This window comes from Heteronotia binoei, chromosome 17 (assembly GCF_032191835.1).
Source record: "Heteronotia binoei isolate CCM8104 ecotype False Entrance Well chromosome 17, APGP_CSIRO_Hbin_v1, whole genome shotgun sequence".
In the NCBI taxonomy this organism is placed as follows: Eukaryota; Metazoa; Chordata; class Lepidosauria; order Squamata; family Gekkonidae; genus Heteronotia; species Heteronotia binoei.
In genome coordinates this window covers 52,719,399-52,861,181 of record NC_083239.1, presented here as the reverse complement: position 1 = coordinate 52,861,181, position 141,783 = coordinate 52,719,399, and the positions used below count along the sequence as shown (strand labels likewise).

At 48.5% G+C, this 141,783-nt stretch overlaps 6 protein-coding genes across 8 annotated transcripts in view; 5 read left to right on the top strand and 1 right to left on the bottom strand.

Annotated features, from left to right (window-relative positions):
• The first annotated feature begins 14,554 nt into the window (after positions 1–14,554).
• On the top strand, positions 14,555–20,394 carry LOC132585902 (NTPase KAP family P-loop domain-containing protein 1-like). Its single transcript, XM_060257778.1, has 3 exons — positions 14,555–14,612; positions 16,113–16,259; positions 18,725–20,394. The coding sequence occupies exons 1-3, from the start codon at positions 14,555–14,557 to the stop codon at positions 20,392–20,394; spliced, it is 1,875 nt and encodes a 624-aa protein (XP_060113761.1).
• A 24,083-nt stretch (positions 20,395–44,477) lies between these two features.
• LOC132585900 (NTPase KAP family P-loop domain-containing protein 1-like) lies at positions 44,478–93,193 on the top strand. The gene is made up of 4 exons (XM_060257777.1): positions 44,478–44,535; positions 45,914–46,054; positions 57,019–58,616; positions 93,083–93,193. The coding sequence occupies exons 1-4, from the start codon at positions 44,478–44,480 to the stop codon at positions 93,191–93,193; spliced, it is 1,908 nt and encodes a 635-aa protein (XP_060113760.1).
• A 152-nt stretch (positions 93,194–93,345) lies between these two features.
• Positions 93,346–105,085, top strand: LOC132585899 (NTPase KAP family P-loop domain-containing protein 1-like). The gene is made up of 4 exons (XM_060257776.1): positions 93,346–93,403; positions 95,854–95,994; positions 102,910–104,507; positions 105,041–105,085. Exons 1-4 carry the CDS (start codon positions 93,346–93,348, stop codon positions 105,083–105,085), a joined length of 1,842 nt encoding a protein of 613 aa, XP_060113759.1.
• A 7,456-nt stretch (positions 105,086–112,541) lies between these two features.
• SDHAF1 (succinate dehydrogenase complex assembly factor 1) lies at positions 112,542–114,543 on the top strand. 3 transcript variants are annotated; one of them, XR_009556348.1, is made up of 2 exons: positions 112,542–112,619; positions 113,462–114,543. XR_009556348.1 is itself a non-coding variant. In XM_060258055.1 (2 exons), the coding sequence occupies exon 2, from the start codon at positions 113,631–113,633 to the stop codon at positions 113,880–113,882; it is 252 nt and encodes an 83-aa protein (XP_060114038.1). In that variant the 5' UTR covers positions 112,548–112,619; positions 113,570–113,630; the 3' UTR covers positions 113,883–114,543. The 3 variants fall into 3 exon arrangements, 1 of the variants encoding a protein (XP_060114038.1); XM_060258055.1 differs by having other exon boundaries at positions 112,548–112,619; positions 113,570–114,543; XR_009556349.1 differs by having other exon boundaries at positions 112,593–112,780.
• Positions 114,544–117,012: 2,469 nt separating this feature from the next.
• Positions 117,013–130,536, top strand: TMEM160 (transmembrane protein 160). The gene is made up of 3 exons (XM_060258522.1): positions 117,013–117,262; positions 121,795–121,887; positions 129,676–130,536. The coding sequence occupies exons 1-3, from the start codon at positions 117,070–117,072 to the stop codon at positions 129,933–129,935; spliced, it is 546 nt and encodes a 181-aa protein (XP_060114505.1). The 5' UTR covers positions 117,013–117,069; the 3' UTR covers positions 129,936–130,536.
• A 5,852-nt stretch (positions 130,537–136,388) lies between these two features.
• LOC132585898 (neuronal PAS domain-containing protein 3-like) overlaps positions 136,389–141,783 on the bottom strand; it is a 67,021-nt gene continuing 61,626 nt past the window's right edge. Inside the window, exons 12-13 of the mRNA XM_060257775.1 lie at positions 140,006–140,103; positions 136,389–138,011 (exon numbers count right to left, since the gene is read on the bottom strand). Of these exons, the coding sequence (XP_060113758.1) occupies positions 136,798–138,011; positions 140,006–140,103 (1,312 nt within the window). The 3' untranslated portion in view covers positions 136,389–136,797. The remainder of the gene's footprint in view (positions 138,012–140,005; positions 140,104–141,783) is intronic.

Below are 141,783 nucleotides of genomic sequence, written 5' to 3'. Positions count from 1 at the left end.
TCTTTGAAGAAGAAGATGAAGAAGATATTGGATTTCTATCCCGCCCTCCACTCCGAAGAGTCTCAGAGCGGCTCACAATCTCCTTTCCCTTCCTCCCCCACAACAGACACCCTGTGAGGTGGGTGGGGCTGGAGAGGGCTCTCACAGCAGCTGCCCTTTCAAGGACAACCTCTGCCAGAGCTATGGCTGACCCAAGGCCATGCTAGCAGGTGCAAGTGCAGGAGTGGGGAATCAAACCCGGTTCTCCCAGATAAGAGTCCGCACACTTAACCACTACACCAAACTGGCTCAGAGCGGCTCACAATCTCCTTTCCCTTCCTTCCCCACAACAGACACCCTGTGAGGTGGGTGGGGCTGAGAGGGCTCTCACAGCAGCTGCCATGAAGCCGTGGATCCACGATTTCTGTGGTGGAAACTCTGCCCATGGACAGGATATGTGACTGAATGGTGAACTTGGGGGGATTCAAAGCAAAAATCACGTGGATCCATGAGGATCCGTGGTCCAAAGCAAAGTTTTTGATCCCTGGGGCTGCCTTGAAACCGTGGATTCATGATTTCTGTGCTTTAAACTCTGCCCATGGACATGATATGTGTCTGGATGGAGGGCTTGGGGGGGATCCAAAGCAAAAATCACGTGGATCCATGAGGATCTGTGTTCCAGAAATCATGTGGATCCATGAGGATCCGTGGTTCAAAATCAAGTTTTTGGTCCCTGGCACTGCCACGAAGCCGTGGATCAATGATTTCTGTTGTGCAAACTCTTCCCATGGACAGGATATGTGATTGGCTGGTTATCCTGGAGTGGCCCAAAGCAAAAAACATGAGGATCCATGAGGATCCGTGGTTTGGAAACATGTTTTTTCAGTGCTGTGGCGCCACAAATTCGTGGAGGCATGATTTTTCTGGTGCTGGCCTATAGTCTAAGAGAGGATCTACAACATGATGGTGGTTTGATTTCATTTCACCATAAAAATCATATGAATTCATGAGGATCCATGCTTTGCAACCCAGTTTTTGCACTGCTGAGGCGCCACGAATTCGTGGAGGCATGATTTTTGGGGTCCTGCCTATAGTCTAAGACAGGATCTATAGAATTACAGTGGTTTGATTTCATTTCAATGTAAAAATCATATGAATTCATGAAGATCCGTGTAGATCCGTCTTTTACCCAGACCCTTCAGGGACACTGCATGATGAACAAAGTTTCCTCTGTCAGTCACCTTAAATAAAACATATATATAGCCTACCGAGATCGACTGTGGGCTTTTGTGAGCAACAGGGGGGATGATTAGCATTTCTTCCTGATGGAGGAGTAGCAAGAGTGCTGAGCATTTGCAATACTTTAGCCAGCTCTATTTGGGCTAGTCTTCAGGCACTCCGTACAAGCTCAGAGGCTATACCACTGTAAAATTCATAGAGCTGAGGCAATGAATACTTTCTGGTTTTATAAGTGGCAGAGAAAGATGGCTTGGGAGTTTCAAAGATTTACATTCAGCCAATTTGAAAGTTGAAATGATCATTTCCTTACCTTTTGCCCTGAATGCTTTGAATTAACAAAACCCTTTTTCAACCTCTTTTTCTCAGGTTCTTGATTCTGCCATTTTAAAGGGTTAAAATAAAGATTTTACATCAAACTCCCTTCACCCTGCAGAGAAAACTAAAGGCTGGAAACCTTGCTGGGATTCCAGGGGGTCTCCAGCTCTCAGCTGGAGAACTGCCCTTGTCTAATGTTACTTCTCTTTTTCTTTATGGGAAAAGATGCCTCTGTTACCTGTTAACCTTACAAAACAAGAAGGTTTATCTATTCTAGGAGAATAGTTTTAAAGTTAGATTTCCCTTGCGGGGAGGGGAGGCTCACAGACAAAGGAACCCCGCCTGCCTATGTGGGAATGCCGTTCTCTGAAGTTCTCTGAAGTTCCCCAGAATTATGGCTTTCAAGTTCCCCAAACGGGATGAGCTAAGAACAGAACATTTCTGGGGAAAAGGACTGGAGCTTCCTCATGCGAGAATGCTGAGCTAGTACTTGCTAAAAGGAATGCCTTGTGCCATGAGTGTGGAACTCTGCATAGGCTCAGAGACCATTCTTCCTTCACCCCCAAAGTCTCCTGCCTCCACCCCCAAAGTCCCCAGATATTTCTTAAATTGGACTTGGCAACCCTACAAGTAGCTTTGTGTAGACGTGTCGCCTAGGTGTCAATTTGGCCATCCATTGACATGTTTAACAGCTCTCAATCACCATCACCCCAGGAGTTTTCCTCTCCATTCTCTCTATTAATGGGTTTCCTGGAGCCTCCCCATTGGCCCATTGTTACCTGGTAGTCCGTTCAGATAACATAGGACGTCACATAGGACCGACCAATGAGGATTGCTGCGGAAATCGCCACCTGCTGGTGGTAATGAAGAAAAGCAACCAAAAGAATCAACTCCACTTAAACTCCGCTGGATTTCTGGTCTTGGAAAATGAGGAGCAACACCGAGCCGGATACGGCTTCACTGCTGTTCCAGGATTTCAAGTGTAGATTGTCACATCTGAAAGGGTAGTATACTGGGTCTTTTGCCCAGTGTAGAATCCAGTTCCAGCCCAAGAAAAGTCTAGCTAGAGTTTGTGAAGCACATGCCAAAGACTGCCAGCCTCAGAAGAAGACGACGACGATGACATTGGATTTATATTCCACCCTCCACTCAGAGTCCATTCCTCTGAATGTGTAATCCCGCCATTTATTTGCTTATATATCATGCCCCCTCATCTACTGAAGTTTTTTAGAATTAAAATCATACATTAACCACGCTTTAAAATTACAAATACGAAACATCCCCCCCCCCCACAGCATGTAAACAGAAATCACAACAGAATCCACAAGCAACCAGACATAAAAATTAAAGAATTTCCTTTAAAACTCACCCATAAATTCCCCAACTTAAAATATCCATCAAGTTAATAACATCCCAGGTAAAATATCGTCGGCAACAGGAGGTAGGGTTGCCAGCCTCCAGGTGGGTAACACAACAACAAAAAAGTGCAAGCTAATGACCAATTTACTAAGAAGTATATAGAAACCGGTCCAGTTGTCCAATCATGTACATTCAAGTCCCAAAGCAGTGTGGTGACAAGCCAATCAATTAAGTACTTGTTTCTTTCCAGTCTTCATCTGACCTGGGACCACTAAGAAAAGAAAATATTATACCAAAATATCAGAAGGACATTCAGACACCACCAACCCTCTTCCAGTGAAAAAATATATCATACTTACATATTGATTCAATGATATAGATTCTTCACACAATTTTCAAAAAAGAGGGACGTGGAGCGTCTCCAGCAGCAATTTCACATCGGCTACAGCTCAGTATGTGGCTTCTTGCGCACCCCAATGGTGCAACTAACCTGTGGGGCCTGGAGATCTCCTGCTTTTTCATCTGATCCCCAGCTGGCGGAGATCAGCTCCCCTGGAGAAAATGGCTGCTCGGAAGGGTGGACCCTCTCCTGGATCCACCCCCAAAGTCTCCAGGTATTTTTCCACACAGACCTGGCAACTTTAATCCCCAGCCTTTTTCAGCCTGCGAGCCCCTCTGGAATTCTCACACTGGATGATGGGTGCAACCTCAAAATGGCTGCCACCGGAGGCGGAGCCAGTCTCAAAATCTCCCAGAAAGAAGGCGCGCATAACTCTAATAACAACGCTTGAACATTTTGGGCAGAAGCTGAACAGGATGTCTTAAAATGAACATATTGTTTAACGAAATATTTCCACGGACACACACACAGCTTGCCTTCAGTCGTCCGTTGAAGATCACCGTGCCCTGGGGGCAGCTGCTGCCAAAGCAACTTAAAAAAAAAAAATCTGCACAGCCCATCAGAACTGCAGGTCCCAATCAGAAACCCTCGAGGGCAAAAGCCCCACCTGGCCCTGCCCACTTTCTTAAAACGCTTGGGGGCTGCCTGTTATGTTTTGCCCAGAATCTGTCGCAAGACTAATTGAGTAAACGTGCAAGAAGCTTTAATGAAGAAACATATAGCAAACACTCATAGCATGTATATGCAAGGCTGCTTACTGCCTTTGCCAGCCTGATATAAAATGGAATTTACAATCCAAATAAAGGTTACAGGTTAACAACTAGGGTTGCCAATCCCCAGGTGGGGACAGGGGATCCCCTGGTTTGGAGGCCCTCCCCCGGCTTCAGGGTCGTCAGAAAGCGGGGGGAGGGGAGGGAAATGTCTGCTGGGAACTCTATTATTCCCTATGGAGATTTATTCCCATAGGAAATCATGGAGAATTGATCCGCGGATATCTGGGGCTCTGGGGGGGGGCTGTTTTTTGGGGTAGAGGCACCAGATTTTCAGTATAGCATCTAGTGCCTCTCCCCAAAATACCCCCCAAGTTTCAAAAAGATTGGACCAGGGGGTCCAATTCTATGAACCCCAAAAGAAGGTGCCCCTGTCCTTCATTATTTCCTATGGAAGGAAGGAATTGAAAAGGTGTGCCGTCCCTTTAAATGTGATGGCCAGAACTCCCTTTGGAGTTCAATTATGCTTGTCGCAGCCTTGATCTTGGCTCCACCCCTAATGTCTCCTGGCTCCACCCCCAAAGTCTCCTGGCTCCACCCCCAAAGTCCCCAGATATTTCTTGAATTGGACTTGGCAACCCTATTAACAACCCATCACCCCTCACACCTAATTCTCCCGCTCAAAAGCCCTTGAATTATTTATTAGGCTGCAGCATTACTTGTCAAGGTTGCATTCCAACTCAGAGACATCTTTTGTTGGTCCCTATCTTCCGTTACCAAGGAGACAAGATTAGGTCCCAGCTTCCCACCATGTTTTACTCTCCATGGTGGCGTCCCTTGTTGCCAGGGGTGGCTAAGGTTGCCAGATTTAACTCAAGAAATACCTGGGGACTTTGGGGGTGGAGCCAGGAACAAGGGTATGTCAAGCATGATCGAAGCGTGAAGGGACTTCTGATAATCAAATTTAAATGGAACTGCATGCTTTGGAATAATGAAGTATAGGGGCACTTTCTTTGGGGGCTCATAGAATTGGACCCCCTGGTCCAATCTTTTTGAAACTTGGAGGGTGTTTTGTGGAGAGGCACTGGATGCTATGCTGAAAATTTGGTGCCTCTACCTCAAAACACAGCTGCTCCAGAGCCCCAGATACCAGTAGATCAATTCACCACTTTACCCTATAGGGACACTATAAATAAGAAGCGCAAACAATTAGCCCCCTGGACTCATTCAGAGCACAGCCAGGCTTCAGGGGGAGCAGCTGGGGGGAGCCGGGTGGTGGGGCCCTCCCCGTCTGGAGTCAGCCTTCTCCCGCCTCCCCTGGATCAGCTCTGTTGCAGCCCACCCCCACACCCCCCCGTGGGATGGCCTGCCCCAACAGATCGGGAAAGCTGCCCCTCTCCCAGCCTTCCTTCCGCAACTTCTGCAGAAAAGAAGAAGACTGCAGATTTATACCCCGCTCTTCTCTCTAAATCAGAGACTCAGAGCGGCTCACAATCTCCTTTACCTTCCTCCCCCACAACAGACACCCTGTGAGGTGGGTGAGATTGAGAGGGCTCTCACAGCAGCTGCCCTTTCAGGGACAACCTCTGCCAGAGCTATGGCTAACCCAAAGCCATTCCAGCAGTCGCAGTTGGAGGAGTGGGAAATCAAACCCAGTTCTCCCAGATAAGAGTCCGCACACTTCACCACTACACCAAACTGAGTGGGGCTGAGAGAGCTCTCACAGCAGCTGCCCTTTCGAGGACAACTCCTGTGAAAGCTATGGCTAACCCAAGGCCATTCCAGCAGGTGCAAGTGGAGGAGTGGGGAATCCAACCCGGTTCTCCCAGATAAGAGTCCGCGCACTTATCCACTACACCAAACATATTTAGGAGGGCTCTTCTTCTACACAGGTAAAAGTGTGTGTGTGAGGGGTCCCCCCAGATCGAAATGAATCTCATGTGATATATGGCTATGCCTTTTCGTTTGTACTCTGCAGAATGTTTGAGCTTTGTGCCTCTTGTAAAATTGTGAATGTATTTTGAAGCTTGTAAAAGCCTTCAGTGAAACAGGGCAATATGCACCTCCCTGTTGTGTTCTCGTGCTGGGCTGCCAGTTGTCCCTACACCGGCATGTGTTGAAAGAAATCTCTGGAGCATCGGACTCTCCATTCACAGCACTGCCAACTTCTTTCCCGGATCTCCACCGTAAAGACTATGAACTATTATGAATTGAAAGGACGTTGGGTTTCCAGGTGATTTTTTGTACCTTTGCTTGAATTGTTTGATAAACTTTATATTTTCCTAATTGAGGCTGGTTTTTCGTGGATGCCTTGGGGCTTGTTTTCTCTCTTCCCCAACTGGAGATTGGCAACCCCAGCCCCACCTGGCCTCACCCGCTTTCTTAAAACATTTGGTGGGCACCAGGAATGGTGTCTGTGGGTACCACATTGGGGAATACCGATCTGCAACGTCAGTAAACCAAAATCAGCTTACAGATTCTAAAAATGAACAAAACCCAAAAAGTTGGAGGAATAAGTTAAAAACTCAGCACCGTTCTCCAGAACTCCACAACAGGCCCAAGACTACAGGAACAAAACAATGTTTGTGTTGGGCCAGGGATGGTGAGCGATGACACTACGGTATTTTGGGCAAACCTCTAGAGTTTTGCCCAAAATATCAGAGCGCGGCTGTGTGATGTCCCTGGCGTGATGACATCACTTCTGTACGACATCATCACACTTGGGACACCAAGCTAGGGGGTGGCTGTTGGGGGTGGGGTTCCCCCCACTGGACACCTGGCTGGCGGTGGGCAGTAGCTCATTATATCTGGGATGCCACTCGTAGTGCACGCACACACACAAATGCAGAAATACCGCCCCCCCCCAAAGGGTTGAGGGCCCCTGGAACAAACCTTCAAGGGCTCTCTGGAAATGGGCTTCAAGGGATCTGTGGAAATGGAGCACAGAGTAGAAATCATTACCTCTGTGGGAGAATGGGAGTGTCAAGCATGCTATTTCTGAGTACTGGTTTATCAATACCTTTCTTCTCTCAGCTCCTTCTCTGTGTTTCTCCCCCCTCCCTTCTCTCCCTTCCCCCCTGATGGGAGCATAATAAATCCCTCTGCTTGCAGGATGTTTAGTGTAACCTTGTATTAGCAATGTAAAATGTCTCTCCCACAGATTCACACAGCCATGTCTTATCAGCTAACAGAGAATGTGTGAGAAATGGAGATGTTAGCATCCCATAGTCATAAAAGAGATACTAGCTAGCAGCTTGTGAACCTTTGAGTTAATTCGCGTCCTTATGTTCTTCTTTTGAAGTTATCTGTAACCCTGCCTTTCGAAGTAGCCTATAAGATACTATTCAATACTGTATCAATCATTACTTCCAAGGAACCCATCCTTGGAGCAAATCATGGAGTTTCAATAAAGTAAGTCTTTGATCAAAACAAAAGCTTGATTACTGCAAAATATCTATGCTTGACAGGGAGGAGAAGCATTCAGGAGTGGAAATCAGCCTGTCCTGGATCATTTTGCGTAACAGCCTTGCTGAAATACCTGCCATGACTTCACCGCATTTGACTGCGTTTACGCCTTCCCAATGCAAAAGTCATTTTCCTTGGAACTGGAGAGACGTCATTTTCGGAACTGGAGAGACATTTCTCAGGTGGGTGTTGTCTTCGTTTTTGGAATCCAGCCCAAGAAAAGTCTAGCCAGAGCTTGAAAGGAAAGGAAAGGAAAGGTCCCCTGTGCAAGCACCAGTCGTTCCCGACTCTGGGGTGACGTTGCTTTCACAACGTTTTCACAGCAGACTTTTGATGGGATGGTTTGCCATTGCCTTCCCCAATCTTTTATACTTTCCCCCCAGCAAGCTGGGTACTCCTTTTACCCACCTCGGAAGGCTGAGTCAACCTGGAGCCGGCTACCTGAACCCAGCTTCCACCGGGGATCGAACTCAGGTTGTGAGCAGAGCTTAGGACTGCAGTGCTGGAGCTTTAACACTCTGCGCCGCGGGGCTCTTAACCGAATGGAATGTGTGCCTAAATTGCTTAGCCTGCTGGGAAACGAAAGTTGCCATTGCCTTCCCCAGTCGTCTCCACTTTCCCCCCAGCAAGCTGGGGACTCATTTGACCGACCTCGGAAGGATGGAAGGCTGAGTCAACCTCGGGCCGGCTACCTGAACCAGCTTCCGCCGGAATCGAACTCAGGTCGCGAGCAAAGAGTTCAGATCACAGCACTGCAGTACTGCTGCTTTACCACTCTGCGCCACGGGGCCGCTTGAAAAGAGCATGCCAAAGACCGCCCGCCTCCTGCCTATTCCTCAGGATGTATAAACCCACCATTTATTTGCTTATGCATCATACCCCTTATTCCACTGGAGTGTTTTAGAATTAAAATCTATATTTGACCTAAGGTCAAGAGCTTGGGTGTGCTCCTGGAGTCCTCTCTTACAATGGAGGCCCAGGAAGCAGCCACTACTAGATCCGCCTTTTTTCATCTTTGGCGGGTGCGGCAGTTGGCCCCTTTCCTGGAGCGCAACGACTTAGCAGTGGTGATCCATGCTACGGTCACCTCAAGAATAGATCACTGTAATGCTCTCTACATGGGGCTACCCTTGGCGCTGACCCAGAAACTACAGCTAGTGCAGAACACTGCAGCGCGGCTGCTAATGGGGCTCCCCCAGTGGCAGCACATTCGGCCAGTGCTGAGAGAGCTGATTGGATCTTCTTGCAGTCCAAGGGACTCTCAAGAGTCTTCTCCAGGGAGGGCTCCCTTCTATTGGGTGGTCACAGTATTTGAGCTTCAGCTTCAGCATCTGACCTTCCAGGGAACAGTCTGGGTTGATTTCCCTTAGGACTGACTGATTTGATCTTCTTGCAGTCCAAGGGACTCTCAAGATTCTTCTCCAGGGAGTGCTCGCTTCTCATTGGGTGGTCACAGTATTTGAGCTTCAGCTTCAGCATCTGACCTTCCAGGGAACAGTCTGGGTTGATTTCCCTTAGGACTGACTGATTGGATCTTCTTGCAGTCCAAGGGACTCTCAAGAGTCTTCTCCAGCGCCACAGCTCAAAAGCATCTTACAGATTCTAAAAACCAACGAAATCCAAAAAGTAGGAGGAATAAGTTAAAAACTCAGCACTGTTCTCCAAAACTCAACAACTGGCCCAAGCCGAGGTGAACAAAAAGGGTTTTGTGTTGTGTCAAATGGTTAACTAATCCTCGGATGCCGGGTGAAGAGCAGCAAGGTGCAAACCTATGAAGAGCCAAACCATCCTAAGGCCACAGAAAGACAATGGGTTCAGGCTGCAGAAACTCTGCATAGGATCGCACTGTGAAAGCGGGTGCCAGAACTAAACAGCACCATCCTTAGGGTACCTGCTGTGCTCTGAGTTTGAGGCGCAACACAGTGGACAGAGAGGATCCAAAGAACTGCGTCCCGATTGCCTGCATAATTCAAATTGGCCAATCGGGAGGCAGTATCAGAGAATCCTAGAATCTGCCAATGGGTATGCATATTCTAATGAAGGATCCAAAAAGGGTGCAATCACAGGGTGTTTTCTCCTGCATGGGGGCTGGGTTTTCCCTGCCCCGACTGCATATATTGCTGCATGTTCTGAGTGCGAATAAATAGGATGTAGTCACAATAAAGATGCTGAATCACTATTCATTACTTAAAAGTACCCACTCCACTTCTTCCAACATGGCTTTCAGAGCAGGACAATAGCTTTAAACTTAGGCAGCATTACACTGGTGTTGGCAGCTTTTCCATTCTGGATGGAGGAGATCATGTCTTATCAACAAAAAACCCCACCCTTGAACATGGGCTAATAAGCCACAGCCCTCATTTTGCAAGACCTGAGCAAGGCCAAGGGTGATTAACATGTGGAACTCACTGCCACAGGAGGTGGTGGCGGCCACAAGCATAGCCACCTTCAAGAGGGGTTTAGATAAAAATATGGAGCAGAGGTCCATCATTGGCTATTAGCCACAGTGTGTGTGTATATATAAAAAAATTTTGCCACTGTGTGACACAGAGTGTTGGACTGGATGGGCCATTGGCCTGATCTAACATGGCTTCTCTTATGTTCTTCTGTGACACAGAGTGTTGGACTGGATGGGCCATTGGCCTGATCCAACAGGGCTGCTCTTATGTTCTTATATGACACAGAGTGTTGGACTGGATGGGCCATTGGCCTGATCCAACATGGCTTCTCTTATGTTCTTATATGACACAGAGTGTTGGACTGGAGGGGCCATTGGCCTGACCCAACATGGCTTCTCTTATGTTCTTCTGTGACACAGAGTGTTGGACTGGATGGGCCATTGGCCTGATCCAACATGGCTTCTCTTATATTCTTCTGTGACACAGAGTGTTGGACTGGATGGGCCATTGGCCTGATCCAACATGGCTTCTCTCATGTTCTTCTGTGACACAGAGTGTTGGACTGGAGGGGCCATTGGCCTGATCCAACAGGGCTTCTCTTATGTTCTTCTGTGACACAGAGTGTTGGACTGGATGGGCCACTGGCCTGATCTAACATGGCTTCTCTTATGTTCTTATTAAGGCTGTTCACAATTAGACATTTTGGAGGGCACCAATTCATAGGGTCAAGAGTCCCATGGCGCAGAGCGTTAAAGCTGCAGTACTGCAGTCCTAAGCTCTGCTCACGACCTGAGTTCGATCCCTGGCAGAATCTGGGTTTTCAGGTAGCCAGCTCCAGGTTGACTTAGCCTTCCATCCTTCCGAGGTCGGTCAAATGAGTCCCCAGCTTGCTGGGGGGGTGGGAAGTGTAGATGACTGGGGAAGACAAGGGCAAACCACCCCGTAAAAAGTCTGCCGTGAAAACATTGTGAAAGCAATGTCACCCCAGAGTCGGAAACGACTGGTGCTTGCACAGGGCACCTTTCCTTTCAATTCATAGGGTCACCAGAAGTCGGAAGCAACCAGACGGCACTTCACACACACACAACGGGGATAATAACTGGAAAATGGAAGCTGACTTCCTTTGGAGGCAGCAAAATTGCATCATCAAACCAAGAAACCCACAAGGTAGATTGGCATCAAGATAAATGATAATTTACAATGTGCTCTTGGAGGATGATTTTTTTTAAAAAATGATGCTGTGGGAAATATACAAAATTTCGCAGCTGAGCTGCTTCCTTCTGCAAATGATAGTTGATCCTGCAGTAACCTTTGCACACAGCCATGGAATACCGGCTTCCTTATATGCTGGCAAGCTAAAAAAGATATTTTGCAGGATCTTGGGTTAGATGGGAACATAAGAAAAGCCATGTTGGATCAGGCCAATGGCCCATCCAGTCCAACACTCTGTGTCACAGAAGAACATAAGAGAAGCCATGTTGGATCAGGCCAGTGGCCCCTCCAGTCCAACACTCTGTGTCACAGAAGAACATAAGAGAAGCCATGTTGGATCAGGCCAATGGCCCATCCAGTCCAACACTCTGTGTCACACAGTGGCCAAATATATATATATATATATATATATATATATATATATAAATATATATATATATATATATACACACACACACACACACACACACACTGTGCCTAATAGCCACTGATGGACCTCTGCTCCATATTTTTATCTAACCCCCTCTTGAAGCTGGCTATGCTTGTAGCCGCCACCACCTCCTCTGGCAGTGAATTCCATGTGTTAATCACCCTTTGGGTGAAGAAGTACTTCCTTCTATCCATTTTAACCCGACTGCTCTGCAATTTCATTGAATGCCCATGAGTTCCTGTATTGTGAGAAAGGGAGAAAAGGACTTCTCTCTCTATTTTCTCCATCCCATGCATAATCTTGTAAACCTCTATCGTGTCACCCCGCAGTCGACGTTTCTCCAAGCTAAAGAGCCCCAAGCGTTTCGACCTTTCTTCATAGGGAAAGTGTTCCAAACCTTTAATCATTCTAGCCGCCCTTTACTGAACTGCTGAGAGGGCTGGGCTATACCTGGCCGCGCCCCAGACACCTGTATATGTGTGTCACCGTTCAGAGGCAGTACCCAAGGTTACTCCTCTCCAACTCCATCTACCACAAGGCATTCCCATGAGTGATGCGTAGGAACTCTGTCAAATTCTGGTTTCCCTTCCATCACGTAAGTAAAATATATCTATATCTATATTTTTTAATTTATCCCCCGACAGGCTGAGGGTGGCTAACAACAGTTTAAAAACATTAGCAAACATTAAAATTAGATCTATAAAAACATTTCCATATATATTATAGATCATATATTATGATAGACCATAAAGAGAGAGACAGTGAGACAGAAGAAGAGATAGAACTTCTCTTTTCTGTTTGGAGAGAACTTAACTTATGAATCCTGGATGGTCTAGATTGGGGAATGAAGTGTGAGTCTAACCATGATTTACTTCCTAAGAATTACAAGCTAGGAGTGTAACTAGGCCCCAACACAACACAAGAATCTGCTTCATATTGAATCAGACCCTTGATCTACCCACATCAATATACTCATTGGCAGCTGCTCTCCAGAGTCTCAGGCATAGGTCTTTCCCATCACCCACTGTCTGGTCTTTTTGAACTGGAGATGCTGGGGATTGAACCTGGGACCTTCTGCATGCAAACCAGAGGCTCTGCCACTGAGCCGCAGCCACTTCCCTAATCTTTTTTTTTAACAATGCCACAAGGAATAGCATAGAAAGTTTCCCATATCAATGCAAATCCTGCACTTGAAACGGAAGTGTGAAATAGAAAAAACTGACATAAATCTATTTTGCATGCACTGTGTGGGCTGGCTTTGTTTGTGCGCAGGGCCCATCCGTCTGGGCAGATCTTCTGTACCGTTACCAGCTGCGTGCCTGTTTGCACTGCATCGGGGCAAACTTTCACCCATCGCTGCACATCCTTGCCAGAAGGAATAATGCTGTTGAAATTCTGAATGTCATGTACCTGTTCAAATGATAGAAAGATAAGGGGAGTAGAATCACACCTGAATTAGAGAAGAGGGGAAAGCAGTGTTTGCAACACAGATGTGTAGATACACCCACAACCTTGACCACTAAGAAAAAGGAAAGGAAAGGTCCCCTGCGCAAGCACCAGTCGTTTCCGACTCTGGGGTGACGTTGCTTTCGCAACGTTTTCACGGCAGACTTTTGACGGGGTGGTTTGCCATTGCCTTCCCCAGTCATCTACACTTTCCCCCCAGCAAGCTGAGTACTCATTTGACCTCAGTACTCATTTTACCGACCTAGGATGGAAGGTGGAGTCAACCTCGTGCCGGCTACCTGAAAACCCAGCTTCCACCGGGGATCAAACTCAGATCGTGAGCGGAGCTTAGGACTGCAGTACTGCAGCTTTAGCACTCTGCGCCACAAAAGATAGATTTAGGTGGGTATGTGTTGGTCTGAAGCAACAGAACAAAGGTTGAGTCTAGTGGCATCTTTAAGACTAACGAAGTTATATTCTGGCTGTAAGCTTTAGCGCTGATGCACACTTCTGTAGATACACTGAAACAGACGTCACCGACCATGACATCTAGGCAGAAGGTGGGGAGGGCAACCCACGCATAATGGTTGTGTCCTTCTGTTCCAGTGTGTCTGAAGAAGTGCGCATGAACACTAGAGCTTATATCCAGAATATAAGCTACTTGTGGGAAGGGCGGGATATAAATCCTAAATAAATAAATAAAAATAAAAGAATAAAAATTGCTGATCTCAAAGGTGCCACGGGACTCAAACTTCGATTGTAACAAAAGTCAGGTTTGCCCCCAGAAGATGAGAAGACTTCCCCCATCAGAATCTGTGGATCTTCTCTTTGGCATCTGTCTTTGCAGTCTAGAGATTCATACAGGATAGGGTTGCCAATCCCCAGGTGGGGGCAGGGGATCCCCCGGTTTGGAGGCCCTCCCCCCGCTTCAGGGTCGTCAGAAAGCGAGGGGAGGGGAGGGAAATGTCTTCTGGGAACTCTGTTATTCCTATAGAAAATCATGGAGAATTAATCCGTGGGTATCTGGGGCTCGGGGGGGGGGCTGTTTTGGGGGGGTAGAGGCACCAAATTTTCAGCATAGCATCTAGTGCCTCTCCTCAAAATATCCCCCAAGTTTCAAAACGATTGGACCAGGGGGTCCAATTCTATGAGCCCCAAAAGAAGGTGCCCCTATCCTTCATTATTTCCTATGGAAGGAAGGCATTGAAAAGGTGTGCCGTCCCTTTAAACGTGATGGCCAGAACTCCCTTCGGAGTTCAATTATGCTTGTCACAGCCTTGATCTTGGCCCCACCCCTAATGTCTCCTGGCTCCACCCCCAAAGTCCCCAGATATTTCTTGAATTGGACTTGGCAACCCTAATACAGGATGCCCCCTGAGCCACTCCAGCCTCCGTGAGACAGGATCTGTCCCCCACCCCAATGCCATTCCAGGGCAAGAGGAGAAAGTGACAGATTAGCTGCAGTCCTGGTAATAGATGTGCTTTGTCCACCTGCCCTCACCTCTTCCTTCCTAGCAGCCCTCTACAGAACCTAGTTGCTCATTCATGTATATTTTTGGCAGAGTCCGGCAGCCGGAGAGCTTATTTTTATGCCACCAGAATGAGTCAGGAAAACAACCCTCTCCTCCAGGTGAAAACTTCAGGTGAAGATGATGCAGGTCTGTACAACAATTACCAGATCAACTATTCTGTACATCAGGGGTGGGGGAACCTTTTTTCTGCCAAGGGCCATATGGATATTTATAATATCATTTGCGGGCCATACGAAATTATCAGCTTAAAAAACAGTGCTCCGCCGAGGGGGAATGATTCAGGCCAGCAAAATTAATGCAAATAATTGTTTTTCTATTTTAAGTCATGTGGGGAGAGCCTAATCTGGCACACACACACACACACGGCCCGCTGCCCTAGGCAAATGCATAGATCCAGAGCTTTTTTGTAGAAAAAGTCCAGCAGGAACTCAGTAGCATATTAGACCACATCCCCCAATATTAGCATATTAGGTCATACACTCATTAGCGTATTAGGCCACACCATCTGGGATAATCAAATGCAAACTGAACTGTAACAGTAACTTTTCCAGGCCCTGCAGCAATTCTGGCCAGTCAGCCAGGCCCCAGGGAGGCTGCCGCACAGTACATCTGGGCCCTGTGATCCCTGCCTGGCCCTGGGGAGGCTGCTGCACAGCGTGGCTGGGCCGCACGATCCTCGCTGGCCAGCCAGGCCCCAGGGAGGCTGCCACATGGCTCGGTTCGGCCCAGCAATCCCCAAGGGCCACACCAAGTGACCTCGAGGGCCACATATAGCCCTCGGGACAGAGCTTCCCCACCCCTGCTGTACATTATAGCATGGCTGCCCCAATACTGGTATAACTGCCACATGCAACCTATATATTTTCTTGAAACAGGCTATGTAGCAGCTTCATAGAGCCTTAGCCTCTGTGCCGTGTTGTTGGCCATCCAGAGGAACTGGTTGGCCACTATATGAGAAAGGATGCTGGACTAGATGGACCATCACTGGTCTGATCCAGCAGGGCTCTTCTGATGTTCTTACAAAGGCCTCGGTCTCTCTGCCCTGTTGTTGGCCCTCCAGAGGAACTGGTTGGCCATTGTGTGAGACAGGAGGCTGGACTAGATGGACCCTCCCTGGTCTGATCCAGCAGGGCTCTTCTGATGTTCTTCTCAGGGGAAAGCCTCGACCTCTCTGCCCTGTTGTTGGCCCTCCAGAGGAACTGGCTGGCCACTGTGTGAGACAGGAGGCTGGACTAGATGGACTCTCACTGGTCTGACCCAGCAGGGCTCTTCTGATGTTCTTCACAGGGGAAGGCCTTGGCCTCTCTGCCCTGTTGTTGGCCCTCCAGAGGAACTGGCTGGCCACTGTGTGGGACAGGAGGCTGGACTAGATGGACCTTCACTGGTCTGATCCAGCAGGGCTCTTCTGATGTCCTCTAGTAGTGGGATTTTGAGTTGAGAAAACAGTGCCAGAAGGATTTCCAGTCAGATCCCCTGTCCTATCAGGTAGCTATTTAGTAGTAAAACCTTTCTTGGGTGAACCAGTCATGGATCTTCCACTATCTTCTTCAGTTTTTACCCTCCTATTTTTTGAGTGTCTTGTGCTCAATGGTACTTTTCAAAATTCTGTTTTCTTTTGTGTTTTGTTTTGTGCTACACAAGACCGCAAGACCAACGAATATGTTTACTGCGAAGCCTTAGCGGAAGTTCTACATTACATTGTCCCACCCGTGATGGTGGGATTTTATGCCCCCTGGGGGCGGAACAAGAGGGGCCTCTTAGGCACAGTCGAAGGTAAGCACAGTCCCTTGTCGTGATAACCATCCACCTACACAGGGGGAACATCTCGATTCTGTTTCCCACTTAGGTTTTGACTGATGTAGGTATGATCTTGCTATTGATGGTTTCTTGCAATGCAATCTGGTTGATTCTTGCAAGAAATTAATCTCAGAAGTTAATATATCTTCCAAAAACTTCAGGATGCAGAAGCAATCTTCCAAAATGCCAAAACTCTATAAATCCAAGTTCAAAGGTAAGCAAACTATTGCTCATCCATCCTGGCAATGGACAGTCGACCTGAGATGTTTGTTTCACCCGTTGGCTTCTTCCACCTACACTGGGGGAATGTCTTGATTCTGTTTTCCATTTTGGTTTCGATCAATGTAGGTGTGATCCTGCTACTGTGCGTCTCGCAATACAATCTGCTTGATTCTTTTAAGAAACTCATCTCAGAAGTGAATACTGCAGCAAGCAAGTTGTAGCCAGAGGGAAAAAGAAACAACCTTCCCCCATCAGCTGCAGCAGAGACTCCCATTCCAAAGTTTAAGTTCTCAATTCAGAAAAGCCCTTGACCCTTTGACTTGCAAAGAGATATGAGTTATATGCAATAATTCAGAGCAAGAGGGGTCCGTTACCAGACACTATTAAATAGACAAAATGCTGCAAGAGTGCTAATCATTTAGGCATATTTTATTTTAACTTAAAAAAAATTATGTTTGTCTGTGTCCTTGATAAAGTTTATATCTCTGTTAGTGTAGTGGTTAAGTGCACATTGCATTTTATGACATACACGGCCTAGCCCGACAAGGTCTCGTTTATGTCTCATTTATGTCAGATCCGGCCCTCATAACAAATGTGTTAGACACCCCTGATTTAGCGTGCATTCGTTCTGATAATCTTTCCATGGGCCCAGGCCTCCTTTTCACTACCATCCACTATTTGTCAAGCATGGAACTTTCAGATAACCAAGTAATTGTTTAATACAAAGTCTTAGTTTATTTGATAATCCATTGTTGCTTCGAGGTGAGACACCTTGAAAGTGATACAACGTATTGCAAAGCATAACGTTTTAAGGGTTACATCAAAGCATTCCAGCGTGATATCTCAAAGACATAACAAGAACGTGTGAATGACTGCAAACTATGCAATAGCCTATCTTTGTGGTTAATACTTCCCTGGGTCTCAGGCATTCTTCTTACAGTTGATGGTTACAGTGTGGAAACCTCTCAGGGAGGCGCCTGCTATCAAAGCCTAGCATTCCTACATTTGCTACTCAAAGGTGGGAAAGAAAAAAGGGAGGTGAGAAGAAAGGAGAGCTACTTAGTTTTGATATGCAATTACACGGGAAAGCATTCTACAGGGAAAAGCCAACCTTATCATTTAATACTGAATGTAAAACACATGCTTGACACTATTGGTCCAAATTGTCCACTTATTACAATTTTTAGGGATTGTAAATTGTATAAAATGATTTTATTGCATATTTTGTTTTTAGCCCCTTTGTTGCTTTTAATCGTTGTCAGTCGCCCTGAGCCTGTTAGCGGCGGGCGGGATATAAAGATACTTAAAATAAAATCAAATCATCATGATTCTAATAGATGCAAAGTCTTGGATCCTACGCTGTGCTTCTGCTTGCACTGGATTCCCAATTGAGAAGGCAGCGGGTTCTTCTTGTAGCCAGCTGCTTCCAGCCAGGCCAGGCCAGTCCCTTTCCGTGAGCCAAATTGGGAAGGGACGGTGGCTCAGTGGTAGAGCATCTGCTTGGTAAGCAGAAGGTCCCAGGTTCAATCCACGGCCTCTCCAACTAAAAGGAGTCCAGGCAAGTACTTGTGAAAAACCTCAGCTTGAGACCCTGTAGAGCCGCTGCCAGTCGGAGTAGACAATACTGACTTGGATGGACCTTTGAAGGTCTGATTCAGTAGACGGCAGCTTCATAAGTTCATATATGTTCAAAGAGTGCCCAGCTCCGCAGAATCATGCTTTGCAGGAAAAAACACTGATCCCTGTGACAGGTGAATTGCAGAAGAAACAGAAACACTGACTGGGATCCAAGTCGGCTCACCAAAGGTGGGTGATACCAGTTGGTGGCAATGAAAAATCCTGCCGGACCGGTTGTAGGTGGGGAATCCTAATAACAGAGGGCGTAGAATCCATTTTGCTATGCAGGAAAAAGATTGGCAGAATATCGGTTTGGATTATATGATGTCCCATCCAAGGTTTCCTGTAAACTGAGTTAGCGTGAGCTGGCTCACAGATTTTTTGCCTCTAGTTCACACATTTTTGTCTTAGCTCATGAAAAAGGGCCCCAGCACACACTAATTGATGCAGTCGCTCACAACTTTAATTCCAGTAGCTCACAAAGTAGAATTTTTGCTCTCAGGACTCTGCAGCTTAGAGGGAACATTGGTCCCATCCCATTTTATGGCCGACATCTGTCACGTCATATTCCTTGAGTTTGTGTGCCTCGCTTTCTGTTGCAGATGCCATGAGAAGCAGAGGTGCAGAAAAAAAGAATGGGAAAGGTTGCGGAAGAGACGTGATTTCTCTGCTTTCCCTCATCTGGCGCATCGTTTTTTATCTTCCTGTCTACAAATCGATCCCATCCAATGGAGACCAGCCCAAAGAAGTCCAATACATCTTCATCAGCTTCGATGCCTGGGAATACGTCGGATGCGACCGTACCTGGGCCGGTCTTGTTATGACGCTGCTTGATGTCATTGAAAAGAAGGATAAAATTCTCTTCAGTGTCGTTAGGGCCTTTGGTGGGGAATCCTTTAAAGAGGATAAACCATCAGGAAATAAATGGGCTTTCAAAAGCTGGACTAAGATCTTCTTTAAGAGTTTCTTAGGTGGCGTTATCGGTTTAGCTCTGCGTACTGTGCTGCTGAGGGGACTCGCAGAGAACGAATTATGGAAGAGGGTGGGATACACGACTGTACTAGTGTCAGCTGTTGTATCTGCTGTTCCTTTCCTGGCAGTAGCCAAGAATTTCCTTTTCACAATGAAACGAAAGATTCAGAAGGACATGAAGAGCAAGGACCTCAGTGCGCAGTTGGGCTTCATGCACAAAGTGAAAGAAGAGGTCAAAACCACCGTCAGCTTCCTCAACTTCTTGGAACTCAAAGAGGACAGAAAGATCCGGGTGGTCTTAAAGATCACCAGCTTGGATTTCTGCACCCCAGACAAGGTGGTGGCAGTCCTCGACGCCGTCAACGTTCTTCTTTGTGAACCAGATGCTCCGTTTATCTCCATCCTGGTGGCCGACCCAAGTATCCTTGTGGAATGCATCGAACAGTCAAGAAATACCTGTAAAAACGGCTACTTGTACTTGGACCGCATCGTTTCCTTGCCCTTCTCTCTGCCGCCGATGAGTCGAGAAGCCAGATCACAGCTACTTGATGAGATTCTGAAACACCAGTTGAAGGAGCGTTCCACTACAAATCCAGGGAAAGAATATCACGCAGGAAGTGGCAAGGTCAACTTACAGATGGTAATTGATCTTGTCAGTTGCTGCCTACACAAACGGAATTCTGATCCTTACTTCCCGGGGAATTCTGTCCAGATGAGGAGGGTCGTGAACACTCTGCTGACCATGTGGACTATGGTCAAGATGGGATTTCAACCCAAAGGAGGACACAAAATGAGTGAAATAGGTAAGCCAAAGGCAATTGAAGAGATGATCGATTGGGTTGTCCTTGCCAACTGTTGGCCTTGCCGTCTGAGCTGGATTTTGCAATGTGTGGAGGACGATGAGCAAAGAAGAAGACTTGAGGGAAGCCAGAAAAGCACCACTCAGGACAGCGTGGAAAATCCAGGAGGACCCCAACAGGGGGAAAGGTCAGGGAGTAATGATAAATTACTGGACATTTTTGAGGCCAATGCTCCAGAACTGGACAGGATGAAGTATAGCATCAGGAAGCTTTTTGAACTCGATGGAGACCCTGAACTTTTCCAAATCTTCTTGCAGAAGAGCCATTTTACAGTCAGGAGGGCCAGATATTTTTCTGACCTTCTCATCAATTTGGACTTCTCCCTAAAACAGCGTTTTGAATTGCTCCGTGGTCTCAACAGCATCACCAGGAAGAAGAAAATGGCAGATCTCCACTCACTGGGAAACACTGAGACGGACAACCAACTGCAGGACAATTAAAAAACCCCTCTCTATTATTTTCTAGTGTTGTGTAGCGGTTAAGATGTTTCCGCCAGGCCTATAGTTGAGGAAAGCAAAGGTTTGGTGTAGTGGTTAAGCCAGTTTGGTGTAGTGATTAAGTGTACGGGCTCTTATCTGGGAGAACTGGGTTTGATTCCCCACTCCTCCACTTGCAGCTGCTGGAATGGCCTTGGGTCAGCCGTAGCTCTGTCAGAGGTTGTCCTTGAAAGGGCAGCTGCTGTGAGAGTCCTCTCAGCCCCACCCTCAGGGTGTCTGTTGTGGGTGGGAGAAGATATAGGAGATTGTAAGCCTCTCTGAGATTCAGAGAGAAGGGCGGGCTATAAATCTGCGGTTTTCTTGTCATCAAGCCTTATATACTCCAATCCTTCTCCCTTCACCCCATGGGGAAATGACATAAATTGGTACTTAAATGCCATCTGAATTAGACTGCGACTCATTGTTTTTAACTGTTTTAATTTGATTATAATAGATTAATGCAGGGGTATCAAACATGCATCCCGGGGGCCGAATTAGGCCTCTGGAAGGCCCCTATCAGCCCCCTGAGCAACTGGCTGTCATCTGCTTCCTTCTCCTTCTCTTGCTTCCTTCTGCATCTCAGCTTGCTTTGCCAGGGTCTCTCAATCGCACAGCAGAGCTACAGAGCAAAACCTCTCTTCCTTCTATCTGAGGCTCCTCCCCCTCCTGGTCCCCTGGGGAGGGAAGGAAAGAGAAGAAGAAATTGGATTTATATCCCGCCCTCCACTCCAAAGAGTCTCAGAGCAGCTCACAATCTCCTTTCCCTTCCTCCCCCACAACAGACACCCTGTGAGGTGGGTGGGGCTGGAGAGGGCTCTCACAGCAGCTGCCCTTTCAAGGACAACCTCTGCCAGAGCTATGGCTGACCCAAGGCCATTCCAGCAGCTGCAAGTGGAGGAGTGGCGAATCAAACCCTTTTCTCCCAGATAAGAGTCCGCACACTTAACCACTACACCAAACTGGCTCTCCAAAGAGCCAGAGCTTCCTTTGCCCAGTTCCCTGGATCGCGTGGGAGAGATGCAATGAAAGCACCTTTAAGACCAACAAGTGCTAATGTTTTAAGCATGGTTTAAGTGTTTGTTTGTTTTTAATCTTTAATTGTGTTTGTCTGCGTCCTTTATAAAGCTATCTGCTATCTGGCATTACGTTTTATGACACCCATGACCCCAGCCCGACAAGGTCTCCTTTATGTCAGATCCGGCCCTTGTAACAAATGAGTTTGACACCCCTGGTCTAGAAGTCATCTAAATAAATAGATAAACACTAAGAGCGGCAGACTCTAATCTGGAGAGCCGGGGTTAATTTCCCACTCCTCCACCTGCTGGGTCACCTTGGACTAGTTGCAGTTCTCTAAGAACTTTCTGAGCCCCACAAGGTGCCCGTTGTGGGGATAGGAAAGGAAAGGCGATTGTAAGCTGCTTTGGTTCTCCTTAACCCCAACAAAGACGAACTCACCGTGTTAAAACACAACTTTGTGTCATGAGTAATAGTATCAAAATACAAAAAGGGTATCATCAGTACAGTGGACTTGTTTAATGAGATGTGGATTGAGTAGCTTCCCTGGGCCAAAGGAGGCCCGTCTGAAAGCGACCAGGGACAGGGCCTTCTCGATTGCAGCTCCCTGTTGGTGGAATCAGCTCCCGGAGGAGGTGAGGGCCCTGCGGAACCTTGAACAGTTCCGCAGGGCCTGTAAAACAACCCTCTTCCGGTTGGCATATAATTAACTGTGAGCAGAATGCCTGAATATTAAATCTTAAACATCAGATTACTGAATATTGGAAATTTGAAGGACTGATTTAAGTAATAGTAGCATAGTGTATATCGATGTGAGTTTTATGTATTTTTAGGCTTTTATGTATTTTATTGTATAATTTTAATTGTATTTAAATCGACCTTTGTTAGCTTTTATTGTTGTAAGCCGCCCTGAGCCCACCTCGGTGGGGTAGGGCGGGATATAAATCGAATAAAGTAAAGTAAAGTAAAGTACTTTGCTACTGCTAGAGACACAAGATTTGAACGTTTTGTATTAATAGAGTAACTGCATATGACTTCATATTGACTGTTGTACAAAACATATAAAGTTCACTGTGATATAAGATACTGAATTGTATGAGGAGTGCATTTTCCTGTGTTTTATATAGCTGTGCACTACATTCAGGAGAATGCCGCATTTTTTTGGCCTTCAATAATTATACCACACTCAGGATAGTGGAATGGGCAAACTGGTGATCTGTTATGGAGAGCAGAAGGAAAGAAATAATTGTACAGAGAGTAAACAACCTGTTCTTAATGGACAGAAAAAGATAACCAAATGAATAATAAAATGCATAACAGAACCCGGAACAATAATAATAATGTTTTATTTATTTATTTTATTTAATAACAATACTGGCCCATTTTCCCCCTAATTAAATCCAAATATTACAGATCATACCCAGCATTCAAACTCAGACAATGATAACTCGAAATTCACAGAGAAATGGTTTCCTTTTATTGAATTTGTTACAACAAATGACATTCAACCACAGACCAGAATATCTTGATCTTCTCTACTTATAAGTTTTTAATATTTTCCTTCAGTTGTGTTTGTTTCTTTTCTATTTACTAACACTTTTTTATTTCTCTTTTTCTACCTCCCTTTTCTTTTACTGTGCTAGCTTGTCGTGGATCGCACCTAATTACAATTACCAGATAGTAAATTTTGGAATAACCTGTAATAGAGAATATTTAGGCAGTTAAGAATTCATAGCAATGCATAATTAATAGTTTAATGATAGTATGGGTTCAATTAGATTAACTGTGTTTTGATACAGGAATTATTGTCTTAATCTTAATTTTGTTTTCATCTTGACCTCTCTCCTGGGACAGAAAATGGTCTACATATCTAGATACATCTTTATAACTTAAAATCCATACTCGATGTTTTATTGTATGCATGTAAGTATTTATGCTTGTTTACAACCTAATTCCATAAGTTTAATTAATTCTATATGAATATGAATATTGATATTTTGTATATATATATTTTAAAAAATCAATAAAAATATAAAGAGAAATCCAAATATTGTGACCTAAGGGCTTTTTTCCCGTAGGGGAACACAGCAGAACAGATTTCCAGAACCTCTTAGTGGAAACAAAATTCTCAAAAAATGTTCAAAGGTGTGTTTTCCTTCATTTCTCTCTTCCAGCACCTCTTTTTCCAGGAAAAAAGCCCTGCCTACCAGAGGGTCCAATTCTATGAGCCCCCAAAGATGGTGCCCCTATCCTTAATTATTTCCTATGGAAGAAAGGCATTTAAAAAGGCGTGCTGTCCCTTTAAATGTGATGGCCAGAACTCCCTTGGAGTTCAATTATGCTTGTCACATCCTTGTTCCTGGCTCCACCCCCAAAGTCCCCAGATTTTTCTTTAATTGGACTTGGCAACCCTATCATGGGATGGCTGCAATTTCATTGGCTAGCATGGTGCCCTTTCAGCCAGCAGAGAGGGATGAAGACTGTTTGGCAGGCTGTGTTGATTGGCTGGCTTTTTAACATGTCACGCCTCCTTATAGGGGAGGGACGGTGGCTCAGTGGTAGAGCATCTGCTTGGTAAGCAGGAGGTCCCAGGTTCAATCCCTGGCATCTCCAAAAAAGGGTCCAGGCAAAATAGGTGTGAAAAACCTCAGCTTGAGACCCTGGAGAGCCGCTGCCAGTCTGAGAAGACAATATTGACTTTGATGGACCAAGGGTCTGATTCAGTATAAGGCAGCTTCATATGTTCATATGTACAGCCCTATGCGGAGTTGAATCTCTAGCAAGCCCTCAGTAGTCTGTTGCTTGCCGGGCAGAAGGTTGTTGCTTTTTTGCAAAAGCAGGCGGGGAGGGGGTGGATTTCTTTTTGTTCTGCTCTTTTTATGAGTGATGCTTGCATGCAATCTTGAAGTGTATAAGAACTGTATAAAAACCGGTTAATCTACATGGAGGTAGGGGTTGCCAAGTCAAATTCAAGAAATATCTGGGGACTTTGGGGGTGGAGCCAGAAGCAAGGTTGGAACAAGTACAATTGAACTCCAAAGGGAGTTCTGGCCATCACATTGAAAGGGACTGCACACCTTTTCAATGCCTTCCCTCCATTAGAAATAATGAAGGATAGGGGCACCTTCTTTGGGGGCTCATAGAATTGGCCCCCCTGGTCCAATCCTTTTGAAACTTGGAGGGTGTTTTGAGGAAAGGCATCAGATGCTATGCTGAAAATTTGGTGCCTCTACCTCAAAGAACATCCCCCCCCCACAGAGCTCCAGATACCTGCAGATCAATTCCCCATTATTCCCTATGGGAATCATTCTCCATAGGGAATAATAGAGTGCCCAGTAGACATTTCCTCCACACACACACACTTTCTAAAGCGGGGGGGGAGTGTCTCCAAACCGGGGGATCCACTGCCCCCTCCCTTTCTCTCTCTCTCTCACACACACACACACTGAGTCTGGTTCCTTCACAACTTTACTTGCTCAGAAAATGAAAGCAAAACAAACGAAGGGTCTGTGCTCTGACGAAACCGCCGCTGACCCTTCCCTATGAACCGCTTCCTGCTTCCTGCTAGTTATCACGGAACCTTAGGGTTTTCTCACTGGAGATTGGCAACAGTGGTTCCCCAGGAGGAAAGGCCTCTCCCTCAGGGTCTATTCTATCATATGAGCCCACTGTAGACTAATTTGAATAGAAAGAGTGAAGAGGATTTGCAGGTGGAAAGGGAGTAGCCTGTCTATCTGCTGCGAATGAACATTCTTTTTGAGTCAGTTGAAGAGAAGGAACTGCTACTGAGAATACGCCTACCTCGCTAGACTTCAGAAGCTAATATTCCTCAGCTCTAGCCTTCTTTCTCTTTAACTGCTACCGTTTGCTTTGCAGAAGCATTGTTGGGGGGGGGGCGTAGCTATAGAGGGGCCCGGGGGCAGGCCCCACAAATCTCCCCTGTTTTACCTTTCTGGCCCCTCCTCCACAGTCACTTGCTACCATTACTCTCCTACCACCTTCCCCACTCTCCTGTTGTGACGGCGTCTTCCCTGCTCTCGTACTGCCTTCCCTGCTTTTGTGCCAGCTTCTCTGCTCTGCTGCCATCTTCCCCGCTTTTGTGCCGCTTTCTCACTTTCCTGCCACCTTCCCTGCTTTCCTGCTGCCTTCTCCACTTTCCTGACGCTTTCTTGTGCTCCTGCCGCCTTCCCTGCTCTCCTGCTGCTTTTTTGCTTATAAACATACCGGTGCACACACTGTCAGAGTACCACTGTGATGGCTCAACAGGGGAGCAGGCTGCAGCCCCTCTCCCAAATTTTATCCCCTTACCCCCGTCTGCAATTTTCTGGCTATGGGGCGGGGCAGGGACAGACTGGGGGGAGGGGGGACAGACTGTTCTGGACTTCCTACAACAGGCCCTGTGGAGAGGCAGTACTGATCAGTAAGCCCCCCAGGAGAATCTGCCAGCAGAGAACTGTCTTGCTAAAACATCAGTGGCCTTTTTGGTGGGGTTCTTGCCTGACTGGGCCAGGGGTGGGCGGGGGAGAGCAGAATCAGCCAATGACATGCCAGATATAGTGTAAGCCAATCCTGCATAGGCCACATCCAATAGAAGAAGAAGAAGAAGAATTGCAGATTTATACCCCGCCCTTCTCTCTGAATCAGAGACTCAGAGCAGCTTACAATCTCCTTTATCTTCTCCCCCCACAACAGACATCCTGTGAGGTAGGTGGGGCTGAGAGGACTCTCACAGCAGCTGCCCTTTCAAGGACAACCTCCGCCAGAGCTGTGGCTGACCCAAGGCCATTCCAGCAGGTGCAAGTGGAGGAGTGGGGAATAAAACCCGGTTCTCCCAGATAAGAGAGCTCTGGCTGACCCCAGGCCATTCCAGCAGCTGCAAGTGGAGGAGTGGGGAATCAAACCTGGCTCTCCCAGATAAGAGTCCACACACTTAACCACTACACCAAACTGGTGATTTGCCACCACAGTTGGGCTTTTATTTATTACTGATGATGATGGAAACCACAACATCTGTAAACATTGATTGGTCAGTTAGCGTTGTACCACTACACTAAGGTACCAATCAGTAACTTTTACACTTAATGGGTTACCTTATCACACCTGATTCCAGCCCCTAAGCTCCCTGTACAACAGTCGGCTTTAAGTTCCTGTCACACAAGTCCAAAACACCTCTATGTATTATTGTCAAGTGTGCCTCTTGCCATTTTGTTTTGCATTTGCTTTTCAGTTTCTGCTGTGCTAGCCTGCTATCTCTTTTGTGACAAGTTAAGGATACTTCTGCCTGGTCTCAGAGACAGCCAAGGTCGCGGGCTGTCTCCTGATGATTGTGTGAGCACCTGTGAAGGGCCTGGGAACGGAATTTTGGCGGGAGGGAAGGCTTGCTTGGCGCCATTGCATTCAAATGTGTAACGGTTGGGGGAAAAGGTATAAGTGTAGGGCATCTGCCTGCCATAAGCAGTTTTCACAAGAGCCATCTTGCCCTATGGCAGTTCTTCAATAAATGACTGGGGACTTGACAATTATGCCATTTTGTGGTTTTCTATTTACTACTTTTTGAAGAGCCCTCTGGCGCAGAGTGTAAAGCTGCAGTATTGCAGTCTTAAGCTCTGCTCACAACCTGAGTTCGATCCCGGCAGAAACTGGGTATTCAGGTAGCTGGTTCGAGGTTGACTCAGCCTTCCATCCTTCCAAAGTCGGTAAAATGAGTCCCCAGCTTGCTGGGGGGAAAGTGCAGATGACTTGGGAAGGCAATGGCAAACCACCCCGTAAAAAGTCTGCCGTGAAAACGTGATGCGACGTCACCCCAGAGTCGGAAACGACTGGTGCTTTGCACAGGGGACTACCTTTATCCTTTTATTTACTGCTTTAAGTTCCTCTATCAACCAGGAGACCTTGAGTTGTAAAAGTGCACTTTATCGGGTGGGCCTCAGCCAGTCGTTGGCTTAACAGAAGCACGCTTAGCTTGTCTTTTAGTTTCTGGCCTGTAATTTTATTAGTCTGTAATATTTATTAAATTTAGGGTGTGGCCATCATCTCCCCTCTTTGTTCCTGGGGCCCATTTCCTGCATGGCCCCATGGAACACTTAATTGATGTTTCTTATAAATATTATGGGTCAATTATCCCACATAACCAAAACTGCACAACCACACTGCTGGAGACAGTGGGACCGAATTGGCTCCTACATTCATTGCTGGCTTGAATGCCTAATAATCCAACCCTTCTGGAAAGCAGTATTAAGAACATAAGAGAAGCCATGTTGGATCAGGCCAATGGCCCATCCAGTCCAAAACTCTGTGTCACAGAAGAACATAAGAGAAGCCATGTTGGATCAGGCCAATGGCCCATCCAGTCCAACACTCTGTGTCACAGAAGAACATAAGAGAAGCCATGTTGGATCAGGCCAATGGCCCCTCCAGTCCAACTCTCTGTGTCACATAAGAACATAAGAGAAGCCATGTTGGATCAGGCCAATGGCCCATCCAGTCCAACACTCTGTGTCACAGAAGAACATAGGAGAAGCCCTGTTGGATCAGGCCAATGGCCCATCCAGTCCAACACTCTGTGTCACAGAAGAACATAAGAGAAGCCATGTTGGATCAGGCCAATGGCCCATCCAGTCCAACACTCTGTGTCACAGAAGAACATAAGAGAAGCCATGTTGGATCAGGCCAATGGCCCCTCCAGTCCAACTCTCTGTGTCTCTCTCGGCTTGGCTTCGCGAACGAAGATTTAAGAAGGGTGCAATAGTCCACGTTTGCTGCAGGCTTGCTGGTGGCTGACAAGACCAATGTGGGACAGGCAGGTCCGGCCACAGCGGCTGCAGGGAAAAGTCTGATTTAGGGTTGGTCCTGTAGCAGTGCGATTCTTCCTCAATCTCCTTTTGTCCTCAAGACCAGCTATGCGTGTGTTCTCAAAGGAAGAGACAGCCTGGTGGATGGTGTGCCTCCATGCTTTGCGATCTGAGGCTAGGTCAGACCACTGGTGATGGTTGATGTGACAGGTGCTAAGGGATTTCTTCAAGGAGTCCTTGTACCTTTTCTTTGGTGCCCCTCTATTTCGATGGCCGGTGGAGAGTTCACCATACAGGGCAATCTTGGGAAGGCGGTGGTTTTCCATCCTAGAAATATGCCCTGCCCAGCGCAGCTGCGTCTTCAACAGCAGTGCCTCGATGCTGGTAACCTCTGCCCGCTTGAGGACTTCAGTGTTGGTCACAAAGTCACTCCAGTGGATGTTGAGGATGGTGCGAAGGCAGCGCTGATGAAAGCGCTCAAGGAGTCGCAGGTGATGACGGTATAAAACCCACGATTCGGAGCCATAGATGAGGGTTGTCATCACAACCGCTTTGTAAACATTGATCTTTGTGCCTTTTTTCAGATGCTTGTTGCTCCACACTCTTTTGTGCAGTCGGCCAAATGCACGGTTTGCCTTTGCCAGCCTGTTGTCAATCTCCTTGTCGATCTTGGCATCTGAGGAGATGATGCACCCCAGGTAGCTGAACTGCTGGACTGTCTTCAGAACTGATTCACCCACAGTGATGCAGGGAGGGTGATAATCTTCCTGGGGTGCAGGCTGGTGGAGAACTTCTGTCTTCTTCAGACTAACTTCTAGGCCGAATAGCTTGGCAGCCTCTGCAAAGCAGGACGCCATATGCTGCAGAGCTGATACCGAGTGGGAGACTCTCTGTGTCACATAAGAACATAAGAGAAGCCATGTTGGATCAGGCCAATGGCCCATCCAGTCCAACACTCTGTGTCACAGAAGAACATAGGAGAAGCCCTGTTGGATCAGGCCAATGGCCCATCCAGTCCAACACTCTGTGTCACAGAAGAACATAGGAGAAGCCCTGTTGGATCAGGCCAATGGCCCATCCAGTCCAACACTCTGTGTCACAGAAGAACATAAGAGAAGCCATGTTGGATCAGGCCAATGGCCCCTCCAGTCCAACACTCTGTGTCACAGAAGAACATAGGAGAAGCCCTGTTGGATCAGGCCAATGGCCCATCCAGTCCAACACTCTGTGTCACATAAGAACATAAGAGAAGCCCTGTTGGATCAGACCAATGGCCCATCCATTCCAACACTCTGTGTCACAGAAGAACATAAGAGAAGCCATGTTGGATCAGGCCAATGGCCCATCCAGTCCAACACTCTGTGTCACAGAAGAACATAAGAGAAGCCATGTTGGATCAGGCCAATGGCCCATCAAGTCCAACACTCTGTGTCACACAGTGGCAAAAAATTTTATACACACACACACACACTGTGGCTAATAGCCACTGATGGACCTCTGCTCCATATTTTTATCTAAACCCCTCTTGAAGGTGGCCATGCGACATTCATTAAACGACATTCATACTCTTAACTCAACAAAATATTTCTGTGACACCAGAAGCTTTGCTACTGGATTTTAGACCAGAGAACAAAGCTCCCAAAGTTGTACAGGAAAGAATTACCGTATTACTATATGGAGCTAGATGAACAATAGCCAGTACATGGAAAACTGACAAACTCCATCCTTAAAAACCTGGTACAATAAGCTCTGGCATCTATATATCCTAGCAAAATTTAACGGCAGATCAAAACCATTAAGGGGCCCTAACTACTATTCTGATAGATCCCCTCGTCTGATGAAGTGTGCTTAGGGAGCACACGAAAGCTTACGTTCTGAATAAAACTTGGTTGGTCTTAAAGGTACATTTGACTCCTGCTTTGTTCTACTATTCTGATAGAGTGACTGTCTGGTTTCCAATTTTAGAATTCCTACAAGAAAGATCTGAGACACTCGGTGTTATAGAAGCTCTTCATTTATGGTAAATGTACGCAGTTATTAGGGGAGGGACGGTGGCTCAGTGGTAGAGCATCTGCTTGGGAAGCAGAAGGTCCCAGGTTCAATCCCTGGCATCTCCAAAAAAGGGTCCAGGCAAATAGGTGAGAAAAACCTCAGCTTGAGACCCTGGAGAGCCGCTGCCAGTCTGAGAAGACAATACTGACTTTGATGGACCGTGGGTCTGGTTCAGTATAAGGCAGCTTCATATGTTTCATATGTTTATTTACTTATAAAAATACTCTGCTCTTTGTTCAAAAGACGGTCATGTCTTCTTTTAAAGGCAGCTGAAGATTTTTAAGAAAAATCTTACCATGTTCCACGGCTGTTGCTGGAATAGGCCCAGCCAAGTGGCCAGTCACTTGTGGGGGTTTGCCACGCATAGGATCCATTTGCTGGGGTGGGCGGTAGTTCTGCCCCCTGCAGTTGGCTATCGCTGCGGGGCTCCGACATGTGTGTCTGCTGCTTGTTGGGAAGCGCTCATTTCCCCTGTAAAAAGAGAAAGGAAATTAATCCTGACGTTTGGCATTCCTTTGAACGGTGTAACTCATCAAAAAGCTCCGAAGTCTGCTGGAAAAAACCAGGAGGAGAGGAGTGAGGTAACTCAACAAAATATTTCTATGATACCAGAGGCTTTGCTACTGAATTTTAGACCAGAGAACAAAACTCCCAAAATTGTACAAGAAAGTATTACCTTATTACTATATGGAGCTAGATGAACAATAGCCAGTACATGGAAAATTGACAAAATTCCATCCTTAAAAACCTGGTACAATAAACTCTGGAATCTATATATCCTAGCAAAACTTAATGACCAATCAAAACCATAAAGGGGGACTCTAACTACTATTCTGATATAGTGACTGCCTGGTTTCCAATTTTAGAATTCCTCCAAGAAAGATCTGAGACACCTCCTGTTATAGAAGCTCTTCATTTATGGTAAATGTACGCAGTTATTTACTTGTAAAAATAAGTCTCACACCAGTGACTTGGGAAAGTATTCATTTGTTAATATTGTTAAATAATACATACGTTTGTACTGCTATATAACAAAATGACCAATAAAAATTATTGGGAAAATGAGTAGTATAAACTCTCCGCATCATAACGTACCTTTTTTCCCTTGGTGTACCTTGCTTATCATTAGTCCCTTCATAGCTGATGTTCATATAGGAAGACGTTGTAAGTAACAATGGCATATTAATCCAATTATCACTATAAATAGAAGCCCCAGTATTCCCATTCTTAACCAACTTACATCTGGAATTCCTAGAAATTCTTACTTCCTATCTCTCTAGGATGTTACTATCTTCAATTCTCGTATGTCTTGTGTTATGTTACCAGTTTGGTTTGCATACAAAATGACATTTTTCATGCCACAGAGCACACGCTCCTCCTTGTCGAGCTGCGAGAATGTCAAGGGCTCGTCTATTTTGTAGAGCCACTGCAGCTACAGACTCTATTTCTGATTGCAAGGCAGAAATGGGATTCATTGTTGATTTAAACCCTATTTCCTTTTTCTGCAGAAATCTTTGGTACAGCAGGCGTGAGATCTGTGGTAACCCATAGCGTAAATATAGATCTCATAAAAGAGTAAAATCCTCCTGACTGTGTCAATAAAGGATTGTTATCTCTTGGGTATCTGTATGTAAAACTACCCAGATTCATAACTTCATGTGGCTCAATCTCAGTGTCAAGAACTAAATGAGCTAAAGTAGACCTCCCTTTCTGAGCATCAGGTAGTACCTACTAGCTCCAAGTTCCACACTGCCAGAACAAACCCGGGGTTATTATAGGCTTCCCAACCCCCCTGCCCTGGCAGGGGACCCCTGGATTTGCAGCCTCCTCCCCCGCTCTCCAAAAATCCGGAAGCGGGGTGGTGGTGGGAAACGGCGCCAATTTTAGTGCCACTCTTCCCCATTGAGTTTCCCAGTTAGGTTCTTCCGCTTGCCCAGGCTGCTTCTCCTTTCTACCTCCGGAGGCTTCAGTCTCCGATTGAACGGCTTCAACTCTGGTGCGTCTGTGTTGCTGTGAAGAAGCTAGCAGCAACTCGTGAGTAGAGAGGCCAGATTCGCCAGAAACCGGGCAGGTGGGGGGGGGGGAAGGAGAGGGTAACGTCTTCATAATTCCCTATGTGGAGATCGCTTCTCATAGGGTATAATGGGGAATTGATCTGGAGGTTTCGGGGGCTCTGGGGAGCTGTTTTTTGAGGTAGAGGCACCAGATCTTCAGTATAGTATCTAGTGCCTCTCCCCAAAGTACCCCCCAAGTTTCAAAACGATTGGACCAGGGGGTCCAATTCTATGAGCCACAAAAGAAGGTGCCCCTATCCTTCATTATTTCCTATGGAAGGAAGACATTTAAAAAGGTGTGCTGTCCCTTTAAACGTGATGGCCAGAACTCTCTTGGAGTTCAATTATGCTCAATTATTGTCATACCCTTGTTCCTGGCTCTGCCCCCAATGTCTCCTGGCTCCACCCCCAAAGTCTCCAGATATTTCTTGAATTGGACTTGGCAACTCTAGGTTATTATAACAAATCTTTTTCTTCTCATGGAGACGGCTCGGGCTTGAGTACAACAGGTTACATTCAATTCTGGTCACCGCACCTCAAAAAAGATACTATAGCATTGGAAAAAGTCCAGAAAAGGGCAACTAGAATGATTAAAGGGTTGGAAAACTTTCCCTATGAAGAAAGGTTAAAATGCTTGGTGCTCTTTAGCTTGGAGAAATCTCAACTGAGGGGTGACATGATAGAGGTTTACAAGATTATGCATGGGATAGAGAAAGTAGAGAAAGAAGTACTTTTCTTCCTTTCTCACAATATGAGAACTTGTGGACATTCAATGAAATTGCTGAGCAGTCAGGTTAGAACTGATAAAAGGAAGTACTTCTTCACCCAAAGGGTGATTAACACATGGAATTCACTGCCAAAGGAACATAGGAACATATAAACTGACTTATACTGAATCAGACCCTTTGTCCATCAAAGACAGTATTGTCTACTCAGACTGGCAGCGGCTCTCCAGGTCTCAGGCTGATGTTTTTCATGCCTACTTGCCTGGACCCTTTTTAGTTGGAGATGCCGGGGATTGAACCTGGGACCTTCTGCTTACCAAGCAGATGCTCTGCCACTGAGCCGCCATCCCTCAGATGGCTGATAGCTACAAGGAGGTGGAGGCGGCTACAAGCATAGCCACCTTCAAGAGGGGATTGGATAAGCATATGGACCAGAGGTCCCTATATTTGCAGAAGAAGTGTGGAATTATACAGAATTAGGTAATATTGGGTGGCCTAGTATCCCTGATTTGTGGGCGCTAGACAGTATCTTTGTGTATGAAGACAATGATACTAAAGTCCCATTGCCTACTGTAAAAGGAGGGCAGTTACAGGCGGCAGCTTTGTGTGCAGAAAATATGAGGAGAGAAATAGATTTAGGATATATTTCTCTATCCGATTGCAAGGCTACAATTCAATTAAATGAGACCAAACCTGGATGGGAAAGTCAGAATATGCAATTATATAACTTTACTCCTATATGTCAAGTGGAAGCGGGGTGCCAAGGAGAGACTTTAGGTAATCTAACCATTAATCTTGATACTCATGGGATAGTATTTAAAAAAAATGGAACGCATTGGGGCCCTCATTCTCAGTTATTGGCTATTTCTTTCTTTTTGGCAGGCCATGCTTGCTTGCCAGATACATCTTCACCCTTTGATAAATTAGATTGAATAAGAACATAAGAGAAGCCATGTTGGAATAGGCCAATGGCTCATCCAGTCCAACACTCTGTGTCACACAGTGGCAAAAACCCCCAAGTGCCATCAGGAGGTCCACCAGTGGGGCCAGGACACTAGAAGCCCTCCCACTGTGCCCCCCCACAAGCACTAAGAATACAGAGCATCACTGTCCCAGACAGAGAGTTCCAACAATAACCTGTGGCTAATAGCCACTGATGGACCTCTGCTCCATATGCTTATCCAATCCCCTCTTGAAGGCGGCTATGCTTGTAGCCGAAGCCATCAGCCACCTGAGGGACAGTGGCTCAGTGGTAGAGCATCTGCTTGGTAAGCAGAAGGTCCCAGGTTCAATCCCTGGCATCTCCAACTAAAAAGGGTCCAGGGAAGTAGGCGTGAAAAACATCAGCCTGAGATCCTGGAGAGCCGCTGCCAGTCTGAGTAAACAATACTCACTTCGATGGACAAAGGGTCTGATTCAGTATAAGTCAGCTTCATATGTTCATATATTCCTGTGGCAGTGAATTCCATGTGTTAATCACCCTTTGGGTGAAGAAGTACTTCCTTTTATCAGTTCTAACCCAACTGCTCAGCAATTTAATTGAATGTCCACAAGTTCTCATACTGTGAGAAAGGGAGAAAGGGACTTCTTTCTCTACTTTCTCCATCCCATGCATAATCTTGTAATCTATCATGTCACCCTCAGTTGATGTTTCTTCGAGCTAAAGAGCCCCAAGCGTTTTAACCTTTCTTCCTAGGGAAAGTGTTCCAACCCTTGAATCATTCTAGTTGCCCTTTTCTGGACTTTTTCCAATGCTATAATATCTTTTTTGAGATGCAGTGACCAGAATTTATTTATTTTTATCTAAGATTTATATCCCGCCCTTCCCACTAGGTAACCTGTTGTACTCAAACCCGAGCCTTCTCCATGAGAAGAAAAGGATTTGTTATAATAACCCCGGGATTGTTCTGACAGTGTGGAACTTGGAGCTAGAAAGTACTACCTGATGCTCAGAAAGGGAGATGTACTTTAGCTCGTTTAACTCCTGACACTGAGATAAAAGATTGAGCCACATGAAGTTATGAATCTGGGTAGTTTTGCACACAGATACCCAAGAGATAACAATCCTTTATTGACACAGTCAGGGGGATTTTACTCTTTTACGAGACCTATATTTCCGCTATGGATTTTTACAGATCTCATGCCTGCTGTGATAGACATTCCTGCAGAAAAGGGAAATAGGGTTTAAATCAACAATGAATCCCATTTCTGCCTTGCAATCAGAAATAGAGTCTGTAGCTCCAGTGGCTCTACAAAACAGACGAGCCCTTGACATTCTCGCAGTTCGACAAGAAGGGACGTGTGCTCTTTGGCATGAAAAATGTCATTTCTATGCAGACCAAACTGGTAACATAACACAAAACATACGAGAATTGAAGAAAGTCATCCAGATAGCAACATCCAAGAGAGATAGGAAGTAAGAATTTCTGGGTCTCTCAGATGTAATTGGTTAAAAATTAAATTTAAGGGCTTTTGTTTATAGTGATAATTGGATTAATATGCCTTTGTTGTTCCTATATGCACATCAGCTATTAAGAGGTTAATGATAAGCCCCACGAAGGGGGAAAAATACATTATGATGCAGAGAGTTTATACTACTCATTTTTCCAATAATTTTTTATTGGTTGCTTTGTTAGGTAGCAATACAAACACGTATTATTTAACAGTATTAACAAATAAATACTTTCCCAAGTCACTGGTGTCAGACATATTTTTAAAAGTAAATAACTGCATACATTTACCATAAATGAAGAGCTTCTATAACAGGAGGTCTCAGATCTTTCTTGCAGGAATTCTAAAATTGGAAACCAGACCGTCACTATATCAGAATAGTAGTTAGAGTCCCCCTTAATTGTTTTGATTGGTCATTGCTACGATGCCAGAGTTTATTGTACCATGTTTTTAAGGATGGAGTTTTGTCAATTTTCCATGTACTGGCTATTGTTTATCTAGCTCCATATAGTAATAAGGTAATTCTTTCTTGTACAGCTTTGGGAGTTTTGTTCTCTGGTCTAAAATTCAGTAGCAAAGCTTCCGGTGTCACAGAAATATTTTCTTGAGTTAAGAGTATGAATGTCGTTTAATACTGCTTTCCAGAAGGGTTGGATTACTGGGCATTCAAGCCAGCAAAGGAATGTAGGAGCCAATTTGGTCACACTGTCTCCAGCAGTATGGTTGTGCAGTTTTGGTTATGTAGGATAACTGACGGATCCCCAGTCTTCTAAAGATCCCTGGACCAAAGGAGGCCAAACTGAAAGCAACGAGGGAGCAGGCCTTCTCTATAATGGCCCCCCACTGGTGGAATCAGCTACCGGAGCAAGTGCGAGCCCTGCAGGACTTTAATCAGCTCCGCAGGGCTTGCAAAACCACCCTCTTTCAGCAAGCTTATAAGGAACCCTGAAAGCGACATCTAGCCATCGGAATATACCTTATTGAATGTAGCACCTTTAATTTATTGTAGTTTTAAAAATTTTATGCAACTGTTTTTAAATGTATTTATTAACTGCATTTTACAATTGACTTGTATAATAATCATGGTATATACCATGTCCTGTTAGCCGCCCTGAGCCTGCTTCGGCGGGGAGGGCGGGATATAAATAAAATTTATTATTATTATTTATTATCAACACCAACTTCCTCGGGACACTCTAAAAATCACGAAAATCCAAAGGGCAGGAGAAATAAGTTAAATACTCACCACTGTTTCTAAAATCTAAACTAGCAAATTATTTGTTATAATCTAAAGATTATAAACCTTTAAAGACTAAGAGTGCAATCAAGAGGGGGGGCGGGCAGAAAGTCTTTTGGGAGCAGACGAGCCGGTACGTGGGTGCAGGAAGAGTTTGCGCCGACGTACAACCGGCACCGCCCCAGTGGAGGGGAGTTCCGTGGGTGGGGGGAAGCCCGAGCGCGGTGTTCAGGCAGAGGAGGGGGTGGAGTTGGGGGCACGGCCAGGCTTAGGCGGCTTCCTGAGCAGTTCAGCCCATTACACGCCTCCCCCGAGGTGCAACTTTACGCCTGCAAAAACGGCGGCGTGCCCCATAGGCACTCGTTGAAACCAAAAACAAAGGTCGCCTCCGCCGCCGTGGAAGCTCACAAACCCCTTAGGGAGCGGTGTGATTGCCTCGCCAATCCCCTCGCGCCTCGGGCTGACGAGCCTCCTCCCCAGCACCCAATCGTGGTCTCCCCCCTCCTAGAAATACTTCCGCTCTGGCCTCACACAACTCAGTTGTTAGGGAGAGAACCGCATGGCGGGAAGCTCTGCTGGCGAGCTCCTGGCCATACAAACTTAAGAGTGAGGGACAGGCAGGAACGTTGCTGACGGGTTTTGCACCTCACGGTTGCTTTGAAAGTATCTTTGACTTGCGAGGGGAAGAGAGAGGTCTCTCCCCTGGGGATAACTGCTCTTGTTTCCAGGTCTCCACAGGTTCCGGGCTCCCGGAGGCTCTGTCGCCCATGGCTAGGTAAGTTCCACTGCCCACCCCTGGGCCTCCCCCTCCCCTCGCTCTTGACTGCTCGGTGTGTGAGTGTCTCTGGCACTTGAACCAGGCAGTGGGCTCTGGTAGGGGGCATTTGCTGACCCCGCTCCCCTGTGCTGCCACCTGCTCCCTTCCCTTGGTCTGCCCTCTGCCGCGTTCCCAACCCCTGGCAGGGCACAGGGTGTGTGTGTGTGTGGCAGCTGCCCCGTTGCGGGGAGATGGGTCAGAGACTGTCCCTTTAAGAGAGCGCCCATCTGAAACGCAACCCGCTCTTCCAGCCGCTGCCCCTGCAGGTGCTCTTGATCTCTATCTCTGTTTTGCAGGTGGGACTCCAACACAGAGGCTTCCGTGTGTGCCGCTCCACCCCCTCCTCCCTCAGCTGTTTCTGCCCGCTGCTCGGAATGGAGCCCCACCCACGGCGAGACTGCCCAGCGCGCGCCAGGGAGACTGTGGCACTCTGTTCCGGAAAAATAAAGTCTGAGCTGTGTCCTCTGTTGTCTCTCCTGCTTGGCATCTGCTGCACGTTCCCTGGGCAACCCCACTCCCCCCACTCTGTCAGTGGCCTCTCTGAGGGAATGCCTGGGAGGGTGGGCAGACTTGATTTTTTTGGGGGGAAGGGTCTATGAGCAGCCACGCTGCCCCCACGTAGCTGGACAGGGGAGGGGAGTGCCGCCCCTCAGCCTGCCCAGGTTGACAGCCTACCTGACCCCACAGGGCTGTTGTGTGCAGGACACTAAGGGGGGGGGGGTGTGATGAAATGGACTCATAGTTCTGCGGCTGATGCACTCGCACTCTGAGTTCCGTGGCTCCCGGGGGAGGTGTTCTGTGCACATGGCAGGGGGCGTCAGGGCAGCACAGGGGGTCTCTGGGTGGGGTGGGGGGCTGCTGCTGGGCTGCTCACTCCCAGACACACATTCCAGCTGCTGTCTATGACAGCGAACTCCTGCACTTGGTACTTCCTGCTTGCCTGCCTGCCATTGGCAGAGTCTCTGACAGCGGGAGGGTGTGAGGGGATCGATGGCTTCTCCGTGGGCCCATGCTGGCCTGTCTCGCCCCCACCCCCACCTCGCCACCAAGCCAGGCTTCTCGTGCCTGCATGCCCAGCCTCACTCCTGTGCCCTCCCCCTGTTGGTGGGACGTCTCTCCCTTGCCTGCGATGGTCTGCCCATCATGGGCTCCGGTCTCTGAGGGCAGGTTGAGGATGGCTATCAGCCTCTCTGGGGCCGCCTCTCCCCATCCCTTACTGTCATGAGCCGCGGCGCATGCGCCAGGACTGGCCAATGGGGGGCAGGGGGGTGGGCTGGCCCGCCCTCTGGCTGCCTTCACCTCCCTTATGCCTACGCCAGCGGCGTTATCATGGCGACCGTCTTCCTCACGGCAAGTGACGCCTCTCCCCTCCCCATGCTCCAGCGTTCCAAAGTCCTCAGGAAGTCTACTAGCAGCACGGCAGCTACTCCGCGGCCGCCCGCCCCTTATCTCTGGATTGGGCTGCCCGAGTACTGTTTTGTAATCTAATGATGCAAAGCATATGTTGTCGAATTGATTTTACCTTATTCCCTTTTCCCTTCTCTATTTCTGTATTCCCTTACCCCGTTCCTTTAACATTTCAGTAAAATATATAAAACAAAAAACTCACCACCGTTCACCAAACCCAACAACTGGCCCAAACGTAGGTGAACAAAAAAGCGTTTTGTATTGTGCCAAAGGGTTAGCTAATCCTGTGCAAAGAGCAGCACAGGGCAGAGTTGTGCCAGTCTAAGGCCACAGAAAGACACGGGGTTCAGGCTGGAGAAATTCTGCATAGGATTGCCCTGTGAAAGAGTTAGGGCGCCAGAACTCAACAGCACCATACTGTTCAGTGTTCCCTCTAAGCTGTGGAGTCTTGTGAGCAACAATTCCACTTTGTGAGCGTCTGGCAATAAAGTTGTGAGCTACTGGCAATAAAACGGTGCGCTACTGCATCAATTCCTTTGCTCTGGGGCCATTTTTCCTGAGCTAAGGCAAAAATGTGTGAGCCACAGGCTAAAAAAACGGTGAGCTAGCTCACACTAGCTCAGCTTAGAGGGAACATTGGTACCCACTCCACGTGGCATTCGGAGTCGGAGAACACCTTTCAAGTGAGGCAGCATTACACTGGAGTAGGCAGCTCTTCCACCTGGATCGAGGATATCATGTCTTATTGACAGCAACAAAAACAACCCCAAACATTTGCTGGCAAGCTGCGGCCCTCCGTTTGCAAGACCCGAGCAGGGGTATTCACGACACGACATTTGGTAGGGCATTAATTCATAGGGTCACCAGAAGTCAGAAGGAAACAAAGGCTATGCTCATGCCCTCAAAGTGAGGTTGAATCTGTAGAGTTTATGCCCTTCAGGGGCAGCAACATTGCATGAGTCAAACCAAGAAATCCACAAGGTAGATTGCCATAACCGTAACAAGAGTTTTCTGGTGTGCACTTGGACGACGATTTTGTTTCATTGTTATTTTAATGATGCTGTGGGGAATCTCGAATATGATAGAGAGATAGAGCTTCTCTTTCCTAACGGGAGGTAACTTATGAATCTTGGATGGTCTAGAGCCAGTTTGGTGTAGTGGTTAAGTATGCGGACTCTTATCTGGGACAACCGGGTTTGATTCTCCACTCCTCCACTTGCAGCTGCTAGCATGGCCTTGGGTCAGCCATAGCTCTGGCAGAGGTTGTCCTTGAAAGGACAGCTGCTGTGAGAGCCCTCTCCAGCCCCACCCACCTCACAGGGTGTCTGTTGTGGGGGGAGGAAGGTAAAGGAGATTGTAGGCCACTCTGAGACTCTGTCCTTGAAAGGGCAGCTACTGTGAGAGCCCTCTCCAGCCCCACCCACCTCACAGGGTGCCTGTTGTGGGGGAGGAAGGGAAAGGAGATTGTGAGCCGCTCTGAGACTCTTTGGAGTGGAGGGCAGGATATAAATCCAATATCTTCATCTACCTCACAGGGTGTCTGTTGAGGGGGGGAAGGTAAAGGAGATTGTGAGCCGCTCTGAGACTCTTTGGAGTGGAGGACAGGATATAAATCCAATATCATCTTCTTCTTCTAGATGGAGGAACAAAGTGTGAGTCTAAGCATGGGTCAGTCCCAGTGGGATAAATGTACTTCCTAATGACTAGAGCTAGGAGCGTAACCAGAGTCCACCCTTCCCAGATCAAACACAAGAATCTGCTTCATACTGAATCAGACCCTTGATCCATCAATGTCAGCATCGTCTACTCAGACTGGCAGCCGCTCTCCAGGGTCTCAGGCGGTGGTCTATTTTATCACTTACCACCTTATCCTTTTAACTGCAGATGCTGGGGATTGAATCAGTTGGCTCAAGGCAGTCTACAGCCATATTCATAGAATTGGCTTTTCACCTCAGTTACTCTTATCTTACGGACTTGGAACAAGCTAAAGAGCTGATTAAGCATAGAATTGAGGACATAGAGCGACAATCTGCTATCTCTAGTGCATCCAGACTTGGGGTGCTGTTAAATATCAAAAGCACTATTGAGCTGGCATCATATCTGACTTCATTGGAAGGAAAGAATTTTAGAAGGGCATTTGCTCTAGCTAGATATTCTGCCCTTCTGTCTGCAGTTATGCAAGGCGGGTACAATAAAATCCCCTGTTTTGAAAGGCTGTACTCATGCCCTCTAAGTGAGGTTGAAACTGTAGAGCAGGGGTCCTCAAACTTTTTAAATAGGGGGCCAGTTCACTGTCCCTCAGACTGTTGGAGGGCCGGACTGCCGTTACTGTACAAGGCCGCGGGCCGTCAGTTCTCCGTCTTCTGCATCTCTCTCCCTTCCCCACACCACACAGCCCGACCTGGGAAATCACCTCACCTCGGTATCACCTCACACTCTGTCTCCGCCGCCTCAGCCCAGTGCCGGAAGTGTGCGTTGCTAACGCGAGTTTAGGTCGAACGTCACTTCCGGTCTGATTTTGCCATAACCCGGCGGGCCGCATAAACGTCCTCAGCAAGCCGCATCTGGCCCACGGGCCGTAGTTTGAGGACCCCTGCTGTAGAGCATATGTTTTTCAGTTGCCCATACTAGAGGGAGGCTCGTTCTAGAATTATTACCCCATTAGTTGATAGGACACCTGTTTATATTAGTGCAAACAAAGCAAGACTTAATTGGTTCCTATCAGATAAGAATTCAGAGATTACGCATTCCGTTGCTGCGTTTTGTGCATTCATTCTTAGACTGCGGGAACTGCATTTGAAAAGTTCTTAAATTTCGATCTCTATTTTAGTATACTATGCGTGTTTTTATTTTTTCCTCTTATGTTTATGCTGTACTCTATGATGACGACGATAATGATGAACCTAGGATCTTTTGCAAACAAAGCAGATGCTCTACCATTGAGCCACAGTCCCTGCACCCTAATATTTTAAACAATGCCACGAAGGAATATCATAGAAAGTTTCACCGATCAATGCAAATCCTGCGTTTAAAATGTATGTGTGAAAGACAGAGAACTGTCATCTATCTATTTTGCATGCACTTCGTTTGTGCGCAGGGTCCATCTACCTGGGCAGATCTTCTGTGCCTTTACCAGCTGCGTGCCCGTTTGCGATGGATCGGGGCAAACTTCCACCCATCGCTGCGCTTCCTTGCCAGAAAGGAGTAATGCTGTTGAATTTCTATCTGTCATGTACCTGTTCAAATGACAGAAAGATAAAGGGGGCAGAATCAGAGCAGAGGGGAAAGCAATGTCTGCAATACAGTTGTGTAGACGTACATTCACAACCAATGCTCCCTCTCAGCTGCAGAGTCTTGTCGGCAAAAATTCTACTTTGTGAGCTACTGGCATTAAAGTTGTGAGCTGCTGCATAAATCAGTGCAATCCGGGGTCATCCTTCCTGCGCGAAGACAAAAATGTGTGAGCTGGAGGCTAAAAATCTGTGAGCTAGCTCACACCAACTCAGCTCAGAGGGAACATTGCCCACAACCTTGACCAATGAAAATAAAGACTGCAACACCCCCTCTGTTGGAAAGGTTGTAAACAAACAGGCTCTTTCAAGCGCTGTTGGTGGGAGTGTCCTATAATTCAAGATTTCTGGGGAATTGTTCTATCTAACATTGAAGACATCCTTAAGGTGACTATTCCGAGAACATTGGAATTTGCCTTACTAAATGACTGCTCTAAGCTTTCACAATATCAAAAAAGAGCTAGCACGTCTGCTTATTCTAGCGGCCGAAATTGTTATAGCTTCCAATTGGAAAAAAACTCAGCAAAACTTTGAATATATCGCTTTGGTTTTTAAAAGTCTGGGATAAGCTTGTTATAGAGCTGTCCAGAAGTCCCTCTTCTTCCTTCTTCCTTATCTTCCTTTTCTTCAAACCCCTTCCAACCCTCCCAGCAATTAACACAGAACAATGGTCACATTCAACAGCCAGTTTCCTTATCACTACCCTTCCAGGAAGCCCCACCAAGCCATGGGCACATCCACAAACCAATTGCCCTTTCATCACACCCCCTCCAGCCTAGAAATAGCAGCTCTCCAGCAGCCCTGGCCCCACTCAATGCACAGCAGCCAAGAAGGTCAGAGCGCCTGCTCCGGCTGCAACGCCACTGAGGATGTTCTCCGCAGCTGAGAACGGAACGTCTGGAAGGAAAACTTTCTCCAGTAGAACACGGCACTTGAGCCCGAAAGATTCTACAAACCCTAACGATGTTACCAGCCGTGAAAACCTGAAATCTTTGAGAAGTTCCTCTATTCAAAACTGAATTTGTTATAAGATGGTACCGTTTCTTTGAGTATATCGAGTTATGTATTGTGTTATGTATTGTGTTATATAGTTGTGCAAGCCAGTCCTTGTTTCTCACACACACACACACATATATATGTGTGTGTGTGTATTTTTTTTAATATTGAAAAATTTATTGTTCCAAACATAACATACATACATTACAACGTGATTCAAGCATAATATACAACATACATCTTCTAACTACCACCCTTCCACCCATCCATACAAGGAGCTTGAAGGATGTTACTATTATACAATTTCTATGTTCTCATATCAATTCCCAAGTTTCTGGCCCAAACATATATTGGGTCCAATGTCTTTCTACATTCTTGTATATCTCCATCTCTTAACCTTGTGGTCAGTGTATCCATTTCAGCGGCTATATGTATTATCGTGATTGTCTCAATTTCTATAGACGCTTTTATTTGATGATCTGTTGAAAGTTTTGTATGTTTTTTTATATGAAATAAAAGGAAAATTTTTTGGGGGGAAAGAGAGACTGCAACAAAAGATTAGATTTAGGCGGTCAGACTGGTTTTGTCTGAAGCAGCAGATAAAAGTTTGAGTCCAGTGGCATCTTGAAAACTAAAAAAATTATATTCTGGGTAGAAGCTTTTGCTCACCTGCCCACTTCTTCAGATACAATGAAGCAGAAGCCACCAGCCATTATATCTAGATAGAGGGTGCGTGGGACAACCCATACGTAATGGTTGTTGACTTCTGTTCCAATGCATCTGAATAAGTGGCGTGCACATTGAAAGCTTATGCTCAAAATAACATTTGTTGGTCATAAAGGGACTCAAATGTTGTCTGACTGTAACAAAAGTGAGCTTAGCCCCCACAGGATGAGAAGGCTTCCCCCGTCAGAATCTGTGAATCTTCTCTTTGGCATCTGTCTTTGCAGTCTAGGGATTCACACGGGATGCCCCCTGAGCCACTCCAGCCCCCCTGGGACAGCATCTGTCCCCCACCTCCAGTTCCATCCCAGGGGCAAGAGGAAAAAGTGGCTGGTTAGCTGCGGGTTAGTCCTGGACACGGATGGGCTTTGTCCAACTGCCCTCACCTCTTTCTTCACAGCCTCCCTCTAGGGAGCCTCGTTGCTCATTCATGTCTATTTTTGGCAGAGTCCGGCAGTCGGAGAACTTGGCTTACCTTTATGCCACCAGAATGAGTAAGGAAAAGTTCCGTCTAGTCAAGGTGAAAACTGAAGGTGAAGAAGATGCAGGTTTGTAAAATAATTACAGAATTGACTATTCTGTACACTGTGGCGTGGCTGCCCACGTGCAACCTGTATATTTCCTTGAAACAGCCTACATAGCAGCTCTAGACAGCCTCAGCCTCTGTGCCCTGTTGTTGGCTGTCCTGAGGAACTGGCTGGCCATTGTGTGAGACAGGAGTCTGGACTAGATGGACCCTCACTAGTCTAACCCAGCAGGGCTCTTCAGATGTTCTTCTCAGGGGAAGGCCTAGGCCTCTCTGCCCTGTTGCTGGCCCTCCAGAGGAACTGGGTGGCTCCTGTGTGAGAAAGGAGGCTGGACTAGATGGACCCTTGCTGGTCTGACCCAGCAGGGCTCTTCTGATGCTCTTCTCAGGGAAAGGCCTCAGCCTCTCTGCCCTGTTGTTGGCCCTCCAGAGGAACTGGTTGGCCGCTGTGTGAGATGGGATGCTGGACTAGATGGACTCTCACTGGTCTGATCCAGCAGGGCTCTTCTGATGTTCTTCTCAGGGGAAGGCCTTGGCCTCTCTGCCCTGTTGCTGGCCCTCCAGAGGAACTGGTTGGCCACTGTGTGAGACAGCAGGCTGGACTAGATGGACCCTCACTGGTCTGATCCAGCAGGGCTCTTCAGGTGTTCTTATGAAGGCCTCAACCTCTCTGCCCAGTTGTTGGCCCTCCAGAGGAACTGGCTGGCCACTGTGTGAGACAGGAGTCTGGACTAGATGGACCCTCACTGGTCTGATCCAGCAGGGCTCTTCTGATGTTCTTCTCAGGGGAAGGCCTTGGCCTCTCTGCCTTGTTGCTGGCCCTCCAGAGGAACTGGTTGGCCACTGTGTGAGACAGGAGGCTGGACTAGATGGACCCTCACTGGTCTGATCCAGCAGGGCTCTTCAGGTGTTCTTATGAAGGCCTCAACCTCTCTGCCCAGTTGTTGGCCCTCCAGAGGAACTGGTTGGCCACTGTATGAAACAGGAGGCTGGACTAGATGGACCCTCCCTGGTCTGACCCAGCAGGGCTCTTCTGAGGTTCTTCTCAGGGGAAGGCCTCGGCCTCTCTGCCCAGTTGTTGGCTCTCCAGAGAAACTGGTTGGCCACTGTGTGAGACAGGAGGCTGGACTAGATGGACCCTCACTGGTCTGATCCAGCAGGGCTTCTCTTATATTCTCTAGCAAGGGGCATTTGCAGTTGAGAAAATGGTGCCAGAAGGAATCCCAGTCAGATCCCTATCCTATCAAGAAGTTATGCAGCAATAAAAAGTTTCACAGGAGAACCAGTCATGGATCTTCCATTGTCTTCTCCAGTTTTACCCCCTCCTACTTTCTCTTATCCTCAATGCTGCTTTTCTTCTCATCTTTAACATTCTGTTTTCTTCTGTGTTTTCTTTTTAGCTTCAAAAGACGAAGAAACCAATGAAGTCATTTATTGTGAAGCCTTAGCAGAAACGCTACATCACGTTACCCTACCTGTGACAGTGGGATTTTTTGCCCCATGGGGGCGGAAGAAGAGAGACCTCTTAGACGAAATCCAAGGTAAGCAAAACCACTCATTATGATAATTATCCAACAATGCTTCACATTTAGGTTTTGAACAATGTAGGTAGGTATGCTCCCGCTATTGTAGACCTTGCAACACAATCTGGTTTATTCTTGCAAGAAACTAATCCCAGAAGTGAATGTAGTTTAATTTAAGTTATTTTATTTTATTTAGTAAATTTCTATTTCGCCCATTCCCTGTAGGGCTCAGGGCGGAATACAGCATATAATAAAACAATAAAATACAATAAAAACATTTTATAAACAGACATCTCAACAGCACTCAAATTACCATGACATCACATATTGCCCAGTCTAGCCGTCTCACATCATGATATCTCATAGGGATGGCAGTTTTTATTCCAGTTCCTAGCACAGGTGACAGTGCTGGCTGGGGAGGCCAACCAGATCAAGAAGAGACGCCCGCAGCCTCGGCTAAAAGCCTGGCGGAACAGTTACAGGCCCTACGGAAGGCTAATAAGCCAGGTAGGGCCCGGATCTCTGTAGGGAGCTGATTCCACCAGGTTGGGGCCAGGACTGAAAAAGCCCCGGCCCTAGTTGAGGCAAGGCAGGTGGCTCTTGGGCCGGGGATGGCCAACAGATGTTGGGAGGCCGAACGTAACGACCTCCTGGGCATATATGAAAAGAGACGATCCCGCAGGTATGCTGGTCCCAGGCCGCGTTAAGGCTTTAAATGTTAGCACTAGAACCTTGAAGTGGATCCGGTATTCGATGGGCAGCCAGTGCAGACTGCGGAGCGCCGGCCGAACGCCCACCCACAAACAGATTTAAGGACAGTTTCTATCCAAGTGCTGTGGTTAGGCTAAATGCAGGGTTATGAAGGATTATCTGTTTTAGATATATTTAAATGGTTTCAATGGTTTTTAATGGTTTTATGAATGTTTATCTGTTTTAGATGTATTTAAATGGTTTTAATGGTTTAAATGGTTTTAGATGTATTTAAATGGTATGAATATGAATATGTGTGTTTGATGTGTTGGTATGTTTTGTGGAAGAGCACCTCATTTCGTTGCTCTCTTTTTGTTGAGAACAATGACAATAAATTTATCTATCTATCTATAAAGGTGGTGCAGTCAGCAGGTGAGCCGCCGCATTCTGCACCCGCTGCAGTTTCTAGATCAGTCTCAAGGGTAAGCCAACGTACAGCGAGTTACAGTAGTCTAGTCTGGAAGTGACCCTTGCATAGATCACCGTAGCCAGGTCCTGGGGGGATAGATATGGTGCTAGCTGCCTGATCTGCCGAAGATAATAGAAGGCAGACCTGGCAACCATCGTGATCTGGGTCCATGGAAAGGGAGGCATCCAAGGTCACTCCCAAGCTCCTTTCCAAAGCTGGGAGCTCGATGTCCATATCCACCCCACCCTGACTCTGGTACAGGACCTCCGTCTTAGCTGGATTCAGCTTCAGCCGGCTCTGTTGTAACCTCTCAGTCATGGCTACCAATGTCTCGGACAACTGGTCAGGGACTGCGACTGACCGGCCACTCATCAACACATAGAGCTGAGTGTCATCAGCGTACTGGTGGCAACCCAGCCCAAAACCTCGGGCAAGGGGGCGCATATAGATGTTAAATAATATTGGTGAGAGAATGGCTCCCTGTGGCACTCCACATATATGTGGATGCCGCAAGAAAGTCTGCTCGCCAAGCACCACCCTTTGTCCCCATCCCCGGAGAAAGGAGGAAGACCATTGTAAGGCCATCCCCGAACTTTGGCGACGGCGAGGCGGTAGGTCATAAGGTTGTAATTGATCGTGTCAAATGCTGCTGACAGATCGAGAAGTATCAGCGGCACTGACCCACCTTGATCCAGGTGCTGTCTTAAGTCATCTGTGAGAGCGACCAGGACAGTCTCCGTCCCATGGCCCGGGTGAAAGCCGGACTGGAATGGGTTCAAGGCGCATGTCTCATCCAAGAAAACCTGTAACTACTTCGCCACCGCTTTCTCAACTACCTTACCCAGAAACGGTAAATTTGAAACTGGTCGGTAGTTGGCCAAGAACCCAAGGTCTTATGATGGTTTTTTTCCAGAAGCGGACTGTGACGGAACCGGCCCGATTCTGCCTGGAGGGAGCTATTTCTCCTCCTGCCCCTTGGGCTCGCTGCCACCAACTGCTCAGTCTAGGGGTTCAGATTGAGAGGAACAGGACTCCCAATCCCCCTCTCCAGCTACGAGGCCAGGCCTCAAGGTCCCCTGCCACAGAGACCTCAGCACTTCTTTGGGGCACCCCTGGAGGATTGGCACCTTATCCAACTGCATGCCTTCCCCCTTCCCCGGGGCCCCCTTTATAACGCAGCGTGGTCTAAAGCGGTTTGGGGATCTATGTGGTACAGAGATGGACTGCCAGCATTTAAAACAGTAAAAATATTTAATTAAAAGAGAAAAAGAAAAGAACAGAAGAACAAAACAAAAACAGTTGCTTGTAAAAGGTTACACAGCACAGCACCCGCACAGCAAACAGCATGACAAAGGAAAGGTGGTTATAAACGCATCGTATTGTCCCTGGTCTAAACTTGCCCTGCCTTGAGAATGACTTACTTGGTCTGACTGCCTGGGGGCCTCATTTTCCTGACTAGGCCCCCCCACAGGCAGGAGCCCACAGGCAAGCAACCTCTCTTCCAGAGCGCCAGCTGCAAACTGCCTTCTCTTCCTGCTAACTCCAATACAAAGAACAAAAGAACTTCCTGCCTCTCTAGTTGACTTTCCCCCCTAGAGTTGTTGGTTTGGCTCTGGAAGGGAGGGGAGAGTGAGGGGAGGGCTAGGCCAAAGCCTGCTTAGGAGTTTCATGTTTTCCCTCCCAAAGAAGCACCAACATGGACTAAAATGGCGTTTCTCCACACGTCCCCCTCCTTAAATTCTGAGCCGGAGGGGTTGCCTCCTACAGAGGTGACCCCGTAGCAGAATCCAACCAAACAAGGAGAAACCCATTAACCCAAACAGAACATTCGCCAAGATTAGGAATTTTCCCAACAATACACAAAGTCCCACACCCTGGGTGTCCATGTCCTTTCTGGACAAACAGTCGCATTGCTGCATTCAGAAGGAATGTCCACTTTAAGATGTACTCCTCCATCTCCCAGGACCACCTCTGGAGTTTGGTGCTCTCCCTCAGTTGCTGCTGTTGCTGGGATGAGTGGTCCATCAAAGGAGGAAATCCCTGGCCCCACATATGAGGTTGGAAACTGCCCAGTTCCCACACAGTTGCTTCTTCTTTATCCCTCATTGGTGGAATGTTCCCCCTGTCCACTCTGACCTCCCAGAAAACCACCTCTGGGGATCCAAACAATTGCTGTCCCAGCTTCTTTTTGTCTCCTTCCTTCCTACCTATATGCAACACCATGGCCCTCGCAGAGAATGGCTGTGGTATATTCACCTGCACCACTTTAACTGCCTTTCCTGTCTTCTCCCTAGCCACCACATAAGTAGCATCGTCCAGGTCATCCACAATCAAATGGGGTCCCTCCCATTCCACTTTCCATTCACCAGTATAAAGTGGCAGGAAAACCAACACCCTATCCCCTGTCTCAGCTTCTGAGAACTCCACTTTCTGGTCCCTGGCCACCTCACACAGTGGTTCCAGCCTAGGGTCACTTTGAACCTCAGACAGGAACATTCCTGGCTCCCCCAGACTTTCCATCGTCTGTTCCTTCAAGCCACCCCTAGTCCTACTGTTTCCAGAATCCTCAGCAAAGGTTTGGCTTGGGTTCTCAGTCCCCTCAGTTGGTTTTTCAGCACTACCCAACTGACCCCCTTCCTGCCTGGAAGGTCCCACAGCTTCCCAGGACTCCTGTCTGCCCTGCTTCAAGACCACCTGTTCTGAGAGCGTCTCGGACGATCCCACTTCCTGATCCACAGCTACTTGGTGAACCGGTTCCAACCTAAGGTCACTCCGGACCCCCTTCTGGAACCGCTCCCGTTCCCCCAAGCCTTCAGCTATGTGCTCCTCTGAGCCCACATTAGCCTTGCTGCTCTCAGAACCTCCTGTGAAATCTCCACTCTCCTCCTCTGTCTCTTCAGGATGCACATCCTTTACGCTAGACAGGTTCCCTTCCTCGCTAGGAACATCTACAGCCTCTTGCTGCACTTGGGGAAAGCTACACCCCTCTTCCCCTTGGGAACACTCTACTCCAGGGCTTGAGACAGGCTGGTCCTCCCCCTCCTGGGTGACTGCCCTCTCTTCGTCCTCAGTAACCTGGGCTATTTCCCCCTCCCTGGCTGGTGGTGAGGTGGCGTCCCTAAAGTTGCCTTCCTCCTCCCACTTTCCTCTGAGGGTTTGGCTGCGGGTTACAGCATTGATAGAGTACTGGCCAACCAACAAATCCCGGCCCAATAACACTGGAACCGTCTGTTCCTTCATTACCCCAACCTCCATAAGACCTGCTGATCCTCGCCATTCCACTGGCATCCGGGCCACAGGAATCGTGGCAGGTGGTCCCAGAACCCCCTTGATTCTGAATGCCATATCAGGGACAATGTCAGCTTCTGACACCAGATCTGCCCTCACAAGGGTGACTGAAGAGCCAGTGTCAGCATATCCCAAAACCAACCGGTCCTTAAGCCTTACTGGTTCAACAAAATCACTCCAGGCCTCTGCAGGCTCCATTCTGGTGAAAAGACATTCATGGCTTACCACGGCCACATACTCCTCCTTCACCCTTGGAGTGACTGGTGCTTTTGTTGTAGGTTTGGGGGTTTCAGCTTGCAGCTCTGGGCAGGCCGACCGTAGGTGCCCAGCCCGGCCACAGCTGTAGCACGTTCGAATCGGGGGCCGATCCTGATTAGTCAAATCAGGGGATTTCCTACCCTCTTCCTGGGCAGGTTTCCCTTCCCTTTTTGGTGCCGGGTGTTCCTTCCCACACATTGGGGACCCCTTTTGTCCCCTTCCCAACTGGGAAGGGATCCAATCCAACCCCTCTCGGTTCTGCACCAGCTCGTCTGCCAGTTCTGAGGCCTCTGTAATGGTTTTAGGTTTCCTGTCTTTTACCAGGCATTTCAACTCTTTGGGAAGTCTTAGGTAGAACTGGTCTAAAATCAACAACTGAAACAAAGCCTTAAAATCCTGGGCCTTTTCTTCCTCTACCCATCTCTTCCCCAGATCACCTAGTTTTACACCAAATTCAGAATAAGATTTACATTCTTGTGGGGCTAAACCCCTGAACTGCTTTCGGAAGTGGTCTGCCCCCAGTTTAAACCTTTTAAATACAGTGGCTTTATAGGCTGCAAAAGTTATCCCCCCATCTTCCATAGGCATGCTGTGATAGATGGCTAAGAGTTCTCCAGTCAGGATGCTACAGAGGTAAGACATATACTCTTCCTCTGCAATCCCCCACTGTTTGGCTGCCTTCTCAAAGTTGGAGAGGTATATGGAGGGGTCTTCTCCCTCTTTGTACACTGCAAAGTCTTTGGAGGTGACTTTGATCTTTTTGCTTTGTTCAGCTTTCAGACGTAGCACCTCAAGCTCATGGCGACGTTGCTCTTTCTGCTCCCGTCTGCGGATCTCAGCTCTCTCTCTTTCCTCCCGTCTGCGGATCTCAGCTTGTCTTTCATCCCTCTCTCTTTCCTCCTGTCTGCGGATCTCAGCTTCCTCCCGTCTGCGGTCTCGGTCCGCCTCGATACGCATTCTCTCCAGTTCCAACTGTAGCCGCAAGGTTGCTTCTGACTGGGTGGGGTGTCCTTCTCCAGGTGCCCCTGCATGCTGATGATGCTCCAACAGGAGGTCTTGCATATCTACTACAGTCATGTTGTCACACTCCAGCTTTTGCTTTGCGCACTCTTCCTGGAGCTGTGGCTTTGTCATCTTCAGGATGTCCCGTCTCTGGGCACGCTCCATCCTAACTAAACTGAACTTTCCCTACTCCAGTTGACCCGAAAATAAAACAAAACCTCTGTTGCTTCCTCTGGGTGCTTGCACATATCAAATTCAAAATGCCAAATTAAAAAAAAAATGCCTGGCCAATCAAGTTCTCTGTTTGTTCTTATCCCACCGCTGCCGCCAAATGTGACGGAACCGGCCCGATTCTGCCTTCAGACCCGGTCCCGTCAGCTCCCTCTTGAGTCGCCAACTCCTGGAGGGAGCTATTTCTCCTCCTGCCCCTTGGGCTCGCTGCCACCAACTGCTCAGTCTAGGGGTTCAGATTGAGAGGAACAGGACTCCCAATCCCCCTCTCCAGCTACGAGGCCAGGCCTCAAGGTCCCCTGCCACAGAGACCTCAGCACTTCTTTGGGGCACCCCTGGAGGATTGGCACCTTATCCAACTGCATGCCTTCCCCCATCCCCGGGGTCCCCTTTATAACGCAGCGTGGTCTAAAGCGGTTTGGGGATCTATGTGGTACAGAGATGGACAGCCAGCATTTAAAACAGTAAAAATATTTAATTAAAAGAGAAAAAGAAAAGAACAGAAGAACAAAACAAAAACAGTTGCTTGTAAAAGGTTACACAGCACAGCACCCGCACAGCAAACAGCATGACAAAGGAAAGGTGGTTATAAACGCATCGTATTGTCCCTGGTCTAAACTTGCCCTGCCTTGAGAATGACTTACTTGGTCTGACTGCCTGGGGGCCTCATTTTCCTGACTAGGCCCCCCCACAGGCAGGAGCCCACAGGCAAGCAATCTCTCTTCCAGAGCGCTAGCTGCAAACTGCCTTCTCTTCCTGCTAACTCCAATACAAAGAACAAAAGAACTTCCTGCCTCTCTAGGAGACTTTCCCCCTAGAGTTGTTGGTTTGGCTCTGGAAGGGAGGGGGGGAGTGAGGGGAGGGCTAGGCCAAAGCCTGCTTAGGAGTTTCATGTTTTCCCTCCCAATGAAGCACCAACATGGACTAAAATGGCGTTTCTCCACACGGACAAACCACTGCCTCCTTCAATTTCTCTGGGAAGGTCCCTGTTGAAAGGGACAAGTTGACAATATCACCCAGAGAATCCCTGATACCATCCCGACTGGCTTTCACCAGCCAGGATGGACAGGGATCTAGGGGGCAAGTGGTAGGCTTCACTGCAGAAAGGATCCTGTTCACATCCTCTGGTAAGAGCCCGCTGAAGCATTCCAATATAGGACCAGAAGACGGCCAAGGAGAGCTGGTTTGGTGTAGTGGTTAATTGTGCGGACTTTCACAGAGATTGTGAGCCGCTCTGAGACTCTTTGGAGTGGAGGGCGGGATATAAATCCAATATCTTCATCTTCTATCTTCTTCTTCCAGCTCACGTACTGTATCAATCGTGGTGGGTAGGTCCTGGTGGAGAGTCAGGATTTCATCTGCGAAATATGTCGCAAAAACCTCAAAGCCAATATCCAATTCTCTACCATTTTGATTGCCTCACGTCAAGACTGTTATTGACCGAATTATTCTAAAAAGTTGGGCTGGGCATGACTTCGCAGGCTCTATGGAGGCCACATAGAACTCTTTCTCAGTGGACTTCATAGCCCCTTCATAGACCTTCATAAACGTTCTAAAAGAGGTTCTTGACTCTTTGTCACGAGCACGTCACTGCACTCACTCTAGCCGTCTAAGTTGCCATTTCAGCCTCAGCAGCTCCATGGTATACCAAGGGGCAGCTTTGGTGCGACAACGAAGAGGGCACCAAGTAGCAATGTCATTGATGGCAGTGGAGAACTGGGAGTACCAGTCCTCCACTAACTCATTCAATGACCCGCCAAGGGGCAACAGATCCCGCAGGGCCTCCTGAAACCACTCACCGCCTAAACAGGAGGGAAGTTTCAGGTCTAACCAGGCTTTCAGGGCATAATGATCTTACCATGGAACTGGCTCCGCCGTCACCAGATCTGGTAATATACCTGCCCCAAAGATCAAATCCAGCGTGTGACCGGCCTGATGCGTAGGAGCCGATATAAATTGGCTGAGTCCTAGTGTCTCCATGGACGACACCAGGTCCTGCGCCTGCTGAGATGCTGCGTCATCAACATGGATGTTGAAATCTCCCAGAACTAATAGCCTGGGGAAGTCCAATGCCCAGGAGGACACAGCATCCAGCAGGGCAGGCAGACTTTCTGGTGGCACAGTAGGCAGTCGGTACATCACCCAGATTGCCAATCTCTCCTCAGCTTCCCATACTAGGCCGACACACTCAATGCCGGCAATGTTTGGGGCAGCAAGCGCCCTGAAAGAAAAAGAATCCCAGACAAACACAGCAACTCGCCCCTGCCCCGCCCATTTGCCTGAGACCGTTGGAGGACAGAGAACCCGGGCGGGATAAGCCGGTTCAAGGCAACAGTGTCACCTTCCCACACCCAGGTCTCCGTCATACCAGTTTGGTGTAGTGGTTAAGTGTGCGGACTCTTATCTGGGAGAACCGGGTTTGATTCCCCACTCCTCCACTTGCACCTGCTGGAATGGCCTTGGGTCAGCCATAGCTCTGGCAGAGGTTGTCCGTGAAAGGGCAGCTGCTGTGAGAGCCCTCTCCAGCCCCACCCACCTCACAGGGTGTCTGTTGTGGGGGAGGAAGGGAAAGGAGATTGTGAGCCGCTCTGAGACTCTTCGGAATAGAGGGCGGGGTATAAATCCAATATCTTCATCTACCTCACAGGGTGTCTGTTGGGGAGGAAGGTAAAGGAGATTGTGAGCCGCTCTGAGACTCTTCGGAGTGGAGGGCGGGATATAAATCCAATATCTTCATCTACCTCACAGGGTGTCTGTTGTGGGGCGGAAGGTAAAGGAGATTGTGAGCTGCTCTGAGACTCTTCGGAGTGGAGGGCGGTATATAAATCCAATATCTTCATCTTCTTCTTCATACATGCCAGATCTACCTGCTCCACGAGAAAACCTTGCAGAGTAGCGATCTTATTATTGATGGACCTGGCATTAATCAACACCAGTGTCAGAGATGGGATCTTCCTAGCCCCACAACCAGTATGCCTTGGGATGGGACATAGGTGGGAAAGGGACCAAGCATTTCCATATCTCTGGCCCCTTAATGTAAGTTAATTGTTTGTGAGCTGCCCTGAGCCTGCTTTGGCGGGGAGGGCGGGATATAAATCTAATCAGGGCTTTTTTTGTAGAAAAAGCCCATCAGGAACTCATTTGCATATTAGGCCACACACCCCTGGTGCCAAACCACCTGGAACTGTTTTCCTCTGCGTTCCTGCTCAAAAAAAGCCCTGAATCGAATAAATCAAATCAAAAACTTTAGGATGCAAAGCAATTTTCCAAAATGCCGAAACTCTATCAATCCAAGTCCAAAGGTAAGAAAACTATTCCTCATCCATCCCAGCGATGAACAGTCGACCTGAGGTTTTTCATAGAATCATAGAATTGGAAGGGACCTCTAGGGTCATCTAGTCGAACCCCCTGCAAAATGCAGGAAACTCACAAACACCTCCCCCTAAATTCTTAGGATATTCATTGCTGTCAGATGGCCATCTAGCCTCTGTTGAAAAACCTCCAGGGAAGGAGAACCCACCAACTCCCAAGGAAGTTCTGGTCCTACCTTCCGGGGCCACAGAAAACAATTCCACACCATCCTCTAGATCAGGGGTGGCCAACAGTAGCTCTCCAGATGTTTTTTGTCTTCAACTCCCATCAGCTCCAGCCATTGGCCATGCAAAAAATATCTGGAGAGCTATCGTTGGCCACCCCTGCTCTAGATGACAGCCCTTCAAGTACTTGAAGATGGTGATCTCATCACCTCTCAGCCGCCTCCTCTCCAGGCAAAACATACCTAGGTCTTTCGACATTTCCTCATAGGACTTGGTCTCCAGACCCCTCACCATCTTTGTCGCCCTCCTCTGGACCCATTCCAGCTTGTCTATATCCTTCTTAAAATGTGGTGCCCAAAACTGAACACAATACTCCAGGTGAGGTCTTAGCAGAGCAGAGTAAAGCAATACCATCACATCACGTGATCTGGACACTATACTTCTGTTGATACAGCCCAAAACTGCATTTGCCTTTTTAGCCACCACATCACACTGTTGACTCATTGTTTCACCCATTGGCTTCTTCCCGGTCAGGATAGGAGAACATTAATATACAGAAGTCACTAATTCATACCATCCCACATCACTACCGGCAACAATCTTTACTTAGGTGGATTCTCTGGCATTATACCCCACTGAAGTCCCTGATCTTCCCAAGCTCCACCCCCAGGTATTTCTCGACTTAGAGCTGGCAGGCCTAATGGGAGACCACCAAGAAAGCCCAGGGTAGCTATGCAAAAACAGGCAGGGCAAACCACCTCTGTTCATCTCCTGCCTTGAAATGCCTAAAAAACTTTCCATAAATTGGATGCGGCTCAACAGAACTTTCTACCAGCATTAAGATTGCTTTAGAGCAGGAGTGTCAAACATGCTGTTTGGGGGCCGAATCAGGCCCCTGGAGGGCTCCTATCAGGCCCCTGAGCAACTGGCTGTCATCTGCTTCCTTCTCCCTATATCTTGCGTCAAAGCTCCACAGAATCGTGCTTTGCAGGGGAAGACTGACCCCTGCAACAGATGAATAGTGAAACAAACAGAAACACAGCTTGGGGGGGCCCAAGTCATCTCACCAAAAGTGGGTGATACCAGTCTGTGGCAATGAAAAATCTTGCCAGACTGGTTGTAAGTGGGAAATCCTGTGAACCCTTCTGACAGTATTTTAAAAAGGTTGGATAATCCATTGTGTTATGCAGGAAAAGATCGGCAGGTTATGTGTTGGGGGTCATAACCCATGTTCCCTCTAAGCTGAAGAGTCTTGTGAGCAAAAATTCTGCCTTGTGGGCTACTGGCATTAAAGTTGTGAGCTGCTGAATAAATTTTCGTGCTCTGGGGCCATTTTTCTTGAGCTGAGATGAACATGTGTGTGCCGGAAGCTAAAAATCTGTGAGCTAGCTCATGCCAACCCAGTCTAGTGGGAACACTGGTCATAACGTCCCAGCCCATTTTATGGCCTACAGCCGCCGCATCATATTCCTTGGGTTTGACTCTGTATGCCTTCCTTTCTGTTGCAGGCGCCATGACCAGAAGAAGTAAAGAAAAAAAGGACGGGAAAGGTGGTGGAGGAAATGTGATTTCTCTGATTTCCTTCATCTGGCGCATCATTTTTTATCACCCCGTCTTCAGTTCAGCACCATCCAAAAGAGTCCGATACATCTTCATCAGCTTTGATGCCTGGGAGTACGTCGGCTGTGACCGTACCTGGGCCGGTCTGGTTACGACGCTGCTTGATGAAACTGAAAAGAAAAATAAAATTCTCTTCAGTTTTATTAGGGCCTTTGGTGGGGAACCCTCTAAAGAGAAAGCAAAAGTGGGAAAGAGAAAGAAATGGGTTTTAAAAAACTTGAATAAGATCTTCCTTTGGATGTGGGGTCTCTTATGTGTTATTGTTTTAAAATGGTATATTGCGCTGCTGAAGTATCACATTGAGATATGGGAGCAGATGGGATACGTAACTACAGGAGTGATAGCTGCCGTCTTTGGTCTTCCTTTCCTGGTGGTAGCCAAGAATTTAGTTTTCACAATGAAAAAGAAGTTCCAGGCCGACATGAAGAGAAAGGACCTCAGTGCGCAGTTGGGCTTCATGCACTCAGTGAAAGAAGAGGTCAAAACCACCATCAACTTCCTCCACTTCATGGAACTCAAGGAGGATAGCAAGATCCGGGTGGTCTTAGAGATCACCAACCTAGATTTATGCACCCCAGACAAGGTGGTGGAAGTCCTGGACGCCATCAACATTCTTCTTTGTGACCCAGATGCTCCGTTTATCCTCATCCTGGCTGCCGACCCAAGTATCCTTGTGGAATGCATTCAGCAGTCCACTAATACCTGTAACAACGGCTACTTGTACTTGGACCGCATCGTTTCCTTGCACTTTTCTGTGCCACAGATGAGTCGGAGGGCCAAGTCACAGTTACTCGACAGGATTCTGGAAAACCTGTTGACGCGTCCCACTACAAATCCTGGGAAAAAAGATTCTGCAGGAAGCAGTAAGAAGAACACAGCTAAGAACACAATAATAGACGAAACTGAGGATATCCATCAGTATCTATGCAAAGAGGATTTTGACGCCTACTTCCCGGGGAATTCTGTCCAGATGAGGCGGGTCGTGAACACTGTGCTGACCATGCGGGCCATGACCGAAATGGGATTTCGACCCAGAGGAGGACACAAAACGAATGAAAAAAGTGAGAGAGAAACAATCGAACAGATGATCGATTGGGTTGTGCTTGCCAACTTTTGGCCTTGCCGTTTGAGCTGGATTTTTCAATGCGTGGAAGACGATGAGCAGTATAGACTTGAGGAAATCCAGAGAATGGAGGTCAGTGGGAAGAATGCAGGAGGGCATCCACTGGGGAAAATATCTGAAGAGAGTGACAACAGAAGATTACTGGACCTTTATGAGGCCAATGCTCAGGAACTGGACAGGATGAAGTATAGCGTCAGTAAGCTTTTGGAACTTGATGGAGACCCTGACCTTTTCCGAATCTTACTGCAGAGGAGCCATTTTACAGTCGGGCGGGCCAGATATTTCTCTGACTTTCTCATCAATTTGGACTTCTCCTTAAAACGGCATTTCGAATTGCTACGTGGTCTCAGCATGATCGACATGGCAAACAGAAACCTCGGGGAGGGACGGTGGCTCAGTGGTAGAGCATCTGCTCGGGAAGCGGAAGGTCCCAGGTCAAGTCCCTGGCATCTCCAAAAAAAGGTTTCAGGCAAATAGGTGTGAAAAACCTCCGCTGGAGACCCTGTAGAGCCGCTGCCAGTCTGAGAAGACAATACTGACTTCGAGGGACCAAAGGTCTGATTCAGTATAAGGCAGCTTCATATGTTCAACCATGATGGGTCTTCACTCACTGACAAATGCTGATGTGTGTGTGGATAAGAGGAAGGAAAACTCTTTGCTTACTCGTGATGTTGGTCCAGGTCTTGGAACGACAACATTCAGGAGTACAATAACAAAAATGGACTCCTGTGTTAAAACAGTGCACAGCTATATAAAACACAGGAAAACACGCTTCTCGTCCAAATTCAGTATCTTATATCACAGTGAGCTTTGTACAAGGGTAAATATGAAGTTCTAGGCAATTACTCTATTAATACAAAACGTTAAAATCCTATGTCTCCAGCAGTAGCAAAGTACTGGTAAGTAGAATGTCTTGGGTTTGTCAGATTCTTAAATTGTAGGTCAGAGTGACCACTTATACAACTGTGGAAGGCTTTATCATTTCATATAAATTATTAATCCCAGCCCTTGAAAAAGACCTTACTTCCGGAGGAAACAATTGAACGTTGGGCAAGGGACCCTAGGAGCAAGAGGCTTTAGCGTCTTTCTAAGAGTTTTATTGCCTTCCAGAGTTTTTTGTCTTATTAAATAATTCCTTGAGCAATTCGTTTGAAGGCCTTTTGTACAGTGGACTTGTTTAATGAGATGTGGATTGAGTAGCTTCCCAGTACTTTGCTACTGCTAGAGACACAAGATTTGAACGTTGTGTATTAATGGAGTAATTGCATATGACTTCATATTGACTGTTGTACAAAACATATAAAGTTCACTGTGATATAAGATACTGAATTGTATGAGGAGTGCATTTTCCTGTGTTTTATATAGCTGTGCACTACATTCAGGAGAATGCCGCATTTTTTTGGCCTTCAACAATTATACCACACTCAGGATAGTGGAATGGGGAAAATGGTGATCTGTTATGGAGAGCAGAAGGAAATAAATAATTGTACAGAGAGTAAACAACCTGTTCTTAATGGACAGAAAAAGATAACCAAATGAATAATAAAATGCATAACAGAACCCGGAACAATACTGGCCCATTTTCCCCCTAATTAAATCCAAATCGACAAGGAGATTGACAACAGGCTGGCAAAGGCAAACCGTGCATTTGGCCGACTGCACAAAAGAGTGTGGAGCAACAAGCATCTGAAAAAAGGCACAAAGATCAATGTTTACAAAGCGGTTGTGATGACAACCCTCATCTACGTCTCCGAATCGTGGGTTTTATACCATCATCACCTGCGACTCCTTGAGCGCTTTCATCAGCGCTGCCTTTGCACCATCCTCAACATCCACTGGAATGACTTTGTGACCAACACTGAAGTCCTCAAGAGGACGGAGGTTACAAGCATCGAGGCACTGCTGTTGAAGACGCAGCTGCACTGGGCAGGGCATATTTCTAGGATGGAAAACCACCGCCTTCCCAAGATTGCTCTGTATGGCGAACTTTCCACCGGCCATCGAAATAGAGGGGCACCAAAGAAGAGGTACAAGGACTCCTTGAAGAAATCCCTTGGCACCTGTCACATCAACCATCACCAGTGGTCTGATCTAGCCTCAGATCGCAAAGCATGGAGGCACACCATCCACCAGGCTGTCTCTTCCTTTGAGAACACACGCATAGCTGGACTTGAGGACAAAAGGAGATTGAGGAAGAATCGCACTGCTACAGCACCAACCCCAAATCAGACTTTTCCCTGCAGCCACTGTGGCCGGATCTGCCTGTCCCGCATTGGTCTTGTCAGCCACCAGCGAGCCTGCAGCAGACGTGGACTACTGCACCCTTCTTAAATCTTCATTCGCAAAGTCAAGCCGAGAGAGAGAGAGAGAGAAATCCAAATATTACAGATCATACCCAGCATTCAAACTCAGACAATGATAACTCGAAATTCACAGAGAAATGGTTTCCTTTTATTGAGTTCATTACAGCAAATGACATTCATCCACACAAACCAGAATATCTTGATCTTCTCTACTTATAAGTTTTTAATCTTTTCCTTCAGTTGTGTTTTTTTGTTTCTTTTCTATTTACTAACACTTTTTTATTTCTCTTTTTCTACCTTCCTTTTCTTTTACTGTGCTAGCTAGTCATGGATCGCACCTAATTACAATTACCAGATAGTAAATTTTGGAATAACCTGTAATCGTTTGCATAGAGAATATTTAGGTAGTTAAGAATTCATAGCAATGCATAATTAATAGTTTAATGATAATATGGGTTCAATTAGATTAACTGTGTTTTGATACAGGAATTATTGTCTTAATCTTAATTTTGTTTTCATCTTGACCTCTCTCCTGGGATAGAAAATGGTCTACATATCTAGATACATCTTTATAACTTAAAATCCATACTCGATATTTTATTGTATGCATGTAAGTATTTACACTTGTTTACAACCTGATTCCATAAATTTAATCCATTGTATATGAATATTGATATTTTGTATATTTTTTTAAAAATTCAATAAAAAATATAAAGAGAAATCCAAATATTGTGACCTAAGGGCTTTTTCCCCCTAGGGGAACACAGCAGAACAGATTTCCAGAACCTCTTAGTGGAAACAAAATTCTCAAAAAACGTTCAAAGGTGTGTTTCTCTTTCATTTCTCTCTTCCAGCACCTCTTTTTCCAGGAGAAAAAGCCCTGCCTACCTTAGCTTGCTATTTAGTCTTTGTGTAATGTACTGAGTGACGAGACGTGTTGAAGGCAACATATTTCATTAGCTGGTACATCACAAGAGAGCGAAACGCGGGCCGAGTCCCGCTAAATATACAAAAGCCCGGAACAACCCTCAGCGTGGCCAGGTCCAATCCTGGCCAGTTAAACTTCCCGCCACAGATCTTAATTGGCGGAGTAGTTTCGTGCGCTACATCCAGTGACCAGTGGACTTCCTCTGGTCACCTCTGTAGCATTTGCTGCGCAGTAACTTCCGGACTGGATTGCAAGACACAACACTTTGCATATGTCAAAAAATCTTCATTAAGTTGTATGCTAATTTGCTGTTCACCTAGTAGAGGCATCTGTCTCTATATATGAAATGTCAGCTTCCACTTCTATGTATCTGAAGAAGTGTGAGTGCATACAAAAGCTCATACCTTGAATAAACCTTTGTTGGTCTTAAAGGTGCCACTGGGCTGAACATTTGTTTTAACTGCTTCAGACCAACAAGGCTGCCCACCTGGATCAATATTGGCACACGTGCATTCTCCCTGGTTTGCCTAATTGGTTCTGTTCTTCAAATCTGAAAATATATCCAGAGCATCTTCATCAAAAAAGCCAGTTTGGTGTAGTGGTTAAGTGTTCGGACTCTATCTGGGAGAGCCGGGTTTGATTCGCCACTCCTCCACTTGCAGCTGCTGGAATGGCCTTGGGTCAGCCAGAGCTCTGGCAGAGGTTGTCCTTGAAAGGGCAGCTGCTGTGAGAGCCCTCTCCAGCCCCACCCACCTCACAGGGTGTCTGTTGTGGGGAGGGGAGAAGGGGAAGGAGATTTCTAAGCAGCCCGGACACTCCTTAGGCTAGCAAAGGGCGGAATATAAATCCAATCTCTTCTTCTTTTTCAGAGCACAGGAGTATTAAAATGTTACCTTTCCTGGGCTGATTAGAAATGCCAACTGCAGGCTGGGAAATTCCTGCAGATTTGAGGGTGGATCCTGGGAGGGGCAGGGCCATTTAATACACCTTCCACCGCAGCCATTTTCTCCAGGGGAACTCATCTCCGTTGTATGAAGATCAGTTGAAATATAAAAACTGGTTAATCTACATGGAGGTAGAGGTTGCCAAGTCAAATTCAAGAAATAACTGGGGACTTTGGGGGGTGGAGCCAGGAGACTTTGGGGGTGGAGCCAGGAGCAAGGTTGGAACAAGTACAATTGAACTCCAAAGGGAGTTCTGGCCATCACATTGAAAGGGACTGCGCACCTTTTCAATTTATTGATAGGCCAATTGGAGGTGGGACGGCTGAGAAGAGACAAATCTGAACATCTGTCAGTGGAGGGTTGGTGGCACCAGTGAGAGATGATTGGCCTGGGGATTCCGGTACTCCTGGGGAGGGGAAGGTATGACGGTGGGAACAGGCAGAAATGGAGGGGAAGGAGATCGAGACAAGATAGTGCTCGACCACCTTCCAGCCTGTGTCCCATCCCGATGGTGACAGGTAGCGGGGCAAGGCGAAATTACTCGCCTCCGTCACTGGTGTTATGTAATGCCAGGTCCATTAATAATAAGACCTCCATCCTCCGGGAATTCCTGCTTGAGCAGGATATGGACCTGGCATGCGTGACCGAGACCTGGGTTCGCGATGGAGAGACCGTAGCTCTCTCCCAGATGGCGCCCCCGGGATACTCGGTCTTTCACCAGTCGCGGACTAGCGGGCGGGGGGGAGGGGTGGCCCTGTTCATTCGAGAGGCTTACTCCTTCCGGGCCCTCCCGGCTCCGGAGATCAAGGGCATTGAGTGTGCCGGCCTGGCGTGGGATGTTGGGGAGGGGTTGGCGATCTGGCTGGTGTACCGACCGCCTAACGCACCGGCCAGCGCCTTACTATCACTGATGGAGGCCGCAGCAGGATGGGCATTGGAGCACCCGAGGCTTCTGATCCTGGGTGACTTCAATGTTCATGCCGATGACGTGACCTCCAATCAGGCGATGGACCTAGTGTCTTCCATGGCGACACTAGGACTCTCCCAAATAGTTACGACACCCACTCACCAGGCCGGTCACATGTTAGACTTGATCTTCGCGTCAGGAGTTTTAGTGAACGATCTTGCTTCTATAGCAGTGCCATGGTCGGATCACTATGCCCTCAAGGCTCGTGTGGACGTCCCACCCCAACCCCGTTTGGGCGGCGAGCTTATTTTAGCTCGCCCGCGGAGCCTGATGGACCCGGAACGGTTCCTGACGGCCCTGTGGGATCCCTGGCCCCCTGGCGATTCCCTCGATGACCTGGTGGAGTCTTGGAATAATAGGCTCACCGGGGCCATCGATGAGATCGCGCCTAGGCGTCCTCTGCGCCCTCGTTCAAGGCCGACACCCTGGTATAACCAGGGGTTGCGGCAGTTGAAACGAGGACTCAGACGACTAGAGAGGCAATGGCGGCGTACCCGAGATGAAGCGACTCGAACATCTTATAGAGAGGTTATGAAGTCCTATGAGGTGGCAGTCAAGGCCGCAAAGAAAACTTACTTTGCGGCAGAGATTGCGTCCGCAATTTCGCGCCCGGCACAACTGTTCAATACAATTCGGACTCTTACAACGCTGCCACAGGGCAGACCAAATTTTAATGAATTGGAAATTGGCTGTGAGGCTTTTGCGAATTTTTTTGCGGATAAAATCGCATCGCTCCGTTCCGACTTCCCTGCCACATTAGATACAGTTAGCGAACCTGAGGCTCCGTGCCTGTCTTCGGAGTGTGTCCTGGACGGTTTCGGCGCGCTCAGCCTGGAAGAAGTTGACAGGATCCTCCTATCTGCACGCCCAACAACTTGTAAATTGGACCCATGCCCCTCCTGGCTTATTAAGACCTGCCAGAGGGAGCTAAGATATCCTATACGGGATATCATAAATAGATCCCTATTGGAGGGACATTTTCCATCGGCGCTCAAAGAGGCGGTGGTCCGTCCCCTCCTGAAGAAAACAACGTTAGATCCGACCGAATTGGCACACTACCGGCCGGTATCGAATTTGCCCTTTTTGGGCAAACTTATAGAGAGGGCAGCGGCGTTGCAGCTACAGAGCTTCCTGGATGATGCTTCTGTCCTCGACCCCTACCAGTCTGGTTTTCGCCCGGGCCACGGGACGGAGGCGGTGCTGGTCGCCCTGGTGGATGACCTTCGGCGACATCTGGATCAAGGCGGCTCGGCGGTGCTGATGTTGTTGGACCTATCGGCAGCGTTCGATGTGGTCGACCATCGGCTCCTGGCGTGCCGCCTTGCCGACGCAGGGATTCAGGGGTTGGCCTTGCAATGGCTTTCCTCTTTCTTTGACGGTCGGGGACAAAGGGTGGCGATTGGGGAGGAACTGTCCCGGAGACACACGCTTGAGTGCGGGGTGCCTCAAGGGGCGGTGCTTTCCCCGATGTTATTTAACATCTATATGCGCCCCCTTGCCCAGATGGCCCGAGGGTATGGGCTGGGTTGCCATCAGTATGCTGATGACACCCAGCTCTATCTGCTTATGGACGGCCGGCCCGCCTGCGCCCCAGAAAATCTGGACCGGGCGTTACAGGCAGTGGCTAGGTGGCTTAGGCTGAGTGGGCTGAAACTGAACCCGGCGAAGACAGAGGTCCTTTGCTTAGGTCGCTGCGGCCCGGGAAGGGAACTCCCCCTGCCAGTTTTTGACGGCGCTCCATTAACAGCGTCGGGCAGGGTTAAGAGCCTGGGGGTGCTGTTGGAGCCTTCATTGACGATGGAGGCTCAGATAGCAGCCACTGCCAAGTCCGCTTTTTTTCATCTTAGGCGGGCGAGGCAGTTGGCCCCCTTCCTGGAACGTGACGACCTGGCAACAGTGATTCATGCTACGGTCACCTCGAGGCTGGACTACTGTAATGCCCTCTACATGGGGCTACCCCTGTGCCGAACCCGGAAACTGCAGTTGGTGCAGAACGCTGCTGCCCGGCTGTTATTAGGGCTCCCAAGATGGGAGCACATTCGACCGGGGCTCCAGGGTCTGCACTGGCTGCCAGTAATATTCCGAGTCCGGTACAAGGTGTTGGTTATGACCTTTAAAGCCCTATATGGCCTAGGACCTGCCTACCTTAGGGACCGTCTCTTCCCACACGTTCCCCAGAGAGTACTACGTTCAGGTTCACAAAACCTGTTGGTAGTCCCCGGGCCAAAGGAGGCCCGCCTAAAATCCACCAGGGATCGGGCCTACTCAATAACGGCACCTTATTGGTGGAACCAACTGCCGGAAGAGGTGCGGGCCCTGCGGGATCTAGGGCAATTCCGCAGGGCCTGTAAGACAGTCCTCTTCCGGCAGGCCTATGATATTAACTGACAATGCAAAATATCCTGGATGAAAAAATGTATCTATAGGCCGCCGGTTTTTACTCTATCTTGTTTTTACTAAATTATGGTTTAATGGTATTTTAATTGTTTAAACTGAAATTGTTTTAATTATTGTGTTGTAAGCCGCCCTGAGACACCTAGGTGAGAAGGGCGGGGTATAAATCTTAATATAAATAAATAAATAAATAAATGCCTTCCCTCCATTAGAAATAATGAAGGATAGGGGCACCTTATTTGGGGGCTCATAGAATTGGTCCCCCTGGTTCAATCCTTTTGAAACTTGGAGGGTGTTTTGAGGAAAGGCATCAGATGCTATGCTGCAAATTTGGTGCCTCTACCTCAAAGAACATCCCCCCCAGAGCCCCAGATACCTGCAGATCAGTTCCCCATTATTCCCTATGGGAATCGTTCTCCATAGGGAATAATAGAGTGCCCAGTAGACATTTCCCCCCCCCCCACACACACTTTCTAAAGTGGGGGGGGAGGGTCTCCAAACCGGGGGATCCACTGCCCCCCCCCTTTCTCTCTCACACACACACACACACACACACACTTACTGAGTCTGGTTCCTCCACAACTTTACTTGCTCAGAAAATGAAAGCAAAACAAACAAAGGGTCTGTGCTCTGACGAAACTGCTGCTGACCCTTCCCTATGAACTGCTTCCTGCTAGTTATCACAGAACCTTAGGGTTTTCTCACTGGAGATTGGCAACAATGGTTCCCCAGGAGGAAAGGCCTCTCCCTCAGGGTCTATTCTATCATATGAGCCCACTGTAGACTAATTTGAATAGAAAGAGTGAAGAGGATTTGCAGGTGGAAAGGGAGTAGCCTGTCTATCTGCTGCTGTGGAACGGACCCCTCCCTGCTGCGAATGAACATTCTTTTTGAGTCAGTTGAAGAGAAGGAACTGCTACTGAGAATACGCCTACCTCTCTAGACTTCAGAAGCTAATATTCCTCAGCTCTAGCCTTCTTTCTCTTTAACTGCTACTGTTTGCTTTGCGGAAGCGTTGTTTGGGGGGGGGGGCGTAGCTATACAGGGGCCCGGGGGGAGGCCCCACAAATCTCCCCTGTTTTACCTTTCTGGCCCCTCCACAGTCACTTGCTACCATTACTCTCCTACCACCTTCCCCACTCTCCTGTTGTGACGGCGCCTTCCCTGCTCTCGTGCTGCCTTCCCTGCTTTTGTGCCAGCTTCTCTGCTCTGCTGCCATCTTCCCCGCTTTTGTGCCGCTTTCTCGCTCTCCTGCCACCTTCCCTGCTTTCCTGCTGCCTTCTCCACTTTCCTGACGCTTTCTTGTGCTCCTGCCGCCTTCCCTGCTCTCCTGCTGCTTTTTTGCTTATAAACATACCGGTGCACACACTGTCAGAGTACCACTGTGATGGCTCAACAGGGGAGCAGGCTGCAGCCCCTCCCCCAAATTTTATCCCCTTACCCCCGTCTGCAATTTTCTGGCTATGGGGCGGGGCAGGGACAGTCTGGGGGGAGGGGGGACAGTCTGTTCTGGACTTGCTGCAACAGGCCCTGTGGAGAGGCAGTACTGATCAGTAAGCCCCCAGGAGAATCTGCCAGCAGAGAACTGTCTTGCTAAAACATCAGTGGCCTTTTGGTGGGGTTCTTGCCTGACCGGGCCAGGGGTGGGCGGGGGAGAGCAGAATCAGCCAATGACATGCCAGATATAGTGTAAGCCAATCCTGCATAGGCCACATCCAATAGAAGAAGAATTGCAGATTATGCCATTTTGTGGTTTTCTATTTACTACTTTTTGAAGAGCCCTCTGGCGCAGAGTGTAAAGCTGCAGTATTGCAGTCTTAAGCTCTGCTCACAACCTGCGTTCGATCCCGGCAGAAACTGGGTATTCAGGTAGCTGGTTCGAGGTTGACTCAGCCTTCCATCCTTCCAAAGTCGGTAAAATGAGTCCCCAGCTTGCTGGGGGAAAAGTGCAGATGACTGGGGAAGGCAATGGCAAAACACCCCGTAAAAAGTCTGCCGTGAAAACGTGATGCGACGTCACCCCAGAGTTGGAAACGACTGGTGCTTTGCACAGGGGACTACCTTTATCCTTTTATTTACTGCTTTAAGTTCCTCTATCAACCAGGAGACCTTGAGTTGTAAAAGTGCACTTTATCGGGTGGGCCTCAGCCAGTCGTTGGCTTAACAGAAGCACGCTTAGCTTGTCTTTTAGTTTCTGGCCTGTAATTTTATTAGTCTGTAATATTTATTAAATTTAGGGTGTGGCCATCATCTCCCCTCTTTGTTCCTGGGGCCCATTTCCTGCATGGCCCCATGGAACACCTAATTGATGTTTCTTATAAATATTATGGGTCAATTATCCCACATAACCAAAACTGCACAACCACACTGCTGGAGACAGTGGGACCGAATTGGCTCCTACATTCATTGCTGGCTTGAATGCCTAATAATCCAACCCTTCTGGAAAGCAGTATTAAGAACATAAGAGAAGCCATGTTGGATCAGGCCAATGGCCCCTCCAGTCCAACACTGTGTGTCACATAAGAACATAAAAGAAGCCATGTTGGATCAGGCCAATGGCCCCTCCAATGCATCTGCTGGAAAAAAACAGGAGGAGAGGAGTGAGGTAACTCAACAAAATATTTCTATGATACCAGAGGCTTTGCTACTGAATTTTAGACCAGAGAACAAAACTCCCAAAATTATACAAGAAAGTATTACCTTATTACTATATGGAGCTAGATGAACAATAGCCAGTACAATAGCCAGTGCTCCAGAGAGCACTGAGGTCAGTAGGTAAAAACAGATTGACCACCCCTGGGCCAAAAGAAGTTAAACTTCGGACTACCTATGCACGGGCCTTCTCTACCGCGGCCCCATGCTTGTGGAATCAACTCCCAGAGGAGGTGTGGGCCCTGCGGAACCTTGATCAGTTCCGCAGGGCCTGCAAGACCACCCTTTTCAAACAGGCATTCATGAACGGCTGACCAAGTCCACAAAGAAACATCAAAATGGTCCAGTCTGGAGATCCGCCATCATTACACAAATTGACAGGCATAGCGTCGATCAATAACGGTACTGCCAGATTTAACTTAATGTTTTTAGACTTAATAACTGTTTTAACTAATGTATTAATCGGTTTGGGGTTAATTTAATGTTTTGTTAAATGTATTGTTATTTTGCTGTTGTTAGCCGCCCTGAGCCTGCTTGGCGGGGGAGGGCGGGATATAAATAAAATTTTACTTACTTACTCACTTTACTTACTTACATGGAAAATTGACAAAATTCCATCCTTAAAAACCTGGTACAATAAACTCTGGAATCTATATATCCTAGCAAAACTTAATGACCAATCAAAACCATAAAGGGGGACTCTAACTACTATTCTGATATAGTGACTGCCTGGTTTCCAATTTTAGAATTCCTCCAAGAAAGATCTGAGACACTCGGTGTTATAGAAGCTCTTCATTTATGGTAAATGTACGCAGTTATTTACTTATAAAAATAAGTCTCACACCAGTGACTTGGGAAAGTATTCATTTGTTAATATTGTTAAATAATACATACGTTTGTACAACATATATAACAAAAATGACCAATAAAAATTATTGGAAAAATGAGTAGTATAAACTCTCTGCATCATAACGTACCTTTTTTCCCTTGGTGTACCTTGCTTATCATTAGTCCCTTAATAGCTGATGTGCATATAGGAAGACGTTGTAAGCAACAATGGCATATTAATCCAATTATCACTATAAATAGAAGCCCCAGTATTCCCATTCTTAACCAACTTACATCTGGAATTCCTAGAAATTCTTACTTCCTATCTCTCTAGGATGTTACTATCTTCAATTCTCGTATGTCTTGTGTTATGTTACCAGTTTGGTTTGCATACAAAATGACATTTTTCATGCCACAGAGCACACGCCCCTCCTTGTCGAGCTGCGAGAATGTCAAGGGCTCGTCTATTTTGTAGAGCCACTGCAGCTACAGACTCTATTTCTGATTGCAAGGCAGAAATGGGATTCATTGTTGATTTAAACCCTATTTCCTTTTTCTGCAGAAATCTTTGGTACAGCAGGCGTGAGATCTGTGGTAACCCATAGCGTAAATATAGATCTCATAAAAGAGTAAAATCCTCCTGACTGTGTCAATAAAGGATTGTTATCTCTTGGGTATCTGAATGTAAAACTACCCAAATTCATAACTTCATGTGGCTCAATCTCAGTGTCAAGAACTAAATGAGCTAAAGTAGACCTCCCTTTCTGAGCATCAGGTAGTACCTACTAGCTCCAAGTTCCACACTGCCAGAACAATCCCGGGGTTATTATAGGCTTCCCAACCCCCCTGCCCTGGCGGGGGACCCCTGAATTTGCAGCCTCCTCCCCCGCTCTCCAAAAATGCGGAAGCGGGGTGGTGGTGGTGGTGGGAAACGGCGCCAATTTTAGTGCCACTCTTCCCCATTGAGTTTCCCAGTTAGGTTCTTCCGCTTTGCCAGGCTGCTTCTCCTTTCTACCTTCGGAGGCTTCAGTCTCCGATTGAACGGCTTCAACTCTGGTGCGTCTGTGTTGCTGTGAAGAAGCTGGCAGCAACTCGTGAGTAGAGAGGCCAGATTCGCCAGAAACCGGGTGGGTGGGGGGGGGAAGGAGAGGGAAACGTCTTCATTATTCCCTATGTGGAGATCGCTTCTCATAGGGTATAATGGGGAATTGATCTGGAGGTTTCGGGGGCTCTGGGGAGCTGTTTTTTGAGGTAGAGGCACCAGATTTTCAGTATCATATCTAGTGCCTCTCCCCAAAGTACCCCCCAAGTTTCAAAACGATTGGACCAGGGGGTCCAATTCTATGAGCCACAAAAGAAGGTGCCCCTATCCTTCATTATTTCCTATGGAAGGAAGACATTTAAAAAGGTGTGCTGTCCCTTTAAACGTGATGGCCAGAACTCTCTTGGAGTTCAGTTATGCTCAATTATTGTCATACCCTTGTTCCTGGCTCTGCCCCCAATGTCTCCTGGCTCCACCCCCAAAGTCCCCAGATATTTCTTGAATTGCACTTGGCAACCCTAGGTTATTATAACAAATCTTTTTCTTCTCATGGAGACAGCTCGGGCTTGAGTACAACAGGTTACATTCAATTCTGGTCACCACACCTCAAAAAAGTTACTATAGAATTGGAAAAAGTCCAGAAAAGGGCAACTAGAATGATTAAAGGGTTGGAAAACTTTCCCTATGAAGAGAGGTTAAAATGCTTGGTGCTCTTTAGCTTGGAGAAATCTCAACTGAGGGGTGACATGATATGAACATATGAAGCTGCCTTATACTGAATCAGACCTTTGGTCCATCAAAGTCAGTATTGTCTTCTCAGACTGGCAGCGGCTCTCCAGGGTCTCAAGCTGAGGTTTTTTCACACCTATTTGCCTGGACCCTTTTTGGAGATGCCAGGGATTGAACCTGGGACCTTCTGCTTCCCAAGCAGATGCTCTACCACTGAGCCACCGTCCCTCCCCCGATAGAGGTTTACAAGATTATGCATGGGATAGAGAAAGTAGAGAAAGAAGTACTTTTCTTCCTTTCTCACAATATGAGAACTTGTGGACATTCAATGAAATTGCGGAGCAGTCAAGTCAGAACTGATAAAAGGAAGTACTTCTTCACCCAAAGGGTGATTAACACATGGAATTCACTGCCAAAGGAACATAGGAACATATGAAGCTGACTTATACTGAATCAGACCCTTTGTCCATCAAAGACAGTATTGTCTACTCAGACTGGCAGCGGCTCTCCAGGGTCTCAGGCTGATGTTTTTCATGCCTACTTGCCTGGACCCTTTTTAGTTGGAGATGCCGGGGATTGAACCTGGGACCTTCTGCTTACCAAGCAGATGCTCTGCCACTGAGCCGCCGTCCCTCAGATGGCTGATAGCTACAAGGAGGTGGTGGCGGCTACAAGCATAGCCACCTTCAAGAGGGGACTGGATAAGCATATGGACCAGAGGTCCATCAGAGGTCCCTATATTTGCAGAAGAAGTGTGGAATGATACAGAATTAGGTAATATTGGGTGGCCTAGTATCCCTGATTTGTGGGCGCCAGACAGTATCTTTGTGTATGAAGACAATGATACTAAAGTCCCATTGCCTACTGTAAAAGGAGGGCAGTTACAGGCGGCAGCTTTGTGTGCAGAAAATATGAGGAGAGAAATAGATTTAGGATATATTTCTCTATCCGATTGCAAGGCTACAATTCAATTAAATGAGACCAAACCTGGATGGGAAAGTCAGAATATGCAATTATATAACTTTACTCCTATATGTCAAGTGGAAGCGGGGTGCCAAGGAGAGACTTTAGGTAATCTAACCATTAATCTTGATACTCATGGGATAGTATTTTAAAAAAAATGGAACACATTGGGGCCCTCATTCTCAGTTATTGGTTATTTCTTTCTTTTTGGCAGGCCATGCTTGCTTGCCAGATACATCTTCACCCTTCGATAAATTAGATTGAGTAAGGACATAAGAGAAGCCATGTTGGATCAGGCCAATGGCCCCTCCAATCTAACACTCTGTGTCACAGAAGAACATAAGAGAAGCCATGTTGGAATAGGCCAATGGCTCATCCAGTCCAAGACTCTGTGTCACACAGTGGCAAAAAACCCCAAGTGCCATCAGGAGGTCCACCAGTGGGGCCCTCCCACTGTGCCCCCCCCCCCCAAGCACTAAGAATACAGAGCATCACTGTCCCAGACAGAGAGTTCCAACAATAACCTGTGGCTAATAGCCACTGATGGACCTCTGCTCCATATGCTTATCCAATCCCCTCTTGAAGGTGGCTATGCTTGTAGCTGCAGCCATCAGCCACCTGAGGGACGGTGGCTCAGTGGTAGAGCATGGTGAGCAGAAGGTCCCAGGTTCAATCCCTGGCATCTCCAACTAAAAAGGGTCCAGGCAAGTAGGCATGAAAAACATCAGCTTGTGACCCTGGAGAGCCGCTGCCAGTCTGAGTAGACAATACTTCGATGGACAAAGGGTCTGATTCAGTATAAGTCAGCTTCATATGTTCATATATTCCTGTGGCAGTGAATTCCATGTGTTAATCATCCTTTGGGTGAAAAAGTACTTTCTTTTATCAGTTCTAACCCAACTGCTCAGCAATTTAATTGAATGTCCACAAGTTCTCATACTGTGAGAAAGGGAGAAAGGGACTTCTTTCTCTACTTTCTCCATCCCATGCATAATCTTGTAATCTATCATGTCACCCTCAGTTGATGTTTCTTCGAGCTAAAGAGCCCCAAGCGTTTTAACCTTTCTTCCTAGGGAAAGTGTTCCAACACTTGAATCATTCTAGTTGCCCTTTTCTGGACTTTTTCCAATGCTATAATATCTTTTTTGAGATGCAGTGACCAGAATTGAATGTAACTTGTTGTACTCAAACCCGAGCCTTCTCCATGAGAAGAAAAGGATTTGTTATAATAACCCCGGGATTGTTCTGACAGTGTGGAACTTGGAGCTAGAAAGTACTACCTGATGCTCAGAAAGGGAGGTCTACTTTAGCTCGTTTAGTTCCTGACACTGAGATTGAGCCACATGAAGTTATGAATCTGGGTAGTTTTACATACAGATACCCAAGAGATAACAATCCTTTATTGACACAGTCAGGAGGATTTTACTCTTTTATGAGATCTATATTTATGCTATGGGTTATCACAGATCTCACGCCTGCTGTACCAAAGATTTCTGCAGAAAAAGGAAATAGGGTTTAAATCAACAATGAATCCCATTTCTGCCTTGCAATCAGAAATAGAGTCTGTAGCTGCAGCGGCTCTACAAAATAGACGAGCCCTTGACATTCTCGCAGCTCGACAAGGAGGGACGTGTGCTCTTTGGCATGAAAAATGTCATTTCTATGCAGACCAAACTGGTAACATAACACAAAACATACGAGAATTGAAGAAAGTCATCCAGATAGCAACATCCAAGAGAGATAGGAAGTAAGAATTTCTGGGTCTCTCAGATGTAATTGGTTAAAAATTAAATTTAAGGGCTTTTGTTTATAGTGATAATTGGATTAATATGCCTTTGTTGTTTACAACGACTTCCTATATGCACATCAGCTATTAAGAGGTTAATGATAAGCTCCACGAAGGGGGAAAAATACATTATGATGCAGAGAGTTTATACTACTCATTTTTCCAATAATTTTTTATTGGTTGCTTTGTTAGGTAGCAATACAAACACGTATTATTTAACAGTATTAACAAATAAATACTTTCCCAAGTCACTGGTGTCAGACATATTTTTAAAAGTAAATAACTGCATACATTTACCATAAATGAAGAGCTTCTATAACAGGAGGTGTCTCAGATCTTTCTTGCAGGAATTCGAAAATTGGAAACCAGACCGTCACTATATCAGAATAGTAGTTAGAGTCCCCCTTAATTGTTTTGATTGGTCATTGCTAGGATGCCAGAGTTTATTGTACCATGTTTTTAAGGATGGAGTTTGGTCAATTTTCCATGTACTGGCTATTGTTTATCTAGCTCCATATAGTAATAAGGTAATTCTTTCTTGTACAGCTTTGGGAGTTTTGTTCTCTGGTCTAAAATTCAGTAGCAAAGCTTCTGGTGTCACAGAAATATTTTCTTGAGTTAAGAGTATGAATGTCGTTTAATACTGCTTTCCAGAAGGGTTGGATTATTGGGCATTCAAGCCAGCAAAGGAATGTAGGAGCCAATTTGGTCACACTGTCTCCAGCAGTATGGTTGTGCAGTTTTGGTTATGTAGGATAACTGACCCATAATATTTATCATCGATTAGGTGTTCCATGGGACCATGCAGGAACAAAGGGGGGACCTGATGGTCACACCCTGAATTTAATAAATATTACTGCCTAATAAAATGACAGGCCAGAATATAAAAGGCAAGTTAAGTGTGCTTGTCATGATCCTGGGCTTAGCGGAAGCCTGCTTAGGAGTAACTGGGAAAACCCTACATCTCCCAGGATCCTCTCTGTCCCTCTGATTGAGTAGCGAGGGGTTTGGAGGGAAACAGGCCAGAGAGGGGTGGGGCCTGGGAAGAGAATATAAAGGCCAAGCGCAGGAAGTGGGGGTTCTTTTGTCAAGTCTGCAGATTCAATAACGAGTCAATGTAGATACAAAGAAACTATTTTATTGATACTGAATACTTGTGGCCTGAGCCAGGGCTTGAAAAGACTAAAGACATACAGTAGATACACTGCATATAAGGAGTACTTCAAAGGGATTCCTACGGGTAGGGGAATTGTGCAGGGGACATTCACACATAGATGTTACAAATACATTCTCATGTTGATTAGAGGCTTGCTGGCCTTGATGCTTTTCAGGCTCCTTCCTCTCCCCCGAGCCTGAGCTGAGAAGGTTCAGATAAGTCTTTACACACATCACCATTTCAAAGCAGGGAGATTCTCTAAGAAAGGGATGGGGGAACAGGAAAGGGTTTGCTAGCAGCATTTGGTTATACTTTGGTTCTACCCAGCATGCTCTCTGTTTGAGCCAGAGTTAAAGCCAGACTTGACATCTTTCCCTGGAAGGCTGAGCTGGAGGTAGGCTGTGCCTGAAGAGCTTGAGCAGGGGAAAGCTCCCTCACCCAAGGGAAGGGGTGAGTGCTGGTTAGTAGTTTAGGAAGTGTAAGTTCAGATGCGTTAGGACTTTTGTTTATTTCCCCATCACCCTTTTACTAGTTAATGCACCTTGTTAATTTATATTGCACTGCAATAAACCTTTTTGTTGTTGTTCACTCTGCCTGGTCCTCATGCCTATTGTTTGGCCTAAGTGACAAGAGACCTGAAGGGCTTGGGAAGGAACTCTGGCCTTCTCAAGGAGAACCCTTAACCCAGAGTGGTGGCGGCAACTGATTAATGCCTCCCTGAGTTGTGACATGGTGGTAGGCTTTCCAACCCTCCCGCCCTGGCGGGGGACCCCAGGATTTCCAGCCTCTTCCCCCGCTCCCCAAAAAAACGGAAGTGGGGGGAGGGGGGAAACAGCGCCAAGGAGCGTAGCGAGCCGCCCCATCTTGGAGCGGGCGACGCTGCTGTGCGGCTGCTGCCTCTTCTCCGCTTCACCGTAGCTGCTCCTCCGAGATGGGCTCAGGCTGAGCCCATCTCGGAGGAGCAGCTAAGATGAAGCGGAGAAGAGGCGGCAGCAGCGCAGCAGCATCGCCCGCTCCACTCCGCCTCTGAGGTAAAATCAGAGAAGGGGAGGGTGGAGGCAGGCCAGGAGCGTGGCGAGCCGCGAATCTGGGTCCTCTAGGACCCAGACTCGCAGCTCGCCACACTCCTGGCCTGCCTCCACCCTCCCCTTCTCTGATTTCACCTCAGAGGTGGAGCGGAGTGGGCGACAGCAGCTTTTCTCCGCTTCATCTTAGCTGCTCCTCTGAGATGGGCTCAGCCTGAGCCCATCTCGGAGGAGCAGCTACAGTGAAGCAGAGAAGAGGCGGCAGCAGCGCAGTGCGTCGCCTGCTCCGAGATGGGGCGGCCCGCCATGCTCCTTGGAGCTGTTTCTCCCCCTCCCCCTGCTCCTAGCTCCACCCCAGTGTCTCCTGGCTCCACCCCCAAAGTCTCATGGCTCCACCCCCAAAGTCCCCAGATATTTCTGGAATTGGACTTGGCAACCCTACATGGTGGCTTCAGCGGTGGGGTGGACTAGTTTTGGACCCCGGTGAGGCAGAGTGCCATATGGCCTTGGAAAAAAGTTTGTTGTTCGTTTAAGGAAGCCATGTTTTCTGAAGGTGCTAGGAAGACCAAGTAAAGTCTGGTAAAGGTGATGAAAGGGTGTTTTGTTTATTTTCTAGCTTTTGGGTCAACTGGATAGTGAGGCTACATAGTTCATGTATGGTCCTCCGTTCTGGGACAGAGAAACCAGAGGACACGCCTGTCCCTAAAACAAAGACCCAACCAGGGGCCGTTGGTCTGATGTCTGAGGAGAAAACACCAGATAGAGAGATGGAATCCCTGAGTGAAGAGGCCTTATGTCTTCAACTGCAAATTAAGCAGGCAGATCTTGAGAAGGCCAGGCTTGAGGTAGAATTAAAGGAGAAAGAGTTGCAAAAGCAAGAGAACACAGCCAGGATAGAACTAGAGAAGAAAGGTTGCTAAAAGAGGAAAAAGAGAATGCAGCTCAGTTAGAGGGGGATTCTGCACTGGGCAAAAGACTCAGTAATACTACCCTTTCAGAAGTGACAATCTACACTGAAAACTGGCCTCACTACTGTCTTGCTCCGGCATTTTTGCTACCATCTACACTTGAAATCCTGGAAGAGCAGTGAAGCCGTATCCGGCTCAGTGTTGCTCCTCATTTTCCAAGACCAGAAATCCAGCGGAGTTTAAGTGGAGTTGATTCTTTTGCTTTTCTTCATTACCACCAGCAGGTGGCGTTTTCTGCAGCAATCCTCATAGGTCTGTCCTATGTGACATCCTATGTTATCTGATGGGACTACCAGGTAACAATGGGCCAATGGGGAGGCTCCAGGAAACCCATTAATAGAGAGAATGGAGAGGAAAACTCCTGGGGTGATGGTGATTGAGAGCTGTTAAACATGTCAATGGATGGCCAAATTGACACCTAGGCGACACGTCTACACAAAGCTACTTGTAGGGTTGCCAAGTCCAATTTAAGAAATATCTGGGGACTTTGGGGGTGGAGCCAGGAGACATTAGGGGTGGAGCCAAGATCAAGGCTGTGACAAGCATAATTGAACTCCAAAGGGAGTTTTAGCCATCACATTTAAAGGGACAGCACACCTTTTCAATGCCTTCCTTCCATAGGAAATAATGAAGGATAGGGGCACCTTCATTTGGGGCTCATAGAATTGGACCCCCTAGTCCAATGGTTTTAAAACTTGGGGGATATTTTGGGGAGAGGCACTAGATGCTGTGCTGAAAATTTGGTGCCTCTACCTTAAAAAACAGCCCCCCCCCCAGAGCCCCAGATACCAGCAGATCAATTCTCCATTATTTTCTATGCCAATAAGTCTCCATAGGGAATAATGGAGTTCCCAGCAGACATTTCTCTCCCCTCCCTCCGCTTTCTAATGACCCTGAAGCGGGGGGAGGGCCTCGAAACAGGGGGAACCCCTGCCCCAACCTGGGGATTGGCAACCCTAGCTACTTGGCTTTCAGGTGAAGATGCCTTTTTTCTGCTGGCACAATCCTTTATTTGGGTTCCGTGGGACAAAGGTTTAGGCAGTCTGTGCGCTTGAAATGAAATTGAGAAGGCAATTGAAGAAAGGTTGAAACGCTTGGGACTCTTTAGCTTGGAGAAACGTCGACTGCGGGGTGACATGATAGAGGTTGACAAGATAATGCATGGGATGGAGAAAGGAGAGAAAGAAGTACTTTTCTCCCTTTCTCACAATACAAGAACTCGTGGGCATTCGATGAAATTGCTGAGCAGTCAGGTTAAAACGGATAAAAGGAAGTCCTTCTTCACCCGAAGGGTGATTAACATGTGGAATTCACTGCCACAGGAGGTGGTGGTGGCCACAAGCATAGCCACCTTCAAGAGGGGTTTAGATAAAAATATGGAGCAGAGGTCCATCAGTGGCTATTAGCCACAGTGTGTGTGTGTGTGTGTGTGTGTGTGTGTATATATATATATATATATAAAAATTTGCCACTGTGTGACACAGAGTGTTGGACTGGATGGGCCATTGGCCTGATCTAACATGGCTTCTCTTATGTTCTTATGTCCGTTTCTCATTTCTGCTACCCAAGAATCATGAAGGAAGAATGGTCTCTTAGCCTATGCAGAGTTCCACACTCACGTCACAAGGCATTCCTTTTAGCAAGTATTAGCTCAGCACTCTCACATGAGGAAGCCCCAGTCCTTTTCCCCAGAAATGTTCTGTTCTGTTCTTAGCTCATCCCGTTTGGGGAACTTGAAAGCCATAATTCCGGGGAACTTCAGAGAACTTCAGAGAATGGCATTCCCACATAGGCAGGTGGGGTTCCTTTGTCTGTGAGCCTCCCCTCCCCCCAAGGGAAATCTAACTTTAAAACTTGAATGTCTCCTAGAATAGAGAAACCTTCTTGTTTTGTAAGGTTAACAGGTAACAGAGGCATCTTTTCCCATAAAGAAAAAGAGAAGTAACATTAGACAAGGGCAGTTCTCCAGCCGAGAGCTGGAGACCCCCTGGAATCCCAGCAAGGTTTCCAGCCTTTAGTTTTCTCTGCAGGGTGAAGGGAGTTTGATGTAATATCTTTATTTTAACCCTTTAAAATGGCAGAATCAAGAACCCGAGAAAAAGAGGTTGAAAAAGGGTTTTGTTGATTCAAAACATTCAGGGCAAAAGGTAAGGAATTGATCATTTCAACTTTCAAATTGGCTGAATGTAACTCTTTGAAACTCCCAAGCCCATCTTTCTCTGCCACTTATAAAACCAGAAAGTATTCATTGCCTCAGCTCTATGAATTTTACAGTGGTATAGCCTCTGAGCTTGTACGGAGTGCCTGAAGACTAGCCCAAATAGAGCTGGCTAAAGTATTGCAAATGCTCAGCACTCTTGCTACTCCTCCATCAGGAAGAAATGCTAATTAGCCCCCCTGTTGCTCACAAAAGCCCACAGTCGATCTCGGTAGGCTATATATATGTTTTATTTAAGGTGACTGACATTGGAAACTTTGTTCATCATGCAGTGTCCCTGAAGGGCCTTGGTTAAAGTCGGATCTACACGAAGCCATGGATCAACGGCTTCGTGGCAGCGCCTTGGACCAAAAACTTGATGTTGGACCACGGATCCTCATGGATCCATGGACCACAGATCCTCATGGATCCATGTGATTTCTGCTTCGGATCCCCCCAAGCCCTCCATCCAGTCACTTATCATGTCCATGAGCAGAGTTTCCACCACAGAAATCGTGGATCCACAGCTTTGTGGCAGCGCCAGGGACCAAAAACTTGCTTTTGGACCACGGAGCCACATGACTCTACGTGATTTCTGCTTTGGAGCCCCCCAAGCCCTCCATCCAATCACATATCATGTCCATGGGCAGAGTTTCCACCACAAAAATTGTGGATCCACGGCTTCATGGAAACTTCGTTTTGGACCACAGATCCTCATGGATCCACGTGATTTTTGCTTTGGATCCCCCCAAGCCCTCCATCCAGACAAATATCATGTCCATGGGCAGAGTTTAAAGCACAGAAATCATGGATCCACGGCTTCATGGCAGCCCCAGGGATCAAAAACTTTGTTTTGGACCATGGATCCTCATGGATCCACATGATTTTTGCTTTGAATCCCCCCAAGCTCACCACTCAGTCACATATCCTGTCCATGGGCAGAGTTTCCACCACAGAAATCGTGGATCCACGGCTTCATGGCAGCTGCTGTGAGAGCCCTCTCAGCCCCACCCACCTCACAGGGTGTCTGTTGTGGGGAAGGAAGGGAAAGGAGATTGTAGGCCGGTCTGAGCCAGTTTGGTGTAGTGGTTAAGTGTGCGGACTCTTATCTGGGAGAACCGGGTTTGATTCCCCACTCCTCCACTTGTACCTGCTAGCATGGCCTTGGGTCAGCCATAGCTCTGGCAGAGGTTGTCCTTGAAAGGGCAGCTGCTGTGAGAGCCCTCTCCAGCCCCACCCACCTCACAGGGTGTCTGTTGTGGGGGAGGAAGGTAAAGGAGATTGTGAGCCGCTCTGAGACTCTGTCCTTGAAAGGGCAGCTGCTGTGAGAGCCCTCTCCAGCCCCACCCACCTCACAGGGTGTCTGTTGTGGGGGAGGAAGGGAAAGGAGATTGTGAGCCGCTCTGAGACTCTGTCCTTGAAAGGGCAGCTGCTGTGAGAGCCCTCTCCAGCCCCACCCACCTCACAGGGTGTCTGTTGTGGGGGAGGAAGGGAAAGGAGATTGTAGGCCGCTCTGAGCCTCTGTCCTTGAAAGGGCAGCTGCTGTGAGAGCCCTCTCCAGCCCCACCCACCTCACAGGGTGTTGTGGGGGAGGAAGGGAAAGGAGATTGTGAGCCGCTCTGAGACTCTTCGGAGTGGAGGGCAGGATATAAATCCAATATCTTCTTCTTCAAAGACCAAAAACTTGCTTTTGGAGCACGGATCTGCATGGATCCACATGATTTTTGCCTTAGATCCCCCCAAGCTCGCCATCCAGTCACATATCCTGTCCATGGGCAGAGTTTGCACCCCAGAAATCGTGGCTCCACGGCTTCATGGCAGCACCATGGAACAAAAACTTGGTTTTGGACCACAGGCCGTGCATTTGGATCCCGGTGCGCATTGTGCCCAGTTTCAAAAGCCCAGTTTCTATTGCCCCATTTAGCCTGGCAGTAACACCCAATTATTGAGCAGAGTGGCAAATGCAGTGAGCAATACGTGTACATGCAAAAGGGAGGCGAGAAATGTGAGGATGACAAAAGGGCAAGCTTAGCGATTCAAGGACGGTATTCAAAAGCTGAAAGGAGACAGCTTTATACGTGTAACTTTTAGAAGCGATATTTTTGTTTTCTGCATGGAAAACCGGAAGATGCAAATCTCGCAGCTCTCCGACACTAGAGGAAAAAAAATGGTTTCCAACGCTTACTTTTCAATGGGAGCCAGAAAGCGATTGGCGACACCCTGGCAAGTCATTCGATTTAAATTTCCAAGTGAATGCAAGGGCAGCTGCCTTCAGGCCAACCAGCGAAATGCGGCTCAGTTTGGTAATAGAAATACGCCCTTTCCTGCTTAAACAAAAAAACCAGCCGCAGCTTAACAGATGAAACAGCAAACCTTTATGGCAAGTCATTCATTATAGGTCTCCCCTTCATCAAACTCTCTCCCTTTACTAGGGTTGCCAAGTCCAATCTCTAAGACAGGCAGCAAGCTATGGCAAAAAACTTAAGGCTTATACAGAATCTGGCTATGAGAACGGGATGGTGGCTCAGTGGTAGAGTATTTCCTTGGTAATCAGAAGGTCCCAAGTTCAATCTCCGGCATCTTCAACTAAAAATGGTCCAGGTAAGTAGGCGTGAAAAACCTCAGCTTGATGATGATGATGATGATGATATTGGATTTATATCACACCCTCCACTCCGAAGAATCTCAGAGCGGCTCACAATCTCCTTTCCCTTCCTCCCCCACAACACCCTGTGAGGTGGGTGGGGCTGGAGAGGGCTCTCACAGCAGCTGCCCTTTCAAGGACAGAGGCTCAGAGCGGCCTACAATCTCCTTTCCCTTCCTCCCCCACAACAGACACCCTGTGAGGTGGGCGGGGCTGAGAGGGCTCTCACAGCAGCTGCCTTTTCAAGGACAGAGGCTCAGAGCGGCCGACAATCTCCTTTCCCTTCCTCCCCCACAACAGGCACCCTGTGAGGTGGTTGGGGCTGAGAGGGCTCTCACAGCAGCTGTCCTTTCAAGGACAGAGGCTCAGAGCGGCCTACAATCTCCTTTCCCTTCCTCCCCCACCACAGACACCCTGTGAGGTGGGTGGGGTGAGAGGGCTCTCACAGCAACTGCCCTTTCAAGGACAACCTCTGCCACAGCTATGGCTGACCCAAAGCCATGCTAGCAGGTGCAAGTGGAGGAGTGGGGAATCAAACCTGGTTCTCCCAGATAAGATTCCACACACTTAACCCCTGCACCAAACTGGTGCTCTCTTAGCAGAAGTGAAAGGCGATTGTAAGCCGCTCTGAGCGCAATGGTGCCACCTTGTGGATAAAGTGCATCAATACAGCCCTCGTGTTCAGATCAGGCCCAGCAGTGTAGATGGTTCGAGAATACTCCGGATTTATATAAACCAGCTTCAGTTCACAGAAAATCTGGCTTCAACATGAATATTTAACAACACCTACCTGAGAACTCTCCAGTGCCTTCTCAAGGGGAACCCTTAACCCAGAGCGGTGGCAGCAAGTGGTTAACACCCCCCTAAGTCGTGACAGTGCTTCTGCAGGGCCTTCAGCTGAGGCCCACCCGATAAAGTAGACCTTCACAACGCTAGGACATCTGGTAGACAGAGGAACTTAAAGCAGTAAATAGAAAACCACAAAATGGCATAATTGTCAAGTCCCCGGTTGTGGTATGAATTGCAGCAACTGTTCCTTCCGCTTTCAAAGGAATCCTCGGTCCAACAGCTCCTGAGGAAACCGCAAAGTGTTCCAGTTCCAAATTCGATCTTGCACACAGCATCACACAGCGAGGAGGTCGTACTTTAAATCCCCTCGTTCTGCTTGAAGCTTTAACCGGCTGTGTAAAGAGAAACACTGCTAAAAGAAAAAAGTCCAACAACATTTAGAAAGCAATCATATACGCACCACCTGTAAACATACATACCTTTCAAACAAACTATCGGAGCACGGCAAGAGCCTCCCTTTTTGCACACAATCAAGTGCCAGCCTCAGAGGTCTTGCCCATCAATACTCAAACACCGGTGTGAGCAATTAACAGTGTTCCTTACAAGTACAGTACACCATACATAGCCTCCATGTAGATTAACCAGGTTTTATGCAGTTCTTATACACTTCAAGATTACATGCAAGCTTCCCTCATAAAAAAAGAGCAGAACAAAAAGAAATCCACCCCCTCCCCGCCTGCTTTTGCAAAAAGCAACAACCTTCCGCCCGGCAAGCAACAGACTACTGAGGGCTTGCTAGAGATTCAACTCCACGTGGGGCTGTAAGGAGGCGTGACGTGTTAAATAGCCAGCCAATCAACACAGCCTGCCAGACAGTCTTCATTTCCTCACTGATGGCTGAAAGAGCACCATGCTAGCCAATGAAATCGCAGTCATAGAATCATAGAGCAGGAAGGGACCTCCAGGGTCATCTAGTCCTACCCCCTGCACAATGCAGGACACTCACAGATACCTCCCCCTAAATTCACAGGATCTTCATTGCTGTCAGATGGCCATCCAGCCTCTGTTGAAAAACCTCCAAGGAAGGAGAGCCCACCACCTCCCGAGGAGGAAGCCTGTTCCACTGAGGAACTGCTCTAACGGTCAGGAAGTTCTTCCTAATGGGTCATCCCATGACCCATTTTCTCCAACGAGAAGGGCGTTGTAGATAGATCCATTGCTTCTCTCTGCTGGTGTTCTCCAACGCAGCGGTCACTGCGGGCTTTTTAAAAAGCACGGTGCAGTCTCCTTCTCACTCCTCCGAATGAAAATTTAAAAATTGTTCAGAAATTAAAGGAGCAGTCCTCTCCCTTTCAGTCTATAGCAGGGGTGGGGGAGCTCTGTCACTTGGTGTGGCCCTCGGGGATTGCTGGGTCGAACCGAGCCATGTGGCAGCCTCCCTGGGGCCTGGCTGGCCAGCGAGGATCGTGGGGCTCAGCCGCGCTGTGCAGCAGCCTCCCCAGGGCCAGGCAGGGATCGGAGGGCCCAGATGTACTGTGCGGCAGCCTCCCTGGAGCCTGGCTGGCCGGCCAGAATTGCTGCAGGACCTGGAAAAGTTACTGCCACAGTTCAGTTTGCCCTTGATTATCCCAGATGATGTGGCCTAATATGCTAATATTAGGGGATGTGGTCTAATATGCTACTGAGTTCCTGCTGGCCTTTTTCTACAAAAAAGCCCTGGACCTATGCATTTGCCTAGGGCAGCGGGCCGGGTGTGTGTGCCAGATTAAGCTCTCCCCACATGACTTCAAATAGCAAAACACTTATTTGCATTAATTTTGCCGGCCTGAATCATTCTCCCTCGGAGGAGCTCTGTTTTTTAAGTTGATAATTTTTTATGGCCCGCGAATGATGTTGTAAATATCCATATGGCCCTTGGCAGAAAAAAGGTTCCCCACTCCTGGTCTGTAGCATAAACCTATGAAGCCCTCGTCCAGACCCCCATGTGTTTGCATAAAATGTGGAGCCTTTAAGTAGCTGTAAGCAAAATTCAAAGTGCCTGATTTTATGAAACAACGAAAAGCCAGCACGTTTGCAGGAAAAACTTTTTAAAAAGCGATCCTACCGTTTCACAGTATGTTTGGGACTTCCCTAATTATAAGGGCTTAAAAACAGGAAAGGGTGAGCTGTTTCTGGACTGCGTAGATAAGAAGAAAGGGGAGGGGAATACAAAAGGTACCTGTCAGTGGGGTTTTCAGACGGTGGCATTTTTAAAAAGTCAGCTTTTCAAGTTTCTGTGCAGCCGCATTCCAGCACGGATCCCCAGTCTTCTAAAGATCCCTGGACCAAAGGAGGCCAGACTGAAAGTAACAAGGGAGCAGGCCTTCTCTATAATGGCCCCCCACTGGTGGAATCAGCTACCGGAGCAAGTGCGAGCCCTGCAGGACTTTAATCAGTTCCGCAGGGCTTGCAAAACCACCCTCTTTCAGCAAGCTTATAAGGAACCCTGAAAGCGACATCTAGCCATCGGAATATACCTTATTGAATGTAGCACCTTTAATTTATTGTAGTTTTAAAATTTTTATGCAACTGTTTTTAAATGTATTTATTAACTGCATTTTACAATTGACTTGTATAATAATCATGGTATATACCATGTCCTGTTAGCCGCCCTGAGCTGCTTCGGCGGGGAGGGCGGGATATAAATAAAATTTATTATTATTATTTATTATCAACACCAACTTCCTCGGGACACTCTAAAAATCACGAAAATCCAAAGGGCAGGAGAAATAAGTTAAATACTCACCACTGTTTCTAAAATCTAAACTAGCAAATTATCTGTTATAATCTATAGATTATAAACCTTTAAAGACTAAGAGCGTAATCCAGAGGGGGGGGGCGGGCAGAAAGTCTTTTGGGAGCAGACGAGCTGGTACGTGGGTGCAGGAAGAGTTCGCGCCGACGTACAACCGGCACCGCCCCAGTGGAGGGGAGTTCCGTGGGTGGGGGGAAGCCTGAGCGCGGCGTTCAGGCAGAGGAGGGGGTGGAGTTGGGGGCACGGCCAGGCTTAGGCAGCTTCCTGAGCAGTTCGGCCCATGACACGTCTCCCCCGAGGTGCAACTTTACGCCTGCAAAAACGGCGGCGTGCCCCATAGGCACTCGTTGAAACCAAAAACAAAGGTCGCCTCCGGCGCCGTGGAAGCTCACAAACCCCTTAGGGAGCGGTGTGATTGCCTCGCCAATCCCCTCGCGCCTCGGCCTGCGAGCCCCCTCCCCAGCACCCAATCGTGGTCTCCCCCCTCCTAGAAATACTTCCGCTCTGGCCTCACACAACTCAGTTGTTAGGGAGAGAACCGCATGGCGGGAAGCTCTGCCGGCGAGCTCCTGGCCATACAGACTTAAGAGTGAGGGACAGTCAGGAACGTTGCTGACGGGTTTTGCACCTCGCGGTTGCTTTGACAGTATCTTTGACTTGCGAGGGGAAGAGAGAGGTCTCTCCCCTGGGGATAACTGCTCTTGTTGCCAGGTCTCCACAGGTTCCGGGCTCCCGGAGGCTCTGTCGCCCATGGCTAGGTAAGTTCCACTGCCCACCCCCCGGCCTCCCCCTTCCCTCGCTCTCGACTGCTTGGTGTGCGAGTGTCTCTGGCACTTGAACCAGGCAGTGGGCTCTGGTAGGGGGCATTTGCTGACCCCGCTCCCCTGTGCTGCCACCTGCTCCCTTCCCTTGGTCTGCCCTCTGCTGCGTTCCCAACCCCTGGCAGGGCACAGTGTGTGTGTGTATGTGGCAGCTGCCCCGTTGCGGGGAGGTGGGTCAGAGACTGTCCCTTTAAGAGAGCGCCCATCTGAAACGCAACCCGCTCTTCCAGCCACTGCCCCTGCAGGTGCTCTTGATCTCTATCTCTGTTTTGCAGGTGGGACTCCAACACAGAGGCTTCCGCGTGCGCCGCTCCACCCCCCCCCCACTCCCTCAGCTGTTTCTGCCCGCTGCTCGGAATGGAGCCCCACCCACGGCGAGACTGCCCTGCGCGCGGCAGGGAGACTGTTGCAATCTGTTACAAAAAAATAAAGTCTGAGCTGTGTCCTCTGTTGTCTCTCCTGCTTGGCATCTGCTGCACGTTCCCTGGGCAACCCCCCCCCCCCGTCAGTGGCCTGAGGGAATGCCTGGGAGGGTGGGCAGACTTGATTGGGGGGGGAAGGGTCTATGAGCCGCCACGCTGCCCCCACATAGCTGGACAGGGGAGGGGAGTGCTGCCCCTCAGCGTGCTCGGGTTGACAGCCTACCTGACCCCACAGGGCTGTTGTGTGCAGGACACTAAGGGGGGGGGGCTGATGAAATGGACTCATAGTTCTGCGGCTGATGAACTCGCACTCTGAGTTCCGTGGCCCCCGGGGGAGGTGTTCTGTGCACATGGCAGGGGGCGTCAAGGCAGCACAGGGGGGTCTCTCGGTGGGGGGGGCCTGCTGCTGGGCTGCTCACTCCCAGACACACATTCCAGCTGCTGTCTATGACAGCGAACTCCTGCACTTGGTACTTCCTGCTTGCCTGCCTGCCATTGGCAGAGTTTCTGACAGCGGGAGGGTGTGAGGGGATTGATGGCTTCTCCGTGGGCCCGTGTGGGCCTGTCTCGCCCCCATCCCCGCCTCGCCACTGAGCCAGGCTTCTCGTGCACGCATGCCCAGCCTCACTCCTGTTTCCTCCCCCTGTTGGTGGGACGTCTCTCCTTTGCCTGTGATGGTCTGCCCATCATTGGCTCCGGTCTCTGAGGGCGGGTTGAGGATGGCTATCAGCCTTTCTGGGGCCGCCTCTCCCCATCCCTGACTGTCATGAGCCGCAGCACATGCGCTAGGACTGGCCAATGGGGGGCAGGGGGGTGGGCTGGCCCGCCCTCCGGCTGCCTTCACCTCCCTTGTGCCTACGCCAGCGGCGTTATCATGGCGACCGTCTTCCTCACGGCAAGTGACGCCACTCCCCTCCCCATGCTCCAGCGTTCCAAAGTCCTCAGGAGGTCTGCTAGCAGTGCGGCAGCTACTTCGCGGCCGGCCGCCCCTTACCTCTGGATTAGGCTGCCCAAGTACTGTTTTGTAATCTAATGATGCAGAGCATATGTTGTCGAATTGATTTTACCTTATTCCCTTTTCCCTTCTCTATTTCTGTATTCCCTTACCCCGTTCCTTTAACATTTCAGTAAAATATATAAAACAAAAAACTCACCACCGTTCACCAAACCCAACAACTGGCCCAAACATAGGTGAACAAAAAAGCGTTTTGTATTGTGCCAAAGGGTTAGCTAATCCTGTGCAAAGAGCAGCACAGGGCAGAGTTGTGCCAGTCTAAGGCCGCAGAAAGACACGGGGTTCAGGCTGGAGAAATTCTGCATAGGATTGCCCTGTGAAAGAGTTAGGGCGCCAGAACTCAACAGCACCATACTGTTCAGTGTTCCCTCTAAGCTGTGGAGTCTTGTGAGCAACAATTCCACTTTGTGAGCATCTGGCAATAAAGTTGTAAGCTACTGGCAATAAAACGGTGAGCTACTGCATCAATTCCTTTGCTCTGGGGCCATTTTTTCCTGAGCTTAGGCAAAAATGTGTGAGCCACAGTCTAAAAAACCTGGGAGCTAGCTCACACTAGCTCAGCTTAGAGGGAACACTGGTACCCACCCCACGTGGCATTCGGAGTCGGAGAACACCTTTCAAGTGAGGCAGCATTACACTGGAGTAGGCAGCCTCTTCCTTCTGGATCGAGGATATCATGTCTTATCAACAGCAACAACATTTGCTGGCAAGCCACAGCCCTCTGTTTGCAAGACCCTCCGTTTGCAAGACCCGAACATTTGCTGGCAAGCCACGGCCCTCCGTTTGCAAGACCCGAGAAGGGGTATTCACGACACGACATTTGGTAGGGCATTAATTCATAGGGTCACCAGAAGTCAGAAGGAAACAAAGGCTATGCTCATGCCCTCAAAGTGAGGTTGAATCTGTAGAGTTTATGCCCTTCAGGGGCAGCAACATTGCATGAGTCAAACCAAGAAATCCACAAGGTAGATTGCCATAACCGTAACAAGAGTTTTCTGGTGCGCACTTGGACGACGATTTTGTTTCATTGTTATTTTAATGATGCTGCGGGGAATCTCGAATATCATATAAAATTTCGTAACCTTTGACACAGCCATGGGGTACAGGATTCCTTAGAAATTGTTAAGCAAAAAGATGATAAGTTGTGGGATCCTGGGTTGGATGGCAACTGCTGAGTGGGCAGGGCTGCACCTGGCCATGCCCCAGACGCCTATGTATATATCACGCCGTTCCAGTCAATATCCAAAGTTACTCCTCTTCGACTCCATCTACTGTAAGTCGTCCCCATAAGTGACACAGAGGAACTCTGGTCAATTCTAGTCCATCATGTAAGTAAAACTGTACGTAAATATAGATAGATAGATAGATAGATAGATAGATAGATAGATAGATAGATAGATAGATAGATAGATAGATAGATAGATGATAGATAGATAGATAGATAGATAGATAGATAGATAGATAGATAGATGATAGATAGATAGATAGATAGATAGATAGATAGATAGATAGATAGATAGATAGATAGATAGATAGATGTTAGAAGATAGAGAGATAGATAGATAGATAGATGTTAGAAGATAGAGAGATAGAGCTTCTCTTTCCTATCTGGAGGTAACTTATGAATCTTGGATGGTCTAGAGCCAATTTGGTGTAGTGGTTAAGTGTGCGGACTCTTATCTGGGAGAACCGGGTTTGATTCTCCACTCCTCCACTTGCAGCTGCTAGCATGGCCTTGGGTCAGCCATAGCTCTGGCAGAGGTTGTCCTTGAAAGGGCAGCTGCTGTGAGAGCCCTCTCCAGCCCCACCCACCTCACAGGGTATCTGTTGTGGGGGGAGGAAGGTAAAGGAGATTGTAGGCCACTCTGAGACTCCGTCTGTGAAAGGGCAGCTGCTGTGGGAGCCCTCTCAGCCCCACCCACCTCACAAGGTGTCTGTTGTGGGGGGAGGAAGGTAAAGGAGATTGTAGGCCACTCTGAGACTCCGCCCGTGAAAGGGCAGCTGCTGTGAGAGCCCTCTCCAGCCCCACCCACCTCACAGGGTGTCTGTTGTGGGGGAGGGAGATAAAGGAGATTGTAGGCCACTCTGAGACTCCGCCCATGAAAGGCAGCTGCTGTGGGAGCCCTCTAAGCCCCACCCACCTCACAAGGTGTCTGTTGTGGGGGGAGGAAGGTAAAGGAGATTGTAGGCCACTCTGAGACTCCGTCCTTGAAAGGGCAGCTGCTGTGGGAGCCCTCTCCAGTCCCACCTGCCTCACAGGGTGTCTGTTGTGGGGGAGGAAGGGAAAGGAGATTGTAAGCCGCTCTGAGACTCTTCGGAGTGGAGGGCAGGATATAAATCCAATATAATCTTCTTCTTCTAGATGGAGGAACAAAGTGTGAGTCTAAGCATGGCTCAGTCCCAGTGGGATAAATGTACTTCCTAATGACTAGAGCTAGGAGTGTAACCAGAGTCTACCATGAGTGCCCCCCTTCCCAGATCAAAAACAAGAATCTGCTTCATACTGAATCAGACCCTTGATCCATCAACGTCAGCATCGTCTACTCAGACTGGCAGCCGCTCTCCAGGGTCTCAGGCGGTGGTCTATTTTATCACTTACCACGTTATCCTTTTAATTGCAGATGCTGGGGATTGAATCAGTTGGCTCAAGGCAGTCTACAGCCATATTCATAGAATTGGCTTTTCACCTCAGTTGCTCTTATCTTACGGACTTGGAACAAGCTAAAGAGCTGCTTAAGCATAGAATTGAGGACATAGAGCGACAGTCTGCTATCTCCAGTGCATCCAAACTTGGGGTGCTGTTAAATATCAAAAGCACTATTGAGCTGGCATCATATCTGACTTCGTTGGAAGGAAGGAATTTTAGAAGGGCATTTGCTCTAGCTAGATGTTCTGCCCTTCCGTCTGCAGTTATGCAAGGCGGGTACAATAAAATCCCCTGTTTTGAAAGGCTGTGCTCATGCCCTCTAAGTGAGGTTGGATCTGTAGAGCATATGTTTTTCAGTTGCCCATACTAGAGGGAGGCTCGTTCTAGAATTATTACTCCATTAGTTGATAGGACACCTGTTTATATTAGCACAAACAAAGCAAGACTTAATTGGTTCCTATCAGATAAGAATTCAGAGATTACACATTCAATTGCTGAGTTTTGTGCATTCATTCTTAGACTGCGGGAACTGCATTTGAAAAGTTCTTAAATTTCAATCTCTATTTTAGTATACTATGCGTGTTTTTATTTTTTCATATTATGTTTATGCTGTACTCTATGATAATGATGATGACAATGATGATGAACCTAGGACCTTTTGCAAACAAAGCAGATGCTCTACCATTGACCCACAGTCCCTGCACCCTAATATTTTAAACAATGCCACGAAGGAATATCACAGAAAGTTTCACCGATCAATGCAAATCCTGCATTTAAAATGTATGTGTGAAAGACAGAGAACTGTCATCTATCTATTTTGCATGCACTTCGTTTGTGCGCAGGGTCCATCTCCCTGGGCAGATCTTCTGTGCCTTTACCAGCTGCGTGCCCGTTTGCGATGGATCGGGGCAAACTTTCACCCATCACTGCGCTTCCTTGCCAGAAAGGAATCACGCTGTTGAATTTCTACCTGTCATGTACCTGTTCAAGTGACAGAAAGATAAAGGGGGCAGAATCAGAGAAGAGGGGAAAGCAATGTCTGCAATACAGTTGTGTAGACGTACATTCACAACCAATGCTCCCTCTCAGCTGCAGAGTCTTGTCGGCAAAAATTCTACTTTGTGAGCTACTGGCATTAAAGTTGTGAGCTGCTGCATAAATCAGTGCAATCCGGGGTCATCCTTCCTGCGCGAAGACAAAAATGTGTGAGCTGGAGGCTAAAAATCTGTGAGCTAGCTCACACCAACTCAGCTCAGAGGGAACATTGCCCACAACCTTGACCAATGAAAATAAAGACTGCAACACCCCCTCTGTTGGAAAGGTTGTAAACAAACAGGCTCTTTCAAGCGCTGTTGGTGGGAGTGTCCTATAATTCAAGATTTCTGGGGAATTGTTCTATCTAACATTGAAGACATCCTTAAGGTTACTATTCCGAGAACATTGGAATTTGTCTTACTAAAGGACTGCTCTAAGCTTTCACAATATAAAAAAAGAGCTAGCACGTCTGCTTATTCTAGCAGCCAAAATTGTTATAGCTTCCAATTGGAAAAACTTAATATATCGCTTTGGTTTTTAAAAGTCTGGGATGTGCTTGTTATAGACAAGCTGGCCTCGCAAATAAAGCAGCAAGAAGTTCCCTCTATTCAAAACTGAATTTGTTATAAGATGGTACTGTTTCTTTGAGTATATCGAGCATTCCAACACAGCGATGTGTAAAGTTCCTCTACAGTATAAAAATCTAGTTTTATATTAATCTATGTTTCGGAATGGAAAGTTATGTTACGTATTGTGTTATATAGTTGTGCAAGCCAGTCCTTGGTTCACACACACACACACAGACACACACATATATATATATGTGTGTGTGTGTATATGTATATGTATATATATATATATATATATATATATATATATATATGTATATATATGTATGTATGTATATATATGTATGTATGTATATATATGTATGTATATGTATGTATGTGTATATATATATGTATGTATTTTTTTAATATTGAAAAATTTATTGTTCCAAACATAACATACATACATTACAACGTGATTCAAGCATAATATACAACATACATCTTCTAACTCTTGCACCCACACCTACCACCCTTCCACCCATCCATACAAGGAGCTTGAAAGGTGTTACTATTACACAATTTCTATTTTCTCATATCAATTCCCAAGTTTCTGGCCCAAACATATATTGGGTCCAATGTCTTTCTACATTCTTGTATATCTCCATCGCTTAACCTTGTGGTCAGTGTATCCATTTCGGCGGCTATATGTATTATTGTAATTGTCTCAATTTCTATAGACACTTTTATTTGATGATCTGTTGAAAGTTTTGTATGGTTTTTTATATGAAATAAAAGGAAAATTTGAGGGGGGGGGGAAGAGAGACTGCAACAAAAGATTAGATTTAGGCGGTCAGACCGGTTTTGTCTGAAGCAGCAGATAAAAGTTTGAGTCCAGTGGCATCTTGAAAACTAAAAAAATTATATTCTGGGTAGAAGCTTTTGCTCACCTGCCCACTTCTTCAGATACACTGAAGCAGAAGCCACCAGCCAATATATCTAGGTAGAGGGTGCGCAGGACAACCCATACGTAATGGTTGTTGACTTCTGTTCCAATGCATCTGAATAAGTGGGCGTGCACATTGAAAGCTTATGCTCAAAATAACATTTGTTGGTCATAAAGGGACTCAAAGGTTGTCTGACTGTAACAAAAGTGAGCTTAGCCCCCACAGGATGAGAAGGCTTCCCCCGTCAGAATCTGTGAATCTTCTCTTTGGCATCTGTCTTTGCAGTCTAGGGATTCACACGGGATGCCCCCTGAGCCACTCCAGCCCCCCTGGGACAGCATCTGTCCCCCACCTCCAGTTCCATCCCAGGGGCAAGAGGAAAAAGTGGCTGGTTAGCTGCGGGTTAGTCCTGGACACGGATGGGCTTTGTCCAACTGCCCTCACCTCTTTCTTCACAGCCTCCCTCTAGGGAGCCTCGTTGCTCATTCATGTCTATTTTTGGCAGAGTCCGGCAGTCGGAGAACTTGGCTTACCTTTATGCCACCAGAATGAGTAAGGAAAAGTTCCGTCTAGTCAAGGTGAAAACTGAAGGTGAAGAAGATGCAGGTATGTAAAATAATTACAGAATTGACTATTCTGTACATTGTGGCGTGGCTGCCCACGTGCAACCTGGATATTTCCTTGAAACAGCCTACATAGCAGCTCTAGACAGCCTCAGCCTCTGTGCCCTGTTGTTGGCTGTCCTGAGGAACTGGCTGGCCATTGTGTGAGGCAGGATGATGGACTAGATGGAGCCCCCCTGGTCTGACCCAGCAGGGCTCTTCAGATGTTCTTCTCAGGGGAAGGGCTCAACCTCCCTGCCCTGTTGTTGGCCCTCCAGAGGAACTGGGTGGCCACTGTGTGAAACAGGAGGCTGGACTAGATGGACCCTCCCTGGTCTGATCCAGCAGGGCTCTTCTGATGTTCTTCTCAGGGGAAGGCCTCGACCTCCCTGCCCTGTTGTTGGCCCTCCAGAGGAACTGGCTGGCCACTGTGTGAGACAGGAGGCTGCACTACATGGACCTTCACTGGTCTGATCCAGCAGGGCTCTTCTGATGTTCTTCTCAGGGGAAGGCCTCAGCCTCTCTGCCCTGTTGTTGGCCCTCCAGAGGAACTGGTTGGCCACTGTGTGAGACAGGAGGCTGGACTAGATGGACCCTCCCTGGTCTAATCCAGCAGGGCTCTTCTGATGTTCTTCTCAGGGGAAGGTCTCGACCTCCCTGCCCTGTTGTTGGCCCTCCAGAGGAACTGGCTGGCCACTGTGTGAGACAGGAGGCTGGACTAGATGGACCCTCACTGGTCTGATCCAGCAGGGCTCTTCTGATGTTCTTCTCAGGGGACGGCCTCGGCCTCTCTGCCCTGTTGCTGGCCCTCCAGAGGAACTGGGTGGCTCCTGTGTGAGAAAGGAGGCTGGACTAGATGGACCCTCGCTGGTCTGACCCAGCAGGGCTCTTCTGATGCTCTTCTCAGGGGACGGCCTCGGCCTCTCTGCCCTGTTGTTGGCCCTCTAGAGGAACTGGTTGGCTGCTGTGTGAGACGGGATACTGGACTAGATGGACTCTCACTGGTCTGATCCAGCAGGGCTCTTTTGATGTTCTTCTCAGGGGAAGGACTCAGCCTCTGTGTCCTGCTGTTGGCCCTCCAGAGGAACTGGCTGGCCACTGTGTGAGACAGGAGTCTGGACTAGATGGACCCTCACTGGTCTGATCCAGCAGGGCTCTTCTGATGTTCTTCTCAGGGGAAGGCCTCGGCCTCTCTGCCCTGTTGTTGGCCCTCCAGAGGAACTGGTTGGCCACTGTGTGAGACAGGAGGCTGGACTAGATGGACCCTCCCTGGTCTAATCCAGCAGGGTTCTTCTGATGTTCTTCTCAGGGGAAGGCCTCAACCTCCCTGCCCTGTTGTTGGCCCTCCAGAGGAACTGGCTGGCCACTGTGTGAGACAGGAGGCTGGACTAGATGGACCCTCACTGGTCTGATCCAGCAGGGCTCTTCTGATGCTCTTCTCAGGGGACGGCCTCGGCCTCTCTGCCCTGTTGTTGGCCCTCTAGAGGAACTAGCTGGCCACTGTGTGAGACGGGATGCTGGACTAGATGGACTCTCACTGGTCTGATCCAGCAGGGCTCTTCTGATGTTCTTCTCAGGGGACGGCCTTGGCCTCTCTGCCCTGTTGCTGGCCCTCCAGAGGAACTGGGTGGCTCCTGTGTGAGAAAGGAGGCTGGACTAGATGGACCCTCGCTGGTCTGACCCAGCAGGGCTCTTCTGATGCTCTTCTCAGGGGACGGCCTCGGCCTCTCTGCCCTGTTGTTGGCCCTCTAGAGGAACTAGCTGGCCACTGTGTGAGACGGGATGCTGGACTAGATGGACTCTCACTGGTCTGATCCAGCAGGGCTCTTCTGGTGTTCTTATGAAAGCCTCGGCCTCTCTGCCCAGTTGTTGGCCCTCCAGAGGAACTGGCTGGCCACTGTGTGAGACAGGAGTCTGGACTAGATGGACCCTCACTGGTCTGATCCAGCAGGGCTCTTCTGATGTTCTTCTCAGGGGAAGGCCTCAGCCTCTCTGCCCTGTTGCTGGCCCTCCAGAGGAACTGGCTAGCCACTGTATGAAACAGGAGGCTGGACTAGATGGACCCTCACTGGTCTGATGCAGCAGGGCTCTTCTGGTGTTCTTATGAAGGCCTCGGCCTCTCTGCCCAGTTGTTGGCTCTCCAGAGAAACTGGTTGGCCACTGTGTGAGACAGGAGGCTGGACTAGATGGACCCTCACTGGTCTGATCCAGCAGGGCTTCTCTTATATTCTCTAGCAAGGGGCATTTGGAGTTGAGAAAATGGTGCCAGAAGGAATCCCAGTCAGATCCCTATCCTATCAAGAAGTTATGCAGCAGTAAAAAGTTTCACAGGAGAACCAGTCATGGATCTTCCATTGTCTTCTCCAGTTTTACCCCCTCCTACTTTCTCTTATCCTCAGTGCTGCTTTTCTTCTCATCTTTAACATTCTGTTTTCTTCTGTTTTTTCTTTTTAGCTACAAAAGACGAAGAAACCAATGAAGTCATTTATTGTGAAGCCTTAGCAGAAATGCTACATCACGTTACCCTACCTGTGACAGTGGGATTTTTTGCCCCATGGGGGCGGAAGAAGAGAAACCTCTTAGACATAATCCAAGGTAAGCAAAACCGCTCATTATGATAATTATCCAACGATGCTGGGGGAACATCTTGATTCTGTTTCACATTTAGGTTTTGAACAATGTAGGTAGGTATGCTCCCGCTATTGTAGACCTTGCAACACAATCTGGTTTATTCTTGCAAGAAACTAATCCCAGAAGTTAATGTAGTTTAATTTGTTTATTTTATTTTATTTAGTAAATTTCTATTTCGCCCGTTCCCCGTAGGGCTCAGGGCGGAATACAGCATATAATAAAACAATAAAATACAATAAAAACATTTTATAAACAGACATCTCAACAGCACTCAAATCACTATGACATCACATATTGCCCAGCCTAGCCATCTCACATCATGGTATCTCATAGGGATGGCAGTTTTTATTCCAGTTCCTAGCACAGGTGACAGTGCTGGCTGGGGAGGCCAACCAGATCAAGAAGAGACGCCCACAGCCTCAGCTAAAAGCCTGGCGGAACAGTTACAGGCCCTACGGAAGGCTAATAAGCCAGGTAGGGCCCGGATCTCTGTAGGGAGCTGATTCCACCAGGTTGGGGCCAGGACTGAAAAAGCCCTGGCCCTAGTTGAGGCAAGGCAGGTGGCTCTTGGGCCGGGGATGGTCAACAGATGTTGGGAGGCCGAACGTAACGACCTCCTGGGCATATATGAAAAGAGACGGTCCCACAGGTATGCTGGTCCCAGGCCGCGTTAAGGCTTTAAATGTTAGCACTAGAACCTTGAAGTGGATCCGGTATTCGATGGGCAGCCAGTGCAGACTGCGGAGCGCCGGCCGAATGCCCACCCATAAAGGTGGTGCAGTCAGCAGGTGAGCTGCCGCATTCTGCACCCGCTGCAGTTTCTAGATCAGTCTCAAGGGTAAGCCAACGTAGAGCGAGTTACAGTAGTCTAGTCTGGAAGTGACCGTTGCATAGATCACTGTAGCCAGGTCCTGGGGGGATAGATATGGTGCTAGTTGCCTGATCTGCCGAAGATAATAGAAGGCAGACCTGGCAACCATTGTGATCTGGGTCCATGGAAAGGGAGGCATCCAAGGTCACTCCCAAGCTCCTTTCCAAAGCTGGGAGCTCGATGTCCATATCCACCCCACCCTGACTCTGGTACAGGACCTCCGTCTTAGCTGGATTCAGCTTCAGCCGGCTCTGTTGTAACCTCTCAGTCATGGCTACCAATGTCTTGGACAACTGGTCAGGGACTGCGACTGACTGGCCACTCATCAACAGATAGAGCTGGGTGTCATCAGCGTACTGGTGGCAACCCAGCCCAAAACCTCGGGCAATCTGGGCAAGGGGGCGCATATAGATGTTAAATAATATTGGTGAGAGAATGGCTCCCTGTGGCACTCCACATATATGTGGATGCCGCAAGAAAGTCTGCTCACCAAGCACCATCCTTTGTCCCCATCCCCGGAGAAAGGAGGAAAACCATTGTAAGGCCATCCCCGAACTTTGGCGACGGCGAGGCGGTAGGTCATAAGGTTATAATTCATAGTGTCAAATGCTGCTGACAGATCGAGAAGTATCAGCGGCACTGACCCACCTTGATCCAGGTGCTGTCTTAAGTCATCTGTGAGAGCGACCAGGACAGTCTCCGTCCCATGGCCCGGGTGAAAGCCGAACTGGAATGGGTTCAAGGCAGATGTCTCATCCAAGAAAACCTGTAACTACTTCGCCACCGCTTTCTCAACTACCTTACCCAGAAACGGTAAATTTGAAACTGGTCGGTAGTTGGCCAAGAACCCAAGGTCTTATGATGGTTTTTTTCCAAAAGCGGACGAACCACTGCCTACTTCAGTTTCTCTGGGAAGGTCCCTGTTGAAAGGGACAAGTTGACAATATCACCCAGAGAATCCCTGATACCATCCCGACTGGCTTTCACCATCCAGGATGGACAGGAATCTAGGGGGCAAGTGGTAGGCTGCACTGCAGAAAGGATCCTGTTCACATCCTCCGGTAAGAGCCCGCTGAAGCATTCCAATATACGACCAGAAGACGGCCAAGGAGAGCCGGTTTGGTGTAGTGGTTAAGTGTGTGGACTCTTATCTGGGAGAACCGGGTTTGATTCCCCACTCCTCCACTTGCACCTGCTAGCATGGCCTTGGGTCAGCCATAACTCTGGCAGAGGTTGTCCTTGAAAGGGCAGCTGCTGTGAGAGCCCTCTCCAGCCCCACCCACCTCACAGGGTGTCTGTTGTGGGGGAGGAAGGTAAAGGAGATTGTGAGCCGCTCTGAGACTCTTCGGAGTGGAGGGCGGGATATGAATCCAATATCTTCATCTTCTATCTTCTTCTTCCAGCTCACATACTGTATCAATCGTGGTGGGTAGGTCCTAGTGGAGAGTCAGGATTTTATCTGCGGAATATGTCGCATAAGCCTCAAAGCCAATATCCAATTCTCTACCTTTTTGATTGCCTCACGTCAAGACTGTTATTGACCGAATTATTCTAAAAAGTTGGGCTGGGCATGACTTCGCAGGCTCTATGGAGGCCACATAGAACTCTTTCTCAGTGGACTTCATAGCCCCTTCATAGACCTTCATAAACGTTCTATAAGAGGTTCTTGACTCTTTGTCACGACCACGTCACCGCACTCACTCTAGCCGTCTAAGTTGCCATTTCAGCCTCAGCAGCTCCATGGTATACCAAGGGGCAGCTTTGGTGCGACAACGAAGAGGGCACCAGGTAGCAATGTCATTGATGGCAGTGGAGAACTGGGAGTACCAGTCCTCCACTAACTCATTCAATGACCCGCCAAGGGGCAACAGATCCCGCAGGGCCTCCTGAAACCGCTCACCGCCTAAACAGGAGGGAAGTTTCAGGTCTAACCAGGCTTTCAGGGCATAATGATCTGACCATGGAACTGGCTCCGCCATCACCAGATCTGGTAATATACCTGCCCCAAAGATCAAACCCGCGTGCGACCGGCCTGACGCGTAGGAGCCGATATAAATTGGCTGAGTCCTAGTGTCTCCATGGACGACACCAGGTCCTGTGCCTGCTGAGATGCTGCGTCATCAACATGGATGTTGAAATCTCCCAGAACTAATAGCCTGGGGAAGTCCAATGCCCAGGAGGACACAGCATCCAGAGGGGCAGGCAGACTTTCTGGGGTGCAGTAGGCAGTCGGTACACCACCCAGATTGCCAATCTCTCCTCAGCTTCCCATACTAGGCCGACACACTCAATGCTGGCAATGTTTGGGGCAGCAAGCACCCTGAAAGAAAAAGAATCCCAGACAAACACAGCAACTCGCCCCCGCCCCGCCCATTTGCCTGAGACTGGTGGAGGATGGAGAACCCGGGCGGGGCAAGCTGGTTCAAGGCAACAGTGTCACCTTCCCACACCCAGGTCTCCGTCATACCAGTTTGGTGTAGTGGTTAAATGTGTGGACTCTTATCTGGTTTGATTCCCCACTCCACCACTTGCACCTGCTAGCATGGCCCTGGGTCAGCCATAGCTCTGGCAGCGGTTGTCCTTGAAAGGGCAGCTACTGTGAGAGCCCTCTCCAGCCCCACCCACCTCACAGGGCGTTTGTTGTGGGGGAGGAAGGTAGAGGAGATTGTGAGCCGCTCTGAGACTCTTCAGAGTGGAGGGCGGGATATAAATCCAATATCTTCATCTACCTCACAGGGTGTCTGTTGTGGGGGGAGAAGATAAAGGAGATTATAAGCCGCTCTGAGACTCTTCGGAGTGGAGGGCGGGATATAAATCCAATATCTTCATCTACCTCACAGGGGGTCTGTTGTGGGGGAGGAAGGGAAAGGAGATTGTGAGCTGCTCTGAGACTCTTCGGAGTGGAGGGCAGGATATAAATCCAATATCTTCATCTACCTCACAGGGTGTCTGTTGTGGGGGAGGAAGGGAAAGGAGATTGTGAGCCACTCTGAGACTCTTCGGAGTGGATGGCAGGATATAAATCCAATATCTTCATCTACCTCACAGGGTGTCTGTTGTGGGGGAGGAAGGAAAGGAGATTATGAGCTGCTCTGAGACTCTTCGGAGTGGAGGGCGGGATATAAATCCAATATCTTCATCTACCTCACAGGGTGTCTGTTGTGGGGGAGGAAGGGAAAGGAGATTGTGAGCCGCTCTGAGACTCTTCGGAGTGGAGGGCAGGATATAAATCCAATATCTTCATCTACCTCACAGGGTGTCTGTTGTGGGGGAGGAAGGGAAAGGAGATTGTGAGCCGCTCTGAGACTCTTCGGAGTGGAGGGCAGGATATAAATCCAATATCTTCATCTACCTCACAGGGTGTCTGTTGTGGGGGAGGAAGGAAAGGAGATTATGAGCTGCTCTGAGACTCTTCGGAGTGGAGGGCGGGATATAAATCCAATATCTTCATCTACCTCACAGGGGGTCTGTTGTGGGGGAGGAAGGGAAAGGAGATTGTGAGCCCCTCTGAGACTCTTCGGAGTGGAGGGCGGGATATAAATCCAATATCTTCATCTTCTTCTTCATAAATGCCAGATCCACCTGCTGCTCCACGAGAAAACCTTGCAGAGTAGCGATCTTATTATTGATGGACCTGGCATTAATCAACACCAGTGTCGGAGATGGGATCTTCCTAGCCCCACAACCAATATGCCTCGGGATGGGACATAGGTGGGAAAGGGTCCGAGCATTTCCATATCTCTGGCCCCTTAATGTAAGTTAATTGTTTGTGAGCCGCCCTGAGCCTGCTTTGGCAGGGAGGGCGGGATATAAATCTAATCAGGGCTTTTTTTGTAGAAAAAGCCCATCAGGAACTCATTTGCATATTAGGCCACACACCTCTGGTGCCAAGCCAGCTGGAACTGTTTTCCTGTGCGTTCCTGCTCAAAAAAAGCCCTGAATCGAATAAATCAAATCAAATACTTTAGGATGCAAAGCAATTTTCCAAAATGCCAAAACTCTATCAATCCAAGTCCAAAGGTAAGAAAACTATTCCTCATCCATCCCAGCGATGAACAGTCGACCTGAGGTTTTTCATAGAATCATAGAGTTGGAAGGGACTTCTAGGGTCATCTAGTCGAACCCCCTGCACAATGCAGGAAACTCACAAACACCTCCCCCTAAATTCTTAGGATATTCATTGCTGTCAGATGGCCATCTAGCCTCTGTTGAAAAACCTCCAGGGAAGGAGAACCCACCAACTCCCAAGGAAGTTCTGGTCCTACCTTCCGGGGCCACAGAAAACAATTCGACACCATCCTCTAGATCAGGGGTGGCCAACAGTAGCTCTCCAGATGTTTTTTGTCTTCAACTCCCATCAGCTCCAGCCATTGGCCATGCAAAAAATATCTGGAGAGCTATCGTTGGCCACCCCTGCTCTAGATGACAGCCCTTCAAGTACTTGAAGATGGTGATCTCATCACCTCTCAGCCGCCTCCTCTCCAGGCAAAACATACCTAGGTCTTTCAACATTTTTTCATAGGACTTGGTCTCCAGACCCCTCACCATCTTTGTCGCCCTCCTCTGGACCCATTCCAGCTTGTCTATATCCTTCTTAAAATGTGGTGCCCAAAACTTAACACAATACTCCAGGTGAGGTCTTAGCAGAGCAGAGTAAAGCAATACCATCACATCACTTCTGTTGATACAGCCCAAAACTGCGTTCGCCTTTTTAGCCACCGCATCACACTGTTGACTCATTGCTTCACCCATTGGCTTCTTCCCGGTCAGGATAGGAGAATATTAATACACAGAAGTCACTAATTCATACCATCCCATATCACTACCGGCAACAATCTTTACTTAGGTGGATTCTCTGGCATTATACCCCATTGAAGTCCCTGATCTTCCCAGGCTCCACCCCCAGGTATTTCTCGACTTAGAGCTGGCAGGCCTAATGGGAGACCACCAAGGAAGCCCAGGGTAGCTATGCAAAAACAGGCAGGGCAAACCACCTCTCTTCATCTCCTGCCTTGAAATGCCTAAAAAACTTGCCATAAATGGGATGCGGCTCCACAGAACTTCCCACCAGCATCAAGATTGCTTTAGAGCAGGGGTGTCAAACATGCTGTTTGGGGGCCGAATCAGGCCCCTGGAGGGCTCCTATCAGGCCCCTGAGCAACTGGCTGTCATCTGCTTCCTTCTCCCTATATCTTGCGTCCAGCTCCACAGAATCGTGCTTTGCAGGGGAAGACTGACCCCTGCAACAGATGAATAGTGAAACAAACAGAAACACGGCTTGGGGGGCCCAAGTCATCTCACCAAAGGTGGGTGATACCAATCTGCGGCAATGAAAAATCTTGCCAGACCGGTTGTAAGTGGGAAATCCTGTGAAGGAGAGGAAGAAATTCAAAGGATATATGGAGAAAGAGTGGAACGTAAAAAGACATCGGACAATTTTTTAGTATTAATTAAAAGTATTATGTTTTGATAGATTAGTGGTACCTTTAGAATTAAATGCAAATTTATAACTTCGGGGAAGTCAATATTGGAGGGAGGGGGGTGAAATATCATATGGTTTAGTTTAAGAAAAAGATAATTAAACATTGTAACCATGTGTTATTAATAAATTGTTAAAACGTAAGTGGGAAATCCTGTGAACCCTTCTGACTGTATTGTTAAAAGGTTGGATAATCCACTGTGTTATGCAGGAAAAGATTGGCAGGTCATGTGTTGGGGGTCATAACCCATGTTCCCTCTAAGCTGAAGAGTCTTGTGAGCAAAAATTCTGCCTTGTGGGCTACTGGCATTAAAGTTGTGAGCTGCTGAATAAATTTTCGTGCTCTGGGGCCATTTTTCTTGAGCTGAGATGAACATGTGTGTGCCGGAAGCTAAAAATCTGTGAGCTAGCTCATGCCAACCCAGTCTAGTGGGAACACTGGTCATAACGTCCCAGCCCATTTTATGGCCTACAGCCGCCGCATCATATTCCTTGGGTTTGAATCTGTATGCCTTCCTTTCTGTTGCAGGCGCCATGACCAGAAGAAGTAAAGAAAAAAAGGACGGGAAAGGTGGTGGAGGAAATGTGATTTCTCTGATTTCCTTCATCTGGCGCGTCATTTTTTATCGCCCCGTCTTCAGTCCAGCATCATCCGAAAGAGTCCGATACATCTTCATCAGCTTCGATGCCTGGGAGTTCGTTGGCTGTGACCGTACCTGGGCCGGTCTGGTTACGACGCTGCTTGATGAAACTGAAAATAAAAATAAAATTCTCTTCAGTTTTATTAGGGCCTTTGGCGGGGAACCCTCTGATGAGAACGCAACAGTGGAAAAGAGAAAGAAATGGGTTTTTAAAGACTTGAATAAGATCTTCTTTGGGTTGTGGGGTCTCTTATGTGTTATTGTTTTAAAATGGTATATTGGGCTGCTGAAGGGTCACGATGAGTTATGGGAGTGGATGGGATACGTAACTACAGGAGCGATAGCTGCCGTCTCTGGTCTTCCTTTCCTGGCGGTAGCCAAGAATTTAGTTTTCACAATGAAAAAGAAGTTTCAGGCCAACATGAAGAGAAAGGACCTCAGTGCGCAGTTGGGCTTCATGCGCTCGGTGAAAGAAGAGGTCAAAACCACCATCAACTTCCTCCACTTCATGGCACTCAAGGAGGATAGAAATATCCGGGTGGTCTTAAAGATCACCAACCTAGATTTATGCACCCCAGACAAGGTGGTGGAAGTCCTGGACGCCATCAGCATTCTTCTTTGTGACCAAGAAGCTCCGTTTATCCTCATCCTGGCTGCCGACCCAAGTATCCTTGTGGAATGCATTCAGCAGTCCACTAATACCTGTAGCAACGGCTACTTGTACTTGGACCGCATCGTTTCCTTGCACTTTTCTGTGCCGCAGATGAGTCCGAGGACCAAGTCACAGTTACTCGACGGGATTCTGAAAAACCTGTTGGCGGGTCCCACTACAAATCCTGGGGGAAAAGTTTCTGCAGGAAGCAGTAAGAAGAACACAGTTAGTATGATAACAAGTGAAACAACTAAGCGTGTCCGTCGGTACCTATGCAATGGGGATTTTGACGCCTACTTCCCGGGGAATTCTGTCCAGATGAGGCGGGTTGTGAACACCGTGCTGACCATGTGGACCATGACCCAAATGGGATTTCGACCCAGAGGAGGACACAAAACGAATGAAAAAAGTGAGAGCGAAACAATCGAACAGATGATCGATTGGGTTGTCCTTGCCAACTTTTGGCCTTGCCGTTTGAGCTGGATTTTTCAATGCGTGGAAGACAATGAGCAGTATAGACTTGAGGAAATCCAGAGAATGGAGGTCAGTGGGAAGAATGCAGGAGGGCATCCACTGGGGAAAATATCTGAAGAGAGTGACAACAGAAGATTACTGGACCTTTATGAGGCCAATGCTCAGGAACTGGACAGGATGAAGTATAGCGTCAGTAAGCTTTTGGAACTTGATGGAGACCCTGACCTTTTCCGAATCTTACTGCAGAGGAGCCATTTTACAGTCGGGCGGGCCAGATATTTCTCTGACTTTCTCATCAATTTGGACTTCTCCTTAAAACGGCATTTCGAATTGCTACGTGGCCTCAGCATGATCGACGTGGCAAACAGAAACCTCGGGGAGGGACGGTGGCTCAGTGGTAGAGCATCTGCTGGGGAAGCGGAAGGTCCCAGGGCAAGTCCCTGGCATGTCCAAAAAAAGGTTTCAGGCAAATAGGTGTGAAAAACCTCCGCTGGAGACCCTGTAGAGCCGCTGCCAGTCTGAGAAGACAATACTGACTTTGATGGACCAAAGGTCTGATTCAGTATAAGGCAGCTTCATATGTTCAACCATGATGGGTCTTCACTCACCGACAAATGCTGATGTGTGTGTGGATAAGGGGAAGGAAAACGCTTTGCTTACTCGTGATGTTGGTCCAGGTCTTGGAACGACAACATTCAGGAGTACAATAACAAAAATGGACTCCTGTGTTAAAACAGTGCACAGCTATATAAAACACAGGAAAACACGCTTCTCGTCCAAATTCAGTATCTTATATCACAGTGAGCAAGAGACTTTAGCGTCTTTCTAAGAGTTTTATTGCCTTCCAGAGTTTTTTGTCTTATTAAATAATTCCTTGAGCGCTCCGTTTGAAGGCCTTTTGTACAGTGGACTTGTTTAATGAGATGTGGATTGAGTAGCTTCCCAGTACTTTGCTACTGCTAGAGACACAAGATTTGAACGTTGTGTATTAATGGAGTAATTGCATATGACTTCATATTGACTGTTGTACAAAACATATAAAGTTCACTGTGATATAAGATACTGAATTGTATGAGGAGTGCATTTTCCTGTGTTTTATATAGCTGTGCACTACATTCAGGAGAATGCCGCGTTTTTTTGGCCTTCAACAATTATACCACACTCAGGATAGTGGAATGGGGAAAATGGTGATCTGTTATGGAGAGCAGAAGGAAATAAATAATTGTACAGAGAGTAAACAACCTGTTCTTAATGGACAGAAAAAGATAACCAAATGAATAATAAAATGCATAACAGAACCCGGAACAATACTGGCCCATTTTCCCCCTAATTAAATCCAAATCGACAAGGAGATTGACAACAGGCTGGCAAAGGCAAACCGTGCATTTGGCCGACTGCACAAAAGAGTGTGGAGCAACAAGCATCTGAAAAAAGGCACAAAGATCAATGTTTACAAAGCGGTTGTGATGACAACCCTCATCTACGTCTCCGAATCGTGGGTTTTATACCATCATCACCTGCGACTCCTTGAGCGCTTTCATCAGCGCTGCCTTTGCACCATCCTCAACATCCACTGGAATGACTTTGTGACCAACACTGAAGTCCTCAAGAGGACGGAGGTTACAAGCATTGAGGCACTGCTGTTGAAGACGCAGCTGCACTGGGCAGGGCATATTTCTAGGATGGAAAACCACCGCCTTCCCAAGATTGCTCTGTATGGCGAACTTTCCACCGGCCATCGAAATAGAGGGGCACCAAAGAAGAGGTACAAGGACTCCTTGAAGAAATCCCTTGGCACCTGTCACATCAACCATCACCAGTGGTCTGACCTAGCCTCAGATCGCAAAGCATGGAGGCACACCATCCACCAGGCTGTCTCTTCCTTTGAGAACGCACGCATAGCTGGACTTGAGGACAAAAGGAGATTGAGGAAGAATCGCACTGCTACAGCACCAACCCCAAAACAGACTTTTCCCTGCAGCCACTGTGGCTGGATCTGCCTGTCCCGCATTGGTCTTGTCAGCCACCAGCGAGCCTGCAGCAGACGTGGACTACTGCACCCTTCTTAAATCTTCATTCGCAAAGTCAAGCCGAGAGAGAGAGAGAGAGAAATCCAAATATTACAGATCATACCCAGCATTCAAACTCAGACAATGATAACTCGAAATTCACAGAGAAATGGTTTCCTTTTATTGAGTTCATTACAGCAAATGACATTCATCCACACAAACCAGAATATCTTGATCTTCTCTACTTATAAGTTTTTAATCTTTTCCTTCAGTTGTGTTTTTTTGTTTCTTTTCTATTTACTAACACTTTTTTATTTCTCTTTTTCTACCTTCCTTTTCTTTTACTGTGCTAGCTAGTCGTGGATCGCACCTAATTACAATTACCAGATAGTAAATTTTGGAATAACCTGTAATCGTTTGCATAGAGAATATTTAGGTAGTTAAGAATTCATAGCAATGCATAATTAATAGTTTAATGATAATATGGGTTCAATTAGATTAACTGTGTTTTTATACAGGAATTATTGTCTTAATCTTAATTTTGTTTTCATCTTGACCTCTCTCCTGGGATAGAAAATGGTCTACATATCTAGATACATCTTTATAACTTAAAATCCATACTCGATATTTTATTGTATGCATGTAAGTATTTACGCTTGTTTACAACCTGATTCCATAAATTTAATCCATTGTATATGAATATTGATATTTTGTATATTTTTTAAAAAATTCAATAAAAAATATAAAGAGAAATCCAAATATTGTGACCTAAGGGCTTTTTTCCCCTAGGGGAACACAGCAGAACAGATTTCCAGAACGTCTTAGTGGAAACAAAATTCTCAAAAAACGTTCAAAGGTGTGTTTCTCCTTCATTTCTCTCTTCTAGCACCTCTTTTTCCAGGAGAAAAAGCCCTGCCTACCTTAGCTTGCTATTTAGTCTTTGTGTAATGTACTGAGTGACGAGATGTGTCGAAGGCAACATATTTTATTAGCTGGTACATCACAGGAGAGCGAAATGCGGGCCGGGTCCCGCTAAATATACAAAAGCCCGGAACAACCCTCAGCGTGGCCAGGTCCAATCCTGGCCAGTTAAACTTCCCGCCACAAATCTTAATTGGCGGAGTAGTTTCGCGCGCTACATCCAGTGACCAGCGGACTTCCTCTGGTCACCTCTGTAGCATTTGCTGCGCAGTAACTTCCGGACTGGATTGCAAGACACAACACTTTACATATGTCAAAAAACCTTCATTAAGTTGTATGCTAATTTGCTGTTCTCCTAGTAGAGGCATCTGTCTCTATATATGAAATGTTAGCTTCCACTTCTATGTATCTGAAGAAGTCTGAGTGCATACAAAAGCTCATACCTTGAATAAACCTTTGTTGGTCTTAAAGGTGCCACTGGGCTGAACATTTGTTTTAACTGCTTCAGACCACCATGGCTGCCCACCTGGATCAATATTGGCACACGTGCATTCTCCCTGGTTTGCCTAATTGGTTCTGTTCTTCAAATCCCAAAATATATCCAGAGCATCTTAATCAAGAAAGCCAGTTTGGTGTAGTGGTTAAGTGTTCGGACTCTATCTGGGAGAGCCGGGTTTGATTCGCCACTCCTCCACTTGCAGCTGCTGGAATGGCCTTGGGTCAACCAGAGCTCTTTTATCTGGGGGAATCGGGTTTGATTCGCCACTCCTCCACTTGCAGCTGCTGGAATGGCCTTGGGTCAGCCAGAGCTCTCTTATCTGGGAGAACCGGGTTTGATTCGCCACTCCTCCACTTGCAGCTGCTGGAATGGCCTTGGGTCAACCAGAGCTCTTTTATCTGGGGGAATCGGGTTTGATTCGCCACTCCTCCACTTGCAGCTGCTGGAATGGCCTTGGGTCAGCCAGAGCTCTCTCATCTGGGAGAACCGGGTTGGATTCCCCACTCGCAGCTGCTGGAATGGCCTTGGATCAGCCAGAGCTCTCTTATCTGGGAGAACCAGGTTGGATTCCCCACTCGCAGCTGCTGGAATGGCCTTGGGTCAGCCATAGCTCTCTTATCTGGGAGAACCGGGTTGGATTCCCGACTCCTCCACTTGCAGCTGCTGGAATGGCCTTGGGTCAGCCATAGCTCTCTTATCTGGGAGAACCGGGTTTGATTCCCCACTCCTCCACTTGCACCTGCTGGAATGGCCTTGGGTCAGCCATAGCTCTCTTATCTGGGAAAACTGGGTTTGATTCCCCACTCCTCCACTTGCAGCTGCTGGAATGGCCTTGGGTCAGCCATAGCTCTCTTATCTGGGAAAACTGGGTTTGATTCCCCACTCCTCCACTTGCAGCTGCTGGAATGGCCTTGGGTCAGCCATAGCTCTCACAGAGGTCGTCCTTGAAAGGGCAGCTGCTGTGAGAGCCCTCTCAGCCCCACCCACCTCACAGGGTGTCTGTTGTGGGGAGGGGAGAAGGGGAAGGAGATTTCTAAGCAGCCTGGAGACTCCTTAGGCTAGCAAAGGGCGGAGTATAAATCCAATCTCTTCTTCTTTTTCAGAGCACAGGAGTATTAAAATGTTACCTTACCTGGGCTGATTAGAAATGCCAACTGCAGGCTGGGAAATTCCTGCAGATTTGAGGGTGGATCCTGGGAGGGGCAGGGCCATATAGTACACCTTCCACCACAGCCATTTTCTCCAGGGGAACTAATCTCCGTTGTATGAAGATCAGTTGAAATTTTGGAAGAACTCCAGGCTACCTCCTGAGGTTGGCAACGCTAGCTGGCACTGTTATATTAGCTGATGACAATGAAAGTCGGTCTCCAATTTTTTATGATCACCAGCAGCGACTCCCAGAGTTTCATTACCGGTTGAGAGAAGCGCTGATGTTGGTTCATCTTGACCCTGTCATCCACTGACAGCTCCCGTGTGTTGCAGAGGCATTATGGGAGAGGGATGGAAAATTCCTCTCCACCCACTTTCTCCATCCTGTGCAGAACTTTATAAACTTCTGTTATGTCCTATCAAAGGTTGCCAGCTCTGGGTTGGGGAATACCTGAAGGTGTGGGGGGAGGGTGGACCTTGGGGAAGGCAGGCCTTGGAGGGGGGGAACCTCAGCTGGGTGAAATGTCACAAGAACATAAGAGAAGCCATGCTGGATCAGGCCAATGGCCCCATCCAGTCCAACACTCTGTGTCACATAAGAGAAGCCCTGTTGGATCAGGCCAATGGCCCATCCAGTCCAACACTCTGTGTAACATAAGAATATAAGAGAAGCCCTGTTGCATCAGGCCAGTGGCCCATCCAGTCCAACACTCTGTGTCACAGAAGAACATAAGAGAAGCCCTGTTGGATAAGGCCAGTGGCCCATCCAGTCCAACACTCTGTGTCACAGAAGAACATAAGAGAAGCCATGCTGGATCAGTCCAGCACTCTGTGTCACAGAAGAACATAAGAGAAGCCATGCTGGATCAGTCCAACACTCTGTGTCACAGAAGAACATAAGAGAATCCATGTTGGATCAGGCCAATGGCCCCTCCAGTCCAACACTCTGTGTCACAGAAGAACATAAGAGAATCCATGTTGGATCAGGCCAATGGCCCCTCCAGTCCAACACTCTGTGTCACAGAAGAACATAAGAGAAGCCATGCTGGATCAGGCCAGTGGCCCCTCCAGTCCAACACTCTGTGTCACAGAAGAACATAAGAGAAGCCATGTTGGATCAGGCCAGTGGCCCCTCCAGTCCAACACTCTGTGCCACATAAGAACATAAGAGAAGCCATGTTGGATCAGGCCAATGGCCCCTCCAGTCCAGCACTCTGTGTCACAGAAGAACATAAGAGAAGCCATGCTGGATCAGTCCAACACTCTGTGTCACAGAAGAACATAAGAGAAGCCCTGTTGGATCAGGCCAGTGGCCCATCCAGTCCAACACTCTGTGTCACAGAAGAACATAAGAGAAGCCCTGTTGGATCAGGCCAGTGGCCCATCCAGTCCAACACTCTGTGTCACAGAAGAACATAAGAGAAGCCATGTTGGATCAGGCCAGTGGTCCATCCAGTCCAAAACTTTGTGTCACACAGTGACCAAAAAACCAAAATTCAAGTGCCATCTAAAGGTCTACCAGTGGGGCTAGAAGCCCTTCCACTGTACCCCCCCCCACCTCAAGCTCCAGAATACAGAACATCACTGCCCCAGACGGAGAGTTCCATCAATATGCTGTAGCTAATAGCCACTGATAGTCATAGCATCCACTATCCAAAGCAGCCGTGTTCTCCAGGGGAACTGGTCGTCTGGATATCAATGGTAATAGCTGGAGATCTCCAGGTGTCACCTGCAGGTTGGCAACCCCACTTTTTTCCTTAATAGAAAATTCCAGCACCTAACCTGGAAAATAAAGGTAATAAAGTCATCTATCACAATTTGTTACAAAGCCTTTGGTGCCTTCCTGGGAAATCAGACTCCCTCTCCTCATTTCAGAGCACGAGACCACTCCTCAGTTAACCCCTATGTTGCTGGTGGTTGTAAGGCAGGGCTTAAAAAAAAAAAAAGCCCAGCAGGGACTCATTTGCATATTAGGCTACACCCCCTGACACCACCATTGTTTTGCATGGGGCCTTTTTTGTAGAAAAAGCCCAGGTGGAACTCATCTGCCTATTAGGCCACACCCCCTGACATCACCATTGGTTTGCATGGGGCCTTTTTTAAAAAGCCCAGAAGGAACTCATCTGCATATTAGGCCACACCCCCTGACACCACCATTGTTTTGCATGGGGCCTTTTTTGTAGAAAAAGCCCAGGAGGAACTCATCTGCATATTAGGCCACATCTCCATACCAAGCCAGCTGGAACTGCGTTCCTGCTCAAAAAAAGCCCTGTTGTTTAAAAAGCGAACACAAGGAGCAGTCTTAAAAGATTTTTTTTTTTTTGCATCTTCAGGTTGGGAAATTCCTGGAGCTTTGGGGTGGCGTTTGGAACCAAAGAAGGGTAGAGTGGGACCTCAGCAGCAGGGCATCATGCCCTTCCCTAGAGACAGTCCACCCTCCAGAGCTGCCACGTTCACTAGTGGAACTGTTCTCTGTCATCTGGATGGGTGCAGCTGGGTCCCCGTGCTGGTCTGAAGGAACGTGTGCGCCCGAAAGAGTATCCCCAGAACTAAACTTAAAAGGGGACATACTAAAACTCAGAACAGCGCCTGCCCATAGACTATACATGCCTGCCATAGAGAAAGCACTCCTACCCATAGGAAATAATGGGGACCACATTTCACCATGGGGAAACAGGGAAATTAAGCTTCAGCTAAGCACAGTGCCTGCCCATAGACTATACACACCTGCCACAGAGAAAGCACATCTGCCCATAGGGAATAATGGAGATAGGGTTGCCAAGTCCAATTCAAGAAATATCTGCGGACTTTGGGGGTGGAGCCAGGAGATTTTGGGGGTGCAGCCAGGAGACATTAGGGGTGGAGCCAAGATCAAGGCTGTGACAAGCATCATTGAACTCCAAAGGGAGTTCTGGCCATCACATTTAAAGGGACGGCACACCTTTTCAATGCCTTCCTTCCATAGGAAGTAATGAAGGATAAGGGCACCTTCTTTTGGGGCTCATAGAACTGGATCCCCTGGTCCAATCTTTTTGAAACTTGGGGGCATTTTGGGGAGAGGCACTAGATGCTATATTGAAAATTTGGTGCCTCTACCCCAAAAAACAGCCCCCCAGAGCCCCAGATATCCACAGATCAATTCTCCATGATTTTCTATGGGAATAAATCTCCATAGGGAATAATAGAGTTCCCAGCAGACATTTCCCTTCCCTCCCCCACTTTCTGCCGACCCTGAAGCGGGGGGAGGGCCTCCAAACCAGGGGATCCCCTGCCCCCACCTGGGGATTGGCAACCCTAAATGGAGACCACATTTCACCACAGGGAAATTAAGCTTCACCTAAGCACAGTATCTGCCCATAGACTATACACGCCTGCCCATAGGGAATAGTGGAGACCACATTTCACCACAGGGAAACGGGGAAATTAAGCTCGGCCTAAGGACACCCCTTGCCGCATAGACTATACACGCCTGCCATTTTTCCCTATGGTGAAACGCGGTCCCCATTATTCCCTATGGGCAGGTGTGCTTTCTCTATGGGCAGGCGCGTATAGCCTATGGGGCAGGCGCTGTTCCGAGCTTTAGTCCGTCCCCCTTAAAAGTGCCGCCGGACTCTGCCTTTGTTGCGGCCTCTGGAATTCCGGGAGATCCCGCTGGCCAGCCCCCGGCGGTTGGCAACAGGGCTCGCGGGCCGCTCTTCAACGCCCCCCCAGAACGAGGCTTTGGCCTCCGCCCCCCTCCGCCCCTCCACCGCCCAGCTCCTCCCACCTCGAGCTTCCCCGGGAACGCCCATCGCTGCCGGCGAGCCAATGGGAGGCGAGGCCCGCGCTCGGGAGGTGTCTCAACGTTCGATCGCCCTTTGAAGCTCCTTCGGCGCCTCCTCTCGCGCGCCAAAGGTGAGCGGAGCGCGGGCGGAGAAGGGGGCGCTCCCGCCGGGCCTCGCTTGGGGGGTAGGGGCCGGCCTTGGGTCCTCCCCGTCCAGCAACCCACCCCGAGCGATGCAGGGGAGGGCGCGGGCGGCACGGATGCCCCTTGGCACTCACTTCGGGGGCTTCAGGTGGGCCCCCGGGTGCCCTTTGCCTGACGCGGTCGCAGCCCCTGAGCCGCGGAGTGGCTCTCGCCCAGCCTTTGCGGGAGGGAGGGAGGAAGGCAGGATGGAGAACCGCTCGTGCTGGATCAGGCCACAATCCACCCGGTGCAGCTTCCCTCTCACTGCTGGATGCCTCTGGGAGACTGCTGGCCTCGCCTTTTGGATTGCTGCCTGCGCTTGGTACTCTGAGGTCCGTGGAGGTTCCCTTCCCTCTAGAGAGCGGGGAAAAGTTTGATCGCCTTTATTTGTGTCCTGCTTTTCGCCCCCAAACCGGCTTAGGTTGTTGCCCTGTCCTCTGTTTTATCCTCACAACCGCCCTGGGAGGCTGAGAGGGTGTGACGTTGGCCCTGAAGCCACCCAGCAATATCCCTCCGTTTAGGTCAGGCTGAGAGTGTGTGATTGGCCCAGGCTTCCATGGCAGAGTGAGGATTCGGCCTTGGTTTTCCCAGACCCCAGTCGGGGGGAGGGGGGGTGGCCAAACTGCGGCTCGGGATCCACATGTGGCTCTTTCACACATATTGTGTGGCTCTCCAATCCTGCCAGCTGGAAGTTTGGAGAATGCATTTAAAGTTAAAGTTGCTTTCTTTCTGCCTCTCCATCCCCCATCTATCTTCCTTCCCTCAGGCATCTGTTGTTCACGTCTTGCAGCTCTCAAGCATTTGATGTTTATTCTACATGGCTCTTACGTTAAGAGTATAGACACCGTTTGTTAGCCTAAGTCTCAGGGCACGAGACATTACCTCCATTCTGTTGCAGCCTCTCTCGGTTTGGGGGCCTTCCCGGTGACCGGAGAGAGGCCGGACGCACGCAGCGCTTCATGGCCCGCCACAGCAAGCTCCAGCTGCAAGTCCTGAGCCTGTACCGAAACTTCCTCCGAGCCGCCAAAGACAAGCCGGGCTTCCTGCCCCGGATACGGGCCGAGTTCCGGAAACATGCCCAGATCCCCCGGGCCGATGTCATGCGTATAGAGTACCTCCTCCGGCGTGGACAGAGGCAGCTGGAGCAGCTCAGAGACGTCCACACCAAGCAGATGGGGGTCTTTGTCAAAACGAAATCAGAGGAGCAGTGACTCAGAGACAGAACCCTATTGAAGGGGGATATAACAGCTCCTCCCGATTTTAGAGTTTTTCCAGCCGGCTAATTTCCGAGAGATTCTTCAAGGCGAGGGCCTGACTCACTGTGGATTACCAAATGCTGCTTTCCTTCGGAGCGGAGGCTGCCACGAAACAGGTGCCAGCCGTCATCTCTAGAAGACTAAGGAACACGCTCCAGATTTAACGCTGTTTTTTAAAAACCAGTGGGATTGCTTAGACTCTCTTGAGGCTGCTTGAGGTGGGTGCTGTAAATTCTGTTCTGAGATCCCATTTAAAGCTGTGGTTTTCAGTAGGAAGAATGTCGCTGCGTCCATATTTGTCTGGAGCTGTAGAGGTTTCCGAAGGGCCAGGTACAGTTCCTGTGAACCTGAGAGCACACAGTTGCCAACACGTTGTGTTTGAAGGCAAAGTTCTTTGAAAAGTGGAAGCTGTTAATTTGCTGTCAGTGGGAGAGAAAATGGCAGAGCGAGGAACAGGAAGAAGCAGCAGTCCTGTTTAAACCACAGCCCTCTTTTGCACACTCGTCTGTGTGCAAAAACTCTTTGCGGTTTGAACAATCCAGGGGAGCATCACTTTACACAGTCCATGTTTGTTGGTGTGAATGTATCTTGGAATAAAGGGATCTTTTCATTGTAATGGAAATACCACATTTTTGTGAACTTTTGCTCCGAACAGATCAAGGCAGGTAGCTGTGTCAGTCTGTCTGTAGTGGCAGAAAAGAGCAAGAGTCCAGGAGCACATTAAAAACTTAACAAAATTTATGGCAGGGAAGGAGCTTTTCTGAGTCAATGAAGAAGTGTGCAGTGACTCACAAAAGCTGCCACAAATTTTCTAAGTCTTTAAGGTGCTACTGGACTCTTGCTGTGTTCTACCGTCTCCCGCAGTTCCCTTTAATAATCCCTGACAGATCACACAAGCGTGCATATCTGTGCCTGATTAAATCAATTAATATACTTACCTCATTTAGACCCCACATTTCTCTGCAGTAGAGTCCTAGAACAGCTTACATCATTCTCCTCCCTTAGGTCTTAAAGGTGAAACTTGTCTAATGCTTTGTTCTATCATTCTCCTCCCTTTTTATTATCACAGCAGCCCCGAGAGGCAGGCTAAACTGAGAATGTGCACCTAGCCCAAAATTCCCCAGCAAGATTCCATGGATGAATGGGGATTTGATCCTGGGTTTCTCAAGGCTAATCTGATGCATTAACCACTACACCATCCTGAGACTCATCTAGTTACGTTTCCAAGAAATGTTACTTGTCTTGTATAAAATATCTCAGCTTGTTAAGCAAAGCATCTGCATTATTTTCACTCCAATACCATAATAAGTCTCTCTTTGCCACCGTTTTAAAGACTGCGGGATATTTGCTGTTCTACTGGACTTTCTCTGATTTTTAGAAGAAGAAGAATTGTAGATTTATACCCTGCCCTTCTCCCTGAATCAGAAACTCAGAGCGGCTTACAATCTCCTATGTCTTCTCCCCCCACAACAGACACCCTGTGAGGTCAGTGGGGCTGAGAGGGCTCTCACAGCAACTGCCCTTATCTGGCTTCTCTTATTTTCTTGTGTTCTTTTGTGTTAGAACTGATAAAAGGAAGTATTTCTTAATCCAAAGGGTGATTAACACATGGAATTCACTGCCACAGGAGGTGGCAGCTGTAAGCATAGCCAGTTTCAAGAGGGGATTGGATAAACATATGGAGCAGACAGCTCAAGGACAGCTCCTGTGATAACTATGGCTAACCCAAGGCCATACCAGCAGGTGCAAGTGGAGGAGTGGGGAATCAAACCCGGTTCTCCTAGATAAGAGAGCTCTGGCTGACCCAAGGCCATACCAGCAGGTGCAAGTGGAGGAGTGGGGAATCAAACCCGGTTCTCCCAGATAAGAGAGCTCTGGCTGACCCAAGGCCATACCAGCAGGTGCAAGTGGAGGAGTGAGGAATCAAACCCGGTTCTCCCAGATAAGAGTCCACACACTTAACCACTACACCAAACTGGCTCTCCTTAGTGGCTATTTTATTGCTTTAAAGGACAATTATTCTGTTTATTTTGCTTGATTTTATATTTTTAAAAAGGAATTTTTTAAAAGCAGGAAAACTGCTTATCAATTCTTATTTATCATTATAATAAAGAAGAAGATAATATTGGATTTATATTCCACCCTATACTCTTGAATCTCAGAGTGGTCACAATCTCCTTTACCTCCCCCCCCACACACACAACAAACACACTGTGAGGTAGGTGGGGCTGAGAGAGCTCTTACAGCAGCCGCCCTTTCAAGGACAACTCCTGTTGAGAGCTAAGGCCATTCCAGAAGCTGCAAGTGGAGGAGTGGGGAATCAGACCGGGTTCTCCCAGATAAGAGTCCACACACTTAACCACTACACCAAACTGGCTCTCTACACAATATACAATAAACATTTATAGGAATGTTGAAGGAATACTCAAGTTGCAAAACCTTAAGCTAGTAGGCTGCTGACCGCAGAGATAGAACATTTGATGTCACCAACAGCATTTAAATATAATCCTTCGCGTTTTAACTTCAGGGCATAGTGAAGATTCAGACCTGGGAATCCTTGACTGTACCAGACTAAATCTCATTATCGTAAATTGCTTTAAATTAAAACAAAAGAACAAGAGATAAGGGCTTTGCTGCCACTGACTTGCATACAGACAGCTGCCGCACCTGCCTCTTTAAAGCGCATATCGCTTCCTTCCAGAAATGAGATATTCTACGAATTTCCCCCCTTCTCTATAGTTGCATCCTGCGAGACAAGCGGTCTAATCACCAGCAGCCAATAGGGTACGCGAAATAAGGGTAGGCGGGACAAAAAGTGAACTACACATCCCAGAAATCCTACCTGCTCTAAAAGGTCCAATCAGTTGATTCCTCTCCATAACAAGCGGCGCTACAAATGAGTGACATCTCTGTCGCCCTATCGTCATGTGCGGACGCGGCGTAAGCGCCCGCCTCCCTCCGAAACGACACCAGCCTCGCCCAATCGCTGTGGCAACCGTAGCCGCCTCCTCCGCAAAAGGGCGGGCCGCTTCAGAAATGACAGCGCAGGCAGCCTATCGCCGCTTAGCCCCGCCTGGCCCTCCCCTCTCTGAGGCGGTCTCCGCACACCGGCGCTTTAGTCAGCGTCTACTGCGAGGCCGCCATGGCGCTGAGCGGCGGCTGGTGGGGCCGGGCTGTGGCGCGGGCGAGGGGGGCGAGCGGCTTGCTAAAGGGCGAGGCCTGGCCGTGGAGGGCGAGGGCGGCCAGGTACAGCTCCGGGCGAGGGCCGGGGCCGCCCGCGGTGACGGAGCTGGACAAGGCGGACGCCTGGCTCCTCAGGAAGGCTCACGAGACCGGTGAGGGGGCGGGGCCGAGGCGAGGGGGCGGGGCCGGGAGGGTTAGAGCGGGGGCGGGGCTTGTGGAACGTTGCGCGTGCCCAGGTGGGGTGGCCCTCGAATTGCATTCTGGGAATGAAAGGAATGACTCTAGCACAGGGGTGGCCGCATGTGGGTCTTTCACACATATTGCGTGGCTCTTGGAGCCCCCAACACCCCTTTGGTCAACTTGGAGAAGGCATTTGTCTCTTTAAATCACTTCTCCGAGACAAACCACAAGGAAGCTGGGAAAATGCATTTAAAGTTGCTTTCTTCCCACCTCCTCCCATCTATTTTCCTTCCTTCCCTCCCTCCCTCCTGTCTTGCAGCTCTCAAGCATCTGATGCTTATTCTATGTGGCTCTTACATTAAGTAAGTTTGGCCCCCAATGCTCTAGCAGAGGGGTGGCCAGCGGTAGCTCTCCAGATGTTTTTTGCCTACAACTCCCATCAGCCCCAGCCAGCATGGCCAATGGCTGGGGATGATGGGAGTTGTAGGCAAAAAACATCTGGAGAGCTACTGCTGGCCACCCCTGCTCTAGCACTCAAGAGGCCAGGGAGTGCCATAGTACTTAGAGCACTGGGCTGGGACCTGAGTTCAAATCTGCACGCAGTCACCCAGTGTGTGGGTTGGGTGAACAAGACCCACGCAAGCATTCTGTCTCTTAGCTTAGCCTACCTTACAGGAGTGTTGTGAAGGCAGCAGAGAGGAGGGGAGGACCCATCTGTGCCCGCCTTGAGCTTTTTGTAGGAGGGGTGGTGCAGAGAGCCAGTGTGATGAAATGGCTAGAGGGTCAGATGAAGATCTATGAGACCCAGGTTCGAAGCCCAACTCTGTCGTGGAAGCTTGCTGAGGAACCTTGGGTCAATCACATGCGCTCAGCCAGTCACACAGTCTCAGCCTAGCCCTTCCTCGCAGGGTTGTCGTGAGGACAGAATGGAGGAAAGAAGAATAATGTAAACCTGGTTGGAGAGAGAGGCAGAGGATAAAACAAATAAAGGCATGCTCGCTTCTTCTCTGAAATAAATACATACATTGTGGAATGAAAAGTGTAATAGCTGGGTAAATAGTTCCCCCCCCCCCCCTTAGCATAAGCCTTCTTAGTGTGTATTTATATAGATCCCAGATCTTTTAGAACAGTGTATCAGAATAATGTTTTTTGTGTGCTGACATGCTCAAATGAGGGATGTGGGCTGTTTGTCTCATTACATATACTAACCCACCTTCCGCTATACTTTAACGGACCCTGTTTTTCTAAGGGCTAACTTGTATTATTTATCTTTTGGAACAGTGTATCAGAATATTTGGGTTTTTTTGTTTTTTTTTTGTATTGACATACTCAAATGGGGATATTGGCTGTCTGTCTTATTGCATATACCAACCCATCCTATGGCAAACTATATGGATGTTGTAATCTCTTGAGTAACCATGCCCTCTATTTAAACTAAGAAAGCCAGAATGTTACCTAGATTTATGGCACCTCGCACCTACAACAGAAGTCTACTTTTTATCAGCCTCTAGTGTTTTCAGACCTGTTTTGTCCTAACACTAACAAACACAGATCCCTATTTGTGATTCTTTTAATCTGCTAAAAACATTCCCATGATTCTACACTGCCCACTTATATTACAAATCGCTGCTTGCCATTCCCATTTGTCTGATGACGTCTGCTTAAGAGCGTACAAAAGCTTACATTCTGAGTAAAACTTAGTTGGTCTTAAAGATGCACTTATCCAGTGCTTTGTGTATTTATATGTTCTTCAAAACATTTTTATGTGCGACAGAGCCTCTCCCCCTCCCAGCCGCCTCCTCTCCAGGCTAAAAATCCCCAGCTCCTTCAGCCTTTCCTCATAGGCTCTGGAGACCAAGTCCTATGAGGAAAGGTTGAAGGAGCTGGGCATGTTTAGTCTGGAGAGGAGGCGGCTGAGAGGTGATAGGATCACCATCTTCAAGTACTTGAAGGGCTGTCATCTAGAGGATGGTGTGGAATTATTTTCTGTGGCCCCAGAAGGTAGGACCAGAACCAGTGGGTTGAAATTAAATCAGAAGAGTTTCTGGCTCAACATGAGGAAGAACTTCCTGACCGTTGGAGCGGTTCCTCAGTGGAACAGGCTTCCTCCTTGGGAGGTGGTGGGCTCTCCTTCCTTGGAGGTTTTTCAACAGAGGCTAGAAGGCCATCTGACAGCAATGATCCTGTGAATTTAGGGAGAAGTGTTTGTGAGTTTCCTGCATTGTGCAGGGGGTTGGACTAGATGACTCTAGAGGTCCCTTCCAACTCTCTGATTCCCCAACCACCAGGCCGTGGCCTGCTAGCAGCTGGGCTGTGGAGTGAAGCAGAGCAGCCCCGGACTAAAGAGGCAGCGCGGCCTCATTGCAAGGCTTCCTCCCCTTGCAGGGCCCTGGACCAGCAGAAGGGGCAGCGCTGCTGTGACATTAGCCTTCTCCTCATTTATAGACTGTTTAAATGGGAGGAGGAGGCAGAAACAGCCCCAGTCTCCCCCTCTCCATTTAAAGATCTCTGTGGGGGTCAGTGATGTGGCATGGGCAGGGGGGAGCCTGGGGTGGCAAAACCCCCCACCGGTCCGTGGAAAAATTGTCTTCCACAAAACAGGTCCCTGGTGCCAAAAAGGTTGGGGGACGCTGATCTAGTACAACAGGGGTGGCCAACGGTAGCTCTCCAGATGATTTTTGCCTACAACTCCCATCAGCCCCAGCCAGCATGGCCGATGGCTGGGGCTGATGGGAGTTGTAGGCAAAAAAAAATCTGGAGAGTGACCATTGGCCACCTCTGGAGCACAATGCAGGAAACTCACAAATACCTCTTCCCCGCCCCCAACGCCTCCAGTGAGCCCTGCTCCGTGCCCAGAAGATGGCAAATAACCTCCAGGATCCCTGGGCCAAACTGGCCAGGAGAAAAACTGTTGCCCGACCCCGAAGTGGCAACCAACATTCTCCTTGGCATGTAAGAAAGGGCCACGAGACCGAAGCACTGAGGCAACCCCGCTGAAGTTCACAGAAGCACCTAGTTCAGGTACAGACTCTGCAAGGCTGCCGGCTGAGCCCGTATGCAGTGAACAGCGTGGTTCAGAGCGTTAGACTAGGACATGTGGGAGCTGGGTTCAGATCCTCACTCTGTAGCAGAGCTCACCGGATGGTCTTGGGCTGATCACGTTGCATCTAGCTTTCCTCGCAGGGTCATTGCAAAGCTAAAATGGGGAAGAAAGAACCAGGCATGTCACCCTGAGCTCCTTCGAGTGGGATTTTTAAAAATACACTGGACAGACCAGATCACTCTTAAGTTTATTTAAATCAACACAGGGAAACGAGCATCTGTTTCTTTAGGAAGTCTGCAAGCTACCTCTCTGGAGACTTTCTTGAGGCAGTAACCTTTCCCCCTTTGCCACAGTTCTTTCCCTTCCTTTCCTACCTTCAGGAGTTTCTTCCAGCTTCTATTACCATTCTGAAGGCTTTTAAACTTCCCTGCTTTTCTTTCAGACTCTTGGTCAATTGCATTCGCTGGAAGACTCATTAGCTCTGCCTCTTTGTCACAGAAACTCATTGGTCCTCCGTGTGCATTCTCCTGAGAGTGGTCATCGACTGTTTAAATCTTTACTGATGAGGTTGGGAGGCATTCCCGCTGTCCCAGTGCGGAATCCCAAACCAAGAAGCCAGTTTGGTGTAGTAGTTAAGTGGGCGGACTCTTTATCTGGGAGAACCGGATTTGGTTCCCCACTCCTCCACTTGCAGCTGCTGGAATGGTCTTGGGTCAGCCATAGCTCTCTTGCAGGAGTTGTCCTTGAAAGGGCAGCTTCTGGGAGAGCTCCCTCAGCCCCACCCCCCTCACAGGGTGTCTGTTGTGAGGGAGAAAGGGAAAGGAGATTGTAGGCCGCTCTGAGACTGTCCTTGAAAGGGCAGCTTCTGGGAGAACTCAGCCCCACCCACCTCACAGGGTGTCTGCTGTGGAGGAAGAAGATGGAGCACCAGTCATTTTTTACTCTGGGGTGACATCGCATCACGGCGTTTTCACGGCAGACTTTTTTACGGGGTGGTTTGCCCTTGCCTTCCCTAGTCCTCTACGCTTTCCCCCCAGCAAGCTGGGGACTCGTTTTACCGACTTTGGAAGGATGGAAGGCTGAGTCAAGCTGGAGCCAGCAACCTGAACCCAGCTTCCGCTGGGATCGAACTCAGGTCGTGAACACAGATTAGGTCTGCGGTTGCTCTGAGACAAGGGCGGGGTATAAATCTACGGTCTTTTTCTTTTATTAGGATGTGTTCCATGTTGTTTTGGTTGGTGTGTTAATAAAAGACATTCCTTGCCTTATTGTTTTGGGATTTAGAATCATAATGTGCTCTTCCTTGGCAAGGATGTCTTGTGGCATCCCGCAGAACAGAATTCTGCATTGCCTTACTCCCTGGACTAACTTCCCTGTGCAGAAAGCCCCTTCAGTAGCCTACAGTTCATGAAGTCACAGTGGGTTAAATGAGGGTTTTTTTCCGTTCTCGCTTTTCCTCAGGGTTTCTTTCTTGGTTCCGGAATGGCTTACTGGCTACTGGCGTCGGAGTGATTTCTTACGTGCAGAGTGACATGGGGCGTGAAGCTGCGTATGGTAGGTAATGCACAATCGTCACGGGGTGGCAGGACATTAACAGAAGATGGAGGACACGGCTTGCAGCAAGAGCAGTAATCCTTCCGTCCAGTTGGATTAATGTTATTGTTACCCAGTTTCCTAGAAGGGGATCACCCCACTGTTTGCTAATGCAGGGTCCCACCCAGGGTTTTGTGACTTCCCAGGTCATTTCTTAGTTCAGCCAGGGCCTCCACGTGTGGTGTTAGGCCGAAACCTCTTCATTGCCAATATGGAGGTAATGCTAACTAAAAAAAAGGTAAAGGTAGTCCCCTGGCGCAAGCAGCAGTCGTTTTTGACTCTGGGGTGACATCGCATCACGGTGTTTTCACGGCAGACTTTTTTACGGGGTGGTTTGCCCTTGCCTTCCCTAGTCCTCTATGCTTTCCCTCCCAGCAAGCTGGGGACTCGTTTTACCGACCTCGGAAGGATGGAAGGCTGAGTCAACCTGGAGCCGACTACCTGAACCCAGCTTCCGCTGGGATCGAACTCAGGTCGTGAGCAGAGCTTAGGTCTGCAGTACTGCACCATTACCACTTTGCGCCAATGGGCTGTTAACAATGCTAACTACCTTTCAGGATTTTTTAAAAAAAATATTTGTAGCTGGCCTTTCCCCAGTTAGTCTGTGGCTTCTAGCCTTGGTCGCTGGGGGGAACCTCGACATTCAGGGATACTAAACCTTTGAGTGATCTCATTGGTAGTATAGAATCATAGAGTTGGAAGGGACCTCCAGGGTCATCTAGTCCAACACCCTGCACAATGCAGGAAACTCACAAATACCTTCCCCTAAATTCACAGGATCCTCATTGCTGTCAGATGGCCATCTAGCCTCTGTTGAAAAATCTCCAAGGAAGGAGAGCCCACGACCTCCCAAGGAGGAAGCCTGTTCCACTGAGGAACCGCTCTAACAATCAGGAAGTTCTTCCTCATGTTGAGTCGGAAACTCTAATTTAATTTCAACCCACTGGTTCTGGCCCTACCTTCTGGGGCCTCAGAAAACAATTCCACACCATCCTCTACATGACAACCCTTCAAGGACTTGAAGATGGTGATCGTAGAATCCTAGAGTTGGAAGGGACCTCCAATGCAGGAAATTCACAAACACCTCCCCCTAAATTCACAGGATCCACACTGCTGTCAGATGGCCACCTAAACTCTGTTTAAAAACCTCCCAAGGAAGAAGAAGATAATATTGGATTTATATCCCGCCCTCCACTCTGAAGAGTCTCAGAGCGGCTCACAATCTCCTTTCCCTTCCTCCCACACAACAGAGGTGGGTGGGGCTGGAGAGGGCTCTCACAGCAGCTGCCCTTTCAAGGACAACCTCTGCCAGAGCTATGGCTGACCCAAGGCCATTCCAGCAGCTGCAAGTGGAGGAGTGGGGAATCAAACCCGGTTCTCCCAGGTAAGAGTCTGCCCTTTCAAGGACAACCTCTGCCAGAGCTATGGCTGACCCAAGGCCATTCCAGCAGGTGCAAGCGGAGGAGTGAGGAATCAAACCCGGTTCTCCCAGATAAGAGTCCGCACACTTCACCACTACACCAAACTGGCTCTCTGAAGGAGAGCCCACCACCTCCCAAGGAGGAAGCCTCTTCCACTGAGGAACCGCTCTATGTGGGCCAGTGAGCTAGCCTTCACCTCATTTGCAAGTTGTGTTAAATCTGACCTGGCCGTGTGGAAGACCAGTTCTGACACAGCCGTTGCCCTTGACTCTGCGCTGTCTGCAGCTGGCCTTTGTATTAAATTTGTAGGCAGCTCGTTAGTGGCGACAGTGCCTCGGATGGAGTTGGCCGATGGGCTACAAGAACTTGAAGGGAGCGACCCTCACTGCTCCGCTCACGTCTTGTCCCGTGAATGCTTACCTTATCGCTCCGAGACGTCAGTTGTGGATGGGGTCAGTTTGCAGCTTTACATAATGACCTTGGACCGGTTTGCTTGTTCTCCGGCAAAGAGCTGGGAAATGAACCAACCTCTCTTGCAACCCGCTGCCCCCAAACCCTTGGCATAGGGAGGACTGGGACCTTCCAGGTTGCAGTTTGTGTAATTACCACACCCACAATGCAGTGTATGTGTGGGTGTGTGGAAGCAGGCCTGAAACGGAGGAAGCAGGAGCGGGTTCTCGGAAGGGAATCGTGGAGCTCTTTCAAGCACGGAAGCGGGAGGTACAAAATTTGTTGCGCCCCGAACGCCCCTGTGGAAGGAGGGAGGGGCAAGTATAGAGAGGCTCTGCATAAAACAGGGGTGGCCAAACTTGCTTAATATAAGAGCCACATGGAATAAACATCAGATGTTTGAGAGCAACGAGGGAGGGAGGGAAATAGATGAGGGGAGAGGGGAGGTGAAAAGAAAGCAACTTTAACTGTAAATGCATTCTCCAAGCTGGCTGATGGGGCAGCGGGGCTTTGAGAGCCACGCAGTCTGTGTGAAAGAGCCACACGTGGCTCCCGAGCCACAGTTTTTTAAAAAAATTATTCATTTTATTTTATTTATATCCTGCCCTCTCCGCCGAAGGCAGGCTCTGGGTGGCTCACAGGTTAGGGTCAAAAAGTGACCAAGATAAAACATCGATAATACAGAAGACATAAAAACAATTTTAAAATATCAGTTAAAAACAATATAACAATAGATGCTAGTACAACGATTCACGACGCAGTTAAATTCCGATGGCAGCAGTATAACCGGATGGTCAATATCAGATGTTCCAAAGGGATCCCAAATCGCCACAGCGTGGTAGGAAGTCCAGAATGATGTTAAGTTCCGGTTTATGGGCCTAGTCCATTGCTGTAAGTTGTCATTATGGAAGAGCAAGGTGGAAGAGTGCCATTTTACAGGCCCTGCGGAACTGTGGGAGCCCTCACAGGGCCCTGACGTCCTCCGGCAACTCATTCCACTAGCTAGGGGCAGCTGCGGAAAAGGCCCTGGGTCTAGTTGACTGAAGCCTAACTTCCGTGACGCTGGGGACCGTCAACAGGTTTTGAGACCCAGACCGAAGTGCTCGCTGGGGCATGTGCAGGGAAAGGCGGTCCCTAAGGTAATGCAGGAGCCTGGCCATGTAGGGCTTTAAAGGTTAAAACCAGCACCTTGAAGCGAATCTGGGACATTATTGGTAGCCAGTGCAGCGCTTTCAGCTCAGGCTGAATGTGTGCCTGTAAAGGAACTCCCATTAACAGCCTGGCAGCGGCGTTCTACACTAGCTGAAGATGCTGGATTTGGGACAAGGGCAGCCCCATGTAGAGGGCATTACAGTAATCCAGCCTCAAGGTGACCGTAGTTTGGCCATCCCCGGCATAAAACATATTGATACCCTCTTCGTGTCGGCAGAGCAAGGTTCCGCCACAGCGGTGCGTCGAGCAAGCCGGCGTCTCCCTCTTCCTGTTCACATGAAGAACAAAATGCCTTTGGGGCTCTGGAGCAGCCCGTGCTAGGAAGTTTCAAAGGGGAGCCGCATTGGTCTGCAGACAAACCGTTAGATTCGAATCCAGTGGCACTTTAGAGACAGACAAGATTTTCAGGATAGAAGCTTTGGAGAGTCAAGGCTCCCTTTATTCAGTATAAGGAGAGTAGAAAAAGGAGACCCAAGTCTCCTTTAAACGATTAAAGGTTAGGAAGGAAGGTTGAAATGCTCGGGGCCCTTTAGCTTGGAGAAACGTCCACTGAGGGGCAACATGATAGAAGAGGCTGACAAGACGATGCGTGGGATAGAGAAGGCAGAGACAGAAGCACATGTCTCCCTTTCTCACAATACGGGAACTCAGGGACACTCAATGAAATTGCTGAGCAGTCGGGTTAGAACGGATAAAAGGAATAAATTACCCAAAGGGCAATTAGCACATGGAATTCACTGCCACAGGAGGTGGCGGCTACAAGCATAGCCAGCTTCAAGAGGGGATTCGATAAACGTATGGAGCAGAGGTCCATCAGTGGCTACTAGCCACAGAGTATTGTTGGAACCCTCTGTCCGAGGCAGTGATGCTCTGTATTCTTGGTGCTTGCGGAGGGGGCACAGTGGGAGGGCTTCTTGTGTCTTGGCCCCACTGGTGGACCTCCTGATGGCTCTTGGGTTTTTTGGCCATTGTGTGACACAGAGTGTTGGACTGGATGGGCCACTGTCTAATCCAACATGGCTTCTCTTATGTTCTTATGTGTGACACAGTGTTGGACTGGATGGGCCATTGGCCTGATCCAACATGGCTTCTCTTATGCTCTTATGAGTCTTTTTCTCCTAGTCAGAAGGCGGGAGGGGGTCATAAAGAATGCTTGTAAAGGAGGCAGAGGTGCGATGCACATTGCAATCGGCTCAATTAGAGTTGGGGGTGGGGACAGAAAATTAGTGTCTTGTGCTAGACCAAGTCCTATGAGGAAAGGTTGAAGGTGCTGGGGATGTTTAGCCTGGAGAGGTGATATGATCACCATCTCCAAGTCCTTGAAGGGTTGTCCTATAGAGGATGGTGTGGAATTGTTTTCTGTGGCCCCGGAAGGTAGGACCAGACTCATCGGGTTGAAATTAAATCAAAAGAGTTTCCGGCTCAACATTAGGAAGAACTTCCTGACCGTCAGAGCAGTTCCTCAGGGGAACAGGCTTCCTCGGGAGGTGGTGGGCTCTCCTTCCTTGGAGGTTTTTAAACAGAGGCTAGATGGCCATCTGACAGCGATGAAGAGCCTGTGAATTTAGGGGGAGGTGTTTGTGAGTTTCCTGCATTGTGCAGGGGGTTGAACTAGATGACCTTGGAGGTCCCTTCCAACTCTATGATTCTAGGAAGTGTCCCTTTCCCATTTATTTAGACTTGCAGTAGTTGGGGATTTATTTAGACTTGCAGTAGTTGGGGGATTAGGAAGAGGCGGGCTGATACACCAATCAGATCTCTGCATCCGCTCACCCTCCGGCAGTGATTCTCGTTGTTGCCACAAAGGGGCAGTGGTTCTTCAGCCTTGAAAAGCTCTCTGTGTGAGTGTAGCCTTGGAACAACAGCCAGTGGATTGGTGTATGTTGGGTTTTGTTTTTTTGTTTTTTTAGGGGGATGATAGGAACAAACAGTGGTTGCTTGAAAGCCAGGCGAGGGGATGGAAAAGTAATTCTGATCGGTATTTGTTCTTTGGGACCTCACAAGAGCGGGGATGATCAAACCTACTCCGATGGAAGGGGGTAGAGTGATGTGTTCCATGCGTCTGCAGATCCTCGCTAGATCGCAGATCCTCTTGGAGACTTGGACGCTCACTCAGCCCCTCCCATATAGCCCCTCCTGCCTCTAGGGTCGGAGACGTGGCAGGCTCGTAACACGCTTGATGGCTTTAACGATCCCAAGAGTTGGAAGAGCTTGTTAAAATATTTTATGCTCTCCGAGCTTCCGGATTTGAAGAGTGCACATTCCGCACACGACGGCTGCCACATTGAGTCTAAGTGGGAGACGGGAACGCACCTTCTTAGACCAGCTTGGGTTGAGGTAGTGGCGTGCCAGCGTTTTCCGCGGTTTACAGAAGTCTTCCTCAGACTTCCCTATGAGGAAAGGATGAAGATGTTAGGGATGTTTCAGTTCAGTAATTTTTTAAATGATTAAGGAGGAACATGATAGGGGTTTATAAAATTGTGCACAGGCTGGAAAGAATTAACAAAGAGAACTTTTTCTTCTTTTCCCAAAATACTAGGACTTGAGGGCATCCATTGAAGCTGGTGGGTAGTAATTGGGACAGGCAAAAAGAAACACCGCTTTACACAGACAGTTTTTAAAATGTGGAATTCACTGCCAGGGAATGTAGCGATGGCCATGAGCATAGATTGCTTGAAAAGGGGTTTGGGTAGATTCACGGAGAAGTCTATTAATGACTGCTAGCCGTGGTAACTGAAGGGAACCTCCGCATTGATAAGCAATAAACCTCTGGATCCAGATCCAGCATCAGAGGAAAGACTTTGGCTTCTTTGCCCTGTCGTTGGCCCTCCAGAGGAACTGGCTGGCCACTATGTGAGACAGGAGGCTGGACTAGATGGTCCCTCACTGGTCTGATCCAGCAGGGCTCTTCTGATGTTCTTCTCAGGGGAAGGCCTTGGCCTCTCTGCCCTGTTGTTGGCCCTCCAGAGGAACTGGCTGGCCACTGTGTGAGGCAGAAGGCTGGACTGGATGGACCCTCCCTGGTCTGATCTAGCAGGGCTCTTCTGAGGTTCTTCTCAGGGGAAGGCCTCGGCCTCTCTGCCCTGTTGTTGGCCCTCCAGAGGAACTGGCTGGCCACTGTGTGAGACAGGAGGCTGGACTAGATGGACCTTCCCTGGTCTGATCCAGCAGGGCTCTTCTGAGGTTCTTCTCAGGGGAAGGCCTCGGCCTTTGCCCTGTTGTTGGCCCTCCAGAGGAACTGGTTGGCCACTGTGAGACAGGAGGCTGGACTAGATGGACCCTCCCTGGTCTGATCCAGCAGGGCTCTTCTGATGTTCCTCTCAGGGGAAGGCCTTGGCCTCTCTGGCCTGTTGTTGGCCCTCCAGAGGAACTGGCTGGCCACTGTGAGACAGGAGGCTGGACTAGATGGACCCTCCCTGGTCTGATCGAGCAGGGCTCTTCTGAAGTCAGTTTTTGAAAAACTTGTGTTATATCAGCTTGCAAGGTAGCCATTTAGGATTGCTGAAGAGGGACCTTTATGCATGACCCGGGCAAAGGGATTATGCTCTTAAGGCACCCTCCTCAGTTAGGGCCTCAACCCCCAAAGGGTGACAAAGAAAGGCCAACGCCATGCTGGGAATTATTAGGAAGGGAATTGAAAACAAATCAGCCAGTATCATCATGCCCCCCCCCCCCCCCCATAAATCGATGGTGCGGTCCCATTTGGATACTATGTACAATTCTGGCCACCACACCTCAGAAAAGAGATAGCATTGGAAAAAGTGCAGAAAAGGGCAACTAGAATGATTAAAGGTCTGGAACCCTTTCCCTATGAAGAAAGGTTAAAATGCTTGGGGCTCTTTAGCTTGGAGGAACGTCGACTGTGGGGTGACATGATGGAGGATGACAGGATTATGCATGGGATAGAGAAGGCAGAGAAAGGAGGACTTTTCTCCCTTTCTCACAATACAAGAACTCGTGGGCACTCAATGAAATTGCTGAGCAGTGAGGTTAGAACGGATAAAAGGAAGTTCTTCACCCAAAGGGTGATTAACATGTGGAATTCACTGCCACAGGAGGTGGTGGCTACAAGCATAGACAGCTTTAAGAGGGGATTGGATCAACATCTGGAGCAGAGGTCCATCAGTGGCTATTAGCCACAGTGGAGCTCTCTGTCTGGGGCAGTGATGCTCTGTCTTCTTGGTGCTTGGAAGGGCAACTGTGGGAGGGCTTCTAGTGTCATGGCCCCACTGATGGACCTTCTGATGGCACCTGGGTTTTTTGGCCCCTATTTGACACAGAGTGTTGCCCTGATCCAACATGGCTTCTCTTATGTTCTTATGTCTGGAGCAGTGATGCTCTGTATTCTTGGTGATTGTGGGGGAGGGAACACTGTGAGGATTTCGAGTGTCCTGGCCTCACTGGTGGGCCTTCTGAGGGCCCCTGGTTTTTTTGGCCACTCTGTGTGACACAGAGTGTTGGACTGGATGGGCCATTAGCCTGATCCAACATGGCTTCTCTTATGTCCTTCTGTGACACAGAGTGTTGGACTGGAGGGGCCCCTGGCCTGATCCAACATGGCTTCTCTTATGTTCTTCTGTGACACAGAGTGTTGAACTGAATGGGCCACTGGCCTGATCCAACATGGTTCCTCTTATGGCCTTATGACACCCGATTCTCCCCTCAGGCTTCTTCATCCTTGGTGGGATCTGTGTCTCCTACGGCAGCGCCTCCTACCTCGTCAGCCTCTTCCTCCTCCGCCGCACCATGATGCTGTCCGTCTCCACAGCCCTCCTCAACTGCGCCGCCGTCACCACTGTGGCCCTCTTCTGGCTGTGCGCCATCTCCCTCTACATCGGCCGCCTGGAGGTGGAGATCATCCAGGATGACGGCGCCAGTGACAAGTGCCAGGAGAAGAAAAAGGAGGATGGGAAGTCGGACAAGTGAGGAGCAACTGGGGCCAACGGCCTCTCGGAACGTGCTTCCATCGCCTGCTGCGGACCGATTCTTCAGCCCTTCCCCGTGGCACGCTCGGGCCTCTCTGCCTGCTGAGCCGAGTGGCGAGGAAGGAAAGTGGGGGATTCTTGCAAACGAGACACACGAACATGTTGGCTGCTTCCTATTTATTTTTGGATCTTTCGGACTGGTCTTTGGGAATGGACCGTGGGGAAAGATGGTGGACCGGAGGGTGCCAGGCTCCCCCGCTGGGGGCTTGGCGTTCTTTTTACACCGGGACCTCTGGCCGCTTTCGCAAATGAGCATCCTGCTGAAATCATTCTCTCCCCGACCCTCCCCCCCCCCTCCCGCTGCCCCGTCCCAATTCACACAGGCCTCCCAAGTTCTAAAGCCACGCTCGGCTAGAAGGAACCCGGATGCGATCTGTTGCATCCGCTGCTTCTTTGGGGCTTGCTACTGCCCTTTCTGTCGTCGCTTACGCTCCAGAATTATCCTACCATATCCAAAGTGTATCTTTTTTTTTTCCTTTTGCCACTGGGTAACCTTATTCAGTTAACATTTGTATTAAAAGACCGCCCAAGCAAGCTTTTAATCCTTTTTTTTTTCTTTGTTTGGAAGGGGGCTGCAGACCAGTGCGAATTGGCCACGCTCCTCCCTCACACAGGAGCGGTTGCGACGCCGTTCTCTGCACCAAGAACGATGTCACGCTTTCTGCTAATTCTGTATGTTTCTAGCAGGCCTCTCCCCCCTCCCCGAGCTGGACAACCAACCACTGCTTCCACACCAGCCTATGAAGAAGAACCTAGAGGTGAAGACCAGGCCCCTTGAGCTGTCCCAGCCGTTCTCAGCCTTTCTGCAACTTCACAGGTGAGTGGCCTCAATTTCAGCAGTGCAGAAGGAAGCTGCCAGCTCTCGTGCCCATTATTATTTGCGAGAGAGAGGTCACTGGCAAATGAATAAGCACACAACCACAAACGGTTATAGCGACCAACCATTACTAAGACTGTATAGCAATACAATAATCTGATAATGGTGAGAATACACAAATACACAGAGATGTAGACAAAACTCTCAAAGGGTGCATTCGTGGAAGATAGTAGAGCACCAAAGTACAGGGAGTCGGCTTGTAGCTCCTGTTTCGACAAATCTTCAAGCAATGGAAAGCTCTACTCCATTTTCCTTCGGATCAAATAATCCACGAACCGCAGTTCGGACAGCTTCACAGTTCATCAGTATCAACAACCTCTTCCATATCACACGAAAGTAATCCCACAAAGGCCCCGAGCCATTTGTGAGCTGATGCCTGTTTGAAGTTAGTTGAGACTGTGTGTCCTGTGATGAAACATTGTGCGATTACTCTAGTGTGATACGGAAGAGGTTGTTGAGGCCGATTAACTGTGAAGCTGTCTGAACTGCGGTTCGTGGATTATTTGATTTGAAAGAAAATGGAGTAGAGCTTTCCATTGCTTGAGGATTTGATTGGCTGTGCAGATGTTGCTTTAGCAGCAGCTCTCCCCACAGCACAAGGATCTTCACTGAGCGACTGAAGGAAAGCTGTGGGAGCCATTTTGTAGTTGCGCCAGAATTCCAGAGGTCCCCGTGGGATCACGTCATCTCCTGCCTGGTCCTTTTAACTGGAGATGCCGGGGATTGAACCTGGAACCTTCTGCATGCCAAGCAGAGGCTCCGCCCCTGAGCCACATCCCCACTTCATGGCTTTCTGGGGTCTCAACCTGAGGTCTTTCCCATCCCCTCCTGCCTGGTCCTTTTAACTGGAGATGCCGGGGATTGAACCTGGGACCTTCTGCATGCCAAGCAGAGGCTCTGCCCCTGAGCCACGGCCCGTCTGAACACATGAATTTGCCTTAGACTGAATCATACCCCTGGTCCATCAAGTTCAATCTTGTCTGTTCATATTGGCTGCTGCTCTTCAGTCTCCGGCTGAGGTCTTTCCCATCCCCTCCTGCCTGGTCCTTTTCAACTGGAGATGTCAGGGATTGAGCCTGGGACCTTCTGCGTGCCAAACACATGCTCAGCTGCTGAGCCACAGCCCCGGTGCGTTGGGTCTCCTGCTTCTGTGGTGGGAGGTGGATGGGGGGGGGACCCCTTTCAGTAGCACGGAGGCCTGTGCCCCTGGACTGTTGCTACAGCCAGTTTGGTGTAGTGGTTAAGAGTGCGGACTCTTATCTGGGAGAACCAGGTTTGATTCCTCACTCCGCCACTTGCACCTGCTGGAATGGCCTTGGGTCAGCCATAGCCCTGGCAGAGGTTGTCCTTGAAAGGGCAGCTGCTGTGAGAGCCCTCTCCAGCCCCACCCACCTCACAGGGGGAGGAAGGGAAAGGAGGAAGGGAGGAAGGGAAAGGAGATTGTGAGCCGCTCTGAGACTCTTCGGCGTGGAGGGCGGGATATAAATCCAATATCTTCATCTACCTCACAGGGTGTCTGTTGTGGGGGAGGAAGGTAAAGGAGATTGTGAGCCGCTCTGAGACTCTTCGGAGTGGAGGGCGGGATATAAATCCAATATCTTCATCTACCTCACAGGGTGTCTGTTGTGGGGGAGGAAGGGAAAGGGGATTGTGAGCCGCTCAGACTCTTCGGAGTGGAGGGCGGGATATAAATCCAATATCTTCATCTACCTCACAGGGGGTCTGTTGTGGGGGAGGAAGGGAAAGGAGATTGTGAGCCGCTCTGAGACTCTTCGGAGTGGAGGGCGGGATATAAATCCAATATCTTCATCTTCATCTTCTTCTGCTGTATCAGAGCAACCACCAGTGTCTACCAGGAAAGGGCTAAACTGGTTTTACTCCCAGTCTCTTGCTAGGGACATGTGTAAACTTATGCCACACTGTTTCTTGCCTTCGGTAGATGTTCGTAGAGTTGTCCTCACCTCAAGCCAACACAAATGCTTTTGTCAGGCCCCAAAACCTCAAAAGATGCCCCCCCCCATCGCTCCAGACAACAACAAGGCCGAACAAAAAGCAGCCCGGTTGTCTTGAACGTTGCCTGGCTGAACTGGCCCATGCCATTGGCCGTTAACTCCTGATCATGTAGCAAGAAAGTTTTGAATTCTGCACCAGTCCTCTCTCCAGCGCGGTGGATTCCCGCTGTCAACAGGGTGTAGCGCAAGAAACACAGGCTGAGTCCCTGGGAATCCCGTCGGAGGGCAGGAACAAAAGTGGGTTTACTTTTTATTTTTCTCTGAAACCCCAGATTGCCCAAGCAGCAGCGAGACGTCAACAGTGAAAACTACATTCATCTATCCAATGAGAACAGTAGATTAATTCAGAAATCAAAAAGCACACACACACAGAGATCTTTAGCCATGGGTTATACAGGGGGGTGGGGGAAGACCTCCAAGTGCTACAGTTTGGCTGTGGTATTTCTCCCTCCTCCCACAGAGACCAGTATAATTCTTGTTTTGAATAAGTGCTAGAAAAAAAAATATTATGGCACACAAGTTTCATTTTTAAACTCTTTTTTAAGTGCTGTTATCGCACCCTGATTGGCCTCTTTTGCCTCTCCCTTGCCCTGCGTTCTAGCTCTGCTTGGGATGGGTTCAGTTAGCGAGGTGGAAAGTCGGAACTAAAAAAAAAAGCAGAAACACATCTCAAAAGATGGGAGGGATACACCCTGCTGCCTAGCGAGCATCTTGTCTCGCATTCCCCTTTTCAAAAAGCGCATGGGGAAATGGAACAAGAAGGCCACAGCTATCCCGTTTAAAACGTTCAGCACCCAAAATTCGACTGCCTCTTTACGTGGAAGGTTCTGGCTTGGTATCGTGGCCTAGAGCTGCCCATAAAGTAACAGGACAGATCTAAGGCAGCGTGACCGCAAAGAGCAGGCAGACCTTCATATCTTTCCGATTAGGTGTGTTTTTAATGTGAGGGAGTTGGCTAGGATTGTCCACAATCGGCAATGGTCAGTTCACCGGCGCTGGCTCTCCAGTGCTCGGCAACTGGTGCTGATTCATCAATATCTACGGTTTACTCCTCCCTGACGAGGGCCGCTTCGTACGGGCACCCCCTCCCCAGCTCAGTTGCCTGCAGCTTTGGGATTCGGAAGCTGGCCACGTGAGCCAACTTCTGAACATCTGTGCAACAAACAGAATCACAGCAGAGAGTGACAGGAGAAAAGCCCAAAGGTTCCGTGATAACCAGCCTCCAAAGCAGCAATAATATACAAACTTACAAAGCAAACTTCTGTAATATTCAAAACACTCTCAGACAACCCATCTTATAAACATACCCTGATATACAGAACACCTAAAGTGAAAACAAAGGGAGGATGTAGTCTCTGAACGTTCATGATGAAACAGTCCCACGTAGACAATAAGAACTCCTTCCACATTCAAAGGAATCCTCGGTCCAGTTGCTCCCGAGGAGACCCCATGGTGTAGCTGAATGGTTTCAATTCCAAATGTCTTTACACAGCATCACACAGCGACGAGGTAGTACTTTATATTCCCTCGTTTCACTAGAAGCTTTGACCAGCTTTCAGCAACTTTCTCAGAGCACAGCAAGATTTCAATTCTTTGCACACAGTTAAGTCTTGCAGACTTTTGGGAAATTGTAACTTAACTTTGGAAAAGACTGTTACGGACTTCCAAAGACTACGTTTTTCCTTTGTTTTCACTTTTGGTGTTCTGTATATCGGTATGTTTATAAGACGGTCTGTCTCAGAGTGTTTTGAAATGGAGGAGGTGCGGGCCCTGCGGGACCTAGGGCAGTTCCGCAGGGCCTGTAAGACAGCCCTCTTCCGGCAGGCCTATAATACTGACTGACAAGGAAATCTTTTGGATGGAACAAAATGCATCTGTAGACCGCCGGTTTTTATCTATCTTGCTTTTATTAATTTATGGTTTTAATTTTACTTGTAAGTGTTTTAAATTGTAGTATTTGTATTATCATGTTGTAAGCCGCCCTGAGACACTTCGGTGCGAAGGGCGGGGTATAAATCCCAATATAAATAAATAAATAAATAAATATTACAAAAGTTTATTTTGTAAGTTTGTATAAGTGTGATATTGCTTCTTTGGAGGCTGGTTATCACGGAACCTTTGGGCTTTCTCCTGTCAACTTCTGAATATCAGCAAGACGGAAACCCCATCTGTCGTGTCTGATCAAATGTCCCCTCTAAGCTGTGGAGTCTCGTGAGCAAAAATTCTACTCTGTGAGCTACTGGCACTAAAGTTGTGAGCTACAGCATAAATTCGTTTGCCCTGGGGCCATGTTTCATGAACTTGGACAAAAATGTGTGAGCTGAAGACTAAAAAACTGTGAGCTAGCTCACACTAACTCGGCTCAGAGGGAACAAGGATCAACACCCAAGTGACTGAAGAAGATGACTGCAGATTTATACCCCACCCTTCTCTCTAAATCAAGAGAATCAGAGCGGCTTACAATCTCCTCTAACTTCTCCTCCCACAACAGACACCCTGTGAGGTGGGTGGGGCTGAGAGGGCTCTCACTGCAGCTACCCTTTCAAGGACAACCTCTGCCAGAGCTATGGCTGACCCAAGGCCATTCCAGCAGCTGCAAGTGGAGGAGTGGGGAATCAAACCCAGGTCTCCCAGATAAAAGTCCGTACACTTCACCACTACACCAAAGGAGGAAGAAGAGGGGGAGAAGAAGACTGCAGATTTATACCCCACCCGTCTCTCTGAATCAAGAGACTCAGAGCGGCTTACAATCTCCTGTATCTTCTCCCACAACAGACACCCTGTGAGGTGAGTGGGGCTGGAGAGGGTTCTCACAGCAGCTGCCCTTTCAAGAACAACTCCCGAGAGACCTACGGCTGACCCAAGGCCATTCCAGCAGCTGCAAGTGGAGGAGTGGGGAATCAAACCCAGGTCTCCCAGATAAAAGTCCGTACACTTCACCACTACACCAAAGGAGGAAGAAGAGGGGGAGAAGAAGACTGCAGATTTATACCCCGCCCTTCTCTCTGAATCAAGAGACTCAGAGCGGCTTACAATCTCCTGTATCTTCTCCCACAACAGACACCCTGTGAGGTGAGTGGGGCTGGAGAGGGTTCTCACAGCAGCTGCCCTTTCAAGAACAACTCCCGAGAGACCTACGGCTGACCCAAGGCCATTCCAGCAGCTGCAAGTGGAGGAGTGGGGAATCAAACTCGGTTCTCCCAGATAAGAGTCCATGCGCTAATCACTACACCAAATTGGCCCTTGAGGTTGCGGTCAGACAGTGGTTCGCACAGTTCCCTTTGAAAGGGAACAGGGGACTGTGGGTGGACAGACTGGCAACGAGAGCAGGTAACCGCTTTGCGGGGGGGGGGGCAGGCATTTCGAGTGCGCTTCGCACTGGCCAATGGGTAGGGAGCAGGCCGCAGGTCACGATACCAGAGGCACCCCCAGCATAGCCCTAGTCAAAACGGGGAAGAAATGAAATCAAATAGGAGCAGCAGGAAGACAGACCACATAGGAAAGGTTCAGAAGGCCTCTTTTCCTTCGACTCGCAGCCTTCCTAGAAAGTCCGCACAAACAGCACTTTCCGTTTACACCAGGCTAACTCCTAGCCGTACTTTGCAGTTGCGTCGACTTCAACAGCAGCATCTGAGGACCTGAAAAGCGAGAAGCAGAACACAGAACAAGAAGACAGTCTCTCTAACGATTGGCACAGAGTCTCAGGAGTGCTGCGAGAAGATATACGGAGACCGGTTCCAGAAACAGCAGCTTTCTTTTACCTCGCTGGCACTGAGAACTCCCAAGGTAATACCGAGCTGCTAGATCAAAGGCCGTGAAAGACCACTCGTGGATAGTTTTGCCCGGTACGGCACCTGGCCTTCGTTTTGCAGACAAAAGGAGATGCTGCCCAGTTCAACTACAGTCCCCCAGTCTTAGTCCTCCTTGCGTTCCAAAGCTGGCGTGCCGTGCACCCCGCCGCCAGCCACAGAGAAGGGCAGGGCAGAAAACAAGGAGTCCGTCGCTGCAAACGCTCCCCCCGAAAGCTGGGCCAAGCTGGTGGAGTTCCCAAATGGCGCGACCATGTTCAGCCTTTGCAGGTGGTGGTACATGAGTTCTCGTGAAGTCTTGGCCTCCGCGCCACCGATGTCCATAAGGTTGATGGGGTGGGAGGGGGGCAGCATGTTACTCTGCATGGCTAGAGTCACCTCAGCCGGGGCGTACCGGATCGTGCTGGTGGCGTAGAGGCCCTGGGAGCCCGTCGTGCTTGCGTGCGGGCCGCCGAGCTGGTGCACCAGGGGCAGGACCACGTTGCCCGAGTGGAACCTCTGCAGCACCTCCATCTCGGTCGGATAGACCAGCGGGGTGAACGGCGTCGAGACGGCCCTCTCCTCGCAGGGGGAGCCGGAGAGCGGGGGCGAGAGCGTGTCTGCCGAAGAGGATGCTGCGGGGACGGCCCGGGGAGAGCTCCCAAATGGCCCTTTCCCCGTGCTGCTGTCCATCTCGGGCGGAGTGAGCACAGAGTCCGGGATGGAGACGTACAAATGGGAAGAGGCTGGCCGCAAAACGGGCTTCTCAAGGCTAAGTGCTTTGTTCACAGTGTAAGGCCTGCCCTTGTGGGCGGCGGGACAGGTCCAAGCGGGCCCTTTGGGGCCGGAGGCCTGCTCGGACTTAATACCGAGCGCCACATTGGCTTTCGGAGCGGAGCTCTTTTGGGTCTGGATGACCGAGGCAAATTCGGATGTGCACGGGGGGCTGGGGACCCCCACGCCGCTTCCCCCCCCAGTCTTGCAGCCGTTCACCTTCCTCACCAGCGGCACCCTCGGCCGAGGGAGGAAGCCCAGCTCGGCCTCACTGCTGCTGTCGGACTCCTCGGAGCTGGCGAGCGAGGCTTCCTTGGATTCCCGGGCTGGGCTATCCGCCTGGAGCTCCAGCTTTATGCGCTTGCCTGGCGGCCCATCCAGGTCGCTCCCGCCCGCTTCGTCCGAGGCCTCCTCGTCTCTGTAGCTCGTCTCGGGGTCACTGGAATCTGTCTCGGTCCTGCGGCAGCAGGTCCCGGCCTCCGGCGTGCTCCCAGGATAGGTCAGGGTGCCGGTTTTGTCAGGGGAGTAACGCTTCCCTTGGCTCGTCTCTGGCACAAGACCGCTCTCTGGAAAGGAGAGGGGGAAGTAGGGAAAAAGAGTCAACTGAGCGAGGTCGCTAGCGTTTCTCCGCCACCAGGAGATGGGATTTATTTTGCCAAACGAAATATTTAGCCGCAGGAGACCTACGGGAGATTTTTAGATTTCGTTTCAGAGCGTTGTCCTACCAGTAGTGTACCTAATAATCATTGCTTTCAGCAAAGGGCAGCCAGGAAAGAGCGCTGAAGCTGGTTTTGCTCAGCAGGAACTCTTAAGTGGGCCTGGTAGAATTTCCCTTTTAGAATCCTGCAGACATTCCCTCTCTTACGGGAAGGAACAAGGCAGTTCCCTTTGATGTGCCAGCCGCACAAAATAAAACGCTACCGGCAGCAGAGAGCAAGTTCAAAAAACCAGTTATGGGCTCCTGATCACTGCATTAAAACAGTCCCCTTTAGTTTTATTTTAGAAAGACTATTTTTATTAAAATAGTTTCAGAGGGTAGCCTCATTAAAGGTAAAGGTAGGCCCCTGTGCAAGCACCAGTCGTTTCTGACTCTGGGGTGACGTTGCATCACAACGTTTTCACTTTTTGACGTGGTGGTTTGCCCTTGCCTTCCCCAGTCATCTACACTTTCCCCCCAGCAAGCTGGGGACTCATTTTACCGACCTCGGAAGGATGGAAGGCTGAGTCAACCTGGAGCTGGCTACCTGAACCCAGCTTCCACCGGGATCGAACTCAGGCCGTAAGCAGAGCTTAGGACCGCAGCTTTACCACTCTGCACCACGGGGCTCTTATGAAGGACATAGACAAACACAATTAAAGATTATTTTTTTAAAAAACCTTAAAACATGCTTAAAACATTAGCACTCGTTGGTCTTAAAGGTGCTTTCTTTGTATTTCTCCCAAGCGATCCAAGGAACTGGGCAAAGGAAGCTCTGGCTCTTTCCTTCCTTCCCCAGGGGACTCGGAGGGGGAGGAGCCTCAGCCAATGGAGAAAACAGAGGCTATGCTCTGTAGCTCCTGTGCGATTCAGCAAGCTTGGCAAAGCAAGCCGTGATGCAGAAGGAAGCGAGAGTGAGGGAGAAGGAAGCAGATGGCAGCCAGTTACTTGGAGGGGCTGATAGGAGCCCTCGGGGGGCCTGATTCGGCTCCTTTAGTCTACAGTAAAGCAGCTAGCTTCAATTCCAAGAGCAATTTAGAAACCAACCAAATTTTCAGGGTATAAACTTTCAAAGGGTATAAAAATTTCCGGGGAACAAACTTTCAAGCGGTATACGCTGTTGTAACAGAGGAAGTTGCAAAATCTCCAGGAAAGGGGGGGGGGGGCAAAGACTGCACAAGAGCTCTACCATGTTGTCAGAGACAACATGTTTTCCCATCACATGTAAAGTCGGCAGGGGACCACATGCAGGTGTAGAACTCTTGGAAGTTTATCCCTCCCGCCCCAAGTCTTGTCCTGACGAAGGGAGTTTTGACTCTTGGAAGCTCATACTCCAAAAATCTAGTCGGTTTCTAAGGGCCTCCTGGATTCGAATCCAGCTATTTTTATGAACGTTTATACTGCACTCATGGGGGGGGGGGAAGCAGCCCCGTGGCGCAGAGTGGTAAAGCAGCAGTACTGTGGTCTGAACTCTCTGCTCACGACCTGAGTTCGATTCCGGCAGAAGCTGGATTCAGGTAGCTGGCCCAAGGTCGACTCAGCCTTCCATCCTTCCGAGGTCGGTCAAATGAGTCCCCAGCTTGCTGGGAGGAAAGTGTCAAGGACTGGGGAAGGCAATGACAAACCACCCTGTAAAAAGTCTGCCGTGAAAACGTTGCGAAAGCAACGTCGCCCCAGAGTCGGAAACGACTGGTGCTTGCACAGGGGACCTTTCCTTTCCATGGGGGGGGGGAGGGAAACGAGTCTGACACCACCCTGGCATTTCTCACCAGCAGCCCAGCACATGGCAAGAAACCGGAAACTGCCACACGGACTGAGGCTTCCTGCTCCAGAACTCCAGCTTCGCCGCTCAGTGCTGCTCACCTTTGAAATCCTGCCCTGCGTCCGCCGCGTCTGTCTGTCGCACAGGGGTCCCAGGAAGCTGGGAGATGTCCAGGGCTGTGTTCTTGTACTCGGGCTTGCTGGAAAAGTTAACACGGGGTGGGGAGGAAAGGGAAAAGAAGGGATTAAAAGTCAGGTCATTCCGGAGGTACGAGACGCGCCGATTAGACCTCTGCGTAGAAGAGGCGGCTTTCTTGGAATGAAGACTGGGAGCGTAGAGAGATTTTAAAGTTTCAGAAAGGGTGGGGAGAAACACCAGGTACAGGGTGAGGCCAGGGGGTTCGGCGCAGCTAGCCATTCCCTACCCGCTCCATTTCCTGAAGGAAGACTAAAGAAATATTTGTTAGTGAAATATTTGTTAGTGAAGTGAAATATTTGTTCCCCCTGAGGTAAGTTTGTGTGAGCTAAAAAGGTAAAGGTAGACCACCGTGCAAGCACCAGTCGTTTCCGACTCTGCTTCCATGCTTGCACAGCAGACTTTTTAACGAGGTGGTTTGCCCGTGCCTTCCCCAGTCATCTCCACTTTCCCCCCAGCAAGCTGGGGACTCCTTTGACCGGCCTCGGAAGGACGGAAGGCTGAGTCGATCTCAAGCCGGCTACCTGAACCCAGCTTCTGCCGGGTTTGAACTAAGGTTGTGAGCAGAGCTTAGGACTGCAGTACTGCAGCTTTACCACTCTGCACCACGGGGCTCTTTTAAAGGTAAAGGTAGAAGATGATATTGGATTTATATCCCACCCTCCACTCCGAAGAGTCTCAGAGTGGCTCACAATCTCCTTCCCCTCCCCCCCCCCACAACAGACACCCTGTGAGGTAGATGAAGATATTGGGTTTATATCCTGCCCTCCACTCCGAAGAGTCTCAGAGCAGCTCACAATCTCCTTCCCCTCCCCCCCCCCACAACAGACACCCTGTGAGGTAGATGAAGATATTGGATTTATATCCCACCCTCCACTCCGAAGAGTCTCAGAGCGGCACACAATCTCCTTCCCCTTCCTTCCCCACAACAGACATCCTGTCAGGTGGGTGGAACTGAGAGGGCTCTCACCGCAGCTGCCCTTTCAAGGACAACCTCTGCCACAGCTATGGCTGACCCAAGGCCATTCCAGCAGGTGCAAGTGGAGGAGTGGTGAATCAAACCCATTTCTCCCAGATAAGAGAGCTCTGGCTGACCCAAGGCCATTCCAGCAGGTGCAAGTGGAGGAGTGGGGAATCAAACCCATTTCTCCCAGATAAGAGAGCTTTGGCTGACCCAAGGCCATTCCAGCAGGTGCAAGTGGAGGAGTGGGGAATCAAACCCATTTCTCCCAGATAAGAGAGCTCTGGCTGACCCAAGGCCATTCCAGCAGCTGCAAGTGGAGGAGTGGGGAATCAAACCCATTTCTCCCAGATAAGAGAGCTTTGGCTGACCCAAGGCCATTCCAGCAGGTGCAAGTGGAGGAGTGGGGAATCAAACCCATTTCTCCCAGATAAGAGAGCTCTGGCTGACCCAAGGCCATTCCAGCAGCTGCAAGTGGAGGAGTGGGGAATCAAACCCGGTTCTCCCAGATAAGAGAGTTCTGGCTGACCTAAGGCCATTCCAGCAGGTGCAAGTGGAGGAGTGGGGAATCAAACCCGGTTCTCCCAGATAAGAGAGCTCTGGCTGACCCAAGGCCATTCCAGCAGCTGCAAGTGCTGGAATATAGATGTGGAGGGGTCCAGTCATAAGAACATAAGAGAAGCCATGTTAGATCAGGCCAATGGCCCATCCAGTCCAACACTC

Coding starts and splice junctions, on each gene's coding strand:
- LOC132585902 (XM_060257778.1), top strand. CDS start 14,555: ATGAGTCAGGAAAACAACCCTCTCCTCCAGGTGAAAACTTCAGGTGAA. Junction 14,613..16,112: donor TTCAGGTGAAGATGATGCAG/GTCTGTACAACA, acceptor TTTGTGTTTTGT/TTTGTGCTACACAAGACCGC. Junction 16,260..18,724: donor CCTCTTAGGCACAGTCGAAG/GTAAGCACAGTC, acceptor TTTCTGTTGCAG/ATGCCATGAGAAGCAGAGGT.
- LOC132585900 (XM_060257777.1), top strand. CDS start 44,478: ATGAGTAAGGAAAAGTTCCGTCTAGTCAAGGTGAAAACTGAAGGTGAA. Junction 44,536..45,913: donor TGAAGGTGAAGAAGATGCAG/GTTTGTAAAATA, acceptor TTTTCTTTTTAG/CTTCAAAAGACGAAGAAACC. Junction 46,055..57,018: donor CCTCTTAGACGAAATCCAAG/GTAAGCAAAACC, acceptor TTTCTGTTGCAG/GCGCCATGACCAGAAGAAGT.
- LOC132585899 (XM_060257776.1), top strand. CDS start 93,346: ATGAGTAAGGAAAAGTTCCGTCTAGTCAAGGTGAAAACTGAAGGTGAA. Junction 95,995..102,909: donor CCTCTTAGACATAATCCAAG/GTAAGCAAAACC, acceptor TTTCTGTTGCAG/GCGCCATGACCAGAAGAAGT. Junction 104,508..105,040: donor GCCTCAGCATGATCGACGTG/GCAAACAGAAAC, acceptor CTCCGTTTGAAG/GCCTTTTGTACAGTGGACTT.
- SDHAF1 (XM_060258055.1), top strand. CDS start 113,631: ATGGCCCGCCACAGCAAGCTCCAGCTGCAAGTCCTGAGCCTGTACCGA.
- TMEM160 (XM_060258522.1), top strand. CDS start 117,070: ATGGCGCTGAGCGGCGGCTGGTGGGGCCGGGCTGTGGCGCGGGCGAGG. Junction 117,263..121,794: donor CAGGAAGGCTCACGAGACCG/GTGAGGGGGCGG, acceptor GCTTTTCCTCAG/GGTTTCTTTCTTGGTTCCGG. Junction 121,888..129,675: donor GGGGCGTGAAGCTGCGTATG/GTAGGTAATGCA, acceptor TTCTCCCCTCAG/GCTTCTTCATCCTTGGTGGG.